General features: G+C 48.8%; 2 protein-coding genes across 3 annotated transcripts; one reads left to right on the forward strand and one right to left on the reverse strand.

Annotated features, from left to right (window-relative positions):
* The first annotated feature begins 1044 nt into the window (after positions 1–1044).
* Positions 1045–110960, forward strand: TDRD9 (tudor domain containing 9). Of its 2 annotated transcripts, XM_002696785.6 has the most exons (36): positions 1048–1465; positions 18782–18897; positions 26427–26524; positions 27985–28206; positions 28700–28822; positions 33311–33391; positions 36296–36460; positions 45544–45647; positions 48504–48568; positions 51309–51363; positions 51515–51599; positions 52909–52966; positions 55303–55407; positions 57597–57694; positions 58219–58350; positions 59173–59338; positions 59428–59491; positions 59566–59629; positions 59955–59999; positions 63489–63542; positions 66555–66671; positions 67865–67972; positions 71255–71355; positions 72765–72938; positions 74602–74713; positions 75761–75973; positions 76232–76321; positions 76767–77027; positions 78075–78230; positions 79157–79227; positions 80661–80770; positions 81224–81320; positions 93637–93775; positions 98526–98644; positions 106683–106755; positions 110638–110960. In XM_002696785.6, the coding sequence occupies exons 1-36, from the start codon at positions 1170–1172 to the stop codon at positions 110737–110739; spliced, it is 4239 nt and encodes a 1412-aa protein (XP_002696831.3). In that variant the 5' UTR covers positions 1048–1169; the 3' UTR covers positions 110740–110960. The 2 variants fall into 2 exon arrangements, with proteins under 2 accessions (XP_059735371.1, XP_002696831.3); XM_059879388.1 differs by lacking the exons at positions 93637–93775; positions 98526–98644; positions 106683–106755; positions 110638–110960 and adding an exon at positions 83846–85384 and having other exon boundaries at positions 1045–1465.
* RD3L (RD3 like) lies at positions 9991–12427 on the reverse strand. Its single transcript, XM_015459382.3, has 3 exons — positions 11895–12427; positions 11210–11515; positions 9991–10559 (listed from the first exon to the last, which is right to left on the reverse strand). Exons 2-3 carry the CDS (start codon positions 11506–11508, stop codon positions 10262–10264), a joined length of 597 nt encoding a protein of 198 aa, XP_015314868.1. The 5' UTR covers positions 11509–11515; positions 11895–12427; the 3' UTR covers positions 9991–10261.
* Positions 110961–141757: the final 30797 nt, after the last annotated feature.

Below are 141757 nucleotides of genomic sequence, written 5' to 3' on the forward strand. Positions count from 1 at the left end.
CCATCGAGTCAGTGATGCCATCCAGCCATCTCATCCTCTGTCATCCCCTTCTCCTCCTGCCCCCAATCCCTCCCAGCATCAGAGTCTTTTCCAATGACTCAACTCTTCGCATGAGGTGGCCAAAGTACTGGAGTTTCAGCTTTAGCATCATTTCTTCCAAAGAAATCCCAGGGCTGATCTCCTTCAGAATGGACTGGTTGGATCTCCTTGCAGTCCAAGGGACTCTCAGGAGTGTTCTCCAACACCACAGTTCAAAAGCATCAATTCTTTGGCGCTCAGCCTTCTTCACAGTCCAACTCTCACATCCATACATGACCACTGGAAAAACCACTCAAGGAAGACGCAACTCAAGTTGCGGCCAGTCAAGTTCTGGCCCCCTAAATTCCGTCCAGATGCTCTCAGCTCCCAGAGCCCCCTGCCTTCATCAGCGGATTACCTCCCCTCCAAGTCCTCCTTCACCCAGCTTGTTATCGGTTCTCCCGCAGGTGTCCACTTAGGTGTCATTTTCTCCAAGAAGCCTTCCCTAGCTTTCTTGCTCCTTTCCCCAAATTAGGTGCAAGGTGTCTGAGGTTAGCAGGGTCGGTTTGCCTTTCATCTTCCTCACCCTGAGGTCTATCACTGCGACCCTGCACTGGGCCAGGCGCACAGGAGGTCCGCAATAAACTTCTGTTCCTTCTCGGCCCAGATTGCCAGGCCTTAGACGGAGTAGCCCTGAGGGGGAGGCTGGAGAGACACTGGGGGCGCTGGTCTTGCACATCTACGGTCCCCTGATGCTGGGCCCACCTCCACAAGGCCGAGGGACCCTGAAGGCCTCATTTCCCCAATTTTGGTAATGGACGGCCAAACCCCGAGTCACGCAGCCTCTGTGTGGGCTGAAGAGCAGTGCTCCCAACAGGCCTAGCGCAGTGCGTCGGCGCCATGGGGTCCTTCGGCGCCACAAGCTCCCAGCAGCCCCGGTGCGTGGAGGGCTCTGATTGGAGGGCTTGTGGTGGGGCGGGGCCAGCGGCCTGAGGTTGAGCAGTGTGCCTTGTGGAGGGCTCTGATTGGAGGGCTTGCAGTGGGGCGGGGCCGCGGGCTCGCCATCTCTTGATCCTGCAGCCAGGTTTCCGCCTCGCCTGTTCACGCTTCTCTGACTGGCGGTTGAGCGGCGCTCAGGCCCGGCTGCGAACATGCTGCGCAAGCTCACCCTCGACCAAATCAATGATTGGTTTACCATAGGCAAGATGGTGACCAATGTGGAACTCCTCGGCTCGCCACCTGCCTTCCCAGCCGAGGCTGCTCGGGACGAGGCACAGCGCAGGGATGCGGCCCCCAGCTCTGACCCTGAGGCTGAGGGCCAGGCTGAGTCTCCAGCTGAGGCTCCAGCTGAGGCTCCGGTCCTGGCCGAGGCCCAGGCCGAGGCCCAGCACCAAGACCAGGAGCAGGCTCCAGCCCAGGCCCAGGCCACGCTGGCACTACCATGGAGGTAGGAGGCTGGGGAGGAGAGAGACGGGTGGGCGCAGTTGTGGGTCTGGGCTTCCAGGACCTGGGCCGTCCCCACCCCGTGAGACCGCGTCCCTGGCCTTGGCCTGTCTGGTGAGGTAGCTGGGCATCAGACAAGCCCCAGTCCGTGGCCTGGACCAGATTAAACTTCTCCACCAGGAGTGGAACCTCCCCAGAGTTTGGGTCAGTGAAAAATCTTTTTATTGATAGGCTTTATTATTATTTTTTAGAGCAGTTTAAATTTACAGGAAAATTGAACAGAAAGTAGAGTCCCAAGTATCTCCTCCTGCTCCGACAATTTCCCTCATTGTTAGTATCTTGCTTTAGTGTGGTATATTTGTATGTTTGTTACAACTGGAATTTATTTTGGAGCCCAAGAAAATGAAATCTCAAACCAATAGATACATCACACACACACACACACACACACACACACACACACGCGCACACACACACACACACACACACACACACACACACACACGTCGCTCAGTCGTGTCCGACTCTGCGACCCCATGGATTGTAGCCCACCAGGCTCCTCAGTCCATGGGATTTTCCAGGCATGAATACTGGAGTGGGTTGCCGTTTCCTTCTCCAATAGATACATCATTATTAACTAAATCCATAGATAAGACAGAGGGTTCATTCTTGGTGGTGTACAGTCTGTGGGTTTGGGCAAAGCATGACGATATGTATCCACTATTAGTATCAAAACAGTAGTTCCCCTGCTGAAAAAAATCCCGTGTTCTGCCTGCTCATCCCTCTTTGCCCCACTCCCCATCCCCAGTGGGTAGGCAGCCACTAATCGTTTTCTTGTTTCTAGTTTTGCGTTTTTCACAGTGCCTTATAGTTGCTTCCCTGTGGTGGCCCAGTGGTAAAGAATCTGCCTGCCAATGCAGGAGACCCAGGTTTGATCCCTGGGAGGGGAAGATTCCCCTGGAGAAGGAATTAGCAACCCACTCCAGTGTTCTTGCCTGGGAAATCCCATGGACAGAGTCTGGCGGGCTACAGTCCATGGGGTCGCAAAAGAGTCAGATACGACCGAGCAACTAAACAATCGTTGTTATCCTGCTGTATGTGACCTTTTCAAATTGGCTTCTTTCACTTAGTATTATGCAGTTAAAGTTCCGACATGTCTTTCCAGGGCTTGATTACTCATTTCTTTTTAAGTGCTGAGTAACATTCCATTGTCTAAACGCACCATGGTCTGTCGGATCACCACTGAACACTATGTTGGTGCATCCCCAGTTTTGGCAGTCGTGAATGATGCTGCTGCAAACGTCCTTGTGCAGGTTTTGTGGGCCCAGAGGCGTCAGCTCGCCTGGGTAGGTGCCCAGGAGCAGCAGCGCTGCGTCTTGGTGCAGTTCCGTTAGTGCTCCTTCTCCCATTGCTCTTCCGCTGGAGTGCGGTGGAATCTGTTCGTGATCTTGGTGGAAATAAAGCAAGAGGACGCCTGCGTTTAGAGGAGACCTAGATCTGGTCAGTCGGAGAAGGCAATGGCACCCCACTCCAGTCCTCTTGCCTGGAAAATCCCATGGACGGAGGAGCCTGGTAGGCTGCAGTCCATGGGGTCGCTAAGAGTCGGGCACGACTGAGCGACTTCACTTTAACTTTTCTCTTTCACACATTGGAGAAGGAAATGGCAACCCACTCCAGTGTTCTTGCCTGGAGAATCCCAGGGATGGGGGAGCCTGGTGGGCTGCCGTCTATGGGGTCGCACAGAGTCGGACACAACTGAAGCGACTTAGCAGCAGCAGCAGCAGCAGATCTGGTCAGTAGAAACACCTGCTTGCTCTTTAAAGAAAGTCAGAGTGGAAGCACCTCTTCGCACCTGGGGAATCTGTAGCACTGCTTGGCCCCTTCCCCTCAAGTTCAACGCCCTTTACAGTTGAGATGCTGGTTTTGTTTTTAAAACTTCTTAAAGCTACTCTTGTTCTTTGCCCCTCACCCCTACCCTTTGATCTAGTGGATGGACTCGAGCCTGAGTCAAGGTCTCATGGGCTGTTTCCAGCCTTTGTAAAGCCAAGTGGGACTTGGTATCTTTGGTAAATTTGTTTCTTGGGGGCAGGGAGGGGACAAAGAAACTGTGATACAGCTTTCGAGTTGCTGTTCTGTTTCATTTTCACACATTTTGTTTCCCTGAATTGCTCTGGCAAATGATTCCATTGTCTGAATGCACCATGGTCTATCGGGCCCACCCTCGGCCCACCCGCTGCCCTGCTTCGCCCTGTGCTCCCTAGACTTAATGGACAGAACGGTATCGCTTTCAAATAACTGGTTGTTGAAGTAAATTATTACTGACTTTGTCAGAAATGACAAGCACGGATTTAAATGTCCTTTTAACTGCTAAGGACCAGTTTTAAAAATTTTCAATTCTTCATGGGCTAAGACTGTTGTAAAGTCAATAAAAATGAATTTTCAGAGTAGTAAAATGAAAAAAGATAAAATGTAAGCCCCATTTTTAAGATTATTACAATCAGCATGTAAAATAACTTTGTAAATGCAGTAGATGTTTGCCTGCTGCTGCTAAGTCACTTCAGTCGTGTCCAACTCTGCGAGACCTCATGGACTGCAGCCTACCAGGCTCCTCTGTTCATGGGATTTTCCAGGCAAGAGTACTGGAGTGGGCTGCCATTGCCTTCTCCAGATGTTTGCCTACCACCAGTGAAAAGTCAAAAAATTATGACACTGAAAGATGAACCCCTCTCCCCAGGTCAGTGGGTGTTCAGTATGCCTAAGAGTGACATAGCTCCAGAAAGAATGAAGAGGCTGAGCCACAGTGGAAACTGTGCCCAGTTGTGGATGTGTCTGGTTGATGCTGTAAAGAACAGTATTGCATAGGAACCTGGAATGTTAGGTCTGTGAATCAAAGTAAATTGGAAGTGGTCAAACAGGAGATGGCAACATTTAGGTGAAAATTGACATTTTAGGAATCAGTGAACTAAAAATGGATGGGAATGGGTGAACTTAATTCACATGACCATAATATCTACTACTGTGGGCAAGAATCCCTTAGAAGAAATGGAGTAGCCCTCATAGTCAACAAAAGAGTTTGAAATGCAGTACTTGGATGCAATCTCAAAAATGACAGAATGATCTCAGTTCATTTCCAAGGCAAACCATAGTATAGTGCAATTCTCACATCTGCACGTGACTACTGGGAAAACCATAGCTTTGACCGAAGGGACCGTTGTTGGCAAAGTGATGTCTCTGCTTTTCAGTACGCTAACTTTGTCATAGCTGGAGCGCCAGAGACTTGATACTTTTGAATTGTGTTGGAGAACATTCAATCCTAACGGGAACCCTGAATGTTCATTGGAAGGACTGATGGTGAAGCTTTAATACTTTGGCCATCTGATGCGAAGAGCCGACTCATTGGAAAAGACCCTGATGCTGGAAAAGATTGAGGACAGGAGGAGAAGGGGGAGACAGAGGATGAGATGGTTGGATGGCATCACTGACTCAGTGGACATGAGTTTGAGCCAGCTCCGAGAGATGGTGAAGGACAGGAGGCCTGGTTTGCGTCAGTTCACGGGGTCGCAAAAAGTCAGACATGACTTGATGACTGAACAACCACAACAAAGCAGAGGGCCCGGTTGGGTCCACCTGGACGCGTGACTCACAGAAACTGTGAGTAACATGTGTGTGCTGTTCTAAACTGAGTGCTCATGCTGACTGTGGCAGCCGCGGGAAACTGACAGAGGGGTGGAGCTGGGATTCAGACACTAGAAGCTGTCGCCTGGTACTGCGGCCGCGCAGAGGCTTTTGACTGATGTCTTCTCTGTGCAGGAGAGTGTCGATATTGGGAGAAAACATTTGATGCAGAGGAAGACGGGCTTTATCAGTGTAGGGTATCACACAGTGAAGCCTTACTAGAGGGGATCAGTCCCTCAGGTGGGAAGAGTAGCGCGCATGAGTCATTGGAGTCTAGTCTGTGGGTGCTGCTAAGTCAGTTCAATGAGCCGCAAGAGTCATGACCACTAGCGTTTAAAAACGGAGCAACAGAAAATTCCAGTATGCATCACGATAGTTCAGATAAGAGTTGCTCTGTGAGATGGATGCGTGTCTGGGTGGTGAGTACGGTCACAGTGTGCGTTTCCTTCTGGAAGGAAGCCGCGCCTGAGGCCCTGTGGTGAGCGATCAGAGATGGCCACGAGCTGGGAGGGTGAGTGGTTTGCAGATGATACGCTCAGTGATGTGGATTTCCTCCTGTCTTGTTTTCCACATGGTATTGTGTTTTTGCTCCTTGGTGCTGATTGTGGGGTATGTTTTCTTTTATTTTTACATTCTCTTTCTTCACCTTGGCATGTGAAAAAGGAAATACTTTGTGACTGTGTTAGGCATTTCGAGCGTTTTCTTCCACGGTTGTCTGCGGGCTTTCCTTTGGAACTCAGGGCCTGGCCCCCAGCTTGAGGCTGGGAGCTGGCCACCCCACCCTCTGCCCAGGGCTGGTCTGTGTGTGGACTGGCCTCTGTCTGCAAAGCTCAGACTCCTGGCTCACCCCGATCTTGCTCAGCTCCCACTTTTATCTCTTGACTCTCCAGCACCTTAAGGTGTGCTTGATCCCGGAGACACTGCTACAGAAGCTTTCAGATTGCCGTCGTCTGGCGCCTTTATCCAGTTTTCTTTTCTCTTGGTTTCCCATTTCCTTCCTGGTGTGCTGTTCTGTCGATTGAGTGCCTGCTGTGTTGGGCATTTTGCACGTGACACAGGCCACGTAAGCAGTCCGTCCTTCTGACAGACGAGGCTGGTCCTGTCTTACAGCTGCCCCTGGGCTTCCTCAGCTGCGTTGGGAAGCTGCTCCCAGCGCGGGTATCTGATAGGTTGGACAGTGGGTGTGTTTGACTCCACAGCATACGATCTTTTCCTTTTGGCCCTGCCTTTCCATGTCTAGGCCTTGCATAGACGTTAGCGTTTGCTTGTGTTACCATCCAAGGAGTCTGTTTTCTCTTCACCCACAAAGTCCCTGTTTTTTAAAAACCTTCTGTTTAACGGATGTAAGTTATTAGGTCATTTCCCCATTCATTGGGAAAGTACTTGAGTGTCTATGTCTTCCATGCGCAGCTGGAGTAGGCTGATGGAGAGGAGGGGCGGTCCGGCGGGAGCAGGTGCCGGGTCACGGGTTCGTCTTCGGTCTCAGTGAGAAGCTGCCCCACCCAAGACGTCCGGGGTCACTGGACGGCGCCTGGAGGCTTTGTGCGTGGCTGCCTGTGTGGTTCCCACTCCAGCAGGATGGCTGCTAGTTGAATGAATTGAATGGGGCTGGGGCAGAAACAGGGAGGTCAGGTATCAACTTTTATCAGCGCATATCCTGTTGGCTCTGTTTCTCTGGAGGGTCCTCAGTAATACATCATCCAAGCAGGAGTATCCTCTACAGGGGTATAGACCAGGACAGTGGCAGTGGAGGTGGTGAGCGACGATGGGATTCAGGATGTGTTATTAAGAGGCTGGAACTCTGTAGCCGGATCAGATACCGAATGGGAGTGGGGAAGCAGGCACGGGTGACATCGGGTTTCTGGCCGAGCCCTTGGAAGCTGTTGGGACCCGCTGAGGAAGGCCGGGCCACAGGAAGAACTGGCGTGGGCGGAATACCAGGAGCTTGACCTCGAACATGCTAACTTTGAAATTCCTATTAGATAACGGTAAGTGCAGGTGGTCTGGAGTTGAGGAGAGAAGCTCGCTGTGGGGCTGGACCAGTGGGAGTTTAAGGCTCTGGGTGAGGGAGCCCTGAGCCTGGAGCACGTGGTCATTTAGGTTGTGAGATAAAACGTGCAAAGGCGGCTGAGGAGGAACACCAGTGGGGCCAAGGAAGGGCAGCGGGAAGCCTGTATGTAGCGCGTGCTTGGTATCCTGAGTGTGTATCTCTTAGTGCTCTCAAGGAATTATTTTGTGTTGCTTTCCCCACATAACTCCTTGAGGGTGGAGATTTTCAGTGAGTCTCCACCTCAGCACAGTACCTGGCACATAGCGGGAACTCAGGTGTCCGAGGGAATGAATTGTCTTTGTGGGTCCCAGTTATTTTTATTCTAAAAACGATGAGAGTTGCTTCCTCATTTGCTCCTGTCTTGAATAAAGCCTGAAATCTGTCTTTACTCCTCTGACCAGAGCTGATTTCCCTCAGGTTGGGGCGGGGTGCGTGTAATACCCTGGCAACTGAACCATAAAGTATTTTCAGAGTAAGGGTGTTTCACGGTGTATGCTGTTGCACACAGTCTTGTTTGTGATGTGTTTTTTGGCTCCTGCACCATAGCAAGGGGATCAGAATGATTCTGAGATGTCTGCTGGTAAAATTGGATGGATAGGTAGTAGTGTCATTTCCTGAGAAGCGACTGGGAAACACTGGGTGGAGTGCTGAGTTACGCTCTTAGTCTGTGAAGCGTGCTGTTTGGATTCCTCTGTTCCTTTCCTGCATTTTACTTATCCTGTTAGTGTACCTCTGTGATTTGGTTTAGAGCATGTTGATTTTAAGTTGCCCGTGAGCTTCCAAGAGGAGGTGTCAGGTAGGCAACCGGCTGTGTGCATTTGGGGCTGGAGGGGCCTGCCCGGCTGGCGTGCATCCCCGCTCTGCCAGGCAGCATCGCTGTGCTGTTGGGGAGCCCTTGAACAGGCGTGAGGCCGTCTGCTCATCTGTCCGATGGGAACAGCATCACCTGCTTTCGAGTTCAGGATTGAGTGGGACACGCATGTGGTGCTCAGCGCAGTGCCTGCGTGGAGAGCCATGGCCGCCTGTTACTAGGTGGGCCGAGCTGGGAACAGTGCCGCCTTTCGAGAGCTGGCCGTGTGTCAGGCTACCAGAGTCCTGTTAGTGGATTAGTGTGTGTATTCCTTACTGTTCCCAAGCTCAGACCGTTAGCTGCTGTGCCGATACTTCATCTTTGTAAACCGTACCTGAAGCTTTCCTCCCCGCGTTTGTACCCACTTGTGTTTTTAATCCTCATTCTTTTGTCGATTTAAAGTACTATAAATAGCCCCGTGTATAAATGTGTGCATCTAGTAATATTTCAGGAAGTTACTTGTGTTATACTTTCTACTTGATTTGTCAGTTTTTAAGGAACAACTCTAGTTTTAAGTTATATACACTGATACTGACACAGGAAACGTGGTTATTGGGTTATTGCCGAAGACGAAAGTGGGAGGTGGAGGCTGAGAATGCCGAGGGCAGCGCGTTTCCCACCCCTTGCCGAGTCTGGGTGTACAGCTGGTTTGTGCCTTATGGGCGACTCAGTGGTGGGGGTCCGTCTTCTTCCTGGGCTGCTGGGATGACCTACCGTCTACAGCCTCTTCAGTCACTGTAAGCTTTTTGATACGAACTATATTTAAAACTTTATTTTCTTCCCTTCTGGACAGAGAGGATTGCCCTTTCTTGAAAGTGCTGTAGACTTGGTCATTTCTTTTGTGCAGTGGCTGTTTGAGGTGCCTTGTGGGAGGAAAATGTTTTAAGCCTCTTCATGGTGTGTATTTTCTGATACACATGCTGACGGTGCCAGTTCTAGTACTGAATTTCATAGACAAATTCCAAATTCTATTAAAAATTCTGTGAGGACCTATCATATAGCATAGGGAAATCTACTCAATACTCTGTAATGGTCTTTATGGGAAAATAATCTAAAAAAGAGTGGGTCTGTGTATATGTGTAACTGATTCAGTTTGCTGTATAGCAGAAACCAACACAGCGTCGTAAATCAACGAGACTCCCATAAAAATTACTTAAAACCCTGTTTCCATCGTTGATGCAGTGTCGGACCTCTTTTTTCTGCTTCCTGCATTCACTGCTCAATGAGCAGCTGTGCACTTTGGGGAGCATTTCTCTTTCCCACAAATAGTTCTCACTCTGTGAACTCTTACAGTGATGGAAGAAGCCATAGTTATGTTCTGAAAACCAAACAGAAAGGGAACAGGAGTGAAAGGTGTCTTTACTCTAAGTCTGCTTGGGGTGTGTTCCCATTTACCTTGTCTTATTAAACCCTGGTTGTGTTGACACCAGGATGGCCTGGAGACGGGAATGGCTGCCCACTCCAGTATTCTTGCCTGGAGAATTCCATGGATGGAGGAGCCTGACAGGCTACAGCCCGTGGGGTTGCAAAGAGTTGGACATGGCTGAGCGACTAACACAGTATTGGTTTAGATCAGCATTGATTGTTTTTCTTTGAGAGTAGCAGTTACCAGTGTTGTTAAACCAGTTCATTTATTTTTATTCATAGTATAGATCTGTGTTTTTTATACTTCTCTTAATGTTGGTTGAGATTAAAGATGAATCTGAGTGTTGAGATGAAGCACTGCTTTGCTTGCAGACCACACGTAGTTTTCTCCCTCCCTGCCGCCTTCCCCCACAGAGAATGATTGACTCAGTCTTATATTGTAAAGGTAAGATTCACAGTAATCATTTATTTTATTCAATACATAGCTTCCTTTTAGAATAAAAGTCAAAGTTAATTTGTCAAATTTTATACTTCATACTTTCATATAAATTTCATATTTCAAATTTCAGAATAAAACTTAGTTTCTGTGAGTTGTGTTTGAGGTATAAGAAAATACTTCAAACAGTTTTTCAAAATATTTAGGAAATATTTTAGTTGAAAGCATACTGTTCAGTGAAAACATTGCATTTTAAAAGTGGCTAGAAAAGGAACACTATTTCAAATATCGACTACATCACAGAAATTTTAGCTTCTGATCTTGCAACAAAGAGTAACATCAAGTCACATCACTTTCTCTTAATGTTAAGAGTTCTGATGCTAAGATGGTCACCAAAAAACTCTTCTCTCTGGGTATAGGTAACTTAACTTGATGGGTAGTGGTACGGTAGGTTCCATATTCGATGTGAGAATGTCGGGAACCTGTTCTTTGTGTTTCTGTCTACATAACTTGAGATGGTGGGGATTTCATCTTTCTCTGGACCCTCGGAGCTGCCCCCTGGGGTCACGGAGCGCACAGGGCAGGCTGCGCCCGGGGACCCTTCCAGGCACTCCTGCTGACTGCCCTCGTCAGCGCTGCTCAGGAAGTCTCTCAGAACTTGCTTGAAGATGTAGACAATTTCCCACGGCAGTACATCATTTTCTGCCAGAACTTCTCGAAATCTAGAGGCAAAACACTTGTGAGTATTCAGTTCAGAAAATCTCTTGTCATAACCCTTTATCTCAAAAATTCAGCTTAAATAATGTGCTCATATAGTAGTTATCCATCTTTAGCATAAACTGCTGGAGAAGGCAATGGCACCCCACTCCAGTACTCTTGCCTGGAAAACCCCATGGACGGAGGAGCCTGGTAGGCTGCAATCCATGAGGTCGCTGAGAGTCGGACACGACTGAACAACGTCACTTTCACTTTTCACTTTCATGCATTATAGAAGGAAATGGCAACCCACTCCAGTGTTTTTGCCTGGAGAATCCCAGGGATGAGGGAGCCTGGTGGGCTGCCGTCTAGGGGATCACACAGAGTCGGACACGACTGAAGTGACTTAGCAGCAGCAGCGGTGTAAACTGCACATTTCTTTAAAATTATGCTTCTAGTGAAGAAATTTTGAAAGTGACTTTAAAACATTTCCTAGCCAGTGAGTTATCAACAGATTTTTTTTTTCTTGTCCAGCCCATTCTTAGGGATTTTGGTTGCTGAGCATTTGATACACACGGTTAAAGGACTTATATGATAAATAACGATCTCCACTCTAAGTGTAAAAGGAGCTGAGAGCCGACAGCAGACATCAGGAGAAGAGAGTGTAGAGTTTTACCTGCTGAGAACAGTTCCCGTTTGGCACGGTTGAACCTGTGAGCAGAGAACTTCGAGTTGTCTTTGTTCAGTAGCTGGAATGGCTGTGTGGGGATGCTGGTAGCTTCTCAGCCAGTTGTAATCCACACCTGTTTTTTTCACTTTTTGCTCATTTTCGATCTCCTGTATCAGTCTCTCCCGTTCCTTCAGATGCCATTTTAATTCCCGAAGCAGAGTCTTTGTCACTACATCTGAGTCAGGGTAGTGTGTGGATTTGTAGGAATCATGTTTTGGCCATTTCATCCAGCCAAAAAATGGCATTTTAAGCCTGTGGAAAAGCTTTCACTTGTTTACTTGCATAAAATGTTATGGTTCTGATCAGCAAATATTTGTTTCTTTACAGTAAATTTGCCAGAAAAGTGCATGAATTTTTCACTGGTTAGATATACAGGTCAGAATAAGATTAGAATGGATTATTTCTAACTAGGTCAGTGCCAAAAACCAGGCTTTCGAAATACTTTTATGTAGCTAAGCAGGAATGAAATACAGTCAGGGATAATCTACAGACTGAACATTTCCTGAAAATAACACTAACACTTGCTATTAAAAGTTCTTAGGAGGCTCTATAATATTAACATATAGGAAAGTGCTGTCCGCAAACAGACTTCTGACTTAGGTTTTTTATACAGAAAAGGTTTAAAGGTTACCTGTGAAGTTGCTGGGTCCAACGTGGCCTGTTGCTAAAGAGTTCACTTGAATTGGTGATGGAGCTGTGCTGCACACAGGCACGTCTCCTCCTCCTGGATGGGTCCCCTGTTGAGAGAATGAGCCGCCTCCTTTCCCCACTGAAACCGTCTTCAAAATAAATAACTTTCTGTGTTAGGAAGGAGGCCGTGATGTCTTCATTTGGAGAGAATGCTCCTTAATCCACCTTGTAAGTAACCTAGAAGAAAGGACAAAAATAACTCACTGTTTAATCTTTACAAATTATATAACGCTTCGCCTTTTGAATGTAGCTGTCTCTTTGAAAAAGATGCCGGCAGCCACGGATTCTGGTCCTAAATGCATTTAGACATATCTTTGGTGAAGAGATGAAGAAAGGTCGTCTGAAGCACCACAGATGCGCTCCCAGCTAAAGTGAAGACTGTCGCATGATGTGATGCTCTGTGTGCGTAGCTGCAGGTCACAGTTTAGTGCTGTATTTTTATGCCTGTAGAGCTCTAAAAATAACCATGTTGCTTTTATTCTTCAGCTTAACTTTCAGGCCATTTGGAAGTCAGGTCACTGTCCCCGATAATGAAAGCATGGGAAAGGGATGGGACTTGACTCCGCACAATATACACACGATACACATTCTGAGAAAACACGCTACAGTTGTGCAAAGTAGGCAAAGAATGCTAGATATTAGTCCTGTGAAATATTTAGCAAATGTTACATTCTGTACACATTTTGGTTTTTTTCTAAATAGTATTTAAATTTGTATATTTAAACAAGTTGCAATGCATTACATATATTACATACACTGAAGTAGATAACTTTATTCTTTGTAATCTCTAGAAGCATGGTGATAAGGCAATCTACTGATTGAGGTCAGAAAAAAAAAGAGACATAAGAACATATAAAGTTGAAAACAAAATCTTACAGTTCATTAAAGAAAATAATTTCTGGTTTTCTTCTGGAGCTGAGAGTGAAACTTGCACTTACTGTTCGGGTGAGTGCCGGCGTGTAAGGTCCTTGTGAGGGTTTTCTGTCCCAGAGCCTGTGTGTCTTTCCCTGCAGTGTGGATAGGTTCTTGACTCTCTGGGTCTGTTAAATGACTGCACAGCGCTTCCCTTTTATAATATGTGTTTCTTGTGTTGCTCTTTCCTCCAACTGAACTGTGACGAGTAGACCTCATTCATCCGCATCGGACCTGCATGTCACGCACGATAAAGAGGGATGCGTGTGGTCACCCTGCAGCTCCTGTTACTCACATGTTAGAAAACCCAGATGTCAGGGTTCATTATCTGCAACGAGCAGGTTTTCACATCGTATTGTGTGTAGCGCCGTTCGAAGGACGGGAGGAAAGTTTCTCATGACAGAGCTGTCCTCTCGGATTTCCTCCTGACAGCACCGTGAACCACGCAGCTTCTCCCTCTGAATAACCTCCTCGTCGTTGCTTTGGTTCTTCACGTTTGCCTCTGAAGCGTCAGAGCTGTACTGGGTTGGAAGATGACCCGCGTTTCTGTCCCGGGCTGGCTTGCTTGCATACCGGTGTCTGTCCCTGCGTGACCCTTCAGCTGCGCTCACACTGGTTCTGCTGAGGGGCTTGTCTTTCTTTTCCGTGTACCTACACTGTAACTCGTTTTCAGGGCCTGTTTTAAATACCAGCTAATTTTTTCTTCGGTCTGAGGGAAAAACATCATTTTCCCCTTGACCCCTGTTTGCTTGAGCTCTGGTCGCATCTCTCCCCACTGCTATACTACTGTCCTTTAAGACCAGGTCTGTTCTGCCCCCGCTGGGGTTGCGGCTCTCCTTCTCTCAGCAGGTACCCTTGACTGTGCCGACTGTGCCAGGCCCGGGTGCATGTCGGGGACTGGGGGCCACGGGAGGCAGCGGTGGACAGACTGACTGTTCCCTGCCCTGCGGGCCCGTGGGCAGACGAACCCGAGTCCCCGAGGGGCCAGTGTGGTGGTCCTGGCACACTCAAGGCCTCCCTGGTTGGCTGCGGGGGTTGGGGAAGGCCTTCCTGGGGACGGGCTGTCCTTGGAGCAGAGACCTAAGGGTCACTGAGTAAGCCACACAGAGAACTTCTCGAGGGGCAGTCTCCCGCCTCCCCTTGACCTGTTAGCACCTAGCTGGCTATCAAGGCTTGCCCAAGTCTGATCTTGACAGAACGTTTCCTACCGCCTGGACTCACATTCAGTACATTTTCCTTTGATCTTCCTTGGATAAGCCAGTTTTTCTAATACTTAGGGTGTGCCGCCTGTAGTATTACACATTTTGTTTCTTCTGTCCTAGCTCCTGAGGTCATTAGATTGAAACAGAGCCCAAATGTCATTCTCTGATTAAAGCAGTTCCCCTACTGTAATGTAGATAGAGACAGAAGTATTTGTAGATCCGGGTAAGGAAGTACTTTTGCATTAATCCTGCCTGTTCATCAGAGTATAATCAGAATAATGTTGGATTTTATTCATCAAACATTTTAGTAAGTTGAATAAGTGAATTTTTTCTAATTAATTGTAACCTTGTGAAGCTGTTTTGTGTGGAAGACATAAAACTTGAACTGTGAAGCAGTTAGGTTAATTCCTTTTTGGTCACTGTCATGGTTTTCTAGGCTACATCTTGGCTGAATTGTAGAAAATTTTCTAAGACAAAGTGAGATAGCATCATATCATCCCTAGTGTGCGTGTGTGTAAAAGTGTAAGATGTATAAGGAAATACTTACATTTAAGTCTAAAAAGACAAAACTTTGGAATCCTGAAGGGCAGGCTAAGGAACCAGATTGTATATTAGCAGATTTTGTATATTTGCGACCAGGGCCACCTTACACAGTTCTCAGCAGCTTTCTGTTGCAATTAAAGGCAGGTTTTTCATTGTAAGGAGACTACTGTCTTCCTGTTTTTAATTCCTTTGCTACTGACCTCAAAGTTCTGGATTATTGGTTCTTTTTTTTTTTTTTTGTCTGTTAAAGATGCAGTCACCATTTGAGAAACTGATGTTGAATTTCCTTTCCCAGTCTTATTCCCTCCATAAGACGTCTCACACTAAAAGCCGCGTTTTCATGGGGCTGTGCTCGTGTCTCCCTGGCTGGAGGGAATTCGCAGCGCGTGCCCGGGTTAGGTGCAGCTCTCAGGTGGCCTCTGTTGTTGCCCTTGACCTTGGTAGACATGTTCACAGTTTTATAACTCGTTCATTGATATTTTCCTTTTTTGTGTTCTTGTTTAAAGCCTTCTTTACTCCAAAGTTATGACATAGGGGAAGATCAGCGTTTTAGGCTTAAAAAATAAGTACCCCCTGGGTGTAGTTGGTTTGGAGTTAATTAGCGGTTGGTGTGAGGTGGGGGGTCCCCAGGTTGGATAGCCATTATCCAAAGTCAGTGGTTGTCGCTTCTCCCAGTAGCGCTCCTGACAGCTCCTAGCGCAGTCCCTGTGGGCGTGCCCTGGGCGCTTGGAGTATCCTCATATCGTGGGCCCTGGGTCTTGTCACACCCTGTGGGGCTGCAGGTTCCACCCAGCCTCATGTGGGCAGCGATCCGAGGCCCATCGGGGCCTCCGAGCCTCGGCAGGGCTGTCCGGATCTGTCCTCAGTTCTCCAAGTCCGTGCTGGGCTGTCTGGGCTTGGTGCCGTGCGCCCAGCCCGGGTGAGCACAGCGGTTCCTAGGGGTTCCCGGGGGTCTGCAGCGTCCCAGGTGCTGTCCCGCCCAGGGCCTCCCTCTCCCGGTCCTCTGGCTGGAAGCCGGGGCTTTCTTGTCCTGTTCTGCCCAGCACTTCCTGCAGCAGCCTCTGCCCTCTAGGCCGAGCAGTGGATAGATTAAGAAAAAGGGCCGTGAGAGTTTGTGCTGCCGACAAGGGTCCATGTAGTCAAAGTGGTGGTTTTTCCTGTAGTCATGTACGGATGTGAGAGCTGGACCATAAAGAAAGCTGAGTGCCAAAGAATTGATTTCGAATTGTGGTTCTGGAGAAGACCTGAGAGTCCCTTGGACTGCAAACCAGTCCATCCTAAAGGAAATCAGTGCCCCTACACCTCTGCCTGTGCCAGGGCCCCCGTGCATTTTATAGTGTGGGGAGTTCAGGCCAGGGACTGCCAGAGCTAAACACGATGCTCTGTGCCTGGTGAGCGCTCTGCATTCTCGTCTCTCCCTATTCTGCCCGGTACCGCTTACTGGTCAGCGTTCCGCAGCAGCTGCGGAGGCATTCTGCTGGGAGTCACAGCTCCCTTCTGTGCGGGTGCAGTGTGCTTACCCATCTAACTGGAAGCTGGAGCCTTGAACTAATTCTTTTTTATTTTATTTTATTTTTTTAAATTTTATTTTATTTTTTAACTTTACAATATTGTATTGGTTTTGCCATATATCAAAATGAACTCATTCTTGACTCCTCGTCACTCAGTCGTGTCTGACTCTTTGTGACCCCATGGACTGTAGCCTGTCAGGCTCCTCTGTCCATGGGATTCTCCAGGCAAGAATACTGGAGTGGGTTGTCCTGCCCTCCTCCAGGGGATCTTCCCAACCCAGGTCTCCTGCATTGCAGGAGGATTGTTTACCATCTGAGCCACCAGGGAAGCTGGTTATTTTACATACGCCGTGTCTAATAATGACGGCATATTCTATGGGCTCCACTTTAACCGCTGCCCCTCTGGTCTGAGTGATGTCATCTCTAGCCTTGGTTATATGGTGCTCTGTTAGGTGGTCTCCCTGCTTTTCTGCTGTGTCTGAGCCCCCATCATTTCACCCCACTTTACCTGATCAGAGCCATCCTGTTAAAATAGGAGCCAGGTATTGTTATTTCTCTGTCTGAGTGCCAAACTCAACTCACTCAGAGAAAAGGCCAAAATCTTTAGGATTAGCCCCTGCCAGTCCCCTGGTTCTCCTCTGCCCGAATCCCTGGCTCTTCTGTACCTCTACCCCCACCAAACCAGGCTTTCTCTGCTGGAGCCACATGGGCCTCTTGCCCACCTTCCTGGCACTTTGGCCTCAGGGCTCCTGCTTTCCTGACTGCCTCCCTCAGAGAGCTGCCCAGCCTTCATTTCTGTCTGGTCTTTGCCTGAGTGTTCCCCCGTATATTTTATACCCACACACCCCCCACATTTTCTTTATCCATTCCTCTGTTGATGGTCATTTGGGTTGCTTCCATGTCTTCAGTTCAGTTCAGTCACTCAGTCATGTCTGACTCTTGGCAACCCCATGGACTGCAGCACACCAGGCTTCCCTGTTCATCACCAACTTCCGGAGCTTGCTCATGTTTTTTGACTCATGTCTGTTGAGTCGGTGATGCCAGCCAACCATCTCTTCCTCTGTCATCCCCATATCCTTTTGCCTTCAGTATTTCCCAGCATCAGGGTCTTCTCCAGTGAGTTGGCTCTTTACATCAGATGGCCAAAGTATTGGAGCTTCAGCTTCAGCATCAGTCCTTCCAATGAATATTCAGGACTGATTTCCTTTAGGATTGACTGGTTTGATCTCCTTGCAGTCCAAGGGACTCTCAAGAGTCTTCTCCAGCACCACAGTTCAAAAGCATCAATACTTTGACTCTCAGCCTTCTTTGTGGTCCAACTCTCACATCCATATGTGACTATTGGAAAAACCATAGCTTTGACTAGATGGACTTTTGTCAGTAAAGTAGTGTCTTGGTTATTGTAAATACTGGGGTGCGTGTATTTTTTCAAATTAGAGTTCTTTTCTGGGTATGTGCCCAGGAGTGGGATTGCAGGGTCATACAGTAACTCCTGTTTTTAAAGAAGCCTCAGACTGTTGTCCGCAGTGGCTGCACCGTTTTGCATTCCCACCGACAGGGTGGGAGGGGCCCTTCTCCCACGCCCTCCCTCGTTTATTGCACGTGGACTCGAGAAGGAAGTGATTTGGCTGCCAGGTCTTGGTTGTGGTGCGCAGGCTCAGTGGCTGTGGCGCTGAACTCGTGTGCCCTGCACTGGAAGGCAGAGTCTTAACCACTGTACTGCCAGAGCTCTCCCTATCATTGTAGACTTTTTGATGGTGGCCATTCTGACTGGCGTGACGTGGCACTTACTGTTGTTTTGACTTGCATTTCTCTCATAATTACCAGTGTTGAGATCTTTTCATGTGCTTGTTGGCCATCTGGATGTTGTCTTTGGAGAAATGTTTATTCAGGTCTTTTGCCCTTTTTTTTTTACTGTTTTTTTTTTTTTTTAATTGAGCTGTGTGAGCTGTTTGTATAGTTTGGCAATTAAGCCCTTGTTGGTTGAATTATTTGCAAATATTTTCTCGCATTCTATAAGCTGTCTTTTCTTGGTTTCATCTCCTTTGCAAAAGCTTGCAAGTTTGATTAGGTCCCATTTGTTTATTTTTGCTTTTATTTCTGTTGCCTTGGGAGACTGACCTAAGAAAACATTGCTATGCTATGTCAGAGAATGTTTTGCCTTTGTTCTCTCTGAACCTGTAGTCTTGACTGCCTTTAGTTCAAAAGGATCCTCATGCAAAAGTGAGCTGCGGAGGCTCGTTCTGACACCCTGAGCCTCCATGCGCGTCCCTGCACATGCTCCCTGTCTGCAGCGCAGCACTGCTCTCGGGGAGGCACGGAGGGCGTTGCAACAGATACTGGTAGATTGCCCTGCAGAGGAAGTGGCTGTGTCCGTTTACTGCCCTCTCCTCAGGATCTGAGACCATTTGTTTTTTTGGCCAATTTGAAGGATGAAAAAACTTTCTCATTGCTTTAATTTGCATCTCTTTGGTGACTGAGAATTTGATTGTATTTTCATTTGTTTATTGATGCTTTGCAATTTTTCTTGTAGGGCTTAATGTAAAAGTTATTTATTCAAGAATTCTCCTAGCATATGGACATTTCTTAGCTTTTTATAAACAGTATGGTTTTTATAGGCCTTTTGTAAACAGTATAGTAACTTTTAATATTCTTTGCAGGCTCCTGGGTGAAAAGAGCGCAGATACGGAGTATATTGACAAATACAGACAACTTGAAGCACAAGAATTTTATCTGTATTTCCTTGATCACTTAATCAGCGGGTCAGATAAAACAGGTATCTTTAAATATCATAGAATATGTGTGAGTTGTTCACAACATTAAGTTCTTAAACGTCTTTAAAAATGTAGTATTATTTTGATCAATGAAGAATCCATGTTGCTTGTTAATTCAGGATTTTTAGGGGAGTGAGTGTATGATAGATTATAAATTGCCAGTGTGTCATAGGTTGTAAGTTGCTCATTTTTTTCTCTTTTAAGTGTAGTGTCTAAAATAGTCTGCCTTTTGGAAGACTACTGATGGTCCCTTACGTTACTGTTAATTTGAAATACTTGAAATTGTTATTAAAGTTATTATATGGAGAAGGAAATGGCAACCCACTCCAGTCTTCTTGTCTGGGAAATCCCATGGACAGAGGAGCCAAGTAGTGTGATGTAGGAGCCAGGCTCCTCTGTCCATGAGGACACAAAAGAGTTAGACACAACCGAGTGACCAAACAGCAACAACAACAATAACTGTGTGAGTTTGTGAATATACTATAACCAGTCATCCACTTTAAAAAGCCGGGTTTTATAGTATATAAAACATACCTTGATGAAAATTCAGTTGGAAACAACAGGTATGCAAAGAAGCAGGAAAATATATCCTTGATTAAGAGAAGAATCAATCAATCAATCAAAATTCACCCAGAACTGACACAGGTGTTCATATTAGCAGATAAAAACATTTATTGATACGTAGTTTTTATAACTACATTTCATATGTTAAAAAAGTTAAATAGAGAGACCTGAAAGATTTTTTTAAAGACCCAAATTAAACTTCTAGAGATGGAAGCTCTTGCATATGAGATAAAAAGAACTCTGGAGACATCTGTGTTAGTCCAGTGGTTAAGACTCCTTGCTTCCACTGCAGGGGGCATGGGTTTGATCCCTGGTCAGGGAACTGAGATCCTACATGTCCTGCAGCAAAAAAAAAAAAAAAAAAAAGCGATAGATTAGATTTTGCAAAAGAAACAATGAACTAGAAGGCATAGCAACAGAAACTGTGAAACGCTGGGCTGGAAGAAGCGCAAGCTAGAATCAAGATTGTTGGGAGAAATATCAATAACCTCAGATATGCAGATAACACCACCCTTATGGCAGAAAGTGGAGAGGAACTAAAAAGCCTCTTGATGAAAGTGAAAGAGGAGAGTGAAAAAGTTGGCTTAAAGCTCAACATTCAGAAAACGAACATCATGGCATCCGGTCCCATCACTTCATGGCAAATAGATGAGGAAACAGTGGAAACAGTGTCAGACTTTATTTTTTTGGGCTCCAAAGTCACTGCAGATGGTGATTGCAGCCATGAAATTAAAAGACGCTTACTCCTTGGAAGGAAAGTTATGACCAACCTAGACAGCGTATTAAAAAGTACCCAGCAAAAATATTTTTCAAAAATGAAAGTAAAAGAGTATTTCAGATGCATGAAAGATAAACGAATTTATCTACTCACATGTAGAAATTTAATGATGTTCATTAGCCTATAAAAGTGAGTTTTCTGTTTTATTTTTAAAAATCATCTGTATCATTAAACAGTTAAAAAATTATTATAGTTTTAAGAATAACTGTATTAAAACAAAATTTTAAAGAATACATAAATATGTAAAAACAAAATTTTAAAGAATACATAAATGTGTAAAATAAAAGACAGAAGTCCTTTTTAATCTCTCCTCCTCCCATGGGTGCAGCTGTTCAGAGTTTACATTAAGCTCGTCACTTCCTGTGAGAGTGCACTCTTTTTCTCTGTGGGTTTTCTTGTTAGCATTAGGCCTGATTCATATGGTAGAAGTAAGTTTTTATTCTTTTGCTTTGCAAACGCTTATCCCTCACAAGCTTCCTACCGGCCAGCCAGGAAGTTCTACACCCTTCCCTTCTGCCCTGTGTGCTCACGCTCTGATGTAGAGATAGAAGCTGGGATTCGAGTAATGTTTTCCTTTTCAGCCTTTTTGAAAATTTCAGCATACAGCCCGTATATAAAAGTATATCAGTCCTTTTAACGGTCTTCACTTGGACTTCTTGATAATATAAAATACTGATACCTTTCATCAATTCTGAAACAGTCTGAGCTGTTATCTCGGAGACCCCCACCCTCATTTAGCTTGCATTTTTCAGTTTTCAGTCACCCAGCTGTCTGCTGGTCACTTTCTCCTTGTTGGTCTTTCTCCTGAGGCAGAAGCAGCTGTGAGTTCTTTGTTTCCGTCTCTGTGTCCCAGTCTGGTTAGAGACTTTGCCCTGGTGTTTTCTTCTCTCTCACCAAACTTTTGGATTTTTAAAGATGGTGTTTGTATATTTAATCTGGTATCTTTAGTTGTCCTGAGGGGGAATATTTGTCTGAACAATGCAGTACCTTATTACCAGAAGTGATCGTTCAAAGTGATCGTGTGTGTCCTTTGATCTGATGTTTACTTGTGCTAAGAAAAGTACAACACCGTACGTGTAAGAACAGTCAGTGCGTCATTCCTTATGTAAGGGACGCCTTTCGAATCTCTTCAGTGTCAATGAACAGAAGACTGGCGATTTTTAAAATATTTATTTTTTTTTTTAATTGAAGGATAATTGCTTTACAGAATTTTGTTATGAATCAGCCGTAGGTGAGGACTGGTGATTTGACCTGTGTAAGGGAGTTTGCAGATGTTGCTAGAAGCCCGCCACTTACTTACTGTGGACAGACGGCCGTCGTTGCCGTCTCATGGGGAGGTGTGTTAGTTTTAAGATGGTGCTTGGTACCAGGGCCCTTCCCGTTGCCCCTGCGTACTCAGCGCCCGGCACGCACCTGCTGGCCCCTGCGCGGAAGCCACTAGACTGCAGAGGGATGCCTGCGAGTCCCAGTGTCTGCTCTTGGAACTTTTGATTTGGGTTCATATTTGAAACTATTTGCAATCTCTGTCCGTGGCACCTTTAATATATTTGGAAATTTTCACTAGGGAGTCATACAGCTTTGGCTGCACTTGGAAGATTCACTCCAAGACCAGTGTTTATCAAGATGTGAGCCAGGGACGGTGGGGAGCAGTGAGAGCAGAAGTTGAAAAGGCCTGGCCTCTGCTCTTAGAGAGGCCATCATGTGACCACACAGTTACACGAAGCGGGGCTTTAGAGGTGAATGCTCTGGAACGTAGCTCTCTGCGGACCTGGGACAAGGACTGTAACTTGAGCTGGGGTTCAGGAAAGTCATAATCGGGACTGGAGCTGAAGGATGAGTAGAAGTTTTAGAAGTTACCTAGGCAGCATGGGGATCGGGGAGAGGGGAATGTGTGCCAAGGGCTGTAACGGGGGAGAGTCTGAGGCTCCAGCCTTGGGAGCATGCAAGGCACTCATTCGTGTCTGACTCTTTGTGCCCTGTGGACTGTACAGTCCGTGGAGTTCTCCAGGTCAGAAGACTGGAGTGGGTAGCCTTTCCCTTCTCCAGGGGATCTTCCCAACCCAGGGATTGAACCCAGGCCTCCCGCATTGCAGGTGGAGTCTGTACCAGATGAGCCACCAGGGAAGCCACCAGCCCTGGGCGAGGGCCGGCATTGCTGGGTGTGGGGGCCTGGGTGGGGGCAGCGGGGGACTGAGTCACAGCCCTCCCGAGAGGCCCACACCTTCATCTTCAGAGCGGTGGTGCCTGCGCTGCGTCCCTGGTAGAAGGAGCTTTGCAGCTCTGATGACGTTAAGGAGCTTGAGGTGGGGGTGCTGCCGGGTGGGCCCGGTGTAAGCACAGGGCTCTTCCCAGAGTCAGTAGTGGATGTGATGGCAGGCGCCGTGGGCTGCATGATTCGAGTAAGGGGCAGGGAGCCAGGGGACGCAGGCCCTCCGGAAGCTGAAAAGGTGTGGGGACGGTTCTCCCCAGAGCCTGCAGAAGGAGCCAGCCAGACTGCTGTGGGCCTCAGATGCTCAGAGCTGTGGGAGAGGCAAGGTGTGCAGTGTGAGCGCGAGGCTCAGGGTCCTTGTCGCAGGAGCCGGGAAGCTGAGCGCGCTCATGGGGGAGATGCAGCTGCTGGCGGGGGCCAGCCTGGGGCGGAGAATTCTGGTCCTAGTGCTCAGAGCAGCGGTGGGCTGAAGGTTCTAGGTTTATTCTGGGTGAGTCTGAGGGGAGGAGTGTCAAGTGAGGAGTGTTTTGAGGAGACTGCTCTGCTCATACTGGAGGGACTGGATCGGAGGGGCCGGTGTGGACCTGAGAAGTCCAGGCAGCACTGGCTGGTGATGGTGGGGAGCGGGGTGCTGGTCCGGGGCCAGCCGGGCGGGACTCGGGGCATGGGGACGGGGATGTGGCGAGTGGCAGGGCTCACGCTCTGGCTTCTGAAGTGTGGTAGTGCCCATGAGGGCAGAGAGGCGGTTCTCTCGAGTGTGTGTGTGTGTGTGCGCGTGTGTGCGCGCGCCTGCGTGCACGGCGCACACACAGCACACAGCAGCTTCTATCCCTGTTCTGTCTGTCTGCATTAAAACCGTAAGATGGCACCAGTACCCCTGACTCTGGTCCGGCACCAGGGTTTCAGAGTGAGCGTTTTGTCATGTCCAGATACAGAGTCCTTTGGCTTTTGGTGTGGTGTGGGTGGTATTTCATCTATGTGACTCTTCTTAAAAATTATTTCTAAGTGGAAATCCAAGAACGCACATTCACTAAATTTCTATGAGTAACATTAGAATTATTTTGCATAATTAAAGGTAAATCATTTTTTCAAAGTTGACATTTAATAGCATTTCTGAGCAGCCCGCTTCCAGACTGTGGGCCCTGCCGGGTTTCTGCTGTTTTCACACAGCAGTTTTGAACTCGTCCTGGGCTGTGTCTGTAGTTGTGACGAAAGGCCATAGCACGGCCTCCCTCTTGTTCCGTGACATTTCTGTTGGTGATTTCCATCCCTCTCAGAACTTTTCTTCTGGGTTTAAAAGAATGGCCTTTATGGAGTTCCTAATAACTGAAGAAGGAAACAGTCAAATTAAGTTTAATTTTGTGTTTGGAATACCAGCCCTTACTTGGAGAAAGTGCTGTGTGGTTATTTTGAAGATTTAATTTCATGGTTAAATCAGTAGTGTAGTGATTAAGCTTCTTTTCTACAGTGTACAGCGTGTAATAGATTTTTTGATAAAATCCTCATGCCTATTGTATACTATTTGGAGCCCTGAACTGCTGAATTTTGGGGTTAGATTTTAGATTTGGCTGTTGCGAAAATAACGGGGTGACTTGGTAAAGAGAAACTAGCAATTTTCATGGTTTCCTGTTTTTTCCAGTTCAAGTGAAATGCTTTAATGTTAATTACCTAGAATAAAGAGAAAACAGGAAAATAAAAACAGCGAATTTTGAGGGCAGTGTGTCCTGCATCACTTTTGAGGGAAGGCTTGGCTGTGCGCAGTTGCCGCCTCGCCCTGGCTGGCCGTGCCCTTTCTCCGAGCGCTGCTCTCGGTGATGGCCCGGGCCCCGCCTCTGGCTGGGCTGCGCATGCGCAGATGCCCGAGGTGCGCAGCCGGGACCTCTCTTGGTTCCCGGTCCTCCCTCGGGCGGTGGACGCGGAGGCTGGACTCGACTCGTGCTGGGTCGGCTCCAGCCAGTGACCTGAAAACGTCAGCCCGTGTTTCGTGTTAAACAGAGGAAGGGCTGCGGTTTAGACAGTACAGTTAGGCCTTTCGGGATTTTTTCCTGTAGCATTTCCGTCTTCAAGTAGCAGCCTTCAAAATGCGTGTCATCAAGGAGTGTGAGTCACGTTAGTGTGGTTAACGTGGTGGCTCGTTCAGCGGCTCCGGGAGCCACGGCTCCAGTCTCTGAGCAAGAAGCACGGCTGCCAGCCTTTGGTCCCTCTGGAGAGCCCGTGTCGCATCATGGCCCTGGCAGGCCCGGGCGCTCACGGTGTCCCTCCCTCTGTGACCACGTCCCTACGCTGTCTTTCGGGGCTCCCTCGGCTGTGGAGCCTCAGCCCTTCCGTTTGTGCTGGAAAGGCCGATTTTTGATGGATAAGCCTGCTGGCCCCAAGAGAGGGAAGGGCCAGATGTTTTCCCTATTTAGGCTTGCATTATCTCAGTTCTTCATTTGTAGAGCGGTCTGGGTACCCAGCCATCATTTTTAGAATTCCAAATAATTTAATAAAATGTTGGAACCATTTATAAATTAGGAACTGTTCACACACTGAATTTTGCACAGTGTTTTGAAGATAAAGTGGTTAATTTAAGGGCTTTTTAGCCAAGTGCTTCTAGAAGGGGTGAGATTGGGCGGAAGTGCACCAGTGGAAGTATGGGACAGCGGCACAGACTGTGACTTGTAAAAGCTGCGAGGGGGAAGGGGAGGAGAGAGGGATGAGAGTGGCCAGGAAGCGTAGGCTTCTGAGAGCAGTGTCAGCAGTGAGGTGTCTAGATGATCAGAAAGCTGTCTGGGGCAGGACTTGGAGAACAGCCTCCTGAAGTCAGTGCCCGGCTTCCTGGGAGGAAAGAGGAGCTGGCTCCTGTGCTCTTCAGGTTCGGAACAAGTTGATGGTTCAACTGCAGGAAAATAGCCATGTTGTAATTATATAGCTAGGCCAGTTTTGAAACTGAGGGTATGTGTAGGAGAACATGTAGGAGAGCAAAAGAGAGGCAGGGACACGTGTGTGTCGGGCAGGAACAGCGGCGGCCGGGCAGAGGGAGAGACGGGGCAGAGCAGCACAGGGCTGGGAGGAGCAGGAGGGAAGGACCCAGGAGGGCCAGCCCCATGCTGAGGCTGGGAGAGACAGGGACACTCCAGAGTTTACTTTGGAAATAAAATTATTTCCCAATAAAAGTTTGTATGCTGAGACTTTTGATGATTGTTAATTTGTCAAGAATTTGTGGCATTGCCGGAGAGGAGTGTGTATATTTACAAGAGAACATTCACTGGGCTTCCCTGGTGGCTCAGGGATAAAGAATCCACCTGCCATGCAGTAGACCCCGGTTCCATCCCTGGGTCGAGAAGATCCCCTGGAGGAGGGCATGGCAGCCCACTCCAATATTCTTGCCTGAAGAATCCCCAGGACAGAGGAGCCTGTCAGGCTACAGTCCATGGGATCCCAAAGAGTCAGACACGACTGAGCAGCTAACAATTTTATTCACTCGTAGGACTGGGCAGAGCTCCCCTGGTGAGCCTTTGTCAGAGCAAAGACGGTCCCCGGCCCCTCTCAGGACCCCTGCTCACAGGGTGGTGTGTGGCTGTCTACTGCCGATTTGTTCCAGTAGCGAGGAGTGAACACTTAACAAACTGATGTGACTTTTCAAATCAGAGTTAGTTCTTTCAGCTAGTCATTTTTGTGCTGTTTGCAAGTGATGAGCTTGGCGCTCTGCAGGCCTCTTGTCTTAGAGGTGGCACTAGCCTACAGCACCGATGGCTGCGATGGACGGGGGGGTGGCGCTCTGCTCCTGTGCGTTGCTAGTGGTGGGCGCTCCAGTAGCGCCCCCTCCATCATTGCTGATGACCCTGCTCACAGTGTTGGCCGGTGAATGCGTGTTTGTGTGTGTGTGCAGCTTGCTCTGTATATGCTGTATATATAGACTAGATAAACATGGGGTTGTTTATCTTGCCTTTTTTCACAGAAGAAATACCATTGTATTTGTTTGTTTTGTCTGAATCCAGGTCCAAGGCCACCTTTAGCTAAATCCAGCCATGTGATGCGCATCCCAGAGACAGCCTATAAATATCCTGAGTTGCCTATAAGCCGGTGTAAGGAAGAGGTAACGTTATTTTTCTCATGATGTAGTTTTGTTGTTTGCATGCCAGCGACCCAGCCCTTGGTTTCTAGTCTGAAAGTGATGAGGGGCCGGGTGGGCACCGGGAGGAGGCTCTGTGCAGTGACCTCGAAGAGGGCCTTCCTCCCGCCGTGTGTCACTCGTTCAGCTTCCCCCGAGCTCACCTTTTCCTGTTTAATCCTTCGTCCCGTCTCCCCTGCTCTGAAGTAGATGTGAGTGGACACCTGTGGGCCCAGGGAGCTGCTGCCTTCAAGTCCCACTGCCCAGACCTTTTTGAAAGCGGATACTGCCTGCCCCTGGCCACAGCCGCCTCTAGCATTCCACTGGGGTTCCTTTACACACTGGCTGTTTGTGTTGCCTGGTTATTGATCGGTCCTTGATATATCATTTTATGAACAATGCCAGGCAATACAGCAGGAAGATGATTGCATTTTTAATTAGTTACGTGTTACTAGACCTGGTTGGGCTTCCCAGGTGGCGCTAGTGGTAAAGAATCTGGCTGCCAATGCAGGAGATGTAAGAAACTGGGCCTGGAGCATCCCCTGGAGGACGGCCTGGCAGCACACTGCACTATTCTTGCCCGGAGAATCCCATGGACAGAGGAGCCTGGCTGGCTACAGTCTGTGGGGTCGCAAAGAGTCAAACACAACTGAAGTGACTTAGCAGGGCATAAACCTGGTTAAAAGTAGGTGTATTGAAATCGTAATTAACTGTACTAATGGAAGAAATGGTTACAGATGACAGTAAACTGTAAATGTTCTAAATTCAGTTTTGCTTTGTCTTAGATTGAATCATGCAACTTGTGTAGAGTTTATATGCTTTATTAATTTTAAGAGGCCAACGTTAAAATTAATCTGCATCCCCTGACCATTTTGATGACTCGAGTGATAACCGAATGGTGTTTTGGGTGGGGTGGGAGGGGTGGTAGCTGGGTCAGCGCTGGAGCCTTGCACATACAGTCTGTGGAGCAGTGGGGGTTACTTGTTTTCAAGTGTGTCTGAAGAATTTCAAGTGAGAACTGAGGGTACATTTGTTGTGTGTAACAACAGCTGTGTTTTCATGTTTCTCAGTAGAATTAGATGGAGGCTCATCACACAATTTAAAAATAATAGAAATTTAGACTTAACAAGAGCTCTAGAAATTCAGTTTGGTGTTTTCATTTTTATGGATGAAGAAGCTGAGACCCAGGGGGCAGTGAACTTGGCCTGGATTTCTGTAGCCATTCGCTCCTGCTCACAGTGGTCAGTCAGATCAAGTGCAGTAACCACTAGTAACCTGTGTCCCTTTTGTGAGGTTTAGGTGGTTAGGTTAAGGATTTAACTTGTAAGGGTGAAGAGAAAAGAAATCCTGAAAGTCTTCTGAGGTTAAGCTTTCGGTTCATAGGTAACACTTTGCATCATTGTTAAATCTGTGGCAGTTTTGAAGGAACTCTTGTACCATTCCAGGTCATCTCTTTGATCGAAAGCAATTCCGTGGTGATCATACACGGCGCCACGGGCAGTGGCAAGAGCACCCAGCTCCCACAGTACGTCCTCGACCATTACCTGCAGCGCTCCGCCTACTGCAACATCGTGGTCACCCAGCCGCGCAAGATCGGGGCCAGCAGCATCGCCCGCTGGATCAGCAGAGAGCGCGGCTGGGTTTTGGGTGGATTGGTGGGCTACCAGGTGAGTGTCTCTCCTTGTTCATTTCGTCTTTGATAGGATGTGATTTATTTTCTGCTGGGAGAGAAGATGCAATCAGTTGCTTATGGAGCAGAATTATGGCATAATTTCGAAAATAGTGAAAATCAGAAGTTCTTGAAAATAGCTTAACTTCTTTCTCAGTTGAACAGAAAAGAAGTGAGAATTCTCAGACTCATGGCTTTTATAATTTTATCTTTAATTATATCTTTATGTTGAAGAGGTCTTCATATATAGTCATCTCAACATCAAAATGATATGGGCAGTATGACTAGATAAGCCAGTCTTTCCCCTCATCACCAAAGAAGGAGAAGGAAAATCAATTTGAGAATTTGTTAGTTTGTTATATTTTTTGCATTATATGATAATTTTCTGTTCCCTTTCTTACCTTCATTATGAAATTAACATTGCTTTCTTTGTAGTTAAATGTAAATCATTTAAATAGAAAATTCTCTTTTTTTTCCTTCCCCAATTGTAGGTAGGGTTGGAAAAAATAGCGACAGAAGACACCAAGTTAATTTATATGACAACGGGAGTCCTGCTCCAGAAGATAGTGAGTGCCAAGAGCTTGGTGGAGTTCACACACGTCTTCATTGATGAAGTAAGTGCTCTGCTCTTACGCTCTGTTTTCATTTGATGAGAGAACACAGTACAAGTTACTTATAAAGTGTCAGAAAGTTCTTTGAGTCTATATCGGCTTATTCTACTCATGCAAGTTGATTGGCTCTTTTTATCCTTTGCTCTTACTTCCAAAACATGGGTGAGGAGGTTGAGGAGAATGCAGAGATTCCTTGTTTAGACCAGGGGTTGGCAGACTGCAGCCCTCACGCCAAATTTGGCCCATTTCTGTAAATAAAGTTTTGTTGGCACACAGTTTCGCTGCGTTTATGAGTGCTGTGAGGCTACTGCAGAAGAGATGGGTAGTTGGGACGGGGCCATTTGTTCCGTGAAGCTGGACATATTTGCCCTCTGGCCTTTTACAGGGAACGCCTGCTGACCCTGGTTTGGAGTATTAGCCACATCAGACAATTAAAAGAACTTTACTTGTCTGTAGGTGTTTTCAGCACCTTACAGATACTTTCCATCTAATAAAACAAGAACAATAAGAACAATAAAAACATCTTTTAAGAAAATGAATAGATATTAACCTATTCACTTTTCTAAAAAAAAAATCCCTAATAATGTACTGTGAACCCTTTTTTTGTGCCAATCTTAGCTGTCTCAACATTTCTCCGTAAGGATAGAATATTTTAATTTGATTTGACTTTATTCTGTCTTCTTTTAGCCGTGCCATGGGGCTTGTGGGGAATCTTAGTTCCCCAACCAGGGGTAGAACCTGTGCCCTCTCTACTGTGTGTTGAGTCCTATCCACTGGACCTCCAGGGGATTCCCAATTTTGTTTAAATGTTAAACTAGGGTTTTTTGAGGTGAAGTGATGTTGTGTTCAAACAGTTGTGCCACGAGCTCTGGAAGTAACTCCCCCTAGACTCTGGAGTTTTAAACCTCAGCAGTAGTTATGCCTCGAGAAGCTTCACTGGTTTCTTGAGGCCTTGGAAACAGCAGATAAGTGGGATCTGTGGGAGGCCGTGAGGTGGCGCTGGAGCGCCTGACGGAGGCTGGAGTGAGGGCCTCTGCGCGGCCCTCTCGGGCAGGTCTCCCCACTCTCCTGGTGCGTGTGTGATCAGCATGGAACCGAAACGTGCTGTCAGCGGGAATCATGAGTAAATAGTCTATAACAGGAATAGAGAAGGGTGCTCTTTGAGCCAAACTGATGCCGATTGCCCGGGAGACCCAGATTCATGAGACACTTGAGTTGTGTTCTGGGCTACAAGGTGGGGGCCTGGAAAGGCAAAGACAGAAACGTAACGCAAGCTGCTGTCAAGAGTTAGGATCGGAGCCGGGGAGAAGGAAGGGTGCTAGGGGTTGCTTGGGGTTGGAGGGCTGCAGAGCTAGCGGAGGCCTGAGGCCATGGCGTTGCTGCTGGCAGACAGCGTCTGAGAGAGCGGGTGGAGGCCGGGAGTCCGGTACAGTCAGGGACATGCGGATCCTCAGGGCTCCAGGGCCAGTCTGGACTCGTGTCCGCAGTGGGCACCCTGCTCCACCCTGGATGACTGAACTGCAGTTACTCCGTTTTGACTTTGAAATGCATCCTCTTTGTTAGTGGACAAAGAAGATACACAAAGCCTGTGTGCCGGGTCACAACACACGGCTGCTCTAATTAGTGTGAAGTCCAAGCCGTGTCATGTATAAGCCAGAGTGACTTCCCACCCCGCAGCGTGTGAGAATTTCTTCCATTGGTACTGCAGGTAAAGCTGAGTGGGTGCGTTTCCCAGGTCGTGTCCGCCTGCCTGTTTGGCGGCACTCGCGGGTATTTGGGACAGGGACACGCGGGGCATCTGTTGTTCTTTGCACTACAGTGGGATGTGCAGTGTGGTTCATATGTTCTTCACGACTTTTGGCAGCTTTGAGTGTCTTTAGGTGGTGATGAAATCAAACTTAGGCGGTGTGCCCAAAGGTGGTGTCAGTATGATAAAGTTCACAGGAGTCGCCGTTAGTCACTGAGCCTTTCACTCAGGCCTCCAGGTGGCATGGCAAGGCTCACCCTGGGTAACCTACTCCAGAGTCTCTGCTGCTCACGCTTCTGTTTATCTCTGTGGATCCAGCATCTTTCTGACTGTGTAAGGAGGTGTTTCTGCACACGCACACCTGAATGATGTGGGCAAGCCTGTGTGCACTGTGGTATTGGCTTCATTCTCTCCTGAAGCTGCGTGATGGTAGCTGAACACATCAGCTGCACTCTGCGGGAACTTGCCCCCACGGGAGCGTCTTGTCACTTGGCACTGTGGTAACTTTGCTTAAAGAATGAACAGATTTGGATAGGCCTGAGGTTTTATGTTTACAAAGAATATTGTTTGTGCTGTGTGGGGTGATGTGAAGGCAGCCAGGCGGCTGGAGATGGAATGCTGCCTCTGTTCAGTGCGTCCGACTCTGCAGCTCCATCGACTGCGGCACGCCAGGCTTCCCTGTCCTTCAGCACCTCCCAGAGTTGGCTCAAACTCATGTCCATTGAGTCGATGATGCCATCCAACCATCTCATCCTGTTAACCCCTTCTTCTGCCTTCAGTCTTTGCCAGCATCAGGGTCTTTTCCAGTGAGTTGGCTCTTTGCATTAGGTGGCCAAAGTATTGGAGCTTCAGCATCAGTCCTTCCAGTGAATATTCAGGGTTGATTTCCTCTATGATTGACTGGTTTGCTCTGCTTGCAGTCCAAGGGACTCCCAAGAGTCTTCTCCAGCACCATAGTTAGAAGGCATCGATTCTTTGGCACTCAGCCTTTAAGGTCCCACTCTCATATCTGTACATGACTACTGGAAAAACCATAGCTTTGACTAGATGGACCTTGTTGGCAAAGTGATGTCTCTGCTTTTTAATGCTCTGTCTAGGTTTGTCCTAGCTTTTCTTCCAAGGACCAAGCATCTTTGGATTTCATGGCTTCAGTCACCATCTGCAGTGATTTTGGAGCCCAAGAAAATAAGGTCTGTCACTGTTCCATTTTTCCTGATCTATTAGCCATGACGTGATGGGACTGGATGTCATGATCTTCATTTTTTGAATGTTGAGTGTTAAGCAAGCTTTTTCACTCTCCTCTTTCACCATCATCAAGAGGTTGTTTAGTTTTCCTTTCTGCCATAAGGGTGGTATCATTTGCATATCTGAAGTTATTGATATTTCTCCTGGCAATCTTGATTCAAGCTTGTGCTTCATCCAGTCCGGCATTTCACGTAATGTACTCTGCATATAAGTTAAATAAGCAGGGAATGGAATGGTCATGTCCTTAACTTCTTAGCTCTGGAAAGAGAATAAACTCACTTCAGGTGAATCATTCATTCAGTAAACATCTGTAGAGTACCTGCCTCATTAGGTGCTGAGGTCATAAAGTTGGAGAAGCTGTAGTTTCTGCTCTCAACCTCTCTGCTGGGGGGACAGATGTCTGCTGAGGTGTTGGGGTTGGCGAGAGGACCCTGGGGACCCTGGGGTGGAGGGCCAAGTGGGTCCTCGGGCTGGAGGGGCAGCCTGGCCTCCAGCAGCGGGAGAAGCGATTGTGTGAAGTCTGAGCTGTGGTGGCTCGTCAGGATGGCGTGGGGGCCGGGGGCCTCGGAACTGAGGAGGGCCCCCTTGGGGCTCTTCACTGAGCCTTTGTTTTTGCTTCTCAAGTCCAAGGCAGCATGTTCGTGTTGAGGAGCTGCTCTCAACACTGAGTTTGGTGAGAGAACGAGAGTTAGGTTGCTAAGGTGTCTGGCCAGAGAAGCAGTAGTGGGGTCTCTCGCCCTGCGGAGAAGGGGGCTCCCTCTTTGAAACTCAGGAGCTTGTCTCTGCATTGGCAGAGACATGGCCCAGGGAGGAATCCCCTGTGCCCTGTGCCCGGGGCAGCCTGGCTCAGTCTGAGATGCCCCATACGTGACTCAGCCCTTGGCATTAGCTGGTGGGGGTAGGCACGGCTAGGGTGGGCAGTCCCCGGGGTGGGGGCATTCGGCTGGAAGGCTGCTGTCTGAGCGGGGCTGCGCGGGGCAGTTTCCCCTGGGGCCCCGCAGCCCCATGTCCCAGACGCTCCTGCAAGGCTGCCCTCTGCTCCTCCCCAGCCCTGCCCTGCCTGCTCCTGCCAAGCCAGCTCTTCCCAGGCCTCCTGTTAATTCCCGCCCTGCCGGGCAGGCGGCCTGCTGCCCCGCACACCTGCTCCGGTCGCAGTGCAGATGGGCCCGGGGCAAGGGCCGTGGGCTGGGGGCGGCCACGGGAGGCTGCTCTGTGTTGTGTCGGGGACTGGGGGCGCTGTTGGCATTGAGCGGGCGGGGCTGAGAATGCTAGACGTGCCCCTGCCCGGATGCCAGTTGGGCCCTACCGGGAACCCTGGGGATGGAGGGGGGACAGTGACCCACATGCCTCTCCTGCACGTCCTGGTTTAGGGGCTGAGTGGTGACGTCCATCGCGGAGCCTTGACCCTGGCCCTGGGCGCGGCGGTGAGCCCCTTACCCCCGGTCACTCCGCACTGACGGGTGCCTCCCCCCGTGGGGGCCTCCCTTCTTATTTTGTAGGTACACGAGCGAACTGAAGAAATGGATTTCCTGTTGCTAGTTGTCCGCAAACTTTTAAGAACAAATTCACGTTTTGTGAAGGTAAAGTTGATTTCGTGAGTAACTGAAATATTCAGGGTTAAGATTTATCATGCAGTTTTGTTCAGTAGAAACGGTTGAAAGCAGTGACTCTTAAAATCATTGTCTCTGTAGTCCTCCAGATCTTGCTAGGAAGCTGGCCAGAGGACCTTCTCTTAGGATCAGACTGTGGAAGAGTTTTTGGTTGTTAGGTTGCATTAAACTGTAAAATATTCTCCAGGCTGCAGAAAATAATGAAATGCTGGGTGTTAGAGCACAACTTTGGGCTGAATGAAAACCAGAGCTGGAGGGAATGTGACTCTGTCACCTCCGTTCTATAAGCAGCACTGAGTCGCACTGAGGTTAGTGGTCATGTGCCCTGCTTCTATAGGAGACTTGTGTTAGGAGCTAACCAAAAGTCTGTGGGAATGGCCAACGTTATTTACATTTTATCTGAACAGGAAGAATGAGGACATGAACTTGACCAGAGTAGCAGAGGGTTTATAATTATTACGCAGTCTAGACACAGGTCAGCCCAGCTCTGCTATGCAGGAGTCTCCCGGAGCGGTGGTGGCTGGTGCAGTCATTCACCATGGGAAGGGCTGTGGGAGGACTTGCTGTCTCTGGAAAGCGGGTGCCCGCTAGACCATACGGTACCTTGTCTGCACGTGTTCCATCTCTCGGCTTAGGGAGACTTTCCTCCCTCCCCACCTTCCAGGGTGGGGACGTCAGCCTTGGGAGGGTCACAGTCTCACCTGGTGGGCGCCGAGGAAGTAGAACCCAAGGTTTGCAGGAGGCTGACTTAGTGCCTAAGAGGCTTCCCTGATATCTCAGCTGATAAAGAATCCGCCTGCAATGCAGGAGACCCTGGTTCGATTCCTGGGTCCGGAAGATCCCCTGGAGAAGGGAAAGGCTACCCACTCCAGTATTCTGGCCTGGAGAATCCCATGGACTTTGCAAAGAGTCAGACACGACTGAGAGGCTCTCACTTTCCCTGCTTAAGAGGACCTTCGAAAGATGGAGAGAATCAGCAGAACCAGACCTTTCTCGACAGTTGCTTTTTAGTATAATTTGTTTATCTGTTTACGTTTGGCTGCGCTGGGCCTCCGTGCCACGAGAAGGGGCTGCTCTCCAGCTGCGGCGTGCGGGCCTCTCCCTGTGGTGGCCTCTCTTGTGGGGGAGCGTGGCTCTGGGGTGCTCAGGCTTCAGTGGTTGCAGTTCTGGGCTCTGGAGCACAGGCTCAGTAGTTGGGCCCACAGGCTTAGTGGCTCCACGGCATGTGGGGTCTTCCTGGATCGGGGGTTGAACCCCATGTCTCCTGCATTGGCAGGCGGGTTCTTCATGACGGAGCCACCAGGGAAACCCGTGATTGTCATTTTAAGACTAATTTTTTACTGTAAGATAATAACTTGATTACAGTTTTTTTTTTTTTGCTTTTTAAGAGCTAAGAGTGTTGGTGAATTTTTAAAAATCTACCACACTGTTGAAAACGGTGCTCCGGAGTTTGGTACTGGTCACACGCGCAGTGGGAAGCGGCTTGTCAGTGTCAGTGTTGTCGTGATTTATTAAGAAATATATGAAGCGTATGCTTTCTGAATATAGAGCCTTGTAACAGTGTATGTAGTTGGGCTAAGAAACTAGAAGGCAAGTTCTGTATGGCTTTGTAGTAAGTGTTTTGAAACTCTCGAAACTTCCTCCCTTACTCCTTTTTAAAAAGAGAGCTGCCGTGGGGCCTTAGATGCAGGAGGAGCCTGGGCAGATGGGCCTTCCGGGCCCGCTTCCGCCCCGCACCCAGCTCTCCAGAGGGCCCCGGCTTTGTGCCGTCCCCCGCCTGCAGACCCTGTTGTTGCCACTGGCTGCCCAGACTCAGCCCGGGCCCCCCGGACAAGCAGGTGTCAGGGCAGGCTGCTGAGCAGACGTCTGTGGGGACGAGCAGAGAGCTGCGGGGAGGGTGCAGGGCCGGGAGGCGGGGGTGGCCTGGGCCGGCCGTGACTGTGAGCAGTGCCCATTCGCGCTCAGGCAGACAGAAGCCCTGAAGCGCCCTAGCCTGGCGGCTCCGGCAGACGCGTTAGTCCTCTGCTGGGACAGGTGTGCCCTGGGGGCCACTCATAGCACCCACAGTGCCTCACAGAGCCTGGCTTCTGAGTGAGCTTGGTCAGTGGGGTTTTGACCTTTTGTATCTGACATCAGAGGGGAAATACAGACTTTCTGTCTGCCCAGTAAATGTATTAATAATGTCTGTGTAAAGTTTTTATTTTTCTGCAAAGACTTAGACTTCAGAAATACGGTCAGCAGACAGCTGTGTCTGCCTCCCGCTTAGCATTTTAAAGCCTGGCGGATGGTGGAGACCCTGCATGGTGCTGCTGCCGTCTCCAGGGCACAGCTGGCGGGCTGCGCATGCTGCTTCTGGCATTCACGGCTGAGTTCTTCAGGATATCATCCCAGATTTGCTTTCTGGCAAAACTGAAACCTGCAGGGAGTCCCCGAGCCTCTGCTATCCCACTCGGTTGGGACTGGTTGCTGGGCGCCTCTCGTTTCTCCGCTTAGGGTCAAGGTTTCCTGGCTCCCCTGTCCTCTTCCCCTTTGCTGCTCTGCTCCCTCAGCTTTCTGGAACACACCGTCTAGAGCTTGTTCTGTCCTGAACTAGTTCTCTGATGCAAAGTGTCCTTTTAGGTAAATAGTTGTAATTGAGCTTGATTGGAGAAGTGTAGTTTCTCACTTGATAAAGTAATTGAAGAGAGATTGTAAAAGTTGACATCTCTGAGCATTCTTAGATTGTAAGAATTTGTATTACACTGGAGATCGAGTCAGAGTATTCAATTAAAGCTTTGAGAATTCCTGGAAGAAGAGAAGCCTGGCCTTCTAGCGAGCCTCCCGGTCGCCACCGCCGTCGGTGTCACTCTGTCCTCTCAACGGTCTCTCCTCTAGGTTGTCCTCATGTCAGCCACCATCAACTGCAGAGAGTTTGCAGATTACTTTGCTGTTCCCGTTCAGAACAAGATGAGCCCAGCTTACATTTTTGAAGTGGAAGGAAAGCCCTTCTCAATTGAGGAGTATTATCTTAACGATTTGGAGCACGTTCATCACAGCAGGGTATGTTGGAATGCGTTGTTTCTTTTACAGGGAATGTACTTTTGTATTTGATCACATCTGCATTCATTAGCTACAATTGCAAACCTCTATTGGAGCTTAAAATTGGAGCAGGGCGATGGTGTGGAATGGGCCTGGAGAAGAATAAGAGGAAGGAAACGCCTGGGTTTGTTGTCATAAACTGTGAGCATAATAAACCCTCACATTGTATATCCTGGTGAAAATTATTCAGACTTGTTTTACACTTCGTTGAAGAATAAAACGTAGGAGTTTGATTCACTGCAAAACTGTAGATTCAGCTGGTGGTGGGTGGTAACTTTATTTCAGTTAAAGTTTCTAGTGTAAGTTGTACTGCTGTAAACTAAACGAAGACTGCCTTGTGGGGACTGAGCACGGTAACCCGTTCCTGTGAGAAGCCGCAGGCGTGGTGCGCTCGTCCTCGCGTGGGCTATACATTCTTAGGGTCGGAAGACCGGCAAGTATTTGCAGGTACGAAGCAGCTCCTTCCTCCTCCCGTCTTCTGTCTGCCAGCTCCCCTGCCAACAGGAGGACACAGCTGTCAGCAGTTCCTCTGGATCCTTCCATTACATTTTTGTGCCTACAGAAGCAAGTATGGATGCATTGTTTCTCTTTTTTATAGAATTTTATCGTTTTTCTTTTTATAGATTTCACTCCATGTGCATCTTGCTGTTTTTCACTTAACTTTGCACATTTTTTACATTATCATTGTATGATTTCTTCATTCCCTTTTTAGAGCTGTATAACATTCTTTTATGTGAATATAAATATTTGTTTTATTTACTAACGTGTAGTTGACTTGCAGTATTGTAAAGAAATCCTGGCCTGTAACATACACTTTCACACGTGCAGAGGTGTGTGTGTTGAATGCAAACACTACACGTGTGTGTGTGTGTGTTTATATTTTTTCCATCGTAGTTTGTTCCGGGACATCGCATGCAGTTCCCTCTGCTCCACAGGGGGGCCTTGTGCTTAACTTGGTGTGTGGGAGTTTGTGTCTGCTAATCCCAAACTCCTAATTTACCCCCCACTCATTTCCCTCTTTGGTAACCATAAATCTGTCTTCTGTGTCTGTGAGTCGGTTTCTGGCTTGTAAATAAGTCCATTTACGTCACGTTTGAGATTCCTGTAAGTGATGTCACGATGCGTGTCTTTCTCTTTGGGACTTACTTTGCTTAGTGTGATCATCTCTGGGTTCATCCGTGTTGCTGAAAGTGACGCCATCTGCTTCTTCTCTGTGCCCGAGTGGCAGTCCCTCGTGTGCGCGCCCCGCCTTCTCCGCCGCTTCATCCGCTGGTGGACGCGCAGGAGCCTGCGTGTCTTGGCTACTGTGAGCAGTGCTGCTGTGAACATTGAGGTGCATTTATTAAAGATTATCTTCATTTAAGTACTTTCCGGTGTTTCTGATCTTTTCTTATGAAAAACAGTGCCAAAGAGAACATCTTTGCACATCTGAACGCGTGTCTTGTACACCAGGCTTTCTTGGCCTCGGCACGGTGACACTTTGGGCAGGTAATTCTGTCTGGTGAGAGCTGTCCGCTGCTTTGCAGGATGTCTGCTGGCCTTGACCCGCTAGGCGCAGGTGGGCCCACCAGGGCTCTTCCCACCCCCACCCCTTTGTGAGGACCCACACACCCCTGGGGTCGGGGTGAAGCACTGCTTCTGAGGAGCCCTGTGTGGGATGAGCCCTCCTGCAGCGCAAGTTCCTGGGAGTGGCTCACAGGACGTGTGTGCATTTGGAATTTTGATGGATGCTGCCAAGTCGCTCTCTAGAGGAATTTGACTTCTATTAAAAGCATCTGTAATGTTAAAGTAAGCAGTCTCTACTACAGTGAGTTGGCAGACTACGCTTCATCTACTGTTAGAAGATGTACTTTGTCAAATCTGATTATGTCAAAGGGAGGCCAGTGATGACCATTAGAATGTAGCACTTCTTTTTTCTTCCAACTTTTAAAACAACAGTATTTCAAAACAGAAAAGTTGAAAGAATTCTGTAGTGAGCACCTGTGTATCCATTACGTAGAGTGTACAGATAACATTTGCTTTGTACCACTTCAAAAAAAACCCTGAACCTGTCAGAACAAACAGCTGACACGGTGGATCACTGTGAGCCAAACTTGACTTGTTTGGAGTTCACTCGTTTTCCCAATGCTCTCTTTCTCTCCAGGATCCCACGTTGGGTTTATGTAGCTGTCATGTCTCCTTGGGCTCCGCTGGGCTGTGGCAGCTTCTCAGGCTCCTCTTGTTTTTGATGACCTTGACGGTTGTAGGAGTAGCGGCCAGGGGTCGGACAGCAGGCCCCACTGCTGGAGGCTTTCAGGTGCTTTTCCCATCAGACTGGGGCTTCACTGTGAGCCTCGGGGCAGAGGGCCGCTGGGAGCAGTGCGGTGCTCTCACACGGCGACCAGGGCGCGGCTCATCCCTGCTGAGGGGACCCGGACCTCCTGGCCGAGGACGTCTTCCCGGCTGCTCCCCGTAACTCCTCTCCCCTCCTTTCCTTCGTCCTCTTTCTTTTCCCGAGTGAGTGTGTGTGTGCATGCACACTAGGTTTGCTTTTGTGTGTCACACCCAAACCCAGGTAGAACAGAGTGGGGGACATTCTCCCCTCTCCTTACTGGTCTGTGGTTGGACACGAGTCTCTTAAAGCAGCCCGTATTCAGGATGGAGGGAAAATGCCCATGTTTATAATGTTGGAGCACCGCGCCTTGTCTGACCCGTTCTGGAATACGAGTAGACAAGCTTTACACTCTCTTCTGCTGACCACAATCTCACTAGCTCCTGTCGATTCCTCCTGGTCGTGCTGAGGAGGGGTCAGGCCTGGACCCAGGTGTGAGCCCCGGCGGGCTGCTGGGTCGTGCTCCTTTGGGAGGACGCCGGGCCCGGCTGTGTTTACATTTCCCGGTCACTGTCAGTTACTCTTTCAGTGAATGGACACGCAAGGCATAGCTCTGGATTAATTTTTACGTGCTTCATGTAGCTTCTCCCCTAACCCTTGGACTCAGAGGACCCGTGTTAACATGGTCTTCTCACCGAGATGCCCGGTGCTGTCGTGGTCCCTCGCTGTGCAGTCTACGCGAGACCCTCCCGGCGGGGCAGCCTCTTCTCCGAGTGTCAGTCCCATCCCTTCCCACCTCCTCGGGGCCTCAGCGTATCCACGGCCCTGCTCCCCACCCCTTTCCCAGCATCTTGTCCACATTTAAAGAGCCCTGAGTCTCTCACCTGAGAAACCCCTGATTCGGTGCCCTGCTGCTCACAGCTTTCGCCAGACCCAACTCGCATTGCTTGCTTGGCACCATGCCTGATTCGCCTGCATCTCTAGCGACCGCCTAGCGAGGTCCGGGGCACTCGGGCCTGCATCGCCTGCCCCCCTCTGATTCTTGATGCTGCTGGCACCACATATCTGGAAATGGACCCTTCCCGTGGCCCGTGAAGCCCTCCTGGTTGTTCTGTTACTAACTTTGTGGTTCCCTCCAGGGTCTTTTGAAGAGTCTTTCTCATGCTTGATTTTCAGCTTGTTTTAATTGCCAAGACTGCTTACAACCCTGCCCCAGGAAGTTCACGAATGTAACCGTGCCCTGAGACGAGCTGTGGCCACCGTGCCCTGCACCTGGGCCAGAAGCAGAGTGGGTCCCACTCCCTGGGCCTGCCCGTGGGTTCCTTCTGGAGGACGCCCACCGCCCGGGAGCACAGCTTAGTCCATTGAGGGGATTTGGGAGGAGGGTGTTTCTTGTTGTTCAATCGCTCAGTCATGTCTGACTCTTTGTGACCCCAAGGACTGTGGCACGCTGGGCTTCCCTGTTCTTCACCCTCTCCCGAGCTTCCTCACTCTCACGTTCATTGAGTCAGTGATGCCATCCAACCATCTCATCCTCTGTCGTCCCCTTCTCCTCCCACCTTCAATCTTTCCCAGCATCAGGGTCTTTTCCAGTGAGTCAGCTCTTGCATCAGGTTGCCAAACTATTGGAGTTTCACCATCAGTTCTTCTAGTGAATATTCAGGACTGATTTCCTTTAGGATGGACGGGTTGGATCTCCTTGCAGTCCAAGGGACTCTCAAGAGTCTTCTCCAACATCACAGTTCAAAAGCATCAATTCTTTGGCATTCAGTTTTCTTTATGGCCAAACTCTCACGTCCATACATGACTCCTGGAAAAACCGTAGCTTTGATTATACAGACCTTTGTCGGCAAAGTAATGTCTCTGCTTTTTAATACGCTGTGTAAGTTGGTCATAGCTTTTCTTCCAAGGATCAAGCGTCTTTTAATTTCATGGCTGCAGTTACCATCAGCAGTGATTCTGGAGCCCAGGAAAATAAAGACTGTCCCTGTTTCCACATCTATTTGCCATGAAGTGATGAGACCAGATGCCATGATCTTCATTTTTTGAATGTTGAGTTTTAAGCCAGCTTTTTCACTCTCCTCTTTTACCTTTGTCAAGAGGCTCTTTAGTTCCTCTTTGCTTTCTGCCGTAAGGGTGGTGTCATCTGCATATCTGAGGTTATTGATATTTCTCCCTGCAGTCTTGATTCCAGCTTGTGTGTCTTCCAGCTCAGCGTTTGTCATGATGTACTCTGCAAAGAAGTTAAATAAGCAGGGTGACAATATACAGCCTTGACGTGCTCCCTTCCCAATTTGGAACCCGTTCGTTGTTCCATGTCCAGTTCTGACTGTTGCTTCTTGACCTGCAGACAGGTTCCTCAGGAGGCAGGTCAGGTGGTATCATGTTCCCATCTCTTGAAGAATTTTCCACAATTTGTTGTGATTGACACAGTCAAAGGCTTTAGTGTAGTCGATGAAGCAGAATTAGATATTTTCCTGGAATTCTCCTGTTTTTTCTGTGATCCAGCAGATGTTGGCAGTTTGATCTCTGGTTCCTCTGCCTTTTCTAAATCCAGCTTGAACATTTGTAAGTTCTCAGTTCACGTATTGTTGAAGCCTCACTTGAAGAATTTTGAGCATTACTTTGCTAGCGTGTGAGATGAGTGCAATTGTGTGACAGTTTGAACATTCTTTGGCAATGCCTTTCTTTGGGATTGGAATGAAAACTGACCTTTTCCAGTCCTGTGTCCACCCGCCGGGTTTTCCAAATTTGGCATATTGAGTGCAGCACTTTCGCAGCATCAGCTTTTAGGATTTGAAGTGGCTCAGCTGGAATTCCATCCCCTCCACTACCTTTGTTCCTGGTGATACTTCCTAAGGCCCGCTTGCCTTCACACTCCTGAACGTCTGGCTCTAGGAGAATGACCACACCATAGTGGTTATCTGGGTTGTGAAGATCTTTTTTGTTCAGTTCTTCTGTGTATTCTTGCCACCTCTTCTTAATGTCTTCTGCTTCTGTTAGGTCCATACCATTTCTGTCCTTTATTGTGCCCATCTTTGCATGAAATGTTCCCTTGATGTCTCTGATTTTCTTGAGGAGACTTCTAGTCTTTCCCATTCTATTGTTTTCCTCTGTTTCTTTGCATTGTCACTTAGGAAGGCTTTCTTATCTCTCCTTGCTATTCTTTGGAACTCTGCATTCAGATGGGTACATCTTTCCTTTTCTCCTTTGCCTTTGGCTTCTCTTCTTTTCTCAGCTGTTTGTTAGGCCTCCTCAGACAGCCATTGTGCCTTTTAGCATTTCTTTTTCTTGGGGATGGTTTTGATCAACACCTCCTGTACAATATTACAAACCTTTTTCCATAATTCTTCAGGCAGTCTGTCTATCAGATCTGATCCCTTGAATCTATTTATCATGTACACTGTATAATCGTAAGGGATTTGATTTAGGTCATATCTGAATGGTCTAGTGGTTTTCCCTACTTTCTTCAATTTAAGTCTGAATTTGGCAATAAGGAGTCCATGATCTATGTAGATGACACCACCCTTACGGAAGAAAGTGAAGAAGAACTAAAGAGCCTCTTGATGAAAGTGAAAGAGGAGAGTGAAAAAGTTGGCTTAAAGCTCAACATTCAGAAAACTAAGATCATGGCATCTGGTCCCATCACTTCATGGCAAATAGATGGGGAAACAGTGGAAACAGTGGCTGACTTTATTTTGGGGGGCTCCAAAATCACTGTAAATGGTGATCACAGCCATGAAATTAAAAGACGCTTACTCCTTGGAAGGAAAGTTATGACCAACCTAGACAGCATATTAAAAAGCAGAGACATTACTTTGCCAAGAAAGGTCCGTCTAGTCAAGGCTATGGTTTTTCCAGTGGTCATGTATGGATGTGAGAGTTGGACTATAAAGAAAGCTGAGTGCTGAAGAATTGATGCTTTTGAACTGTGGTGTTGGAGAAGACTCTTGAGAGTCCCTTGGACTGCAAGGAGATCCAACCAGTCCATCCTAGAGGAGATTAGTCCTGGGTGTTCATTGGAAGGACTGATGTTGAAGCTGAAACTCCAATACTTTGGCCACCTGATGTGAAGAGCTGACTCATTTGAATAAGACCCTGATGCTGGAAAAGATTGAGGGCAGGAGGAGAAGGGGACAACAGAGGATGAGATGGTTGAATGGCATCACTGACTTGATGGACATGGGTTTGGGTGGACTCTGGGAGTTGGTGATGGACAGGGAGGCCTGGCGTGCTGTGGTTCATTGGGGTCGCAAAGAGTCGGACACAACTGAGCGACTGAACTGAACTGAACTGATCTGAGCCACAGTCAACTCCCAGTCTTGTTTTTGCTGACTGTATAGAGCTTCTCCATCTTCAGCTCAAAGAATATAATCAATGTGATTTCCGTATTGACCATGTGTAGAGTCATCTCTTGTGTTGTTGGAAGAAGGTGTTTGCTATGACCAGTGCGTTCTCGTGGCAAAACTCTCTTAGCCTTTGCCCTGCTTCATTTTGTAGCCCAAACTCAAACTTGCCTGTTATTCCAGTATCTCTTGACTTCCTTCTTTTCCATTGCAGTCCCCTATGATGAAAAGGACATTGGTTTTTTTTTTGGTCTTAGTTCTGGACGGCTTATAGCTCCTCATGGAATCGTTCAGCTTCTTCAGCATTACCGGTTGGGGCATAGACTTGGTTTACTGTGATACTGAATGGTTTGTCTTGGAAACGAACAGAGATCATTCTGTTGTTTTGGTCATTTTGGCAGGATGGCATGAAACAGGATAAAATTGGACCCTCCCCTGTCCATATTCTGCTCCCCCGTCCATCCATATTCCCCCACCTGCTCAGTCTCTCACTCACAGGAGCCCTGCTCTCCTCCTCAAGGAGCTGCCTAGGCCGGGGTGAGGCCGTCTCAGATGGAGGCAGATACTCAGGGTCCTGGACCTCAGCTGGGAACAGAGACAGGGGCGCTTCTGCCCCACTCTGCCGAGAGTCATGGTCCGGGAATGTGGTGGGGCTGGGGGCAGATGGAGTCGCCCCGGCTGCACCTGTGTGAGCATCCACGCTTGCCTCTGTGCTCCTGCCCGCTGCTTCCCACACTGTTGACTGTGGTGCGGTGGGTCCTGCCCTCTGCAGGGCGGCCTGCCTGCCTGCCTGCCTGCCCTGGGCTCGCCAGCAGCGGGAGGCCCGGGACTGTGTCTCTTTGGGTCTCCTTTGTGCACATGGAGGCTGAGGTTCGGCAGCTGGGCCAGTGCTGTGGCCGCTTGTGTCCTTGGCACCTGCGTCGCACGGGCTTGGAGAAGCCCGTTCACCGGGTGCCCCGGGCTTGGAGTCTGGAGCTCAGTGAGGCCTCGGCAGCCAGCGCTGTGCTTTTCCCACAGCTTGTTTGTAGGAAAGCAGCTCTAGTCGGGTGTGGATGTTTCTGTTGGAGGTTTGAAGAGTGTACGTTTTGTCCGTGTACCTTCTTTGTATGGCTGTAATGTGGTAAGTGGAGAAGGCAATGGCGCCCCACTCTAGTACTCTTGCCTGAAAAATCCCATGGACGGAGGAGCCTGGTGGGCTGCAGTCTGTGGGGTTGCTAAGAGTCGGACACGACTGAGCGACTTCACTTTCACTTTTCACTTTCATGCATTGGAGAAGGAAATGGCAACCCACTCCAGTGTTCTTGCCTAGAGAATCCCAGGGACAGAGGGGCCCAGTAGGAGGCTGTCTGTGGGGTCACGCAGAGTCGGACACGACTGAAGCGACTTAGCAGCAGCAGCAGTGTGGTAAGTACTGGTGGCTGGGTAAAGTAGAAGAGCGCTTAAGGTAAAGGTTAAACATCAAGAATGTTTATTCAGAGTTAATTGACTAAACAAGATAATTTGTCATACTTACATTAGTAGAATTGTAATAATGAAACAGATTATTTAAGTAGTAACTGACTTAATTTACTCTAAAAATTGGAAAAAAGTTTGTATTTGTAGCTAACTTCTCCTGAAGTCTTTTTCTAATGTGTTCTGCACACAAACAAATGCTATGTCTTTTATACAGTACTTGATAAGTAAAATTGTTAAACAAAAAAGCCTTCTTATTCTTGGTGAGAAACTGCAGCATGGCTATAAAATAGATCTTAGGGAAACTGTGATACGATGTCATGGTGGATACTCTGGGGAGATGCGTTCCCAGTGACGGCCTCTGCCATGTGAACGCTGTCAGCTCAGACCGGTGGTCCTGACCTCACCGGGGGTGGTGGGTGTGGCTGAACCCCAGTGTTCCGGAGAGGCCACCTGAAGGGCAGTTTTAAGGTGCCTGGGCTCCCTGGCTGTGCTAACCCAACTGAGAGCAGTCTAGTCACCCCCAGAGCCTTGGTGGCTGTGATACAGCGGCTGTTGTCGCCGGTGCAGACGAACTGCTGCCTTTCCCTGGCTCTGGTGGTCTTCCCGGGGGGCTCAGTCCTCGGCTCTTGAGGGCGGTTGACAGAGGGGACGGGAGGCTTCTCTTGGCTCTGCGGGCATTTGGAGCACCTTTTCCATGTCTTCAGAACAGATGTCCTGCCCGACGATGGGCTTCGGCCTGTGTGCACCCTGGCTGCTCCACTGCTCCAGCGACGGGTCAGGGCAGTGCTGGTGGGGGCTGTGTGTCGGGGCTTGTTGTTTAGCAGGCGCCCGGACCCTGGCTGCCAGCGATACCGTGTTCATTTGGGGTATTTGTTACGAGTTCCCTTGGTGAGCCTGTCTGGTATTCCAGCTTCCCTTCTTCCTCTTTCTAGCTTTCTCCCCACCTCCTGGAGGAGCCAGTGATAACCAGGGCTGTCTATGAGGTTGCCATCTCCCTGATTCAGATGTTTGATGACTTGGACATGAAAGAGAGTGGGTAAGAGATCCTCCAGTGGGCAGTGAACTTCAGTGGGATCGGGAAGTCTTTGTTCATTATGAAGCATTTTAATGTTTTTTTAATACTAACTGTAGATATCTTTTCAGTGGTCACTCTATATATTTTAAAATTAAAGTTAGTATCTAACAAATGTTTTACTGGAAATTTCTATTTTAAAGTAGCTAAAATCATACTAAGTACAGTTTTAGGGCTGACAGGTTTCAAGCTGGAAACTGTAGGCTGAAGACAGACACGCAGAGGTCGTGCCCCACACGCCCGAGGTGAAACTCGCAGGATGCCGTGGGAGAGGCTGTCGAACGCTTTCTTGGCCTTTGATTCCATTTATCCCAAAGCTCTATTCCTGATTCTAAGCAGTCGCCCATTGTCATCCAGACGCTTGTTCATTGACTGGCTCTTTGAAACCTAGAAGGTATTTTCCTTTATGGGCAGTTTTAGGTTACAGGTGTGGTTAGAGTCTTTCACGATACTGCACTGCATTAAAACCTTTTACCATTTACATATTGGAACGGCAAGCAGAATATGGATTCCGCCTCCTCGTGGTAGCCAGCCCTCGGCTTCTGGGAAGGCTGTCCTCTGTGGGCCCGAGGCACGCACAGTCCTTCTCTTTAGTTGGTGGTTGTGTGGTGTGAATGTGCAGGAAGCATCAAGGTGGTGTTTGTCCTGCCCTCTTGCCGTGGAGGGAGGCAGCCGTGTTCCGTGCCTTCAGAATAGATTTCCTGCCGACACTGCACTTGCGTCTGTCTGGATCCTGACTCCTCCGCTGCTCCGGCAACAGGGCCAGGGGTGTGCCAGGACCACGTGTGCGCTGGGGCTTGAGCAGTGCTTGGCACCCGAGTTGGAAAGTACAGCTTATGTGCAAACGAGGACTACTTTAACTGTTTTTAAGCTCCCGCAGTTTTTTGTTATTTTTATATGATCAGTGTGTTTACACTTACTCAAATACATGTCATTTTATGCATCATTCTTTCATCTTAGACTTTCTTAGATTGTTTCCATTCTTCCCAAAGCATGTCCTTCAGAAGTTTGAGTCTGCTGGTAAACCTCAGTTTTTATGTGGCTAAAAACGTGTCACTCTCATTTGAGAAACACAGTCTTGTTAAGTGTAAAATTTGGTTGCTATTTCTCTCCTTACTTGTACTTTTTCTAATTTTTTAGTTTAAACAACTTTATTGATATGTAATTTACATATATCAAATGCACCCATTTTTATTGTTCTCTCAGATATTTTATGATATTTTCCCATGATCTTCTGGCTTCTCTTATTCTGGTGAGAACCTTTTGATTCAGCCGTTCCTTGCAGGTAAATGTATCTTTGCCTGGTTAACCTCCAGTTGCGGTCCTGGTCTTTGATACCCTGTGGTGTGATTGCCGTGAAGGGGTGTGGCTGCCTTTTCATGAAGCTGCGTGAGGCTCTGTGGACTCGGGGAGCCTGAGTGGCGCTGCCCACAGCCCTCCATCCAGTGGCGTCGCCTGCTCGATTATCTGTTTTCCTTTGATCAGCTTCAGTAGTTTGTGTCTTTTAGGACTGTGTCCATTTCATGTCCATTTCTAATCTGTTGGCTTTTGGTTGTTTGTGGTTCTCCTTTACAGTCCTTTTCATTTCTGTAAAGTCAGCAGTGATGTCTTCTCTTTCATTTCTTTTTTTTTAATAGCAGCACCTTATTTTATTTTTTAACAGAAAGTAGCTTGATTAATTGTTCATCTTGGCTGTGGGGTCTTAGTGGCTATGCTGAGGCTGTCTCTGGTTGCGGAGCGCGGGCTCCTCCTGTGAGTGCAGGCTTCTCTTGCTGTGGGGCACAGGCTCCAGGCACATGGGCTTCAGTAGCTGCCACACGTGGGCTCAGTCATCGTGGCGCATGGGCTTAGCTACCCCGTGGCATGTGGAATCCTCCAACCCCAGAGGTCAAACCTATGTCCCCTTCATTGGCAGATGGATTCTTATCTACCTCGCCACCAGGGAAGCCCCTCTTTCCTTTCCGATTGTAGTAATTGGACTCTGTTTTTCTTTGGTCAAAGTAGGTAGATTTGTCAGTTTGTCTTCTCAAAGAGCTAGGTTTTTGTTTTTCTGTTGCTTTTCTTTCTCTATTTCATTAATTTCCACTCTAATCTTTTTTTTTTTTTAATTCTTGGAAAAGCCAAGAAACAACAGTCCCTGCCATTCCTGGGAATAGTAGCCACAGAGAAGGAGGCGGGGTGAGGGTGTAGCCCAGTGGCTGCAGCTCTGTGGCCCTGCCCGTTCCTGTCATGCTCTCATTGCCAAGCTGAAGGTTCCCACTCTTGTTCTTATAGGTCTCTCCAGCTGGGGTGTCAGCAGGGCAGGGAGCGGACTGTCTCGCTGCTGTGCCGGCCTGCATGCAGGAGGCCTGGCACCCGGGCGGGCCGCGGGGGTTTGTGGAGGAATCAGACTTCTGAGTTCACACGAAGTAGACGGGCTGATGGAGGCAGGAGGCGAGGGGATGGTTTGAGATCTTGGTCTATAAAAATGATAATTGTTTCAGTTCCTTATAAGTTTAAGTTTCGTTTGTAATAGTTTTTCTAAATCTCTTGTATTTTGAGGGTCTAGATTACAGTAACTAAACATCAAAGACTTTTGCTGATGATGAGTTTTAATGGAACAAAGTAGTCAGGAGGCTGGAGGCCTCTTGGTTCCCTGTGGGGCTTTGGGCTGTGTCTCCCGTCCTGGGGCCCCGTGTTGTCTTACATAAAGGACAGAACGTTGCAGGGGGTGACCTGGAGGTAAGAGCCTCTCACGGTTAGAAGCCTGCACTACCAGGACCCTAAAAAACCACGGCTGCTTCACCTTGACTAACGTTTGTGCACCTCACCTGTTAACAGGGCCAAGACCCCGTCAGGCAGCCCGTTTCTGTCAGAGCGGAGCAGCGTGCTGGTATTTCTGCCAGGTGAGTGCCATCCTTCCATGATGTGGAATCGTGCTCAGGATGGAGGCTGGTTTGTGTCTAGCACATATGGTGAAATATGGTTATTTGTAGAGCGGGTTTACTGTGGGACACTGGGGATGGGAATGGATGGGGTTCTTAGTTTGACTTCTTACTATAACCCTTTGTGTTGCTAAAAACATTAATAATGAGTTTAATGTTATTTTTGAGGGCAGTCTGACCCCCTTTGGGAAAAAACCGGCTATGTTAAGTTTGCTATTTTTGAGGTAATTGTCATCCATCCGGGAGTTGGCGATGGACAGGGAGGCCTGGCGTGCTGCGATTCATGGGGTCGCAAAGAGTCAGACACGACTGAGCAACTGAACTGAACTGTATTTAAAGTTTATTAATAATAACGTCATTATTGTAATACCATGAAAATAATCAAGGTAGTCCTCAAGTTCTTTTCTCTTCAGTATTTGAGAAAATAATCTGTTTAAGATACTTGACAATGTGCAGTTCAGTTCAGTCCCTCAGTTGTGTCTGACTCTTTGCAACCCCATGGACTACAGCACGCCAGACTTCCCTGTCCTTCACACCAACTCCCAGAGTTTGCTCAAACCCATGTCCGTCGAGTCGGTGATGCCGTCCAACCACCTCATCCTCTGTCGTCCCCTTCTGCTGCCTTCAGTCCTTCCCAGCATCAGGGTCTTCTCTGATGAGTCAGCACTTTGCATCAGGTGGCCAAAGTATTGGAGCTTCAGCTTCAGCATCCATCCTTCCAATGAGTATTCAGGGTTGATAACCTTTAGGATTGACTGGTTTGATCTCCTTGGTGTCCAGGGGACCCTCAAGAGTCTTCTCCGACAGTTTTGAACTCCACAGTTCACAAGCATCAATCCTTCAGCGCTCAGCTTTCTTTATGGTCCAAGTCTCACATCCATACATGACTACTAGAAAAACCATAGCTTTGACTAGATGGACCTTTGTTGGCAAAGTAATGTCTCTGCTTTTTAATATGCTGTCTAGGTTTGTCATAGCTTTTCTTCCAAGGAGCAAGCATCTTTTATTAATTTGACAAGATTAATTTATGTTAAAATTGTACTTTTTCAACGTGATGGTTTTTTAATGACTTTTTAATCAAGTGATATAGCTTGATGAAACCTTATGACAGTCCATGTATTTTTCTTGTTGTTGGAAAGTAATATATAGAACATGTGGGTATTTGTGCTATTTGGTGGAGAACAAAAAGCATGAATAAAGGTAACTTATTTACTCTGGAATACAGCATGTGGGTTGAAAGCTCTGATCACGTTTTGCTTAAGTTGGTATGGATTAGTTTTGTGTTTACTGATTAGTTTTGTATCCAGAAGACAGCCGTCGGCTGGCAGTGGAGTGGAGCTGCATTTGCCCATATAAATACTTGTTAGAGGTTTCTGTGTGCGTAACGTTGTGGGAAGAAAGGGCCGGAGTGGAGCCAGGGCCGCGAGCCTAGAACACCCGACGCGAGGTGCGTGCTTCCTCGCCGCTGAACGTCACCGGAGCAAGCTGTCTGCGAGTGACACCTCACTGCTGAGTCTGTTGTCTTTCTGTTACATGTTTATGTGAGTTCAGGTCTGACAGTATGCTCACTTCATTGATTGATCTTTTGGGAATGGTTCTGTGTTAGAGTTTTTAGGGCTGCTGTAACGAAGGCTTAGAATGGCAGACATTTATTCTCTGGCTGTTATGGAGACTGGAAGTAAAAATCAAAGTGTCTCAGGGCCCTGCTCCCCCTGAGGCTCCGGCTGGACTCCTCCCCGGCCTCTCCCTGCTCCTCCTGGCAGGCAGTCTTTGGCCCGCCCTTGGCTCGAGGCTCTGATACTTCTCCTCCCGCCTTGACCGTTACACGGTGTTTTCTGCGTGTGTGTCTTCTTACAAGGACAGCAGTCCTATTGAAATAAAGGCCCAGTCTTCTCCAGGGCGACCTCCTCTTAACTAATTAGGTCTGCAGTGATGCTTTATTTGCAAATAAAGTCACATTCTGAGGCACTGGGGTTGGGGCTTCCACATCTTTTGGGGACACACAGTTCAACCCATAGAGGTTCAAATATTGATAACTCAGGATGTGGCAAAATCACATGCAAACTTTATATATATCAATGAGCATTTCTGAACCTAATAAAAAAGATGTAGCACATCTTTGTGACCAATACTTTTTAAATATTAGTTTTTGATTGTAAGATTTTTGCATAATTAACGTAAGGCATTTGGAAAACCAGTGGAGGGGCAGGAAATGTGAAGCTACTCATAGGGCCAGCACTCACAGGCGCCGCTGTTGGGGAAAGGAAAGCATTGGAAGAATACGCTTCTTCTCAGTTTTGAGTACTGGTAGAGCCGACTCATTGGAAAAGACCCTGATGCTGAGAAAGATTGAGAGCAGGAGGAGAAGAGGGCGGCAGAGGATGAGACGGTTGGCTGGCATCACCGACTCAATGGACATGAGTTTGAGCAAGCTCCAGGAGATGGTGAAGGACAGGGGAGCCTGGTGTGCTGCAGCTCACGGGGTTGCAAAGAGTTGGACACGACTTCGTGACTGAACGACAGCAAAAACAGTGTTGCATACTTGTCACTTGTAATACTGATGTATTTAGGTGAAGAGGATAAAAAAGTCAACTAAAATGAATTGGTAGTACCATCTTTGAAAAAGATGTCGTCTTAAAGGTTGTTTTTTAGAAATGAATACAAATCTCTTTTTTTCTCCTCCACTATCTTTCTTCCCTAGGTCTGGGTGAAATAAACTATATGCACGAACTTCTCACAAACATGGTTCATAAAAGGTGTGTTTAAAATGATAACCTGTAGAGTTTTACTTGTAAAGCATTGTGTTGTTTCTGCCCTCAATCGTTTTAATTATCTTAGTGAGTAGTTACTCATTTTCGTATATATTTTCCATTTGTGGATGTTTTCTTTCTTTTACTTCTTTTCTAGGTTGCAGGTCTATCCACTCCATTCAAGTGTGACTTTGGAGGAACAGAACAACGTGTTTTTAAGTCCAGTGCCCGGGTACAGAAAGGTGGGATGGCTGGGGTACCCGTTTTGCACTCTGAGTACCTTCTCCTTAGAGACCCTGCTGATGAGAGCGTGGTGGCCCAACGGGTGGCGGGCTCTGTAGCTGGTGGTTAGTCGCCCACACACGTGCGTGCTGATGAGCCAGGTGTATGATTTCATTTTGCCTTTGTTTTGTAAGTCAGTTTGCTAAGGTTTGCTATTTCCCCAGCCTCAGGGCGTTGTTTCTCGTGGGCTCGGGGCCTCTGTCCCTGGCACTGCCCTGGAGATTGTGGTCAGAGCCCACACTCTTGATCCTGCTTAAGAGCATTTCTCTAATCCTTTATGGTGGGTGATGGGATTATCTTATCACAGCCCTTCAAGTGTGGCTTCAGATCATCAGGGGACCCGAACGTGCAGCCCAGCCCCTTTGATTCCAGGAGAGGGTCTGAGTCTCTGGGGCAGCCTAGGCCTTGCCAGCAACTCAGGGCTCTTAGGCGCTGCGGCCCTCCCAGGGCCTCTGCCTTGAGTCTGTTGTGCTCTGCGCCCCCGGATGATTCCAAGGCCCCTGAAGCTGCCGAGTCTGGGGTCAGGAGAGCTGTCTTCGCCCCGCTGCTTGCCCACTGCATTTGTGCGCCTGCTGTGCGCAGGAGCCTGGGTTTCTGGTGAGGACTCCGCCAGACTCCTGAGAGCGAGTCCACCAGGAGAAGCTGTGCCTTTACACAGAGGTGAAGGGTTAAGAGCGCGTGTGTGGAACTGGACGCGAGGCTCTGTCCCTTGCAGGTGTGTGCCTTTGGGCACCTCGCTTCTCCCAGGCTTAATTTTACTGTTTGAAAGTAGAGGCAATAAAACCACCTTGCAGAGCTGTTAGGAAGGTTACTTATGATAATATCTGTCTGTCCTTGAATTGTGGTGCTGCCGGCCCGACACAGGTAGGTGTTCAGTGCCCAGACGCCAGTGCTGCAGGGCGTGCTGCTGTTTACTGAGCGCTCAGTTCAGGCCGGGAGCAGTTCTGAGCATTCTGTATTTATTAATTCAAATAATCAGGTGGGTATTGCTGTAATCGCCATTTTATAGGTGAGAAGAATGAGGTGAGTGGTCCAGGGTCCCACACTGGTGTGGAGCAGAGCCCCCTGCACTGACTCCTCCTCCTCGCCTCACCCCCGAGACCCTTGACCGATTGTGGACTTTTGTGTAAAATAGAAAAATGGCTAATTTTAAAATTTGAGTCCAGTGTTTTTGCCTTTCAGTGATTCTGAGTTGCTTTATTTTCGCTTTGCCTGATGCCTTCCCATACGTGTGAGCGAGTCAGATTGCTCTTTTTGTTTGTTTGCCAGATCATTCTGTCCACCAATATCGCAGAGAGTTCTGTCACGGTTCCAGACGTCAAGTACGGTGAGGTCTCCGTCTCCCCCAGCGTGGCTGGGCAGTCGTGGCCTGTGTGTCCTCGGGAAGCCCCTCCCCGTACTGTCCCCTCCCTGTTCTGGAGGTGCAAGCTCCATGCTGTCCTCCGAGCACGTGCATCCTTCCACGTGGGCAGCCTCTGGGCACGGTTACTTATACAGGAAGTGATCCGGGGCGTGCCAGGGGCTTGTGGGCAGTAGAGCGTTGGGGCTGCCCCGCCGGACATCGTGACTGGAGGGAGGACCCCAAGTCCTCCCCGTTGCTGAGGGTGGTTGAGAAGGACCCCGAGTCAGTACAGGGGTGAGGGCACTCAGGCTGGGCGCCCACGTGTGTGTCCTTGATGACTCTGTGAGGCTGTGGGTTCATGTTTGGGAGCCAGAGGGACTTCCTGGCGGTCCAGTGGTTCAGATCGTGCTCGCAGTGCAGGGGGGCGTGAGGTGCGTCCCTGGTCGGGGAACCAGATCCCGCACGCGGAGCATCACAGCCAAGAAAAAGTTTGGGAGCCTGACACGTGCCAGACAGTGTTCTCGATGGGAGGCCTGCAGGATGGGCCAGACGTGTTGTCTGGTGAGAGACGTTGGTAGGTAAAAAAGTGTGTGGTTCCAGGTCGAGGTGGATGTTACATAGGACAATCATCCAGAGAAAGGGGTTACCGTTAATTGGGAAGAATGACCTTTTGGTTGGGGCCGTGGGGGCCCCCTCTGTGAAGAGGTGACAGCTGTGGGGGGCTTGACTTGGGGGTGCCCGAGTGTGGAGGAGCCGCAGGGTGCCGGCGTGGGGCCAGGCCAGCAGGCCGTCCCGGGGCAGGGAGACAGTGCCAACCACGGGGTGACTCTGTTCTCCTGACGCGGGGGCGGGCGGGCACTGACAGACGGGCGATGAGATGAGTAACCACGGGCCGCCCGGTGGGCTGTGGGTGTCCGGAGGGTGAGGAGCGGGCAGAGGGGCTAGGGGCCTGTGCTTGGTCAGCAGGAAAGGCAGGTCGTTAGACGAGGGGCAGGAGGGAGCTGCTCCTCAGATGGACAGACCATGGGTCCGTGTGTGGGGATTAAGGGCTGCTGGGGAGGGTTGCAAGACAGCGGTGGGGGGACCTCCAGTTCCAGAGAAGAGGCTGGAGATGGAGCCTGAGGGGATGTCGGGTGGGGGCACGGAAGGCGAGTTGGGTGGAGGATGGGCACAGGACGGGGTCCTGGATGCCGCCTGCCCCGTGTCTGGGAGTGGAGGTCCCCGCGGGTGATGGTGGGGGGAGTGTCCGGGGCCTGGTGGAGCCATCAGGACGGGCTGGGGGCACATGGTGTCGTGGACGTGCAAGAGGGTCTCCTGAGGCGGGCGGGGGCGGGGTGGGCGGGCAGGGTACTGAGGAGGGGCGCGCACGTGCGGCGGGAACAGACCCTCTTCCTGCACAGAGCCTGCCTGCTCTGTGCTGGGCCTGGGGCATGGGGAGAGTGGCACGGGCCCTGTCCCCGGGTGTTAGAGGGGAGGACCCTGACATGGACATGGAGCAGCCGCCCCCAGCCCCCTAGCATGCACACACGTGCACGCACACACACACACACACACACACGGCTGAGACCTGACTGTACACACACACACACACACGGCTGAGACCTGACTGTACACACACACACACACACACACGCACTCAGGGCTGAGACCCGACTGTACACACACACACACACACACACACACACACGGCTGAGACCTGACTGTACACACACGCACACACACACACACACGGCTGAGACCTGACTGTACACACACACACACACACAGACACACACGGCTGAGACCTGACTGTACACACACACACACACACACACACACACGCACTCAGGGCTGAGACCCGACTGTACACACACACACACACACACACACACACACGGCTGAGACCTGACTGTACACACACACACACACACACACACACACACACGCACTCAGGGCTGAGACCCGACTGTACACACACACACACACACACGGCTGAGACCTGACTGTACACACACACACACACTCAGGGCTGAGACCCGACTGTACACACACACACACACACACACACACACACACACACACACACACACACACACACTGCAGGGGCTCTGACCAGCAGTCTTCTTTCCGTCCGGACGCCCAGTCCGTAGGAGGGGAGAGCGTGGCCACCGCTGCCCTGTCCTGGGCAGTTGGGAGTGGCTGGTCTTTTCCAGAGGCTGCTGTGTGTACATCAGTTCTAAAGGCTGTGTGTTCCATAAATCGACTTATCCCTCTGCACTGTGATTGTCACGGTTATTTCTTGCTAACCTAGCCTGGTATTTACATTCCCTTTTTTATGACAGTTATAGATTTTTGTTTGACCAGAACTCTGGTTTGTGATGAAGACACGAATTACCAGAGTCTGCGGCTGAGCTGGGCCTCTAAGACCAGCTGTGAGCAGAGGAAAGGTAAGGTGTTTGTGTTCCAGCACAGCCCCGGGGCCTGGCGACACACTGGGGGTCCTTTCAAGGTTTTTGCTCTTTGTATGTTTAGTCTTAATCAGAGATTACCTTTATTGGAACCAGTTTTACGTATAAAGCAACAGCATCTCACAGCATCAGACTGTTTCCATGCCCGACCCTCCTCTCCACTGAGCAGCTGAGTGTGTTGGCATGCCCACCAGGAGTGTGTGGTCACCTTTCACAGTGCCAGGGTACGAAAGCTGGCACTCACGTTCTCACCTTTGAAAGCTTGCAGCTTGAAGGGTTGTATGTAGAGGACTTCCTGTGTTTCCCCTAGAGTGTATTTTGTCTTTTACTCCTTTTGACAGGGTATTTCGTAGAGAAAAAGTCACATTTTGGTGTGGTTTGGGTTGTATCAGCTTTTCTTCTTATGGATCATGCTCAAGATTCAGATAAGAGCAGTTCGCCTAGCCTAGACTGTGAGGTGTTTCTTGTGTTTCCTCTGGAGTCACATCAGCTGGTTCTTGTCTCCGTGTCTCTGATCCACGCAGTCAGTTCTCGTCGCTGATGTGCGGTTTGTCTGGATGCAGTGTCCCTGCGCCGTCATCCTCTGGTGAAGGGCGTGCGCACCTCTGCGCACACCACGGGCTGCGCTTGTCTGGGGCTGTTTCTGCTTCTTCATTACGTTCTCTCGTCTGTTTTTCCTCCACCAAGAACACACTGTCTTGATCGCTGCATAGTGAGACTTAACATGAAGCAGATGGGTTCCTACCCCTCCATTCTTCATTCTCAAGGTTGTTCTAACTGTTCTGTTAGGCTTTGCCTTTCTGTGTAGACTTTAGAATGATGTTGTGTACGCATACACAGAAGCTGCCCCTGGTGCTGCTAGGACTTGGTTAACCCTGAACACGAGTTTGTGGAGACCTGAGTCTGCCTGTCGCTGAGTGCGTGTGTCTCCCTTGTTTAGGGTGTCTTTGACGTCGTCAGCCAGCATTGTGTTATTTTCAGCAGACAGACGCTGCATGTGATCTGCTAGAAAGTGTTAGTCACTCAGTCATGTCATGTGATCTCATGGGCCGTAGCCTGCCAGGCTTGTCTGTCCATGGCATTCTCTAGGCAAGAATACCGGAGTGGTTTGCCATTTCCTTCCTCAGGGATCTTCCCGATCCGGGGATCGTGCCCGGGCCTCTTGCGTTGCAGGCAGATTCTCACCATCAGAGCCACCAGGGAGGCCGTTTTGCTAGATCTGTGTCTAAGTGCTCAGTTTAATTGGAGGGACTGCAGTGATTGTGAGGGCGTTGTTCACGCGGGTTTTCACATGCTCGTTTCTAGTGTATAGACGTGGTTTATTTTCTGTGCTGCTGTTGAGTCTGGTGACTCACCGATTTCACTTGTTGGTTCCAGGAGTTGTGCGTTTGGTTTTGTCATTACCTTGGGATTTCCCGCGTGCAGTCCTGTTGTCTGAAGATACGAGGGTGGGGTGGAGGTGGAGGCAGAAGCCTGGACACTCCCCTCAGTCTCCTGGTGGCAAGGGGGGCGGATTCCCAGGTTGGTGGGGCAGAAAGGGCAGGGGTCCAGGCTCCACAGGCACCTCCCTGGCTGCCCCCACTTTTTAAAAGCAAGTATTCATGAAGAAGCCCCCTCCCCGCCTTCCGCGCTCTCAGATTTTATCCTATTTTTGGATAAAGCAGTTTTCATTGTGCAAGCGATACCATCGCAAGAGAAGAGCCATTGATCGGCCAGTTTTCATGGGCCAGGCCTGCTTCTGAGCTCTGCACACTCAGGTCATGTGAAGTCGTCATGAAGGGCGGATGCTTCCACACAGGTGTGGGGACAGGGCACAGCCAGCCCATCCGCTGGGGGAAGCGTGGCTTCTCTTGCCAGCTCGATTATCAGTGTAAACTATGTGTTTGCAGGAGAGGTGTGGTGTTTATAATGTTCTGATTGCCGTTGCATTCTGGGGCCAATGTGGTAGTCTTTGGAAATGTGCATTTGATACTGTACTGAGTACAAGTTAGCACTTAATTTCTGTGTATAAGGTTGCTTCTAACACTGACCTATTCTGAAGTTTTTACTGACCTGATTTGGTAGAGGATAACAGAGTTTTCCTTAGTACTTAATGGTTATTCTGAAAAATGTCTTTATGCTTATGTTAAAGTAACTAATGCCAGCATTTGAATGTTCCCCCTTTGAAGGCCGCGCTGGACGGGTGTCTAAAGGATACTGTTACAGACTCGTGCACAAGGATTTCTGGGACAACTCCATCCCCAACCACGTCATCCCTGAGATGTTGGTAACGAACTTTGGTCATCTTCATAGTTGGTTTTTATGGGCAGTTTTACCCAACAGTCTGAGGAGTATATTTTGAGTGTCATATAATTTTGACCCTGGAAACATCACTTGTGACCAGGGTCGTCTTGAATGCCAGCACTGGCTTCATCGCCTGGGCCCCAGGTCCCTGAGGGAGTCGCACCGTGCCAGCGGATGGCCCGAGGAGCGCTGTGCCCAGCCGCCCCGTGCGTGCCTTCCGTCTGTGCCTTCCATCTATGCCGTCGCTGCTGCCCCTGCCCTCCCCTCCTCGCTCTCTGACCCCCTCCATCATCCGTCTTCCATCTGTCTCCCGCTTCTCCTCTCCCGCATCTCTCCATCCCCGGTCTCTCTCTCTCCTCCGCCCAGCCCTCTGCCTCTTTCTGTTTTCCTTTCTTAATTCTCTTTACCTCCTCTCTTGCACTGCTTCCTCTGGAGTACTAGTCATGTGAGTAGGTGAGTTGATTTACTGATTTTTCTGTTTCTAAACTCAAGTTCTCTTCTTTTCAGCGTTGTCCGTTAGGAAGCACGATATTGAAGGTGAAGTTACTTGACATGGGTGAGCCCAGGGCTCTGCTGGCCACGGCCCTTTCTCCACCTAGTCTGAGCGACATTGAACGCACCATCCTTCTGCTCAAGGAGGTAGGACCCTCCCATACTTGTTCATGATGGGAAAAGCTAAGATTTTTTGGGTGAATTTTATAGGTTTCATGATGTGGATATCTTTAAGGTATTTTTATGGTTGTAAATAGTGCTTGCTTGGCTAGGCATTCATGACTAACGGTTGATTCCAGATTTATATAGTAGTTCAGACCAGCTTTGTTAGCCGCTCCTGCTCTCTCGCCACCCGTCACCCACCCCCACCGGGCTTGCTGTTTGCTGGTGAGGCTGAGAAGCCCTGGCAGGGCCGCTGGGCGCAGTGCGGCCCTGTTCCCCAGCTCCGGCCGCAGGAGCCCTCTCCCCTGCCCTCGAGTCCTGCTCCTCGCCCCCACCAGCTTTCTCCTTCCTGGTGCTGGAGGCGTTTCCCCTGTGGTGGGCTCCGGCTCTGCCCCTGCGGTGGGCAGCCTGGCCAGGCGCCCCCGTCTGCCAGCTGTGCGCGTGTGCCTCCGGCCCTCGGCCTTGGGATGCCTCTCGTACTTGCTTGGGTGTCTGTAAAACATGCTCCATCCAGTTGAGGACATCTTTCTCTGCGTGGGGGCTGCTCCATCTGGCTGTGAATGATGTGGCAGCTGGATATTTGGGATTGGGCCTGCCACGTTCGTTAGCCTGTGAGTTACGTGGAAATAATGAAATGGCGTTCTCGGCTTCAAAAAAACCGTTAGTCTCAGTCTTTAGTAAGCTGACTCAGAGGCCCTGTGGAACCTTGCTCATCCACAGCTGGTCCCTGTCTTAAACTCCCTGCCTGAGGGAAGAAGGGCGTGGGCAAAGCCGCGCTTGCTGACGGCCCTGCTTTGTTTCATGAAGGTGGGAGCGCTTGCGGTGAGCGGGCGGAGAGAAGACGACAACCCCCACGATGGTGAGCTGACCTTCCTAGGAAGGGTTCTAGCCCAGCTTCCTGTCAGTCAGCAGCTCGGCAAACTCATAGTCCTCGGACACGTGTTCGGGTGTCTGGACGAGTGTCTCATCATCGGTGCGTGTGCAGCGGCCAGGCGGTGACGGAGGGCGCAAGGCGAGGCCCTTCTGAGCATCTCACGTTGTCTTTGTTTATTGTCTTGATAGCGGCATCTCTTTCCTTGAAGAATTTTTTTGCGATGCCTTTCAGGCAGCATCTTGATGGATACAGGTATTTTCCTCTCGTACTTCTAAGCTGCCGTGTTTTACAGGGAGCAGGTGACGCCCTTTGTTGTCTGTTTTTAGGAACAAGGTGAATTTCGCTGGCAGCAGCAGGAGTGACTGCATCGCACTTGTTGAAGCCTTTAGAGTAAGTCCAGCTCCGAAAGCAGCGACCGCGGGTGTCAGGACACTTTCACGCCCTGTGCCTGTCTTCGTTAGGAGGATTTTTAGTGTTACCGACCCCTGAGACTAAAGAAACTGTTGGGAGAAGTATGTCAGGATGGGAGTCTGAGTCTTTGAAGTTGACTGGAAAAAAATCTCCCAACTGAAAATCCTAATTCACCCACTTAAAAGAATAATTTTAGTATATAGTAGAACTATATGTTAACTTTGATAATTTTCAGAAAGAAAGAACAAATCTGTAAATTGTCTGTGGTCAGGAAAGAGTTTTGACCCTGATGGTTTCTTTGCAGGCGTGGCAGACCTGCAGACAGAGAGGGGAGCTGCGGCACCCGAAGGTCAGTGGCCGTTCACCGAGTCTCTGTGCTGTGACTGCTGGCGCCGTGGGAGTTGCCTGGGCCCCCGCACTCAGCCTCATCGCCCGTGCGAACCGGCAGCGCCGGCTCCTGGAGGTGGCGGCCTGTGTGCAGCCGTGCTGCCTGCCGCCCGCCTCCGAGACCGGGGACCCTTCAGTGTCAGGAGCCCCGGCAACTGCCGGGACCGCAGGCCTGGGGGCCACGCCTGGGCTGCCGCTCAAGAACGGAGGGGCTCGGGGCTTTCCGTCTGCTGCTTCAGCCATGTGCTCCATAGTCGGCTTGGAAAAACCAGCCTTTAGCCTTCGTTGTTTGGGGTGGGCACAGGCAGGTTTTGTTCTCCTTCTAAACTGAGCGTGTTCAAAAGATTGCTGGTAGGTATGTGTGTGTAAATTTGCCATGCCCAGATGCATCCTTAGAGCAACTGTCTGAGTTACTCATGAAAGCCATTGTGTAGACAGTCAGCCCAAAAAGAATAAATGCAAAAAGGCAAAATGGTTGTCTGAGGATGCCTTAGAAATAGCTGAGGGAAGAGGAGAAGCGAAAGGCGAAGGACAAAACAAAAGATAAATCCTTCTGAATGCAGAGTTCCAAAGAATAGCAAGGAGAGATAAGAAAGCTTTCCTAAGTGATCAGTGCAAAGAAATAGAGGAAAACAATAGAATGGGAAAGACTAGAGATCTCTTCAAAAAAATTAGAGATACCAAGGGAACTTTTCATGCAAGTTGAGTTCAGTTCAGTCGCTCAGTCATGTCCGACTCTTTGCGACCCCGTGAATCGCAGCACACCAGGCCTCCCTGTCCATCACCAACTCCCGGAGTTCACTCAGACTCACGTCCATCGAGTCAGTGATGCCATCCAGCCATCTCATCCTCTGTCGTCCCCTTCTCCTCCTGCCCCCAATCCCTCCCAGCATCAGAGTCTTTTCCAATGAGTCAACTCTTCACATGAGGTGGCCAAAGTACTGGAGTTTCAGCTTCAGCATCATTCTCCCCAAAGGAATCCCAGGGCTGATCTCCTTCAGAATGGACTGCTCAGATCTCCTTGCAGTCCAAGGGACTCTCAAGAGTCTTCTCCAACACCACAGTTCAAAACCATCAATTCTTCGGCACTCAGCCTTCTTCACAGTCCAACTCTAACATCCATACATGAGCACAGGAAAAACCATAGCCTTGACTAGACGGACCTTTGTTGGCAAAGTAATGTCTCTGCTTTTGAATATGCTATCTAGGTTGGTCATAACTTTCCTTCCAAGGAGTAAGCGTCTTTTAATTTCATGGCTGCAGTCACCATCTGCAGTGATTTTGGAGCCCCAAAAAGTAAAGTCTGACACTGTTTCCACTGTTTCCCCATCATTTGCCATGAAGTGATGGGACCAGATGCCATGATCTTCGTTTTCTGAATGTTGAGCTTTAAGCCCACTTTTTTCACTCTCCACTTTCACTTTCATCAAGAAACTTTTTAGTTCCTTTTCACTTTCTGCCATAAGGGTGGTGTTATCTGCATATCTGAGGTTATTGACATTTCTCCCGGAAATCTTGATTCCAGCTTGTGTTTCTTCCAGCCCAGCGTTTCTCATGATGTACTCTGCATATAAGTTAAATAAGCAGGGTGACAATATACAGCCTTGACGTGCTCCTTTTCCTATTTGGAACCAGTCTGTTGTTCCATGTCCAGTTCTAACTGTCGCTTCCTGACCTGCAAAGGTGGGCACAATAAAGGACAGAAACAGTATGGACCTAACAGGAGCAAAAGAGATTGAGAAGAGGTGGCAAGAATATACAGAAGAACTGTACAAAAAAGATCTTAATGATCCAGATAACCACGATGCTGTGATCACTCACCTAGAGTCAGCCGTCCTGGAATGCGAACTCAAGTGGACCTTAGGAAGCATCACTATGAACAAAGCTAGTGGAGGTGATGGAATTCTAGCTGAGCTATTTCAAATCCTAAAAGATGATGCTGTGAAAGTGCAGCACTCGATATGTCAACAAATTTGGAAAACTTGGCGGTGGACACAGGACTGGAAAAGGGCAGTTTTCATTCCAATCCCAAAGAAAGGCAATGCCAAAGAATGTTCAAATTATCGCACAATTGCACTCATCTCACACGCTAGTAAAGTAATGCTCAAAATTCTCCAAGCTAGGCTTCAACAGTACACGAACTGAGAACTTCCAGATGCACAAGCTGTATTTAGACAAGGCAGAGGAACCAGAGATCAAATTGCCAACATCTGTTGGATCATAGAAAAAGCAAGAGAATTTCAGAAAATCATCTGTTTCATTGACTACACTAAAGCCTTTGACAGTGTAGATCACGACAAACTGGAAAATTCTTAAAGAGATGAGAATACCAGAGCACCTTGGTTACCTCCTGAGAAATCTGATCGCAGATCAAGAAGCAACAGTTAGAACTGGACATGGAACCTGGACTGGCTCCAAATCGGGAATGGAGTACGTCAAGGCTGTATATTGTCACCCTGCTTATTTAACTTACATGCAGAGTACATCATGAGAAATGCCAGGCGGGATGAATCACAAGCTGGAATTAAGATTGCCGGAGAAATATCAATAACCTCAAATATGCAGATAACACCACCCTCATAGCAGAAAACGAAGAAGAACTAAAGAACCTCTTGATGAAGGTGAAAGAGGAGAGTGAAAAAGCTGGCTTAAAGCTTAACATTCAAAAAATGAAGATCAGGGCATCTGGTCCCATCACTTCATGGCAAACAGATGGGGAAACAATGGAAACAGTGACAGACTTAATTTTCTTGGGCTCCAAAATCACTGCAGATGGTGACTGCAGCCATGAAATTAAAAGTCACTTGCTCCTTGGAAGAAAAGCTATGACCAACCTAGATAGCATATTAAAAAGCAGAGACATAACCAAGAAAGATCTGTATTATCAAAGCTGTGGTTTTTCCAGTGGTCATGTATGGATGTGAGAGTTGGACCACAGAAAAAGCTGAGCACTAAAGAATCGATGCTTTTGAACTGTGCTGTTGGAGAAGGCTCTTGAGAGTCCCTTGGACAGCATGGCAGTCCAAGCAGTCCATTCTAAAGGAGGTCAGTTCTGAATATTCATTGGAAGGACTGATGCTAAAGATGAAACTCCAATACTTTTGGCACCTGATGCAAAGAGCTGACTCATTGAAAAAGACCCTGATGCTGGGAAAGATTGAAGGCAGGAGGAGGAGGGGACGGCAGAGGACGAGATGGTTGGACGGCATCACCCACTCGATGGACATGGGTTTGAGCATAGTGCAGGAGTTGGTGAGGGACGGGAGGCCTGGGGTGATGCAGTCCTTGGGGTTGCAAGGAGTCGGACACGACTGTGTGACTGAACAAAGAGCCAGCCAGTGTTTTTCCTGTCGGTTTCTATTCTTCCTCGTGAGATGTACGTATTATCGTAGATGTATCAGTTCTGGTTTATTACATTAACATCAAATATTATGCTTTTGTGTATTTAAAGGATGAACTTGACTGGGGGCGGTTAAATTACATTCAGATCAAGAGAATTAGAGAGGTAAGTTGTATATTCTTTGAACGCAAGTAAAGGTGACGTTTATCAAGTACCGGCAGTGCCCAGGGTGCTGTACAGTGCTGTGCTTAGTTGCTCAGTCGTGGGGGACTCTTCGCAACCCGTGGGTAGCAGTGAGCCTTCCAGGAAGTGCGTCCTGTGTCCAGCGCAAGTAGACTCGATGTGTTGCGGTCACAGTTACGGTTTGTTATCGTGAAAGGACACAGATGACTTCCAGCAAAGGTGCAAGGCGGGTGGGGAGGGACCAGGAGAGACCAGCGTCGGCCCGCAGTCGGGGTCTCGCGGCAGGGCCTCTGGGCAGCACGGGTGCTCACAGCCTGCAGGAGACCGCAGGCCGGGGGGCTCGCTGGCCTTGGCCTGCAGGCTTGTGTTGAGGGCTGGTTACGTGGTCGGGGGTGTGCACCTGGTTGACCTCACTTGCTTGGTTTTCAGCTCCTCTGAAGGTCACATGGATACCCTGTGGCCCAGGCCCCTTGCCCCCCGCCCCCACGATGTCGCACTGCTCCATGAACTGCTTGTTGCGTTCGTGCTGAACCAAGGCCTCAGCTGAACAAAGACGCTCTTAGGGCCAGTATGCCAGGGACCCAGAGCTGACCTGCCCGGAGCCAGACCTTCCTCTGGAATGTCCAGGACGTGGACAGCCGGGCCTGCTGACTCAAGGCCTTTACTGCACCGGTTTGCAAGATGCTGTGTCTGTTTTATTGTATTTTCAGAGAACTGACTCCTGGTTTGATTTGACAGTTTTACTGTGCACGTGTTTTGTGGGAGAGGAAAGGTAAAAGATTTCAGTGGATTGACTTTGGCTTTTTTCCATTAATTTAGTTTTTCTCTGGTTTACTTTTAGTTACTGAGGTGAGAATTTAACTTGTTATCACTTTCAGTCTTTTTAACTCATGTCTGACTCTTTTGAGATCCCGTGGACTATAGCCTGCCAGGCTCCTCTGTCCACGGGGTTTCCCAGGCAAGAATATTGGAGTGGGATGGACTTTCAGTCTTTCTAATTAAAAGTAGTTAAAGCTGCGAGTTTTCTTGTGAGCAGTTTGGGTCCGTTGGTCTTTGACATCCCATGTGGGGATGCACGTTCCCTCCCCGCTATAGGGAGCTCACGGCTATCCCTGTCTGAGGCTTACTTTCACTGTTGGCTTTCTCCTTGATTCAGGGTCTTTTAGAAGAGTGTTTGAGTTTCTGGGTAGAAATATCTTTAGGTATCTTGTTTTGTTGTTAATATTTTGATTTTTATTGCATTTGGTCAGAAAAGGTGACTTGCATAATTTTAAATTGGTTTTTAATTAGCAAGCTGTATTTCCTGCAGCCTTCTGGGTGATTTCAGTAGTGAGTGTGGAAGTGGCCAGGCTGGGCCCTTCCTGTGTCCCCAGGCTCTCCTCGTCTCCTCATAGGTCAGGACTTCTAAGAGTTTCCGTCCTCACCGTTCTTTTTTGTAGTCTTTTTCCAGTTACCTTTACAGCTGTGGCTTGTATAGTTTTTTCTTTCAGTTCAGTTCAGTTCAGTCGCTCAGTCATGTTCGACTCTTCGCGACCCTATGAATCACAGCACGCCAGGCCTCCCTGTCCATCACCAACTCCCGGAGTTCACTCAGACTCACGTCCATCGAGTCAGTGATGCCATCCAGCCATCTCATCCTCTGTCGTCCCCTTCTTCTCCTGCCCCCAATCCCTCCCAGCATCAGAGTCTTTTCCAATGAGTCAACCCTTCGCATGAGGTGGCCAAAGTACTGGAGTTTCAGCTTCAGCATCATTCCCTCCAAAGGAATCCCAGGGCTGATCTCCTTCAGAATGGACTGGTCGGTTCTCCTTGCAGTCCAAGGGACTCTCAAGAGTCTTCTCCAACACCACAGTTCAAAAGCATCAATTCTTCGGTGCTCAGCCTTCTTCACAGTCCAACTCTCATGTCCATACATGAGCACAGGAAAAACCATAGCCTTGACTAGACGGACCTTTGTTGGCAAAGTAATGTCTCTGCTTTTGAATATGCTACCTAGGTTGGTCATAACTTTCCTTCCAAGGAGTAAGCGTCTTTTAATTTCGTGGCTGCAGTTACCATATGCATTGATTTTGGAGACCCCCAAAATAAAGTCTGACACTGTTTCCACTGTTTCCCCATCTATTTCCCATAAAGTGATGGGACCGGATGCCATGATCTTCGTTTTCTGAATGTTGAGCTTTAAGCCAACTTTTTCACTCTCCACTTTCACCTTCATCAAGAGGCTTTTTAGTTGCTCTTCACTTTCTGCCATAAGGGTGGTGTCATCTGCATATCTGAGGTTATTGACATTTCTCCCGGCAATCTTGATTCCAGCTTGTGTTTCTTCCAGTCCAGCGTTTCTCATGATGTACTCTGCATATAAGTTGAATAGGCAGTGATAATATACAGCCTTGATATACTCCTTTTCCTATTTGGAACCAGTCTGTTGTTCCATGTCCAGTGCTAACTGTTGCTTCCTGGGAGATAATTTTGTGGTAAGTTAATCTATGATGCGTTCATAGGTGTTTGGATTTGTGTATTCTTGTGTGTATCCATTTGAAGTGTGGTAAAATACTTTTACGTGAGACGATTCTGTTTAAACTAAAGAGGTGTTTTTGTTGAGGGTCACTGTGTAGCCGTTCTTTTTAATCCCAAAGCAGCGGTGTGTGCTCCTGGCAGGAGGCTCTGGGAGCGTTCCGAGGGCCTGAGGCAGGGCGGTGGCCGCGGAGGCCCGCTCGGCCACTGGCGCCTGTGTGTGCGTTTGCAGTGCTTCCTGTGAGTGTTTATGAGCTGGGGTTGTGAAGCGTGTGCAGCTTTGTGTCCTGTTGTCTGTCGCACTGTATTGTGTGTCTTTTCCATCCTTTCTTAATCAGCCTCTAGTATCATGGCTCTCAGTAGCTGCAGGGTTTCACCCACAGGCGTAGCAATATTTCCCAGTGTGGACTGCTTTTCTGGTGCTCCCACTACCCTGAATGGCGTGGTCATCTGGAGACACTGTCCCTGTGTTCTTCTTAGGTGGCCGAGTTATATGAAGAACTGAAGACTAGGGTCTCACAGTTCAACATGTATGTTGATTCCCGGCGGCCTGTCCTAGACCAGGAGTACAAGTACAAGCAGAGATTCATCCTGCAGGTACGTGGGGGCACCCGGACATCCTTTCCTGGTTCCTTCTGCTCCTCTGGGCTCGGTTGTGAGAGTGCTTGCTCCCTTTCTCTGGTACAAGTTGTGCCTCACAGGAGATCTTAGACACACAGCGCTCACGCTGTGCTGGAGAACAGGAAACACTCCACCCTTGTGTTCAGGTTTCTGTGTCACTGAGTTGGTGATCCAGACCCAGTTCTGATCTCTGGAGGCATGTTTCTGAAGGCTGCTGTCTTTACTGCTTCCAGAGAGATCCTTTTATTTTGGCTTTTAAGAAAGTAAAATTGTTGTTAATATTACGTTGCTTTTACCCTGCATCAGAAAGTTATTTCAACTTTGAGGCCGTGATCAGACTCCCTTGTTGGATGGAGCCTTGTAGGCGTGTGTGGAGGGAAGTGTGTCCTGGAGAGGCAGCCAGTGCTTCTGACTCAGGCTCAGAGGCGGAGGCAGGCTCGTCCTGCGTCCACCTGTTGGCTGATGCACACAGAGTTGGGATCCTGTAACCTGGAGGCTGCTGGGAAACCAATGTCAAATTACTTTAAGGTTGGGACAGTCTTCCTTGGGTGTTGGTTTCAAATGGCATGTTTTTAACTGACGAAGCGGCTCTTTGCAGAGTGCTTTTTAGAAGTGAGCATTGAAGGCAGGCCTGCTGCCCTGAGTCTATGTGCCCCAGTTGTAACTTTACCTGAACATTTTGGAGAAGGCCTGACCCATGGAAGGAAGTATGTTGAGGAGAAGGTAGAAAATGCTGGCTAGCCCCCAGGGCCCTGTGTGTGCAATCATTTGTGTCCTTGTTCAACTCGCCACTGTTTTCTAAACCTCATTCTTTTTCCTAGCTGCACGGTGTGGCTTGTGGGATCTTAGTTCCCCAAGCAGTGATTGAACCTGTGTACCCGGGATTGGGAGAGTGGAGTCTTAACTACTGGACTGCCAGGGAAGTCCCTAAACCTCATTCTGAGAAATAGTCAGGCTCTTTGGAGCAATGATCTTGTAGAATGTGTTTCTGTTACAGGGAAGTAACCAGAATCGTGACTTTCTGGTTGACTGATTAAAGGTCCAGGTTTTTAAAAAATATTAACTCATCTTTTACATTATGGATGTCATTCTGGGATGAGATTACTGTATTAATGAGACAATGTGATAGAATCATGCTGTTACTTCATGAAAATACATCTGTCTCCCAGGTTGTGTTGGCAGGTGCTTTTTATCCAAATTACTTTACTTTCGGGCAGCCTGATGAAGAGATAGCCACGAGGGAGCTGGCAGGCAAAGACCCAAAGACGACCATCGTGGTAGGTGGGGAGACAGTGGCCTTCCCTGGGGGAGACTGGGCGCTCGGTTTTCAGGCAGGCATCATTCCAGTATGGCCAGTACGGAACATTTTATTTCCCCTTTGTCTCTGTTTGTATAAATGCTTAGTGGATTTTTTTCCCCTAAAGTGAATTTCATGGCTTGTCTGACCTTTTCACATGCCTCCACTGGTTCCTGTCTCACAGACCTGGCCTGAAGAAAGAAGGCCTTGTGGAGTGAAGTAGTCAAGGCTAACCTTGCCTGCCCCATCTCGTTCTGAAGGATTTAACATACTTCTCCATAAATTTAAGAGCAGGTGGTTAATAACTTCATTTTACGCAAAGTGTAAAGGGTTATTTGGTTGGCAACTTTGTACTGTGATTTAAACTCTGATCCCCATTCACACGTAACAGAATCACCTAGAGAGTGTTTGTTTATTTTGAAATTCAGACTTGAGGCCCTGTGCCACAGAATCTGAACTAGAAGTGTGGCCTGAAAATTAGTGTTTAAATAACCTGAGCTTTGGGCGAATCTCACGGTCAGTCCCAGCGCTCACCACCTATCAACGCTGGTGGACTCTGTGTCTAATCAAACCTGAGCCCAGGGTGACTTCAGGGTCGGCCTCTGGGAGTCGGGCTTTCGTGGGCTCGTGCTGCGACCTCAGCCTGCATCTGCTAAAGGGGCGCGGAGACCTGGCGAGGCTCCCGGCGGTGGCGAGCCCACAGCACTGCGGCCTCTCCTCCCCCACTGGGGCTGTGCTCTGCTAGTGAAGAAGCAGAGTTCACACTGGGGTGGGGGTGGGGGGGTCTTGGAGGAGCACCGCGCTTTGTCCCGCGGAGGTGCTCATCAGCTCTGCCTCGCGGTGGGGAAGCCTGGCTGGGCCTCTGCTCTTCCTGATGGCCGTGGTGGACCAAGCGCGCTCGGCGCACGTCCTTGGATGTGGGACTGTGCTTGCCTGTTCACCATGCGCTCTGCGGGCCAGAATTCCCTCCCGTGTGCTTTGTAACAGCTGAGCTCGTGCTAGTATGGACTGTCCTCTGAGGGCGCCTTTGCTAGCTGCTTTTTACTCGTTTTTCTTTGCATTTCACCCTTCGAGTGAGAGATTGGTCATCGCCCTTAATTCATGACGTGGCTGGGGGGTACGAGGGTGGCTCTGTGACTTGCCGAAAGAGACTGAACAAGGCAGGACTTGAACTCAGACCCGAATCCACAGCCCTTGCTGTTCACGACCTGCTGCCTCTTGTGGAGCTGTGCTGGGCATGGGGCAGTGGCTCCGGGTTTCATACCAGAGTCAGAGCTCAGAACCCAGATGGCCCTGTGGGGAGGGCAGGGTGGGTGTGGGGAGGGGGCGGAGTGGGGAGGGGCGGAGTGGGCAGGGTGGGTGTGGGGAGGGGGCAGGGTGGGTATGGGGAGAGGGCGGAGTGGGCAGGGTGGGAGTGGGGAGGGGGCGGAGTGGGGAGGGGCGGAGTGGGTAGGGTGGGTGTGGGGAGGGGGCAGGGTGGGTATGGGGAGAGGGCGGAGTGGGCAGGGTGGGAGTGGGGAGGGGGCGGAGTGGGGAGGGGTCGGAGTGGGGAGAGGGAAGGAGGGGTTGCCCAGGGCCTCCTGGTTGGGTGTTGCCTGCAGGGTGAGGACCCACTCCCGCCTCTCAGGGGTGTCTGCATTCCCACCACTGCCTGTGTAGACATACCATGTTTGATAAAGATATATAGGCTACTCTGTTATTTTAAGGTGAAATGAAGTCTTTTGTGTATTGGACTTTTGGACTATTTTAACAGGGAAGAATCAGTTTTCATTCCAATCCCAAATTAAGGGCAATGCCAAAGAATGTTTAAACTACTGCACAATTGCACTCGTTTCACATGCTAGCAAGATTATGCTCAAAATTCTCCAAGCTAGGCTTCAACAGTATGTGAACTGAGAACTTCCAGATGTACAAGCTGGATTTAGAAAAGGCAGAGGAACCAGAGATCAAAATTGCCAACATCCATTGGATCACAGAAAAAGCAAGAGAATTCCAGAAAAAACATCTGCTTCATAGACTATGCTAAAGCCTTTGACTGTGTGGATCACAACAAACTGGAAAATTCTTAATGAGAATACCAGACCTACCTGCCTCTTGAGAAGTCTGTATGCAGGTCAAGAAGCAACAGTTAGAACTGGACATGGAACAGCAGACTGGTTCCCAATTGGGAAAGGAGTACGTCAAGGCTGTATATTGTCACCCTGCTTATTTAACTTATATGCAGAGTACATCATGAGAAACGTTGGGCTGGAGAATCACAAGCTGAAATCAAGATTGCCAGGAGAAATATCAATAACCTCAGATATGCAGATGACACCACCCTTATGGCAGAGATTGAAGAGGAACTAACGAGCCTCTTGATGAAAAGTGAAAGAGGAGAGTGAAAAAGCTGGCTTAAAACCCAGAATTCAGAAAACAGCATTCAGAAAACGAAGTTCATGGCAAATAGATGGGGAAACAATGGAAACAGTGAGAGACTTCATTTTTGGGGGCTCCAAAATCACTGCAGGGGGTGATTGCAGCCATGAAATTCAAAGACGCTTGCTCCTTGGAAGAAAAGCTATGAGCAACCTAGACAGCATATTAAAAAACAGACACGTTACTTTACCAACAGAGGTCTGTCTAGTCAAAGCTCTGGTTTTTCCCAGTAGTCATGTATGGATGTGAGAGTTGGACCATAAAGAAGGCTGAGCATCAAAGTATTGATGCTTTTGAACTCTGGTGTTGGAGAAGACTCTTGAGAGTCCCTGGACTACAAGGAGATCAAACCAGTCAATCCTGAAGGAAATCAACCCTGAATATTCATTAGAAGGATTGATGATGAAACTGAAGCTCTGATACTTTGGCCTCCTGATGCAAAGAACTGACTTCTTAGAAAAGACCCTGATGCTGGCAAAGACTGAAGTCAGGAGGAGAAGGGGATAACAGAGGACGAGATGGTTGGATGGCATCACCTACTTGATGGACATGAGTTTGAGCAAGCTCCGGGGGATGGTGTGAAGGACAGGAAAGCCCACTGTGCTGTAGTCTGTGGGGTCACAGAGAGTCGGGCACGACTGAGCGACTGAACAGTGTGGAAGAATTAGCCTTTGTCCGATGTGTGTTCTTAAAGCTTAGTTATTACCCACAGCGGTCGTTAGTCCTTCTGTGCCCTGCTGTGGGGTCCACCTCTCTGGTTAGAGACGGCGCGCTCTGCTCTGTGAACACGGTGACTCGCGGGGGCTCCGGGTCTGCCCCTGCTAACGCCTGCCGTGTTTTACAGCTGAAGCATATCCCTCCCTACGGATTTCTCTACCACCAGCAGCTGCAGTCTCTCTTCAGACAGTGTGGCCAAGTCAAGTCCATCGTGTTCGACGGTGCAAAGTAAGTGGTGCACTTTTGTAATCCACTGCGGCTGCGAAAGAGCCGTGAGGTTTTCACTTTTGCAGGGGCTGGTCCTTGAAACTGGGTGTGTGGGAGAATGGGCCCACACGTCAGAGGGCCGCTGTGGACAGCTCTCGAAGCGCAGCTGCGGTCCATGTAGCTGTGTGTCTGTTCTCAGCCGAGTTCCTCCTAAAGGAGCCGAGCTGTGTGGTCCCGGGTCTGACACCCAGGGTGTTCAGTAGTGTGAGGCGTATGGGCTGACGCTCGGGGGGTGCACTGCACTGGGGTGTGTCTGGCTGAGATTTCACGTGTGGGCCAGCCGCCAGAAGTACCCCCAGGAGACTTTGTCTGCTTCAGTCATTTAGAACCTGGGGGACAAAGAGCGAGGAGCCAACGGGGATAGGGAATGGGAGGAGGCTGGGAGGCAGGGGAGGGATGTCGTGGGCTCGGCTTGTTCCACCTCTTGAGTTGGGAACACTCAGGGAAGAGGAGAATCATGGTGATCTAGAGTCTTTGAAAGAAATGATCTCTAAGGAGAGACCTGGGCGCCTTCTAGAGACAGCTGGTGGGACCGGAATGGACGTGCGTGAAGGGAGCCCCAGGCAGGTGGGGGTCAGTGGAGGGGGCGGAAAGGGAGCTGAGGCGGGACAGTGGAGTTGGGAGGGGGACTAGGGGTGGAAGGACAGTGGAGCCGGCCGCTCTTACCAGCTCAGGGCTCCGGCTCCCCCAGGCTTGCGCTCTCCGGGACAGCAGCTGGAGGGTCATGAGTCTGTTTCTGAGTGTGATGTTTGACCTGGGCAATTTTGACATTCATTCACCAGCAAATGTGAACGAGAGGGTTTTCCCGTTTATACCAGGGAGTGCCTGGCGGGCACCCACACTGCGTGTTTGATTCTTACCCTCGGGGAGGGGTGGGCTGGCAGGACCCTGCGGAGCGGGGCGGTGGAGGCCGTGCCTCAGCGTCACTGTGATAAACCGGGTGTTTGAGGGGGGCCAGAAAGATCGCTCAGCTGCTCAGCTGTGTGCTTTTCTCTCTCTGCATTTTATTCTACAATAAACTAGCAAAACCCAGACCTATCACTTTGTTCCAATAATGACAATTAAGATTTCTTAGCTGGACATTTCACTTGAAGTCGGTCTTTATTTCACATTATACTGCATGATACGTGAGGACGATACTGGCTTTTAATTTAATGGTATGTCATTGTAATTTTTATTGCTCTTAAGTGAGTAGTTTCCTCTTGAATACATCTTCTTGATTAACCCTGTGATGAGAAGTTAGTTACTAGGTAGTTTTGAGGAGATGTGTAGCTGAAAATCTTTTATCTGAACTTGAGAGAAATTAATATACACTTAACTCTGTTTCAGACGCCTCATAAGCTTATTTTTTATCTGTATTTGTGGAGCAGAGCCTTTGTGGAGTTTTCACGCAATCCAACAGAGAGGTTTAAAACGCTCCCTGCCGTGTACATGGCCATCAAGATGTCTCAGCTCAAAGTGTCCCTTGAACTCAGTGTTCACTCTGCAGAGGAGATTGAAGCGAAGGTGCAAGGAGGGGCCGTGTCCAAGCTCCGGAACACGAGGTAGGCTCAGGAGGCTGGTGGGCACGACTCTGTCCTGCTGCCTACACATTCTCAAATGCCACTTTTGAGCAGCTGCTTAGCCGTGCTGAAGGTCACACACTTGCACTGGCCTGGGCTGCCGTGTGCGCTCGCACAGGTCACTCGACCTCTCTGAAGCTCAGCGTTTGCGTCTGTGTGGTAGCTGCGGCACCTGTGGTCAAGGCTGCCGGGGAGTGGGCAGAGTCCCTGTGTCATTTTCAGTTGAGTCGAGGGGACCGAGCCTGGTGCCAGCCCCCTTTCTTCCTCCTTCCCGTCGCTCCTTTTCTCAAGCACAAGAGGGTCTTCCTTGTCCTCAGCAGAGCTGACCCGGCACGGAGTGGCGGCGCCCTTGGGAGCTCCTGGCAGGCAGCGCAGGGGTTCCGCCCGGCCCAGGGCGCTGCCGTGCGGTTGGCGGCTCTGCGCACCTTGGGCCGACCTGAATGCCCTCGGCGTCCCCGGTGGGAGCACTTTCGGTTGTGCCCGCAGAGCTGCAGTCCTGTGTCTTTCCTCTCAGTCATCTTGTAAGCCCCCGAGGCACCCAACCCGAAGTCGAGGAGTGGGGAGGAAGGGAAGTGTGGCCACGAGTGTGGCTGGTGTGGGATGACCTGACTCTGAGGGTGGCAGCTGGGTGTGCTGAGTCTGGGGCCACGTGCAGCACACCCATCCCGCTGCCTGGCTGCCTGGGCACCTTACTTAACAGACGGGTCTGCGGACAGGGCAGAGAGGCGGGTCAGGGTCTCTCATCATCCTTCCTCTTCATGGAAGAATAAAATTACTAGGGAAAAAAGGAAACCTTTTCTCAAACTTGAGTTGTATCTCCTCACATTTTAGCATTGGCTGTGTTGCTGCTTTAAGGGATGAATGATAACTGGATTTTTTAGAAACCACGTATGTGTTTTCTAATGACATGACTTCATGACCTAGGCGTGGACTTCTTAGTGACATGACGCAGCCGTGGATTCTTATGGTTTTCTAAAGGTCAGGGTCACTCACCTCTGAACCCACAAGTCAGGAGACCTTGCAGTTCCCAGATTTAGAATTTATATCCTTGAAAGCAGAATTCCGTGACAATCTTGAGCATTAGCATGTGTTTGTAGAGGGTGGTGTGTGACTGTGGGGTGCACCCCCTGCCCCAGGGCAGCGCAGGACACCGGCAGAGTCTCTCGTGGGAGATGATGTGCAGTTCGTCGTCCCTGGCTGTGTCTCATTAAACCTCTTTTCCTGTAGTAGCCGTGGACTAGTGCGAGCAGTCGCCTCACATACGTAAGCACACACGTGTTCTTTGTGACACCTCTGTTGCACTAGTGCGAGCAGTCGCCTCACGTACGTAAGCACACGCGTGTTCTTTGTGACACCTCTGTTGCACTAGTGCGAGCAGTCGCCTCACGTACGTAAGCACACGCGTGTTCTTTGTGACACCTCTGTTGCACTAGTGCGAGCAGTCGCCTCACGTACGTAAGCACACGCGTGTTCTTTGTGACACCTCTGTTGCACTAGTGCGAGCAGTCGCCTCACGTACGTAAGCACACGCGTGTTCTTTGTGACACCTCTGTTGCACTAGTGCGAGCAGTCGCCTCACGTACGTAAGCACACGCGTGTTCTTTGTGACACCTCTGTGCCTTTTAAGATAAGTGGTGTCTAACAGGGTGAACGTGGACTTCCAGAAGAAGACAGTTGATCCCGTGCAAGTCTCCTTTAACATGGTGGACCAATCGCGGACCATCACAGACCTGCTCCTAACAGTGGAAGTCACAGAGGTGAGAGCGGTGCGACCCGGGCGTTGGAGCTCTTCTGTCGTCTCTGTTTAGAGCCGCCCCGTCGAGCGCACGGGGCAGTGGGCGTGGAGGTGCAGCCGCAGACGGCCCATGTACCTTAGTCACCCACGCCGCACCCGTGGCAGCGAGGGCTTAGTCCTCAGGTTGCTTAGGGTCGGCCCTCTGTCCATGGCTCCTCACATCCTCACATTCGACCGGCCGTGGACCGTGTGGTCCTGTGTCTCACAGTGGAGAAGCCTCCCGGTGAGGGGCCCTCACGGTGCACACCAGCGTCATCAAGGGCATCGCTAAAGGCCACCAGGAGTCCGTCTGGGTGAGCTCGAGTCACTTTCACTCGCAAATTCAAACGTGGCTGTAACAGAACAAGAAACACAAGTGTTCATCCTAGAATCAAAGTTTAATTTTCAAAATGGTAGTACATTTGAAATGCCGAAAAACACCAGTTTAGCAACAGGCACAGGTAGGACGTCACTGGCGTGGCGCTGTTTGCCTGTAATTCAGTTGTATCAGCAGAGCTGGCATTGGCAGCAGCGTTCGTTGGAGTGTAGTTTTTACTTCTTCAAAATAAAATTTCAGTTAAAATGCCGCAGGCTTCCTAGCAAATGTGTGGTCCCCTTCCTTGGGAGACTCCGCCTAGCAGCCTGGCCTCCCGCCGCCTGGAGGGCCGCAGCAGTGCGGCCTGGGCTGTGTGGTGGCGGCAGCGGGCGAGGCCGTCCGCACTCCGCCCCACGCTCCGGGGGCGCTCTGTGGGCTCGGCGGGTCCTGGGGGCTGGTCGGATGGGACAGCCCTGACCTCGTGTGGCCCCAGGGCCTGCAGTGCTGGTGCGCGTCACACTCCCTCACCTCACTTGACCGGAGCCCCGTTTCCTCATAAGCACCGACTCAAAGCCTGGAGAACCTTAGGGACCAGGGAATATAGCTTGTGACCTGCGGTGGTCGGCAGGGGGGCACGCCAGGCCTGCAGCAGGCGCGCCTGTCCCTCTGGACAGAGATCCTCTCCAGGGTTTGTTTCCTCCTCCTCCCCTCTAGGTGGTTGAAGTGGGACACTTCTGGGGGTACAGGACCGATGAGAAGAACTGGGAGTTTCTGAAGAGTCTGGCTGCCGAGATAAACCGCCTCACGCTGGTGCCCCTGCCTGTCCACCCCCACCCCGACCAGGTCTGCCTGGCTCCCTTTGCCGACAGTGATAAAGAAAGCTACTTCAGAGCCCAGGTCCTCTATGTTTCTGGAAATTCTGCCGAGGTATGTTTTTCTGTAGTAAATCTTGCAAACGGAAATGAGGCAGACTCAAAGCAGTTGACAGAAAGATTTTTGTCTTTTCTCGTGGAAACTAAATATAAAATAGTTACAATTAGAGAAGTGGTGCAGTCGGAAAGCCCCTTCCCTCAGTGGCCTGAGGACTCGCCCTGTCCTGGGAGTCCCGAGGAGTGGGCTTGGCTGGGGCGGCCGCGTCTGGGCTCCTGGCCGGGCCTGCACTGACGCACACCCGGCCTCCTCTAGGTGTTCTTCGTGGACTACGGGAACAGAGCGCGCGTGGCGCTGGGCGTCCTCATGGAGATGCCCTGCCAGTTCCTTGAGCTGCCCTTTCAGGTGAGGGGGACACATTGCGGTGGCCTGAGCGTGTGAAGCTGGAGGGGTCTTGGAGGTCAGGGCTCGCCCCTCAGCTTGCAGATGGGCCAAGACCCAGAGCAGGAAGGCCCTCATTTTGTTGTGCTCCCCAAGTCTGGTTTCTGCTTTTTCCCTGAGATATGTTGCTGTAGATGTTTTTGCTGATAGTGCTTCTGGAGCAAGTTAAAGTACATGGAGGGTTTCAAACTTCGTGAAGTTTATAATGCTTTTCCACCTGTACTTTGTAAAAGGCATTCTAAGCTTTTTTGTCATCGACTGACGAGACCATGTGGTTTTAGCTGTGGCGTCCTCGGTCACCCTGCCGTGCTTCCAGTAGGGTCTGTGATGGTTCCTGGTGCAGACCCCGCCCAGGTCTACTTTGGGTAGCGTCTGGGCTGAGTGTCTGGCCCTGCCCTCTGCCCTGCAGGCCCTGGAGTTCAAGATCTGCAAGATGCGGCCATCAGCGAGGTGCCTGGTGTGTGGCGAGCGCTGGAGCAGCGGGGCCAGCCAGCGCTTCTCCTCTCTGGTCGGCGGCCGCACCCTCCTGGTGAAGGTCTTCTCCATGGTGCACAGCGTCCTGCACGTGGACGCCTACCTCCCCTCAGGGCTGCAGGACACGGTCAGCGTGCGGGGCATCCTCATCAGCCAGGGCTACGCTGAGCCGGCCGAGGAGCCCTACGAGTCCAAGGTGTGTGCTGCCCGTGGGCGGGGTGGGGCGGGAGGCAGGGGGGGCCTTTCCCGCTCTCAGGATCTCAAGGGCTGCAGAGCCGGACAGCGATTGGTGTGTTGAGGTCTGTGGTTCCTTCCTAAATGTCTTCTAGTTTCTTTGAGGCCAAATCATGGTGGCCAGGCACAGCTCTTGTGGTTTCCGGTTACGAAGCTGTTGGTGTTTTGTTGTTGTTGTTCTTGGAACCAAACTTAGATGTGAAAGTGTTCTCTCTTTGGGGAGTTGTTAAAAATGGATTCCAAGATTTATCTCCCTAATGAATTTTATAATTCCTTTATAAAATATTTGTTTCTAGCGTTTGAAACATTTCAAAATGTATTTCAACTGTTTATTTCAAAACCATTTCTGAAGCTGCCTTTCTTGATCTGAAGGTTTGAGATGCCACTTTGAGGCTCATGTTGAAGGTGGCTCCTTCTGTAATTTCTGCTGGGGATGAGGTACTGGGTTGGGCAGGGGGCAAACCAGCAGGGAAACGTCACCATAGAGCCAGCCGGGTTTGTGTTTGCACTTGAGAAAACGCACCGGGGGTCCTGGTCACAGTCCCGGGATGAAGCTGACATTTTGTGTACAAAACCTGTGTCACCCTTCAGTTCTCTGATGGCTGAGGGCTTCCCTGGTGGCTCAGCTGGTAAAGAGTCCTCCTGCAATGCTGGTGTCCTGGGTTCGACCCCTGGGTTGGGAAGATCCCCTGGAGAAGGGAAAGGCTACCCACTCCAGTGTTCTGGCCTGGAGAATTCCATGGACTGTGTATGTCCAGGGTCGCAAAGAGTCAGACACGACTGAGCGACTTTCACTTTGGCTGAAAGTTAGTAAAGGCTAATGAGCTGAGCCTTTAGTGAGTTCTGTCTTCTTTTGTTTGTATCAATAAATTATCTTTTGACATCTTAATGATCTAAAGGTAACCTAATGATAAGGTGGTGCCTATGAAATGCTTTGATTAATTTGGAATAAAATGTTTTTAATACTGGTTTTCCTTTTACCAAAATGAATTTTTCTTGTTTTGTTTAGCAAAGCCACGAAGCTCTCAAGGGTCTCTTTTCCAAATCAGTAGAAGACCTGACAGACATGTCCACGGCGTCTCCCGTGAAAGACGACGAAAAGCACCTGATCCGGATTTTGCTGGAGAGCTTTTCTTCCAATAAGCTGGGTAACCCAAGCTGCAAGGTAATTTATAGGAGGTATTGTACAGTCCAGTTAAGAACTTTGAATCACTCTGCAGCTATAAGCTGAGTTGTAGCTGGAAGTCATGGTGGTTTTTTGTTCTTGGTTTTTAGTACTGTTACTTCTCTCACTGTGGAGCCTGTATTAATATGAGAAAAACCTAGAATTTCGTGTAGAGACAGGCTTTTGGCTAGTTCTTTTTTTTTTTTTTTGAGTGGTTCTTTTTTAAGCCAACCTTTCCAGAGGCGACACCATGTGAAAAAGATTGCACAGCCTAAAAGCTGAGGGTTATGTTGATTATATTTGGCGGACTTGCTGAGGACTCAAGCCCGGGAGGCAGCCTCTCAGACAGTTCTGAGGAGGCAGGATAGACGGGCGCTTTGCAGCAAAGCCGGGCAGTTGGGTGGCAGGCTGCGTTTCCAGTCACAGAGACCGGTGTTTGCTCGTCAGATGGAGGGGAGCACGGCTGTGGGCTTCGGAGGACCAGCGGCAGGGCTCAGCTTCGTCCCTTGGTGGCGTCTGGCGGGAAGGGTTGGCTGGGACGTGTCCCGTTGCCCCAGCCAGGGACTCTGCTTTTATTGTCCTGGCCTCTGGCTGTGTGGTCTTGGGCTGCTGCTGCAGTGAAGAGAGGCCTTTCACAGAAGTGCTTGACAGTGTTTCCTTTTCTTGACCAAAGGCTATCTTATATATGTGTGTGTGTAGATACATTTTATATGCAAAATATGAAGGTTTCCATTGATGGAAACAGGTGCATTCCAGGAGAATACCTCTTTTAAGGCGTTTTTCCCCCATTAAATCTTCAAGACCTTATGACTAAGACGTAGCTTTTTTTCTTTCTTTTAAACTGTGAGCTGACTTTTGGATTTTTAAAATGAAAGTGAAGTGACATTTTACTTATCCGTAACGTTTTGTATGTTTTGTGTGTACAGGCAGTACTTCACGGGCCTTTTAACCCTTACGAACTGAAGTGTCATAGTCTGACCAGAATATCCAAGTTCAGGTATGATTAAGATTCCCATGAAGCTGCTTTCTCTGGTCCTCTGTTCAAAGGGCTTATCAGAAACTAAGCTTTTCTATGTCTAACCTCTCGGAACCTGCTGCCTTTGCTAAGTTCTCTGGCCTCTGTGCTCGCTGCAGACCTGAGGTTCCCACACTGTCTTAGGTGAAAGCCGTTCTGCTGAGACCTGGGCTTCATTAGGGCCCTCGTCGTTTCTGTCCTCAGCATCATCGCCATTCGTCCAGCAGATCTGTCATGCCTGCTGTGTCCTGGGAGGGGTTTAGCGAGAGCACTGGGGGCCACAGCACAGGTGGTGTGCCCCACATTATGGGTCCAGCGGGCACAGCGGCAGGACAGAGGAAACCTCTGACTTCACGGTGGGTTGCTGTGGCTCTTGATGGGCTCCTGGAGCATCATGGAGGCGTCTCAGAGCGCCCTGACCACACTCGGAAGGCCGTCAGGTTTCAGAAGTCTGAGACCCGGAGTGTGCGGAGGAGTGAAGACCAGGAGCATTGTGCTGGCAGGGTGAAGGCTCCAGGAGGGTCCTGGCAGCAGAGGGTGCAGGCCAGATCTGGAGCGAGTGCTCCCCTGAGGACGGGGAGTGAGAGCGGAGGACTGCTGGGAGGCCTGTGTTGCCAAGCCTCATGAGTCGCTTCCTCCTGAGAAGCATGGAAAGCCTCATTTTGTGCATCTTAAACAATCGCTTGGGCTGCAGAGGAAAAACCCTGGCTTGCCAGAGTCTCCTCCAGAACCAGCAGCAGACGTGTCCCCAAGAGCCTGTTAGAAACGCAGAGCTCAGCCCCCAGTTTGCAGCAAGAGCCCCAGAGTCTGCAGGTGCCCGGTGAGCACTTGAGAGGGTGCGGAGCCCGCATGGAGGAGAGACTCTGGAGGCCGTTGCGTCCTGCTCCAGGCGGGTCACCGTGGACTGTGTCCACCGTAGGAGGAGCAGAAAGCTCATGGGAGCTTTCGGTGTGGACTCGATAGCCTGGCCTGCGATTAGAGTCAAAGGTTCGGGAGGAGCAGGCGTGGAGGGTCCCCTGCTGGGCCACTGTGAGCAGGGGGCAGGTGGGCCAGGCCGGGCTTCCCCCAGGCGGGTGTCAGGGACAGCCTGCTGGGACGCAGGCCGCAGCCGCTGCAGGTGGGCAGTGCGGGCGGCGGTCTGGCTGGAGGTGGAGGTTTGTGCAAGGGCAGCACGTGGGTCTGGGCATGGCCGAGACTCGGTGGAGACGGGCCGCGGCCTCCCAGCGATCGGTCGGTCACTGCATTGCGGCCGGCCTGTGTCTGCAGCGGCCACTCCTGGCCTGGCGTCAGGCGCTGCCTCGTGCAGGGACCGCTTCTGCGTTTGTGGCCGGCCTGTCTCTGCAGTGGCCTCTCCTGGCCTGGCGTCAGGCGCTGCCTCGTGCAGGGGCTGCCTCTCCCAGGAGCTCTGCTTCCAGGTGCGTCTGGATCGAGAAGGAAAGCATCAACTCGGTCATCATCAGCGACAGCCCCGAGGACACGCACCAGCGGCTGCTGGTCGCAGCGTCCCTCTCCGTGAACACCACTGGTGAGTGAGGGGCTGCGCCGCCCGCCCTGCTCCCCGCCTGACTCCAGGGCCGGGACGTCTGTCCTGAGGTCGGGAGCAGCCTCACACCTGCGGCCCGGCTCCTGGACTCTCTTCTGAGTGCATCAGCGGGTGTGAGTTTGAGCCGGAGAGTCCCAGCCTTCCCACTCCCTGCGCAGGGGCGCGGGGACGGACTCCTTGGCCGTCCATGCTTTCCGTTATCTTGGCTGGACAGGAGGGCGAATCCCAGGTCTTGGCCAGAGGAGGAAGGAGAGGAGGAGTAACCAAACAGGACAATCAAAGCCAGGGCCTTAGGCGGCGGGCTTCCCTTGGGGGGCTGGGGGACCCGCACCGGGAGCTCTGCCTGCCGGGCATCTGTGGGACAGCTGCACGCGGGGTGGGAGGCCTGAGCGCGGGGCCCCACAGTGACCGCCTGCCCGCCGGGCCCGTCCGCAGGGTCCACCATGCTGCTGCGCGAGACCTCCCTGATGCCGCACATCCCAGGCCTCCCCGCGCTGCTCAGCATGCTGTTTGCACCCGTCATGGAGCTCAGGTAGGGAGCGCTCGCAGGTGAGACCGAACCGGCGGGAGAAGCGGGTGTCCTCGTGGGAGAGCGCTGATGGGAACGGCCCTGGGGTCTGCCTGCCGGCAAGCCCGCTGGCTTCAGTGTTTACGGTGGTTTGTGGGGCTGTGCTTGGATCCTGCTCAGAAGGACACTGAGCGGGCCGACAAGGACACACAGCCTCCCATGGGGCCCGGTGACAGTGCAGCGAGAGCACTTGGGAGGGAGAGCGGAGGCTCGGAGCGGTGCCATGGCGGTGTGCGTCCATAGCCAGGGGGCGACACCAGGTTCCCTGGCAGCGGCGTCAGTGGACACCAGTGGGTCCCCGCTAGTTGCGGGCTGCGAGCAGAGAAGGCAGCTGGAGCCCCTGGGGTGGAGTGAGGACCAGCCAGACAGCAGGCAGCCCCGAGACACCGCGCTTTGCATGGCGTGTGTTGGAGTAGCAGGATTCGCAGGGCACGACCCAGGGGGCAGCCCTGCTGGGCTTTGTCGAGTAGCAGGATTCACAGGGCACGACCGAGGGGGCAGCCCTGCTGGGCTTTGTCGAGCAGCAGGATTCGCAGGGCATGACCGAGGGGGCAGCCCTGCTGGGCTTTGTCGAGTAGCAGGATTCGCAGGGCACGACCCAGGAGGCAGCCCTGCTGGGCTTTGTCGAGTTGCGGGGTGGGGGGAATGCAAGAAAGGAATGCAGCTGGGCCTTCGGGAGCCCACGTTCTGGTGGGTGAGAGGGACGGCCTCCCCAGACACTGGGGTGGGCCTGCGCACGCTTGAGCAGGGCTCGTGCCCATGGCTTGTGCCCCGTCCACGTCTCCTGGGAGCACGCACAGGTCCGTCGACCAGCCTTGCTGGTAGAGCTCAGGGTGGGTAGCCCTGTGCCGTGCCTCAGCCCTCCTCCTGTGCGGGCTGCTTAGAATCTGCTGTCACGTTTCAGATACACAGTGCTTTTAAGAAATAATAATAATAATTGTATATGTCTCTTCCCCCTACTATAAAAACATGTGCTACCTAGAAAAAAAAGACTGTATGGGAAACACGAACATCATCAGTATGTTTGTTTTCAGTGTTCACCTAGATAAATACATACACTTAAAACATCGAAGTATAGTTGACTTACAGTGTTGTGCACGTTTTATTTTGTTTTTAAATTTTTTCATACTACATTTTATAAGCATTTGCATAGTACGACGGCGTCTTTGTAAATACTCACTGTACACGTTGCGTCACACACTGCTGAGTGAACACGGAGTGGCTTTTGTCAACTCTTCCCTGTCGTGTTTACATTTGTGTTTGTTTCTGACCTGCTCTGACCCTGAAGGAATTTAACATGCCTTTGTATGTTGGAATTTGGTTTCTCTCTAGTTTTGTAATAATGGTGTGATAGACATCTCTAGAATAAAGGCATCTCCTGGGTCTTTGTAGGGGAGGCGGATGTGGAATCAACACAGCAGGTGCAACGCTGCAGCCAGAGAGCTCCACGCGGGGCAGGGGCGGGGGTCTGATGCGGTGGGTGCATCGCCGCATCTGTCCAGGATCCTGCTTCAGCTCTTTTTTCAATATAAACCTCTTGAGGACTTGAGTAATGCGGTGTATTTTTTTTTTAACCCAGGATGAATTCCTCTTTAAGAATTCTGGACAGTGAGGTACTTGGAGGCACTCAGAGCCTGAGCAGGAGGAGCTCCGGCACGCAGTGTCTTGCTGCACTGCCGCCTGTCCTCCCGTGTAAGAGCTCTCCCCATCACCCCCGGTGCTGCATACTCCCCCAGGCGCGCATCCTCGCCCACTTGCCCTGGACGAGCAGCACGGGAGTGGGGAGCGGCTCACGTCTCCACCCTGGGTGCTCACGGACTGTCTCCGTTGTTGACCAGTGTATTCATGGGCTGTTTTTGTACCCGTATTTTAAAGAAGCCTTAGGAAACAGGAGACCAGAGCAGGGACCTGTCAAGTACTGGAAGCGGGTGGGGTGCTGAGAATATACATTAAGAAAGGGACCTGGGCTTGCTCTCTGGCTGTGCCTGGCACTCCCCAAAGTCTGGGCTTCCCCAGCTGTCAGAAGGGCCCTCCTGGGCTCACAGGATGGTGGAGGAGACTCGCAGACACTTTAGCCCCCACCGTGACTCAGGGCCTGGCTGCTCGCATCTGGCAGCAGAGCAGGGAGGTGGGCAGAGCCTCAGAGGACAGCCTGAGCAGCGTTTAGAGATGCTGTTAGGCTCTTAACACTTTGAAGGTTAATACAGTATGCATTACAAAGTACTTAACAGCGTTGTTTTTTTTTATGGAGGCTTCAGATTGATTTAACATTTACCTTTTGAGGAAATATATTTCCTTATTCAACAAGCTCTGGAAAATTCTTAAAGAGATGAGAATACCAGACCACTTGACCTGCCTCTTGAGAAATCTGTATGCAGGTCAGGAAGCAACAGTTAGAATTGGACATGGAACAACAGACTGGGTCCAAATTGGGAAAGAACTATGTCAAGGCTGTATATTTTCATCCTGGTTATTTAACTTACATGCAGAGTACATCATGAGAAACTGGGCTGGATGAAGCACAGGCTGGAATCAAGATTGCCTGTAGAAATATCAATAACTTCAGATATTCAGATGACACCACCCTTATGGCAGACAGTGAAGAAGAACTGAAAAGCCTCTTGATGAAAGTGAAAGAGGAGAGTGAAAAAGTTGGCTTGAAACTCAACATTCAGAAAACTAAGATCGTGGCATCTGGTCCCATCACTTCATGGCAAATAGTTGGGGTAACAGTGACAGACTCTAATTTGGGGGGCTCCAGAATCACTGCAGATGTGACTGCAGCATGGAATTCAAAGACGCTTGCTCCTTGGAAGGAAAGTTATGACCAACCTAGACAGCATGTTAAAAAGCAGAGACATTACTTTCCCAGCAAAGGTCCATCTAGTCAAAGCTATGACTTTTCCAGTAGTCATGTATGGATGTGAGAATTGGACTATAAAGAAAGCTGAGCGCCAAAGAATTGATGCTTTTGAACTGTGGTGTTGGAGAAGACTCTTGAGAGTCCCTTGGACTGCAGGGAGATCCAACCAGTCCATCCTAAAGGAAATCAGTCCAAATATTTATTGGAAGGGCTGATGCTGAAGTTGAAACTCCAGTACTTTGGCACCTGTTGTGAAGAACTGACTCATTTGAAAAGACCCTGATGCTGGGAGGGATTGGGGGCAGGAGGAGAAGGGGACAACAGAGGATGAGATGGCTGGCTGGCATCACTGACTCAATGGACATGAGTTTCAGTAAACTCCAGGAGTTGGTGATGGAAAGGGAGGCCTGGCGTGCTGCAGTCCATGGGGGTCTCAAAGAGTTGGACACGGCTGAGCAACTGAACTGAACTGATGTCCTTATCTGGCACATTTGTGGAGTTCTAGGATATTAGCTTGCAAGAAAAGTTCCACCTGCAAGGAACTCTGTTTCAACATCATTTTAACATACTGCAGTGTGAGTTTAAACCTCCTTGTTTAGAGAAGTTGGCCCTCGCACAGATGGCTGTGGTGTGCTCGAATGGACTGACGCTCCTTCCCTGCGCTTTGTTGCAGGCTGGGGCCTCCGTAGTGTCCCTTGCTGCATGCTGTGAGGGGTGCACTTTCTTTTGTTCCTGTCTTGATTTTTGCAGTTTTCAGTTTGAATCTAAAACATGCTTCATAAAGGAAGTAAAAGTATTTTTGTGGTCTTAACCACTGTTTCTTAGGTGCACATAGGGTGTTTAGGATCCCTAGAAGGGAATCAAACCCAGTGCTTTGATTTCCCTTATTAATTTAAGATTTAGAGTCAATGAGCATGGAGTTGCTACCCCAGTGGGAGTCGGTTCAAGGCTGAGTGTGTTAGGCCGTCCTTGTCACAGTGTATGTTCTCACAGGTGAGCGGGTCAGTTTAAGTCTCGTCACAGCTGCAGTAACGTGGAGGCGACGTGATGCCTCGTTGACAGCCGTGATGAAGCTGTCGTCCTTCACTTTGCTGAGCCCTGGTTATTCTGTTTTGGAAAGGTTTTGTATAAACTGAAATAATAAATTACATTCATTAAAAACAAATGTGGGTGAGCTTGCCATTTAAGGAAACATTTTGGTGACTGTTGTGTAAAGCACATACTCAGCATCTAACGTGTAAGTGAATTTGAGTCTCTTTGAGTTTACTTGGAATGTGATTCTCTTTCATTTTTATTACAGTGACAGGAAAAGTGTGTATGTGAATGCTCTCTGCCTGGAGTGTTTTCCTCAGAGTTTCACTGATCTGGATGATGGGAAAGGTCTGCATTGATTGAGTCAAATAAAATTACCAAAATATTTTAACAGGTATTTAATATCAATATTTGTAAAAAGTGAGAAGATCTAAACAGACATCTCTCTGAAAACGACATACAGGTGGCTTATAAACACAGGAAAAGATGCTCAACATTGCTCATTATTAGAGAAACGCAAATCAAAACTGCAGTGAAATATCACCTCACACGAGTCAGAGTGGCCATCACCAAAAAATCTACAAACAATAAATGTTGGAGAGGGTATGGAGAAAGGGAACCCTCTTGCCTTGTTGGTGGGAATGTGAATTGGTACAGCCACTATGGAGAACAGCATGGAGCTTCCTTAATAAACTTAGAATAAAACTACCGTATAACCCAATGATTCCTCTACTGGGCATATACCTTGAGGAAACCATAATTGAAAAAGACACACGTACCCCAGTGTTCATCGCAGCACTATTTACAATAGCTAGGACATGGAAGCAACCTAGGTGTCCACCAACAAATAAATGGATAAAGAAACTGTGGTACATATGTATAATGGAGTATTACTCAACCATAAGAAGGAATGCATTTGAGTCACTTCTAATGAAGTGGATGAACCTAGGGCCTGTTATGCGTAGTGAAGTGAGTGAGAGAGAGAAAACCAGATATTTTATACTCACATACACATGGGCTTCCCAGGTGGCGCCCACCTGCCAGTGCAGGTAGACGTAAGAGACGCCGGTTCAGTCCCTGGAGCGGGAAGGTCCCCTGGAGGAGGAAATGGCAACCCACTCCAGGGTTCTTACCTGGAGAATCTCCTGGGCAGAGGAGCCTGGCGGGCTGCTGCAGTCCAGAGGGCCGCACAGAGTTGGACACAGCTGAAGTGACTTAGCATGCATGCACATATGTGGAATCCGGAAAGATGGCACTGGAGAACCTGTTTGCAGGGCATCAGTGGAGATGCAGACAGAACAGCCTTGTGGGCATGGGGTGGCAGGGAAGGAGAGGGTGGGATGGATGGGAAGAGCAGCCTGGGAGTGCGTACGCCACCATGTGTAAAACAGACAGCTGGTGGGCATTCGCTGTATGATGCATGGAGTCAAATCTGGCGCTCTGTGACAACGTGGAGGAGGTGGGGTGGGGTGGGAGGTTCAAGACGGAGGGGATATATGTATACCTATGACTTATTCATGTCGGTATATGGCAACACCCAACACAGTATTATAAAGCAGTTATTCTCCAACTAAAAATAAAATGTCAAAAAATATTTTATTCATTTGATAATATCAGTATTTCAGAATGTTCATTCATTTGATAATCTGTTGAGCCTGTCATGGGCTGAGACAGTAGTGTTTTAAACTAGTGCCTGTAACATGCGAGGGAGCTTGGGGTCGAGGGTCCTGGGTGTGAGTGTCGGGGGGAACAGGGTTCCTGCTGGAGGAGCCTGAGCCCCTCCTTCTGGGAAGCCAGAGAAGCAGGGGCCTGGCCGGGAGTATGGTATGCAGTGGAGCCCCACAGAGGGGGTTGTCAGGATGCCGTGGACACCGCTGGGAGCCCTTGAGCCAGGACGCAAGATGAGCGGACGTGTTGTGAAAAGCCAGCAAAGACAGACGAGAGGAAGCAGGAGTAGATGAGCGGACGTGTTGTGAAAAGCCAGCGAAGACAGACTGGAGGAAGCAGGAGTAGATGAGCGGACGTGTTGTGAAAAGCCAGCAAAGACAGACGAGAGGAAGCAGGAGTAGATGAGCGGACGTGTTGTGAAAAGCCAGCGAAGACAGACTGGAGGAAGCAGGAGTAGATGAGCGGACGTGTTGTGAAAAGCCAGCAAAGACAGACGAGAGGAAGCAGGAGTAGATGCGCGGTAAATGGGTCGGAAGCCGACTGCCCGGTGGGCGATGACAGTGCTTTGGACGAGGCGGTGGCTGTTGGGATGGAGAGGGTGCGTGGATTCAGGAGAACTCTGGGAGATGGAAGTGGCAGGAGCTGGTGGTGGCGGCGGGAAGCAGCAGGCTTTTGTGCAAAGGGGATGCAGGGCTCTGTATTCTTGGTGTGTGTGATTGTTCTGCGGTGGGAAGGTGGGACAGACATCTTGAAGCTTTTACTGGGTGCTAGACATCTTTCACAGGTCACACGTGAGTTTATAGCCCTTTCTCCAGAAATATCACTTATAAGACTTCACTGGGGAGGGAATTCAAAAGTAGGGGGAAAACTATACATGATAAAATACTCTTTACATTGTCTTGTCATGCAGTGAGAATTAGAAACCTAAGTAATGGCTTAGTAAAAATACTTTACTCTTTTTATAACTAGATATACTCTATTCTTTTTGATATAAAAACAGAAGGAGAAAATGCAAAAATGAAATTAGTTGCTGCTTTAGGGGTTGGCAGAATTTAGGATTTTCTTGGTCACTTCTTTTAACATTCAAGCAGGGCTTACAGACTTCCATGGGCTTCCATGGTGGCTCAGACGGTAAAGAATCTGCCTGCAATGTAGGAGACCAGGGTTCAATCCCTGGGTCAAGAAGATGCTCTGTGGAAAATTCTTAAAGAGATGGGAATACCAGACCACTTTACCTACCTCCTGAGAATCTGTATGCAGGTCAAGAAGAAACAGTTAGAACTGGACAGGGAACAACAGACTGGTTCCCAATTGGGAAAGGAGTACATCAAGGCTATATATTGTCACCCTGGTTATTTAACTTCTCTGCAGAGTACATCATCCAAAATACTGGGCTGGCACAACAGCCCCAGGGAAATTCCTAAATATATTTTTACTATTATCATTTTTAAATTAAAAAAAATTTTTAAGTTCTTCATTACTCCTTTAATTTTCATTTTTATAACCTACTATTACCTTGCAAAAAAAGACCCTATTTTTAAAGCAAATTTCATATATATATTTTTTCTAATTTTTGTGATTGATTTTGTTCTGTATTTTTAATATTTTTGAGAGTCTCACCTGTATTGTAGATTTTTAATCTTTGCTTTTTGATATTTGTTATCAATTTTGTGATAGCTCAGTTAGTAAAGAATCCACCTGCAATGCAGGAGATGACTCTAGTTCAGTTCCTGGGTTGGGAAGATCCCCTGGAGAAGGGATAGGCTACCCACTCCAGTATTTTTGGGCTTCTTTGTGGCTCCGCTGGTAAAGAATCCGCCTGCAATGCAGGAGACCTGGGTTCGATCCCTGGGTTGGGAAGATCCCCTGGAGAAAGGAAAAGCTACCCACTCCAGTATTCTGGCCTAGAGAATTCCATGGACTGTATAGTTGATGTGGTTGCAAAGAGTCAGACACAACTGAGCAACTAACACACTTTGTACCTTTAAGAATCGAATCTTTAGTATTCATTTTCACTTAGGGGTGTGATTAATGGCTTGATTGCTCTCTCCCCTTTTTGACTCTCCCTTTTCTCCCCCAGGTCACCTCTATCTCCTCCACCTGCTCTTCTTGACTTATCTCTGTGAATCTCTCTGGGTATTCCAAGCTGTGGAGAACACTTAGGGAACTGATTACTGGCTGGATTGGTCTTTCCACTTTTGACTGCCTGTCTTCTCCTCCTGGTCACCTCTATCTCCCTCCCTCCTCTTCTCTGTCTCCTTCCATGTAACTCTGTGAGCCTCTCTGGGTGTTCCAAACTGTGGAGAGCACCGAGGGAACTGATTACTGGCTAGATTGCTGTCTCCCCTTTTGACTCCCCCTCCTCTCCTCCTGGTCACCTCTATCTCCCTATTCTCTTCTCCATGTAACTGTGAACCTCTCTGGGTGTCTGTCGCTGTGGAGAATTTTTTCACCATTAACCTAGATGTTTTATCATCTGTGCTGTATGGGTGGACAAGTCTTGAGGCTACTGTAAGAATAAGACTGAAAGCCAGAGACAGAGGCTTAAATCCGAAACTTCAGAACACCAGAGAACTCCTGATTCCAGGGAACATTAATAGACGAGCTCACCCAAAAGCCTCCATACTTAACACTGAAACCAAGCTCCACCCAAGAGCCAACAAGTTCCAGAGCAAGACATACTACACTAATTCTCCAGCAACTCAGGAACACAGCCCTGAGTGTTAAAAGACAGGCTGCCCAAAGTCATGCCAAACCCATAGACACCCCAGAACTCACTACTGGATACTTCATTGCACTCGAGAGAGAAGAGATCCAGCTCCATCCACCAGAACATAGATGCAAGCTCCCCTAACCAGGAAACCTTCACAAGCTGCTAGTCCAACCCCATCCACAGGGAGCGAGCTCCATAATAAAGAGGAACCACAGACTTCCAGCCTACAGAAAGGGCACCCCAAACACAGCAATTTAAATAAAATGAAAAGGCAGAGAAATACTCAGCAGGTAAAGGAACATGATAAATGCCCATGAAACCAAACGAAAGAGGGGGAGACAGGGAGTCTACCTGAAAAAGCATTCAGAATAATGATAGGAAAAATGATCCAAAATCTTAAAAACAAAATGGAATTACAGATAAGTAGACTAGCAACAAGGGTTGAGAAGATGTGAGAAATGTTTAACAAGGACCTAGAAGAAATAAAAAAGTCAGTAATGAATAATGCAATAACTGAGATCAAAAGCACTCTTGAGGGAACCAACAGAAGAATAACCGAGGCAGAAGAGAGGATACGTGAGGTGGAAGATAGAACGGTGGAAGTAAATGAGGCAGAGAGGAAAAAAGAAAAACGAGGACAACCTCAGAGACCTATGGGACAACGTTAAACGCCCCAACATTTGAATCATAGGAGTCCCAGAAAAACCAGACAGAAAGGGCATGAAAAAATACTTGAGATAATAGTTGAAAACTTCTCTAAAATGGGGAAGGAAATAGCCACCCAAGTCCAAGAAACCCAGAGAGTCCCAAATAGGATAAACCCAAGGCGAAACACCCCAAGACACGTATTAATCAAATTAACGAAGATCAAACACAAAGAGCAAATATTAAAAGCAGCAAGGAAAAAGCAACAAATATCACATAAGGGGATCCATAAGGACAACAGCTGATCTTTCAATGGAAACTCTTCAGGCCAGGAGGGAATGGCAGGATATACTTAAAGTGATGAAAGAGAAAAACCTACAACCCAGATTACTGTACCCAGCAAGGATCTCAATCAAATATGAAGGAGAAATCAAAAGCTTTACAGACAAGCAAAAGCTAAGAGAATTCAGCACCACCAAACCAGCTCTCCAACAAATGCTAAAGGATCTTCTCTAGACAGGAAACAGAGAAAAGGTTTATAAACTCAAGCCCAGAACAACAAAGTAAATGGCAATGGGATCATACTTATCAATAATTACCTTAAATGTAAATGGGTTGAATGCCCCAACTAAAAGACAAAGATTGGCTGAATGGATGCAAAAACAAGACCCCTACAGATGCTTTCTACAAGAGACCCACCTCAAACCAAGGGACACATAAAGACTGAAGGGCTGGAAAAAGATATTTCATACAAATGGAGACCAAAAGAAATCAGGAGTAGCAATACTCAGGTCAGAAAAAATAGACTTTGAAATAAAGGCTGTGAAAAGAGATGAAGGACACTGCATAACGATCGAGGGATCAGTCCAAGAAGAAGACGGGACAGTCATACATACATATGCACCCAAAACGGCAGCACCGCAGTGTGTAAGGCAAATGCCAGCAAGTATGAGACGGGAAACTAACACAACAGTAGTGGGAGGCTTTCCTACCCCACTCACACCTGTGGATAGATCAACCAAACAGAAAATTAGCAAGGAAACACAAACTTCAAATGATACAATGGACCAGTTAGACCTAATTGATATCTGTAGGAGATTTCACCCCCAAACAGTGAATTTGACCTTTTTTCTCAAGTGCACACGGAACATTCTCCAGGATAGATCACATCCTGGGCCATAAATCTAGCCTTGGTAAATTAAAAAAAATTGAAATCATTCCAAGCATCTTTTCTGATCACAATGTGATAAGATTAGATGTCAGGTACAGGAAAAAAAACTAATAAAAATCCAAACATGCAGGCTAAACAACATGCTTCTGAATAACCAACAAGAAGAAATAAAAAAGAAATCAAAATATGCATAGAAACTAATGAAAATGAAAACACAATAACCCAAAACCTATGGGATTCAGTAAAAGCAGTGCTAAGGGGAAGCTTCATAGCAATACAAGCTTACCTCAAAAAATAAGAAAAAAAATCAAAATAACCTAACTTTACAGCTAAAGCAACTAGAAAAAAAAGAAATAAACCCCAGAGTTAGTAGAAGGAAAGAAATCATAAAAATTAGGGCAGAAATAAGTGAAAAAGAAACAAAGGAGACTATAGCAAAAATCAACAAAACTAAAAGCTGGTTCTTTGAGAAGATAAATAAAATAGACAAACCATTAGCCAGACTCATCAAGAAAAAAAGGGAGAAGAATCAAATCAGCAAAATTAGAAATGGAAGTGGAGAAATCACTAGAAAATGGAGATCATTAGAAAATGGAGAAGAATCAAAAGGATCATAACAGAGTACTATCAGCAACTATATGACAATAAAATGGACAACTTGGAAGAAATGGATGAATTCTTAGAAAAGTATAACCTTCCAAAACTGAACCAAGGAAGAAATAGAAAATCTTAACAGACCCACCACAGCACGGAAATTGAAACTGTAATAAAAAAATCTTCCAATAGACAGAAGCCCAGGACTAGATGGCTTCACAGGTGAATTCTACCAAAAATTTAGAGAAGAGCTAACACCAGTCCTACTCAAACTCAGAAAATTGCAGAGGAAGGTAAACTGCCAAAGTCATTCTGTGAGGCCACCATCACCCTAATACCAAAATCAGACAGAGAGGCCATAAAAAAGAAAACTATACAGGTCAATATCACTGATGAACATAGATGGAGAAATCCTCGACAAAATTCTAGCAAACACAATCCAACAACATATTTAAGAGATCATACATCATGACCAAGTGGGCTTTATCTCAGGGATGCAAGGATTCTTCAGTATTTGCAAACCAATCAATGTGATACACCACATTAACAAATGGAAAGATAAAAACCATATGATTATCTCAATAGATGCAGAGAAAGCCTTTGACAAAATCTAACATCCATTTATGATAACTCCAGAAAGCAGGCATAGAAGGAACATCATAAAAGCGGTATATGATAAACCCACAGTAAACATTGTCCTCAGTGGTAGAAAAGTGAAAGCATCTCCCCTAAAGTCGGGAACAAGACAAGGTGCCCACTCTCACTGCCAGTATTCAACATAGTTTCGGAAGTTTTAGCCACAGCAATCAGAGAAGAAAAAGAAAAGGAATCCAGATTGGAAAAGAAGAAGTAAAACTCTTACTGTTTGCAGATGACATGATCCTCTACATAGAAAAGCCTAAAGACACCACCGGAAAATTACTAGAGCTAATGAATATAGTAAAGTTGCAGGATATAAAATTAACACAGAGAAATAAATCCCTTGCATTCCTATACATGTAACAGTGAGAAAACAGAGAAATTAAGGAAACAATTCCATTCACCATTGCGAGGAAAAGAATAAAATACTTAGGAATAAATCTACCTAAAGAAACAAAAGACCTATATATAGAAAACTATAAAACACTGATGAAGGAAATCAAAGATGACACAAATAGATGGAGAAATATTGCCACTTATTTTCAAAACAGACAGATACAGAAAATAAACATGGTTAAGGGGAAAGGGGGAAGAGCAATAAATCAGGGCAATAAATCACATCACACTCCCAGATACAAAATAGACGAGCACCAGGGGACTGGACAGCACAGGGGACTCGGCTCAGCAGAGTGCTCTAACAACCTCGGTAAGGGACAAGAATCTGAAGAGGAATATATATATTCTGTACATCCATATATTCAGGTGTGTGTGTGTGAGTGTGTGTACCTGAATCACTGCCATACCCCTAAAACTAACATGACATTATAAATCAACTATACTTCAATAAATAAATATTTTATATATGTGCATATATATATAAAATAAGCTCAAGTTACCTCTTGAAAACAAAAAACCGAGTAGCTTAACAATTAACTTTTCTCAAAACTTCGTGTAGAGTTGATCAAGACGGCAGATGCTACACTGGCGTCCTGTGTGGCTTGGGGTGCAATCCGACCACAGGGGCCCCGGTCCTGCCAGAACATGACATGGAGCTTGCGTTTGACGTGCAGTTCAGCGTGGAAGATATTGTGGAGGTAAGGCTGCGGTTATCATGGCGTGGGAGCTCCTTCTCACTCGGGTTTTGCTTGTACAGCCGTTCAGCACGCTGAGTCTGACATGGTGCTGTTAACACAGGCTTATACCTGTGGTCTCTCTGTGATGAGAACCTTTTCACAGACTGTACTGAGCTCTATGAGGATCAGAAAGGTGGCTCAGTGGTAAAGAACCTGCCTGCCGGTGCAGGAGACATAAGTGTCGTGGGCCCGATCCCAGGATCAGGAAGGTTCCCTGGAGGAGGGCATGGCAACCCACTCCAGTATTCTTGCCTGAAGAATCCCGTGGACAGGAGCATGGCTGGCCACAGTCCATGGGGTCGCAAAGATTTGGACGTGAGAATTGATGCTTTTGAACTGTGGTGTTGGAGAAGACTCTTGAGAGTCCCTTGGACTGCAAGGAGATCCAACCAGTCCATTCTGAAGGAGATCAGCCCTGGAATTTCTTTGGAAGGAACGATGCTAAAGCTGAAACTCCAGTAGTTTGGCCACCTCATGCGAAGAGTTGACTCATTGGAAAAGACTCTGATGCTGGGAGGGATTGGGGGCAGGAGGAGAAGGGGACGACAGAGGATGAGATGGCTGGATGGCATCACTGACTCGATGGACGTGAGTCTGAGTGAACTCCGGGAGTTGGTGATGGACAGGGAGGCCTGGCGTGCTGCGATTCATGGGGTCACAGAGTCGGACATGACTGAGCAACTGATCTGATCTGATCTGATCTGATCTGAGGTAGTGATCACGTGTGCCTGTACACACACCAACTAGGGTTTGGGGGATAATTGCATTGAAGCAGGTGAGGGAAAAGGAATTTTGGAAAACAGTGCTTGACTGGCAACAGTTAGGCTATAGATGAAAAGAAAATGCACAACACTTTGCTCCTTGGTAAAGTTATTCTCCAGGAGTGCGAGTTCTGAAATGGCTCAGCATGTTACTGGAGTTGAACAGGTGAGGGATGTGGGCGCCAGTTTCTTACTGTGGGACAGGGCCTGGAGGCAGGCAGGAGAGGAAGGCTGGGCACACCCTGTGAAGCAGGATGACCAAGAGGCATGGTTCAAGGGTATTTGTGTCTAACTGCATGTAGGCGAGTTACATGTTCATGAAAAGTGAAAGTCGCTCAGTCGTGTCTGACTCTTTGTGACCCCATGGACTATACAGTCTATGGAATTCTCCAGGCCAGACTACTGGAATGGGAAGCCTTTCCCTTCTCCAGGGGATCTTCCCAACCCAGAGATTGAATCCAGGTCTCCCACATTTCAGGCAGATTCTTTACCAGCTGAGCCACAGTACGTTATCTCAAACATGTGCCTGAATTGCCCAGCGCTCTGAGAGCCAGAAACAAAGGCAGCCAGTAGTCAGCCACGAACAAACCCAGGGCCTGACGGTAGTTTCTGATAGGATTTTCCAGTAAGAGGATCTGGGGTTCCCCAGAGAAATGGGCAGAGGAAGTATGTGAGCCCGGGGCTTCTTGTAGTGCCGGGAAGTGAAGATGCCCTCAGGAAGCAAGGGCCCGCCGGTGCCAGGGCCGGAGCAGTTAGGGCCAGAGAATAAATCGTGTTGTGTTGGATGATAACCCAAGAGTGTCCGGGGATATAAACCAGTGATTGAATAAACAAATGAGGAGAAGAGACCAATCTTCTGTCCTGGAGAATTCCCAATAGCACTCGAGCGGTGCAGCTGAAACCTCCCCTCCCCCTCCCCCTGCTTTAGGGGTGGACTAGACTTAGTGACCGGCTTTCGCTAAGCCTGGCAGAGACTGCCCGGGCTCAGTGGCCAAGGCCAGCATCGCCAGTGACCCGTCGTGCTGGTGGCACACACATCCTGATGTGATGGAGTGAGAAGGGCCCCCATGTCTGTGGGCTTCTCCCCCAAATTCACCACCCCAACCTAGTCATGCGAGAAACATCACGTAGGCCCAAACTAGGGGGCATCTCCCAAGATACCTGACTCCTCAGGACTGTCAAGGTCTCAAAAGACAGGAAAAGCCTGAGAATCTGGCCAGGAGCAGGAGGAGGCTGGGGAGACGTGACTGCAGGTGCCGTGGATTGGGTCCAGGAATGGGAAGAGGATGCCAGTGGAAAAGCCGGTCAGAGCCAGGTGTCAGTTAACAGTGTGGTGCTCAGGTCAGGCCTTGGCTATGACTGGTGGGCCGTGGGATTGTGTTGTGACAGCTGTCAGTATCAGCATTCATTTTTAAAAAAAGCTTACCAAAGTTGGTTAATTTCTGTGTAGCCGTTTCAATACTGAAGATGGAAAAGAAAGCAACATTTTTGGTGCATTATGCTTTATTTCGAGAAAAGTAAATGCAACTGAAATGCAAACAAAGTTTGTGCAGCACATGGAGAAGGTGCTATGGCTGAGCGATGTGGTAAAAGTGGGCTGCGAGGTTTTGTGCTGGAGACTCGTCTCTGGATGATGCTCCGTGTCAGGTAGATCAGTTGAAGTTGATGGTGATCAAATTGAGACCTTAATGGAGAAGAATCAACGTAATACCATGCAGGAGATAGCCGACATACTCAAAATATCCAAATCAAGCATTGAAAGTCATTTGCACCAGCTTGGTTATGTTAGTGAGTACGATATTTGGGTTCCATGTAAGTGAAGAAGACCTTCTTGATTGTATTACTGCATGTGATTCTTTACTTAGACATAACAAAACCATTCTGTTTTTAAAACAAATTGTGATGGGCTCTGAAAAGTGAATCCTGTGCATTAATGTGGAACAGAAAGGATTATGGGGCAAGTGAAATGAACCATCACCAACCACACCAAAGGCCGGTCTTCACCCAGAGAAGGCGATGTTGTATTTATGGTGGGATTGGAAGGGCATCCTCTATTATGATCTCCCTCTGGAAAGCCAGACGATTAATTCCAGCAAGTACTGGTTCCAGTTAGACCAACGGAAGGCAACACTTGACAAAAGCATCCGGAATTAGTCAACAGAAAACCTTTAATCTTCCATCACGATAACACAGACACTATGTTTCTTTGGCGGCCGGGCAAAAGCTGTTACAGCTTGGCTGGGAAGTTCCAGTTCATCCTCCGTATTTGGCAGACACTGCACCATTGGATGTCCATTTATTTTGGTCTTTACAGAATTCTCTTAGTGGGAAAAATTTCAGTTCCCTCTAAGACTGTAAAAGGCGCCTGGAACAGTTCTTTTCTCAAAAAGATAAAAAGTTTTTGGAAAGACGGAGTTACGAAGTTGCCTAAAAAATCACAGAAGGTAGTGGAACAGAACAGTGAATACATTGAACAAAATTCTTGGTGAAAATGAAAAAGGTGTCTTTTATTTTTACTTAGAAAACAAAGGGACTTCCCTGGTGGTGCAGTGGGTAAGAATTGCTCTGCCAGTGCAGGGGACTTGGGTTCAGCCCCTGACCTGGGAAGATCCCACATGCCTCGGAGCAGCCGAGCCCTCGTGCTGCAGCTGCTGGGGCCTGCAAGCCACAGCAAGAGAAGCACGGCGATAAGTCTGGGCGTTGCAATGAAGAGGCGCCGCGAGCCAAGACTAAAGAGAGCCCGCGACAGCAGTGAAGGCCCAGAGCCTCCAAGAATGAGTGAGCCAGTGAGCAACCCGAAGGAGCCTCCCAGCCAGCCCAGTGCTCTAAGTTGTCTCTAGGTTACCTGTAACACCTGCTGCTGCTGCTAAGTCGCTTCAGTCCTGTCCGACTCTGTGCAACCCCAGAGACAGCAGCCCACCAGGCTCCCCCGTCCCTGGGATTCTCCAGGAAAGAACACTGGAGTGGGTTGCCATTTCCTTCTCCAATGCATGAAAGTAAAAAGTGAAAGTGAAGTCGCTCAGTCATGTCCGACTCTTCGCGACCCTATGGACTGCAGCCCACCAGGCTCCTCTGCCCATGGGGTTCTCCAGGCAAGAGTACTGGAGCGGGCTGCCATTTCCTTCTCCAATGCATGAAAGTGAAAAGTGAAAGTGAAGTCACGCAGTCATGTCCGACTCCTAGCGACCCCATGGACTGCAGCGCACCAGGCCCCTCTGTCCATGGGATTTTCCAGGCAAGAGTGCTGGAGTGGGGTGCCACTGCCTTCTCCCCCTGTAACACCTAACACAGTGTAAATGCTCTGGAGATAGTTGCCAGTGTTCAGTAAATTCAAGTTCTGCTTTTTGGGACTTTGTGGAGTTTTGTTTTGTTTTGTTTTTCTGAGTGTTTTTGATCCAAGATTTGTTGAATCCACAGATTATAGGGGCTTCCTGTGTATAAGATACAAGTAGGTTTTGAACAGTGTAGCCCCATGGGCTAAACTATTACATTCTAGAACAGAAGTTTAAAGAGTGTGCTTACACGGAAAAGTCTGAACCCTCCTTGCTGTTTTTTTTTTTCCCTTTTGTCATTGTTTCTTAAATTATGATAGTTGGTGGCTCAGACAGTAAGAATCTACCTGCAGTGCAGGAGACCTGGGTTCAATCGCTGGGTTGGGAAGATCCCCTGGAGAAGGAAATAGCAACTCACTCCAGTGTTCTTGCTGGAAACCCCGTGGACGAGGAGCCTGGTCCAGGGCCACGGTCCACGGGGTCGTCAAGAGTCTGACACGACTGGGGGGCTAACGCTCACTTCACTGGTGTCATTTTTGCCTTGATCATTTGTTCCAGAAACCATACTGACGATAATTGTGAAAATATTAAGTTGAATGTTTATGAATTACTTAAATGTAGATTGAGATTCAGTCATAGTAGAACCATGTGAGCATGTACCTTACTGTTTATTTACAGATTAATATTCTCAGAGCTGCTGTCAACAAGCTTGTGTGCGATGGACCGAATGGATCGAAGTGTCTTGGGCCGGAAAGGATCGCGCAGTTACAGGATAACAGCCGCCAGAAACTTTTAGGGTGAGCTGTGTGGCCACACGGGCTTCCTTCTTAGCCGTCTGGACCTTGGGTGTCTTGCCTTGTCTGTGATACGATGCAGTGTGCTGGGTTAAGGCTCTGAAGTAAGGACGTGTCTCTGAGGTGCCAGGACAGAGGCCTCAGCTTCCTGGGAGCAGCAGGCTGTGTCCTGGGTGGCCACTGGGAGCCGGGCAGGAAGCAGGGTGGTTTGAAAACAGTGTAATAAAGAGAGCCTTTCAAACGGCACCGGCAGGGCAGAGGGAGTCCACGGTGGGCACCTTGAGGGCAGAGAGATGAGGGGCCCCAGGCTTGAGGACCACCTCACAGGAGTTGGGCCCCTCTCGTGAGCTTCCCAGCTGGCTCAGGCTTGCTGCTTGCTGGACTCCCCATTGACCAAGGCCAGCCAGAAGCCCTGCAACCAGGGCCCTCACTGGGGCAGCCCGTGAGGTCAGGTCAGCCTGGAGGTGTCAGAGGAGGCCGAGGGGGAAGGACACGGTGGGGAGGAGCAGACAGAGGCCCTCGGCACGTGGGGTCCCGCAAACCACTCTCAGCCTCTCTCCCTGCTGGCTTCACCCCTTGCCCGGCCCGGGATGGTGGCCTGGGCCGCCGGGAGCCAGCTGAGGACAGTGAGCAGCAGGGTGCCAGGCACAGTGCTGCCTCTGCGACTGCAACAGAGACTGAGGTGCGCTTTACGTCAGAGTTCACACACGCGCAGCACAGAAGCCATCTCAGTGTGTGTGCCCCCGCAGATGCACCACGTGGTCAGCAGCAGAGCGACGCCATGCTGTAAAACACTGGAGGTCCTCATAAAACTGAGAGACCCCCAGCAAGATCCGCGTGGAGGAGCGGCTGTCTCCACGTGTTGGAGGCCCCTGTCCCGGTGCGGCCGTGCTCTGCCCTGCGTGTCCTAAGGGCACCTCCCCACCCCCAAGGCGGGCAGCCAGTCCTGACTTGCTGGGCGCCGCATGCGGGGAGGGAGGTTGGGTGCAGTTCAGTGGTTGTTAGTAAGCGTGTGGAGTTGTGCTAAGCACTATACGACTCTGTTACAATGTTTCTGTCATCCCCAAAGCTTGCTTATAAATAACCTTAGAACAGAATTGTGGGGATAGCCACACAATGCTATAAGTCTACTAAAATTATTAAATTGCATACTTAGAAATAATTAGTTTATGGTATATAATGACCTCAAAAAAGCTGTTTTTAGAAGCAGCAGTTCTTCTGTCCATTTGTCAGCATCTCCTGTCCCCACCCAAACTCCAGGCAACCACTGGGCTCTTACGGTCTTCATAGATTTTTCTTCTCTGAAAATTATTTATAATTGACCTAATGACTTTAAAAACCTGGCTTCGTTTGTTTAGCCTAGTGTGTTTGAGGTTCATCCGTGTTGTGATGTGTTTATCCTCTTTAATGACTGGTGCTCCTCCGTGTGCGTATGTCACGCTCCTCCGTGTGCGTATGTCACGCTTCGTCCGCCCATCCACCGGTTGTTGAAATGCTTGGCTTGTTTGCAGTATTAGGCTTTTTGAGTAATGCTGCTCTGGAAAGGCACGCAGCCTTTAAATAGATGTGTATCTTCTTCTCTCTTGGGTAGATATCTAGGAGTGGAAGTGGTAGGTTGTATGGTAAATTTGTTAATTTTTTAAGAAATGGACAAGCTGGTTTTCAAGCTGACTCCCATATCACATCCCTGCCAGCAACGTGTGGCCGTTTCCTTTTCTCCATCCTTGCCTGCGCTTGGTTGTGAGTTTTTTATTGTAGTTAATCTAGTGGCCTTACAGCGCAGTTCAGTCTCTCAGTCGTGTCTAACTCTTTGCGACCCCATGGACTGCAGCACACCAGGCTTCCCTGTCCATCACCAACTCCCAGAGTGTGCTCAAACTCATGTCCATCGAGTTGGTGATGCCATCCAACCGTCTCATCCTCTGTCATCCCCTTCTCTCCCTACCTTCAGTCTTTGCTAGCATCAGGGTCTTTTCCAGTGAGTTGGTTCTTTGCATCAGGTGGCCAAAGTAATGGAGCTTCAGCTTCAGCATCAGTCCTTCCAGTGAACATTCAGGACTGATCTCCTTTAGGATGGACTGGTTGGATCTCCTTGCAGTCCAAGGGACTCTCAGGAGTCTCCTCCAACACCACAGTTCAAAAGCATCAGTTCTTTGGCGCTCAGCTTTCTTTATGGTCCAACTCACATCCATTCACGACCACTGGAAGAACCATAGCCTTGATAAGATGGACCTTTGTCAGCAGCATCTGTGCTTTTTAACTCGCTAAGTTGGTCATAGCTTTTCTTCCAAGGAGCAAGCGTCTTTTAATTTCGTGGCTGCAGTCACCATCTACAGTGATTTGGAGCCCAAGAAAGTGAAGTCTGTCACTGTTCCCATTGTTGCCCCATCTGTTTGCCGTGAAGTGATGGGACCTGATGCCATGGTCTTCGTTTCTTGAATGTTGAGTTTGAGCCAGCTTTTTCACTCTTCTCTCTCACCTTCATCAAGAGGCTCTTTAGTTCCTCTTTGCTTTCTGCCGTAAGGGTTGTTATCATCTGCAGATCTGAGGTTATCGATGTTTCAGATCTTTCACATTTTTTTAATTGGGTTGATTGTCATCTCATTACTGAGTTGTAGGCGTTCTTTCTAAATGCTTGCTGAAAGTCTCTTATGAATATGTAATTTGCAGATACTTTCCCCGTCATGTAGTTTGTCTTTTCGTCTCCCTTTTATTTTCATATTCTGAAGAACACACAGATTTAATGTTGATGATGCTACTTCATCTTTAGTGTGGCGTATGCTTTTGGTGTTCTATCCAGTGTCACACAAGTGTTCTCCTCTGTTTCCCTCTCTCATATTTGTGCTCAGTTGCTCAGTCATGTCCAACTCTTTGTGACCTCATGGACAGGCTCCTCTGTCTGGAATTTTCCAGGCAAGAAAACTGGAGTGGGTGGCCATTTCCTTCTCCAGGGCATCTTCCTGGCCCAGGGGTTGCACCTGTGTCTCGTGTCTCCTGCACGAGCAGGCGGTTCTTCACCACTGCACCACCTTCTTGTGTTTGGGTTTTGATCCGTTTTGAGATGATATTTGAATGTGGTATGACATGTAAGAGGCTTTGAAGTTTGTTTTTTCACATACGAACATCCACTTGTTATATGTTACAACATAATTTGCTGAAGAACTTTCTTTTCCCTCATTGAATTACAGGGGCACCTGTCCAAAATAAACTGGCCGTGAGTGTGAAGGTTTATTTATGAACTTCCTGTTTTGTTCTGTTGACTTATGTGTGTTTTAATAGTAATTCTTGAAATTGAGCAGTGAGCCCTTGTGTTTCGTTCTTCTTTTTCAATGTTGCTTTTACTTTTCTAGATCCTTTTCCTCTCCACATGCAAGTTGGGCTCAGCTTGTCAATGTCTACAGTGAGCCTTGCAGGAACCGTGATAGGGATTGTGGTGGATCTGCAGATGAGTTTGAGGAGAATTGCCATCTTAACAGTATTGAGTTGTCTGGCCCACCAAGATGGAATGCCTATTAGATATCCTTCAGTTTCCCTGAACACTTTCTGTGGTTTTCAGTGTGCAGTGCTTGCACTTTTGTTAAATTATTTCGAAATATTTTTGTCTTTTTGATGCTATTGTGAGTTTAAATAATTTTCTTTATTTTTGCATTGTTCATTGCTACAAATGAACAATTGATTTTTATATACTGGTCTTTTATCCCGTGACCTTATTAAATGGTTAGTGCTAGTAGTTCTTGTAGACTCTTTAGGATTTCCTACATACAGGATTATATCTATGAGTAAAGACAGTTTTACTTCTTCCTTTCCAATCTGTATGCTCGTAATTTTTCCCTTGTTTTATTCTGCTGGTTAGAACCCTCAATATGTTGTTAAACAGAGGTGATGAGAGCACATGTCCTTGCCTCGGCCCCCGTTTCAGGGAGAAGCCTTGTCACTCGCTGAGTGTGGCGGTGGCTGGAGGCATTCAGCAGAGGCTTAGCAGCAGTAGACGGTCTCCATCCGGTTGGAGGGGTTCTCTTCTGTCCCTAGCGTGCTGGCAGCTTTGATTGGGGAAGGATGTCACATTTTGCCAATGCCTTTTTTGTGTCTGTGAGAAAATTGTGTTTTTTTAAATTTATATAGTGTATTAATTGCTTTTTGGATGTTATAACTAGCTTTGCATTCTTGGGATGAATTCCACTTAGTGTGTAATTCTTTTGATAAGCTCGTTTGCTATTTCTGTTGTTAGGGTTTTCCCTCTGTGTTTCTGAGGCTCATTCACTGGTCTTAAGTTTCCTGTGATCTCTTTGTCAAATTTGGTATCAGAGCGGCACTGGCTTCACAGAACGAGTTTAGGAAGTGTTTCCTGCCACGCTGTTTTCAGAAAGAGTTTGTATAGGATCGATATCATCTCTTTAAATATTTGATTGAGTTTACCAATGAAATCATCTGAACTTGGACTTCTCTTTGTGGGGAGATTTTAAATTACTACTTCAATTTCTTGTGTTTTAGGTCGATTCAGAGTTTCTGTTTCTTTTTAAGTCAGTTTTGATAATTTGTGTCTTTCTAAGAATTTTACTCAGTTTGTGTCAATGAACTAGTTGGCATACAGTTGTTCAGAGTCTTCTCCAGGAGCCCTTTCCTCTGCATCGTCAGAAGTCACGCCCCTTCTTGCTTTGGAGTTTGTGTGTATTGCCTCTCTTTTTTCTGGGTTAGCTTAGCTAAAGTTTATCAATTCTAGTGATCTCTTCGAAGAACTAACGTTTGGTTTTGTTGATTTTCCCCCCTAATGTTTATTTTTTCTGTTTCGTTGATGTTTATCTCTGCCTGGAAAACCCCATGGATGGAGGAGCCTGGAAGGCTGCATTCCATGGGGTCACCAAGAGTCGGACACGACTGAGCGACTTCACTTTCACTTTTCGCTTTCATGCATTGGAGAAGGAAATGGCAACCCACTCCAGTGTTCCTGCCTAGAGAATCCCAGGGACGGGGGAGCCTGGTGGGCTGCCGTCTATGGGGTCGCACAGAGTCGGACACGACTGAAGTGACTTAGCAGTAGCAATGTTTATCTCATTGTAATTATTCCCTTACTTCTGGTTGCATTGGGCCTAACTTGCTCCTTTTCCAATTTCCTAACTTAGAAGCTTTATTATTTTGAGAACTTTTCTGTTACAGACATTTAAACCTGTGAAATTCCCTCCATTACTGTTTTTGCTGCATCCCATACTTTCTGATCAGTGGTATCTTGATTTTAATTCTTTTAAAAGTACTGTCCGGTTTCCCTTGTGATTTCTTCTTTGATGCATTATTGAGGTGCATATTGTTTAATTTTCAAATATTTTTTGAGATTTTCCAAATATTCTCTGTTGTTACTGTATAATGCATTTCCGCTGCAGGCATCACACGGACATGAATGACCCCGGTCTTTCATAGCCCCTCCCACGTGTACTGGGCCTTGCTCTGTGGCCTGGCACAGTCTTTCCTGGAAAGTGTTCCTTGTTCCCTTGAGAAGAATATATGTGTTGTTGGGTGGGGTGCTCTGTAGATGCTGGGTGGGTCCATGGTGGGTGGTGGCCTGGGATTCACTGTGCTTGCTGATTTTCTTTCTAGTTCTATGAAAATCAAAACTGGGACATTACAGTTTCTATTTATTGAGATAGGAGTATTTCTCTTCTCTGTCAGTTTTCCGTTTCTGTCTTTTGGGGGCTCTGTTAGACACGTTTACATTTATAAGTGTCGTATCTTCCTGAGGTGTTAGCCCTTTTATCATTATGAAATCTCTGTTCTGATAATCTTTCTTGTTTAAAAGTCTGGTTTGTCTGACATAGCTGTTCTGCTTGGTTTGGTTACTGTTTGCTTACTGTTTTCATGACGTATCTTTTCCCGCCCTTTTAGTTGAAAGGGCACCTGCATCTTTGCATCTTTGAAAGCCTTCTTTCTGCCCTGCCGTTCTCTCTCCTCCCTGGGGACTCCACTGTATGGTGTTTGGTACAACTGACGTCGTCCTGCTGGTCTCGGAGGCTCTGCCATTTTTTCTTCCTCCTCCTTCTCCCTGCTGTTCAGTTAGGGAACGTTCGTTGCTCTGTCCTTAAGTTCACTGACTCTCTGTTCGTCCATCTCACACCGACAGATTCCTATAAGGACTTCTTCATTTTAGTTACTGTACCTTTCAATTCTAAAATTTCTCTTTGGTTCTCGTGTATAGTTTTAAACTTTCAGTGAGATTTCCTTTGAGTCATTGTCATCGTGTTTTCCTCTATTTCTTTAAACACGGTTTGCTTTAATTCTCTGTGTGTGCTTGCAGGGACCTCTTTGAAGTCTTACCTGCTAAACCCACGTCCGAGCCCACCCACTCAGCCTCTGTTGCCTGCTCTCCTTTTTATTCCTGAGTATGGGTCATGCATTCCTGTTTCTCATATATCTTGCTAGAGATTGAGTATTTTAGGTAATGTAGTATATTAATGTAGGGTTTTGGTTCTTCCCTGCAGAATTCTGCAGAATGGGTTTCCCTACATGCTGTAAGGCCGCAGGTACCTTTTTTTTTTTTAATTCTCCTTGTATTTTCCAGCCTGGCTTGTTAGGGGGTGTCCTCGTGTCTGCATTGCTCAGTGCTCAGCCATTGGTGGATCAGAAGTTGTGCTTGGACCTCTGAATCATCAAGTTTTCCAGCCTGTGCTGGTGGGTCCGTGTGTGGGTTGACAGTACTTCTAGAGTTCAGGCAGTGTTAAGCTCTTTCCTAGCTTGTATTTTTCGCCAGGGCCCTGTGGCAGGCTGGGGGCCTTCGTGGGGCTCCTCTGCACCTGTGTGTGCAGCTGCTCCATCACCCTGGGGTCGTCTGGGAGCCCCGCTGGCCTCTGCCGCTCTCGGCCCCAGGGTCTCCCTGGGCATTTCCCGGGAGTCTGCTGGTCTGCACTGGCCCCAAGCAGGACCAAGGCCAAAGGCTCGCAGAGCTGGAGGCTTTCTCCCTTCGATTCCTCCTGCACTCGTCTGACTGTGCTGCCAGGCACGAGGCTTCACCCTCTGCTGCACATCAAGTGAACTCAGTCTGGCCATGAGCATGCCTGTTCTCACAGCCAGCTCCCCTGGAGCTCTGGAGTGCCAGGTCAAGCTGCTGGGGTGGGTGTGAGTGTGGCGGGGAGCAGCCCCAGGTTTGAACTCCGCAGACTCCAGTCTTGCTGCCTAGAGTTCAGCAGTTTTTCTTGAATGAATGCTTCTGAACTTGTTTGCTTTTGGTTAACATCCAGAGCCTTCAGATGTGTTCCTTGGACAATCGTGTCCAGTTTTATACTTGTTGGGGAGGAAGGAGGTGCAAGAAGATTTGCAAACTTTATTCTCTTATTGCTAGAATTCTCTATCTCAGCCTTTTGACATTTCCAGCTTGTCACAGCTGCTTAAGAGTAAATGGTATAACAGTTCCTGTTACATCTCCCAGAACTTGACTCAGTGACGCAGAGATGTTCGGTAATGGAGCTGCCTCCACTGGTTACCAGGGGAACACAGAGCACAGTGGTCAGCCTTAGAGGCCGCGTCACTCCATTCTTTTCCTGCTTTTGAATGTATGAAAGTGAAAGTCAGTCACTCAGTTGTGTCCGACTCTTTGTGATCCCATGGACTATATAGTCCATGGAATTGTCCAGGCCAGAATACTGTGTAGCCTTTCCCTTTTCCAGGGGATCTTCCCAACCCAGGGCTCAAACCCAGGTCTCCCACATTGGGAGCAGATTCTTTACCAGCTGAGCCACAAGGGAAGCCCAAGAATACTGGAGTGAGTAGCCTATCCCTTCTCCAGCTGATCTTCCTGACCCAGGAATTGAACCTGGGTCTCCTGCATTGCAGGCAGATTCTTTACCAACTGAACTATCAGGGAAGCTCTTTTGAATGTATAGTGGATTAAAATATTCTCTGATCACAATTACATAAATTTTGACCTTTAAAAAACTTACTAGCGTTATAATCCTGAGCGAAAGTACATAGAATTTAAATCTCTTTAAATATCGTAGTAGTGTTTTCAGTTACTAACATATAATTAAGATGACTTAAACTCTCTTTTTTAAAATTTTAGTTTGTTCTGTCAGTTGAAACCAAGAGAGAAGGTTGTTCCTAAGTGGTACGAGAAGCCGTACGAGTGGAATCAGGTAAGTGAGAAACGAGGCGGTGTGGGCCGCCTGCCCCCAGGACGGACGGGGAGGAGCCTCAGAGGGGCTCAGGGAGAGACTCAGAGGGGCTCAGGGTGAGACTCAGAGGGGCTCAGGGAGGGACTCAGAGGGGCTCAGGGAGGGACTCAGAGGGGCTCAGGGTGAGACTCGGAGGGGCTCAGGGAGGAGCCTCTAGAGAGGCTCAGGGAGAGACTCAGAGGGGCTCAGGGAGAGACTCAGAGGGGCTCGGGGAGAGACTCAGGGGCTCAGGGAGAGACTCATAAGGGCTCAGGGAGGAGCCTCTAGAGGGGCTCAGGGAGAGACTCAGAGGAGCTCAGGGTGGAGGATGCGGGAGAGCAGAGAGAGGCGCACGACGGAGTGGGCGGCGCCGGCGGTGCGGTGCCCGCAGGCAGCCTGCCACTTCTGAATAGTGCATTGCTCGGTCTCTCCGGTGTGTCTGACTCTTTGCAACCCCATGAACTATAGCCCTATACAGGCTCCTCTGTCCATGGAATTTTCCCAACAAAATACTGGAGTGGGTTGCCATTTCTCTTCCAAGGGTCTTCCTGACCCAGGGATTGAACTCGAGTCTCCTGCATTGGCAGGTGGATTCTTTACCCCTGAGCCACCGGAAGCCCTCTGGATAGTATATTGTATGTGAAAAGTTAGACCCCAGGCTAACCATCCTTCACTTCTGGATAAAACAGGTATGGGTGTCGGGCGCGCATTTAGGGCACGTTTGCTGTTGCTTTCATCTTCTTCGGTTGTCATGACGACGTGCCATCCACTGGGTGGCAAAAGCAGCAGCAGTTTACTCTGTGACAGTGATAGAGGCCGGGTGTGGGTGCTTCAGGTGCCAGCACGGTGGGGCTCTGCCGAGGGCCCTCCTGCTTGGAGACATCCACCTTCTCACTGTGCCCTGGCGTGGCAGAGACTGGGTGGCATGCTGTCTGGGGTCTCTTCCTGTAAGGGCACTAATCCATCGTGAGAGCCTCCCCCGCACCTCCGTCTAACCCGACTACTGCCCAAAGGCCTGCCTCCTAATACTGTGCCACTGGGGGTCTGGATGACACGGTTCGGCCCACAGCGTTTGTGAAGTGTGGCAGGGCCCACACTGGGCACTGTGACATTTTCTGCCCATGAGGTTTAGAGAAGAGAAGAAAATGTGATTGCAGGAAAGGAGCCCAGGGAGGAATCGTAAGCTCTAATCCTAGAGCCAAGAGAAAAGAAGAGACATCAAAGGCAAAGGAGAAACGGGAAGATATACCCAGCTGACTGCAGAGTTTCAGAGAATAGCAAGGAGACCTAAGAAGGCCTTCTTAAGTGAACAGTGCAAAGAAATAGAGGAAAACAATAGAATGGGAAGGACTAGAGATCTCGTCAGGAAAATTAAAGATATGAAGGGAACATTTCATGCAAAGATGGATGCAATAAATGGACAGAAATAGTATGTACCTAACAGAAGTAGAAGATATTAAGAAGAAGTAGCAGGAATACACAGAAGTGTACAAAAAAGATCTTAGTGACCTAGATAACCAGGATGGTGTGACCACTAACCTGGAGCCTGACATCCTGGAATGTGGGCCTTAGGAAGCATCACTATGAACAAAGCTAGTGGAGGTGATGGAATACCAGCTGAATTATTTCAAATCCTAAAAGATGATGCTGTGAAAGTGCTGCACTCAGTATGCCAGCAAATTTGGAAAACTCAACAGTGGCCACAGGACTGGAAAAGGTCAGTTTTCATCCCAATCCCAAAGAAAGACAATGCCAGAGAATGCTCAAACTACCGCACAATTGTACTCATCTCACACGCTAGCAAAGTAATGCTCAAAATTCTCCAAACTAGGCTTCAGCAGTATGTGAACCGAGAACTTCCAGATGCACAAGCTAGATTTAGAAAAGGCAGAGGAACCAGAGATCAAATTGCTAACATCTGTTGGATCATAGAAAAAGCAAGGGAATTCCAGAAAACATCTACTTCATTGACTACACTAAAGCCTTTGATGGTGTGAAGTGAAGTGTAAGTCACTCAGTCATGTCTGACTCTTTGCAACCCCGTGGACTATACAGTCCATGGAATTCTCCAGGCCAGAATACTGGAATGGGTAGCCTTTCCCTTTTCCAGGAGATCTTCCCAACCCAGGGGTCAAACCCAGGTCTCCCACATTGTAGGTGGATTCTTTACCAGCTGAGCCACAAGGGAAGCCCTTTGACTGTGTGGGTCACAACAAACTATGGAAAATTCTTAAAGAGATGGGAATACCAGACCACCTTATCTGTCTCCTGAGAAACCTGTATGCAGGTCAAGAAGCAACAGTTAGAACTGGACATGAATTACGGACTTGTTCCAGATTGGGTAAGGAGTACATCAAGGCTGTATATTGTCACCCTGCTTATTTAACTTATATGCAGAGTACATCATGAGAAATGCTAGGCTGGGTAAAGCACAAGCTGGAATCAAGATTGCCAAGAGAAATATCAACAACTTCAGAAATGCAAATGACACTACCCTTATGGCAGAAAGCAAAGAAGAACTAAAGAGCCGTTTGATGAAAGTGAAAGAGGAAGGTGAAAAATCTGATTTAAAACTCAACATGCAGAAAACTAAGATCATGGTATCTGGTCCCAACACTTCATGGCCAATAGATGGAGGAAAAATGGAAACAGGGAGAGACTTTATTTTCTTGGGCTCCTAAATCACTGCAGATGGTGACTGCAGCCATGAAATTAAAAGACACTTGCTCCTTGGAAGAAAAGCTATGACCAACCTAGACAGCGTATTAAAAAGCAGAGATACCACTTTGACAGCAGAGGTCCATCTAGTCAAAGCTATGGTTTTTCCAGTAGTCATCTATGGATGTGAGACTTAAGGAAGCACTCAGACTTTTGAATTGTGCTGGAGAAGGTAGCTGGACTGCAAGGAGATCAAACCAGTCCATCCTAAAGGAGATCAACCCTGAATATTTATTGGAAGGACTGATGCTGAACCTCTCTCTAATACTTTGGCCACCTGATTTGAAGAGCTGACTCATTGGAAAAGACCCTGACGCTGGGAAAGATTGAGGGCAGGAGGAGAAGGAGACGGCAGAGGATGAGATGGTTGGATGGCATCACTGACTTAATGGATGTGACTTTGAGCAAACTCCTGGAGATAGTGGAGGACAGAGGAGCCTGCGTGCTGCAGTCCATGGGGTTGCAAAGAGTCGGACATGACTTAGTGATTGAACAGCAACAATCCTAGAGTCAAGGCTGTCTTTATAAATAAACCAGCTGGGGCACTGGTTCCTCATCCCTGTGGCGGGGGAGTGAGACGCTGCCCCCGGAGCGGTGTTTCCCACTCCAAGTCCGACAGTTACTTCTGCTGCAGCGTTCCTGTGGTCCACGTGCTCCGTGACGGGGTTCCCTGTCAGAGTGCTGAGCACCAGTCACTGGAGCTGCTCCAGCACGTGCACGAGCTCTGCCCTCAGGGAGGACGTGCAGGGTGCGCCGGCCACCTCTCCCACAGCCTCCATGGGGGGTGTGAAGCTAATAGCAAGACTTAGTTAGGAAGCCGAGTTTCACTCTGGGGTGGTGGGTTTCAGAAAACTTCCACATGCTCTAATGCCTCTGTGAAGTTACTGTTCCTGTTTACGTAAAAGAATGCATGGGAGATTTCTGAGTAGAGCTTACTGTATTGTTAAGACGAATTGAAAGATGGCATAGCAAATGTATAGTATTTGGTGTTGTGAGAGACATTGAAGGAGTGCTTCCTGCCCTCTGCGCGCGCGCACACACACACACACACACACACACACGGTCTGTGTATGTGTGTAACTTTGTTTTACTTTATGTCTAGAAAAGCGCTGTTGCGGAGCCTGACTGGCCCTTTTGCCCCAACAGGTCGATCCGAAGCTGGTGATGGAGCAGGCGGACCGAGAGAGCAGCAGGGGCAAGAACACCTTCCTGTACCAGCTCCACAGGCTGATTGTGCTCAGCTCCTAGAGGGCCGGCGCCCTGCCCCTGCGAGCCGCGCGCTGCGCTGCCTCAGTGGGGGCTGGAGGGTGGTGTTTCTGTTCACGTGGGAAGAACTGGGAAAAGGCTGGTCTTCTCGTGAAACAGAAAATCACTGTATTAAACATTTTGGGAAAAATTGTTCTGAAGGAAGACTTCATTTGGGAAAAGATTCTCTTTTGCTCTGTTATTAAAGTAGATATCCATAGGTAGTATTGGGTGTGAGGTTCTGGATCCAGCGTGTGTTCCGCCTTCTTGCCGTGGTTTAAATGCCTGGGCCCAGGGAGACCAGTGCTCCCAGCTGATGACAAGGGGAAAGCTGGGTGTTCTTTTCCAAAACCATGTGACCTTTTCTGACTTTTTTCCGTGAGGGGATATATCTAATTTCGGTAAAAATACTTCGTTTTGTGTATCTCAGGTTTTTCCTTAAGTTACAATTCTTAGTCCACGTTTTGGCAATGAGAGAGATCACCTGGTCACTAGCATATCTAATAAAAGTATTAGACCGAGTTTGTTTCTGACAGTTTTAGTCAGAGGAGATTAAAATATATTTTGTTCTTAAAAATAATAATCCATTGTTAAAATTATGAAGATCACCATTTTCCAACCAGAGAATCAGTACCAATTCCACGTGGAGGAGACAACTTTAGTTGGTGAATAATCATCTTTGGCCAAATTTAGCAGAAAAGTGTAAAGTACAATGGAAACCTATGCAACTAAAATATAACTGTACTATACAGAAAAATCACCATGAGCAACTTAGTACGTATTTCTAACCCGTGAAATCTCAAGGATTTCTGTTTGTTGTTATTCCAGTTAACAAAGTCCACAAATGTAAGTCATTTTAACGTTTCAGTGCAGAGTAAAGAGAGTAAAGAACATCTGCAATAAAATAAAAGCCTGCTGCATAATCCCTCCTGCTCATATCCTCTTGACCAAAAAACGTTAACACTAGCATGCATTCAAGACCAAAATCCAAGCAGATCCATAAAAGGACTGGTCACTGGCATGGTCAGCCATTCTACTGTTTTAATTTTACTTATGGCAGGCATGAAAAAATCTAATTAGATGAAACTTCCACTAAACACTTTTTTAAAATCAAACTTTCAAACTTTTCCCGTAGCAACATATACCCAAGACTTGCCTAGCTTAGAATTAAGAGGAACTGCTATATTTACTTGCATTAACTTTCAAGAGTGCTTTGAAAATATATGGATGTATTCATACATGTAATCTTATCATGACCGGAATGGCTTATTTATAGACTGTAAATGCCTATCCAGATAGAACGAGCAAGTACAAAGTTACATTAGTACAGTTTGCCACATCAGAAGGGAATTCTGCTGTAAGGTATTTTTCTCCCCAATCTCCAAACATTAAGTCCAATATGTGAGCTTTAATGTTAAGTCTTACTATACTTTTAGTGAAACTAAGCAGACCCAGCATTGACAATGTAGGTAGCTTTAACTTTCTAAGAAAATGTAACACAAAATTCGCAACTTGAAACCATAACATGCCAAGGTTTTGATATATTATCTTAAAACACTTAGGAAGTGTCCACATTTTCAGAAATTCTATAGAGTTCTATTTAGTTACATATGTTATTTATTTTTCAGTGTCTGGCCTATTTCTCAAACATGTGGTTATCTTTGTGTATTGCCAAAATCAGTGACTTACCTTAAGTTTTGTCAGCCAGCAACATTTTCAGTGAATAAGAATGGATTTTAATTAGCCAAATGTAGACAGACATTGAATCTCGTCACTTTAAGTTTGGTAATTGCTTAATGTATCAGTTTTAGATTTCTAGCACTGCATGTGCTGTATTTATTCTGACTTTACTAAAATAAAGAGTTGAATACAAAAAATAATAATAATAATAATCCAGATTTCTAAAACTGATAAAGGAGTGTTCAGTCCAGTCGCTCAGTCGTGTCTGACTCTTTGCAACCCCATGGACTGCAGCACCCCAGGCCTCCCTGTCCATCACCAACTCCCAGAGCTCAGCTTTGTTTATAGTCTAGCTCTCACATCCATACATGACCACTGGAAAAACCATAGCCTTGACTAGAGCTACCTTTGTTGACAGAGTAATGTCTCTGCTCTTTAATACACTGTCTAGGTTGGTCATAGCTTTTCTTCCAAGGAGCAAGCATCTTTTAATTTCATGGCTGCAGTCACCATCTGCAGTGATTTTGGAGCCCCCAAAATAAAGTCTGTCACTGTTTCCACTGTTTGCCCATCTATTTGCCATGACTTTTATGAGACAGGGTTAGCAGCAAAGCAGAGCCGCTGTAAATGCAGCAGCCAGCGAGATCTGAGTGAGTTCTCACGGAAGGTCTGGACCGGCCAGTGGGCAGGTAGGAGAAAGGGTCCTCCTGAGTGGGGCTTCCAGGGAGACAGCTCGCGGCTGGTGAGAAAACACGAGAAGCACTTGGGTTTGGTTCGATGGTGGGGTCGTGACCAGGAGCTCATGTGGAGGACTCGGAAGCCATCCCGCGTCGGCGCGGGGAGGACTTCTGTAAACTGGGGCCCGGCCGGCGCTGCCCTGGGCCTCCTCGGGTCAGCCGGGCCAGCAGCCGGGAAGCCTGCTGGCACGCGTGTGCCGGGCCGCGCGGCTGTGTCTCGACCGTCTGAGCACGTCACCCCCGCGTCCCTGGCGTCCAGTCTTGCTCAGCTCTGAGCAAAAGCACCCCCTGCAGGTTTCCAGGGAGAGTGCTTCCCGCCAGCCCCACACGGGCCTTCCTCAGCTGTAAGGGTCAGGTCTCGCCTCCACGAGGAGCAGGACATGCTGCCTGCTCTTTGCTCTCCGCACCGCCCGCCGCCGGATGGAAGTGGCCGGCCGCAGAGGGAGCCGGCGTGGGGGGCCGGAGGGCCAGGCCGGGCCTGGGCTGCTGGTGCTTTCTGCTTGTTAGTTAGCGTGTAAGTAACCGTTCTGTGAGTGGCTGAAAAAGTAAGCAGCACCAAAGGCTTGTGTAAAAAAAGGGGGGACTTCGCTGGTGGTCCAGTGGTGAAGACTGTGCCCCCAGTGCAGAGGCCCGGGTTTGATCCCGGGGCAGGGAACTAAGATCCTGCAATCTACAACCAAGACCCAGTGCAGCCAAATACATTAATAAAAAATCCAGTTTTTAGATTTTTGTGGTTATGGCCCTCAAAACAATTCTAACTCTTACCTTTTTTTTTTTTTTCTGGAATTGCCTCCATCTTAAGTATTTTATTGAGTAAATTATGCTTTTGCATCATTTCACCTTAGTGGTTAACTGCTTGCTGTGCTAACAGAAGGAGGTGGGGCTCTCTCCATCCTTGTGCCCCTCGTTTTCCCACCCCAACCCAGGCATCTGTGTTGCTGGTTAAATCAGTCGTTGGTCTTCATCACATTAACTTTGTACATATGTTTTCTGAAAAAAACAAAAAAAACAGGTAGTGTATTTGATAGCGCGTCTTTCCATTTAACTTTGATTTAGAGGGTGATTGCCATGCTTTTCATGTGCATGATTCTCTCCTGACATATTCTTTCAGTTTTTTATGTTCTTAGTCATGTATGTCCGTGGTGTGAGATGAAGGGGTGTTAGAGGTAGGTAGGAAGAGTCCGCCTTCTCCCCACCAGTACCGAGCTGTCCCCAGAGGCAGCCGTGGTCTCTGTCTGCACAGTCCTCCCATGGGGTTTGTCAAGCACGTGCTGTTGCTCAGGGATGTTGATGACCTCACGGAGCTGACCCTGGGAGTGGAGACAGGAGGGACAGCCAGGCCAGCAGCAGTGAGCGCCCAGAGGGTGGGTAAAGGGAGCGGAGGGGCCCGCAGCAGGCTGCTCTCCCGGGAAGGGGCCGGCCCGGTGGTCAGAGTCCTGGGTGCTGGGGCCATGAGGTATCTGTGCTGCCTGTCAGCTCTGCAGCCATCGCTCAGAAGTAATCACAGGTGATGCTTTGATGAATCAGCGAGGCTGAGTTCCAGCAGAGCTTTATTTATATGAACCAGTGTCAGACCGCGGGTTTTGGTTTGCTGACCTGGCGATGGAGGGCGGGTGCAGGGAAATGACTGCGTCAGGGAAAGCTTCACGGTGAGGGGAGAGCGGATAGAGATCTGACCTGAGGGCACGTGGGGAGGAGGGATTCTGGGCAGAGAAGATGAGGAGGGAGCAAACGCTTGGAGTATTTGGAGAACGAGCCGGGAGGCGGGGCAAGGACGCTTAGACAGGAGCTGAGGCCACAGGGCGAGTTTGCCTTTCATTCTGAGTGCGGTGGGGGCTCTCAGAGGGGCTTGGGCAGTGATGTCACACCTGAACTTACTAAGAACGGCCATCCTGGCTGTGGCATGGGGCACGGGGCAGGCCACTGCGGGTAAGGACCCTCACCCAGGGGGACACTGGTGCTGAGAGCAGGTGGCCAGCTGGGGGCGTGTGTGCCAGAGCGCAGCGGTCACAAGGAAGGCGGTTGGATTTGAAAAATCAGAGGAGGAGCGTTCTCGGGACACCACTGTGTGGGGGTGAAGGATGGCTGCAGTCTGTGTCCACATCTTAACCCCTGGGGTCCTGTCACGTGATCTTATCTGGAGAGTCTTTGCAGGTCTGATGAAGGATCTGGAGATGAGAAGACCGTCCTGGATTTAGGATGGGCTCTGAAGCCAGTAACCAGCATCCTTTTAAGAGAGCCACAGAGGACACAGAAGGAAGAGGCCTTGCAGATGGAGGGGCAGAGGCAGACAGGGCACACCCAGAGCCCCCAGAGACGGGGCGGCGGGGACCCTCCCCGAGAGCTCTAGGAGGAGTGAAGCCCTGCTGGCCCCTTGGTCCCAGACTCCCCGCCTCCAGAACCCAAGACGGCCCATTTCTGCCGCGTCAAGACCCCCCTGCCCTGCCCCCGAGCCCTCGTTTGCGGTAATTTGTTGCAGCAGCCACAGAAAGCTAATCCAGACACACCGTCTGCTCCCTCCCAGAGGCTGTCTCTCCATGCACGCAGGCCCCAGGTCTCACACCTGGCTGTGTGCTGCACACTCTGACCTGTGCCTTAATTTTTTGGCTGAATTTTTATTGTGGATCGTATTTCTGGGTCACTACAGAAAGAGTTACCTCATTCTTCTTAACTACTTTGTGGTATAGAATTTTATTGATTTTTCATACCTGACTACCTTTTCACACCAGGCATGTAAATAGTAGACTCACTAATACACAGCATTGCTGTGAATATCCTCGTGCACCTGTGTGACACAGAATAATACGCACTTTAAAGTCAGTTTGTCGATATCCATGTAATGACTTGCTGGGATTTTGGTTGGGATTGTGTTGAATCTGTAGATCATGTTGGAGATAGCTGACATCTTAACAATATTAAGTCTTCCCATCCACGAACAAGGTTAGAGACATCACTTTGCTGACAAAGGTCCATCTAGTCGAGGCTATGGATTTTCCAGTAGTCATGTATGGTTGTGAGAGTTGAACCATAAAGAAGGCTGAGCATCGAAGAATTGATGCTTTTGAACTGTGGTGGTGGAGAAGACTCTTGAGAGTCCGTTGGACTGCAAGGAGAGCCAACCAGTCCATCCTAAAGGAAATCAGTCCTGAATATTCATTGGAAGGACTGATGCTGAAGCTGAAGCTCCAATACTTTGGCCACCTGATGCGAAGAGCTGACTTATTAGAAAAGACCCTGATGCTGGGAAAGGTTTAAGGCAGGAGGAGAAGGGGACGACAGAGGACGAGATGGTTGGATGGCATCACGTATTCAATGGACATGAGTTTGAGCAAGCTCCAGGAGATGGTGAAGGACAGGGAGGCCTGGCGTGCTGCAGTCCATGGGGTCACAAAGAGTCAGACAAGACTGAGCAACTGAACAACAAATCCACGAGCGTGGACTGCCATTCATTTAGACCATCTCTGGTTTCTTACATAAGAGTGTTGTGCTTTTCTGCGTATGGGTCATGTACATGTTTTGTTCGATTTGTTACTAAATACTTTTTCTCCTTTTCTTTGGCGCTAATGTAAAAGATACTGTGTTTTAAATATCAAATTCCTGTTGTTCAGTGTTGGAATACTGGAAACCACTGGACTTTTTAAAGTTTGTTTTTTTTTAATCTGACCCATTTTTTAAAAGTCTTCATCAAATTTGTTAGAACACTGTTTCTGTTTCATGTTGTGGTTTTTTGGCCCCAGGGCATATGGGATATTAGGTCCCCAACTAGGGACTGGGCCTGCACCCCCTCTTGGGAAGGCAAAGTCTTAGTCACTGGGCCGGGGAGGCCCGAAAAGCACTTGACTTCTATACGTTGATCTTGAATCCTGCAGCCTCGCTATAATCACTTACCAGTTTCAGTGTTTTAATTGATCCTTTGGGATTTTCTTTATTGATAATCGTGTCATCTGTGAACAAATGGAGTTTTATTTGTTCCTTTCCCAACCTGTATGCATTTGTGTACTCTTCTTATCTTACTGAGGTAGCTCTGCAGACTATGAGACATAAAACACCCCTTAATCCATTTAATAGAACTCAGATAAGTATGCTGTCAGAGCCCTAAACTAGAAGTCACTAACAGAAAGATAGCTTAGAAAATCCCACGATATTTGGAGATTAAACAACACATTTCTAAATAGCATTATTAGTCAAAGAAAAACTCTCAAGAATGGCAGTTATTACTATCTAAAAGTGGATAGGGACCTCCCTGGTGGTCCAGTGCTTAAGAATCTGTCTTTCAGTGCAGAGGTTACGCGTTCAATCCCTGGTCAGGGAACTCAGGTTCCGCAGGCCACGGGGTGACAACCAAGTCTGAGCAGGGCAACGGGAGAGTGTGCTCCAGCAAGGAGCCCACACACCTCGGCGAAGACCCAGAGCGGCCAAATAGTAGTAATAATGATCGTAATAATGAAATATTAAAGGGGATGAGAACAGAGTCATCTTTATACAATTTTGGGCTTCCCTGGTGGCTCCGACGGTAAAGAATCTGCCTGCAATGTGGGAGACCTGGGATTGATCCCTGGGTTGGGAAGATCCCCTGGAGGAGGAATGGCAACCCACTCCAGTCTTCTTGTCTGGGAAATCCCATGGACAGAGGAGCCTGGTGGGCTACCGTCTATAGGGTCCCAAAGAGTCAGACATGATTGAGTGACTAACACAAAATTTAAGTGAGAAAAATGGCTCCAGAGGAAACCCCCCCGGTGATGGAACTTCTGATAACATTGTAGACAGACACATCTCCCCAAACACTCTCTGCAGGAGAATTAACCCTAGTGACAATCTTTTGGCGGGGGGGCGGCGGGGGGGAGTGGAAATGAAAACAAAACTTTGTTTAGAAAACAGCACAGAGTTACATAGATTTAGTGAAATTCATTCCCGAAAATGCTTTTTCAGTGAAAAATTCCACTGTTGACATAATGCAAATGTATTTAGATTCACATGCTGTCAGGATGGTGGCAGGTGGTGGGGGGCGCCGTGGGGGGGTTCCACCCTGGGGCCTTGTCACGGCTGCTCAGCCGCCCAGTCCAGCCTGGACACGCCTTTGGCTGTGGTGTCACCACGCGGCCTTGCGGCCTGGGTCCCGTCCTGCGGGGCTACTTCTCATTGTGTCCTGGACGTTTCATCTCCCTGGACATTGTCTGCACACACCGTACCCCCCGCTTGGACAGACCCCTGGACGTTCTCTGCACACGCCGTTCCCTCCGCTTGGACGGACCCCTGAACGTTCTCTGCACACGCCGTTCTCCCCGCTTGGACGGACCCCTGGACATTCTCTGCTCATGCCGTTCCCCACGCTTGGACGGACCCCTGGACGTTCTCTGCACACGCCGTTCCCTCCGCTTGGACGGACCCCTGGACGTTCTCTGCACACGCCGTTCCCTCCACTTGGACGGACCCCTGGACTTTCTCTGCTCACGCCGTTCCCTCCGCTTGGACGGACCCCTGGATGTTCTCTGCACATGCCGTTCCCCCCGCTTGGACGGACCCCTGGACATTGTCTGCACACGCCATTCCCCCCGCTTGGACGGAGTGCTGCCCCTCGGTAAACGCCCCAGGCGTCCCCTGTGCTGCGATGCCACCCACAGGTCTCTGGACAGAAGGAGGTGCCCCGTCTCCCTGTCCCTCCGGCCATCTGGTTTTGCTCCCAGAATTAAATAGTTCACTTACTTCACAAGCATTTTTGCATTGCCTTTTGGGGGTTTAGGGTCGAATGACCCAGCCCCGTAGTGAATGCTAAGAGGGCTTTTCACACTGTATTACAGGTCTCTCAAGAGTAGAATCTGTATTTTATTAATCTCTAAAGAGCTAGCACCTACCTGGTATTCAAATATGGTTTGAATAAAACCCATCACAGTCTCGGGAGGGCCGTCAGGAGGCTGGAGGCTGAGGGGCGGCCCTCCAGTTTAGGGGACTAGGAGGCCCGTTGTTGAGGGGACAGGGTGGGAGCCACGGGCGCACACTGGCCGGCCTGCTTCCCCGTCCAGGCTCTGCAGCAGGGAGACCCGCTGGCCGGACCTGTGCAGGGTCTTGAGGCCGCTGTAAGGCCACCTCCTCTGTCCTAGGGCGCGTTGCCATGGAGATGTCCACGTGCTGTGCTCAGATGTAAGAGCGATTAGTTAAATATAAAACGGAGTAGTGAACCGCCACGGCTCTTAGACGCGCAGAAAGAAATCGCTGTGAACGGAAACTACCTCAGCAAAGGGCAACCTTCTAAACCGTTGATGGCCTCCTGGTGGCAGGCCCAGGAGCTGGGGAGCGTGGTCAGGGGGCTTTCTGCCCGGATCTCCCACATAGGCGTGGAGACCCAGCTCAGAAGGGCCACCGGGGGCCTGGTGCAGGGGGCGTGGGGGGCGCGGGGACCCACAGACTCAGCAGCAGTGGAGGGTAGGGGAAGGGGCTGCTGAGGACAGTGGACTCGAGGGGCAGCGGCAGCCTTTTTGAGGCCCTGCGCGAAGATGGTCACGATGCCCGCATGGCGGGAGGTGGATGTCTCAGGAGGGCTCTGGCCAGGGAGAGCAGGCAGGGGATGCTCGGGGGGTTCCGATGGGCAGAGAGCGGTTCACAGCCTGTCTGCCCCGCCCCTCTGCATCCCCCGCCCCTCTGCATCCCCCGCCCCGACCGACCCTGTTCTGAGAGCCCCCGACACCAAAACGCCCTCTTCCGAGCATCGCTGCTCCTCCCGGGCCAGCTGTGAGGGCGGCCCCCGTGGTCTGGAGGTGGGCCCCTGCCGTCACCGGACCCTGGGGTCCTTCGGGGTTTTGCGCTGGACATCACGGTGTAGGCCACGCAGAAACCGGGAGGCCCGCGGCTGGAGTGGTGGCTGAAGCCACCGTGTCCAGAGAAGCAGGGCTGGGATGGCCCAGGGGCTTGGTGGACATCTGAGTGCTTCGTTCCGGCCTTGGTCCTGCCTCTGGGCTCCGTGACTCCATCCAGGAGTCTCACGGGCTCTGCTTGCTAGGTAGGCTGGTTTCGGTCGGGATTTGTCTGAGATGATGCCAGCAGACAGTGGAGCATGCGGTGTTACACTGAAGACGCTGCCTGCTGCCGAGGGCTGGTAAGCAGGGCGGTGTGTGGTCCCCTTTGAACTCTCCAGCCTCTCCCGGCTGCAGGGTGATGAGTCGATGGGGGTGGGTGGGAGCAGGAGATGAAGTGCCCAAGGACGAGGAGAACAGCTGCTTGGGCCCGCGGAGGAGGCTGTCCAGGTGGGAGGCCACCAGTGGAGCTGGGGAGACAGAGAATAGACTCTCCGAACCTGGAGGAGGAGGAGGTGGGCTTGACGTGTGCGTGATGAGCAGTGCCCTGCCGTGACCGTCAGGGTTCAGGTCAGCGAGTTGGGTCCATGGTGACGTCCTCTGCCAGGAAAATAACAGATTTGGTGCGGTGGGGGAGAATCTGGATTTGCACTTAAAGCGTCCATGGGTCGTTGAACAAAGATGTGTAAGAAGCTGTGAGGGGCTCCCCTGGTAGCCCAGTGGCTAAGAGTCTGCCTGCTAACGAAGGGGACGCAGGTTTGATCCCTGGGCTGGGAACTTCCCACGTGCCGTGAGGCAACCAAGCCTTCGTGCCACAGCTCCTGAAGCCCGCACACGCTCGAGCCCGTGCTCCACAACAGAGATGAGACCTGCTCGCCACGACCAGAGAGAGCTCACGCACAGTCATGAAGACCCAGCACAGCCCAAAATAAGGAAATAAAAACTGTAAAAAGAAAAAAGCCATGAGGTGTCTGGACGTCAGGAGAGGTGTCGGGTGGAGGGAATAGCCTGGGAGGGGTGGTGACTGAACTATTTTATTTTTTCAGTTAGAATCTGATTTCCAAAACACATCTACGATTCTGTCCTGTGTCACCATCTCAGTGGCCACCAGCGTCTCTGACCCAGTGACTTCCTGTCCCAGTCTCTCTATGGCTTCTGTTCTGTCTCCCCTTCGGCCCACTCTGTGTACAGCATTATTCCATTTAGAAGTAGAGATCCGACCATCAGAGCCAGCGTTCCACCCGTCTCCCAGGGCATGGTTGCTGTGTCAGGAACACAGGGGAGGAAACCTCTTGGTGTGGGAAGTACTTGGACACGAGTCTTCAAGGGATGGCCATAGTCGCAGGGACCTTAGAAGGGAAGGATCACTGAGTGAGGACTTAAGACAGGCCGGAGGGTGGGGGTGCAGGTGCTACACCCTGAGCGGACCAGAACACAGGGATCGGGTGGGCAGAAGCGGTCCGTGCGTGATGAGGGACAAACGTGGAGCTGACGGGAGAAGAACCAAGTGTGTTACCGTGCGGACTGAGCTTTCCCACCAAAGGACAGGCAGCTAAGTAGGGCTGAGAAATAAACTAAGCCCAGCTCCACGCAGTCTACGAGAACACGGAGTGATGAAAGCTGGAGGGGAGAGGGCCTGGGTAACAGAGCGGGGAGAACAAAGAGCAGGATCTGCAGGTGACGTCAGACAAGGCGATGTTTATGGTCACGTGTCGAATTAAGAGGAATATTACGTAACGTAAAAGGCAAAATTGATGGTGTGTTAGGAATATGTGGGCACCAAGCAACACACTGAAGAAATAATAAATACTGGGAGAATTTCATGCAAATACAACAGTAATGGGCGACCTCGGCACTCCTGTGTTCACTCTTCAGCATTCTAATTCACTAGTTAGGATATAGGAATTAAATAATAGAGTCGGTAAGGCTGATACAATATCTATGTAGAATCCAGGATCCCTCAGGCTTAAAGTATCCTTTCCCTTAGGTTTGTGAAATGTTTACAAAAACAGATCCTGTCTGTGACCACAAAGGAATACTTTTTTTCGAATGCAAGAATTTTAAGGGTCACATTTTGGCTTGTTGCTGTTGTCCAGTTGCTACATCGTGTCCAGCTCTTTGTGACTCCGCAGACTGCGGCACACCGAGTTCCTCTGTCCTCCACTGTCTCTGGACTCTGATCAAACTTATGTCCATTGAGTCGGTGATGCCATCCAACCATCTCATCCTCTGCCACCTTCTTCTCCTTTTGCCCTCAATCTTTCCCAGCATCAGGGTCTTTTCCACGAGTTGGGTCTTCACATCAGGTGGCCAAAGTAGTGGATTTTCAACTTCAACATCAGTCCTTCCGATGAACACCCGGGACTGATCTCCTTTAGGATGGACTGGTTGGATCTCCTTGCAGTCCAAGGGACTCTCCAGAGTCTTCTCCAACACCACAGTGCAAAAGCATCAATTCTTCGCCACTCAGCTTTCTTTATACTCCAACTCTCACATCCGTACATGACCACTGGAAAAACCATAGCCTTGACTAGACGGACCTTTGTTGACAAAGTAATGTCTCTGCTTTTTCATATGCTGTTTAGGTTGGTCATAACTTTCCGTCCAAGGAGTAAATGTCTTTTAAATTACATGGCTGCAATCACCATCTGCAGTGATTTTGGAGCCCCCCAAAATAAAGTCAGCCACTGTTTCCACTGTTTCCCCATCTATTTGCCATGAAGTGATGGGACCAGATGCCATGATCTTAGTTTTATGAATGTTGAGCTTTAAGCCAACTTTTTAATTCTCTTTCACTTTCATCAAGAGGCTTTTTAGTTCCTCTTCACTTTCTGCCATAAGGGTGGTGTCATCTGCATATCTGAGGTTATTGATATTTCTCCCGGCAATCTTGATTCCAGCTTGTGCCTCTTCCAGCCCAGCATTTCTCATGATGTACTCTGCATATAAGTTAAATAAGCAGGGTGACAATATACAGCCTTGACAAACTCCTTTTCCTATTTGGAACCAGTCTGTTGTTCCATGTCCAGTTCTAACTGTTGCTTCCTGACCTGCATACAGATTTCTCAAGAGGCAGGCCAGGTGGTCTGGTATTCCCATCTCTTTCAGAATTTTCCACAGTTTATTGTGATCCACACAGTGAAAGGCTTTGGCATAGTCAATAAAGCAGAAGTAGATGTTTTTCTTGCTTTTTTGATGATCCAGTGGATATTAGCAATTTGATCTCTGGTTCTTCTGCCTTTTCTAAACCAGCTTGAACATCTGGAAGTTCAGAGTTCACGTATTGCTGAAGTCTGGCTTAGAGAATTTTGAGCATTACTTTACTAGCATGTGAGATGAGTGCAATTCTGCAGTAGTTTGAGCATTCTTTGGCATTGCCTTTCTTTGGGATTGGAATGAAAACTGACCTTTTCCAATTCTGTGGCCACTGCTAGGTTTTCCAAATTTGCTGACATATTGAGTGCAGCACTTTCATAGCATCATCTTTTAGGATTTGAAATAGCTCAACTGGAATTCCATCACCTCCACTAGCTTTGTTCATAGTGATGCTTCCTAAGGCCCACTTGACTTCACATTCCAGGATGTCTGGCTCTAGGTGAGTGATCACACCATGGTGATTATCTGGCTCATGATGCTCTTTTTTATACAGTTCTTCTGTGTATTCTTGCCACCTCTTCTTAATATCTTCTGCTTCTTTTAGATCCATACCATTTCTGTCCTTTATCGAGCCCGTCTTTGCATGAAATGTTCCCTTGGTATCTCTGATTTTCTGGAAGAGATCTCTAGTCTTTCCCATTCTATTGTTTTTCTGTATTTCTTTGCACTGATCGCTGAGGAAGGCTTTCTTATCTCTCCTTGCTATTCTTTGGAACTCTGCATTCAGATGGGTGTGTCTTTCCTTTTCTCCTTTGCCTTTCGCTTCTCTTCTTTTCTCAGTTATTTGTAAGGCCTCCTCAGATAGCCATTTTGCCTTTTTGCATTTCTTCTTCTTGGGATGGTCTTGATCACTGCCTCCTGTAGAATGTCACAAATTTCCGTCCATTGTTCATCAGGCACTCTGTCTATCAGATCTAATCCTTGAATCTGTTTCTCACTTCCACTGTATAATCATAAGGGATTTGATTTAGGTCATACCTGAATGGTCTAGTGGTTTTCCCTACTTTCTTCAATTTAAGTCTGAATTTTGCAATAAGGAGTTCATGATCTGGGTCACAGTCAACTCCCAGTCTTGTTTTTGCCAACTGTATAGAGCTTCTCCATCTTCAGCTGCAAAGAATATAATCAGTCTGATTTCAGTATTGACCCTCTGATGATGTCCATGTGTAGAGTCTTCCCTTGTGTTGTTGGAAGAGGGTGTTTGCTATGACCAGTGCATTCTCTTGGCAAAACTCTATTAGTCTTTGCCCTGCTTCATTCTGTACTCCAAGGCCAAATTTGCCTGTTACCTCAGGTGTTTCTTGCCTTCCTACTTTTTTTGCATTGTAGTCCCCTATGATGAAAAGGACATCATTTTTGGGTCTAGTTTTAGAAGGTGGAAAATTCTGAAAGAGATGGGAATACCAGACCACCTGATCTGCCTCTTGAGAAATTTGTATGCAGGTCAGGAAGCAACAGTTAGAACTGGACATGGAACAACAGACTGGTTCCAAATAGGAAAAGGAGTTTGTCAAGGCTGTATATTGTCACCCTGCTTATTTAACTTATATGCAGAGTACATCATGAGAAACGCTGGACTGGAAGAAACACAAGCTGGAATCAAGATTGCCGGGAGAAATATCAATAACCTCAGATATGCAGATGACACCACTCTTATGGCAGAAAGTGAAGAGGAACTCAAAAGCCTGTTGATGAAAGTGAAAGTGGAGAGCAAAAAAGTTGGCTCAACTTTCAGATAATGAAGATCATGGCATCCGGTCCCATCACTTCATGGCAAATAGATGGGGAAACAGTGGAAATAGTGTCAGACTTTATTTTTCTGGGCTCCAAAATCACTGCAGATAGTGATTGCAGCCATGAAATTAAAAGACGCTTACTCCTTGGAAGGAAAGTTATGACCAACCTAGGTAGCATATTCAAAAGCAGAGACATTACTTTGCAAACAAATGTTCGTCTAGTCAAGGCTATGGTTTTTCCTGTGGTCATGTATGGATGTAAGAGTTGGACTGTGAAGAAGGCTGAGCGCCAAAGAATTGATGCTTTTGAACTGTGGTGTTGGAGAAGACTCTTGAGAGTCCCTTGGACTGCAAGGAGATCCAACCAGTCCATTCTGAAGGAGATCAGCCCTGGGATTTCTTTGGAAGGAATGATGCTAAAGCTGAAACTCCAGTACTTTGGCCACCTCATGTGAAGAGTTGCCTCATTGGAAAAGACTCTGATGCTGGGAGGAATTGGGGGCAGGAGGAGAAGGGGACGACAGAGGATGAGATGGCTGGATGGCATCACTGACTCGATGGACATGAGTCTGAGTGAACTCCTGGAGTTGGTGATGGACAGGGAAGTTCATGAGGTCGCAAAGAGTCGGACGCGACTGAGCGACTGATCTGATCTGATCTGATCTAGAAGGTGTTGTAGGTCTTCATAGAACTATTCATTCTTTAGCATTACTGGTTGGGGCAGTAATTACCATGATATTGAATGATTTGCCTTGGAAACGAACAGAGATCATTCTGTCATTTTTGAGATTGCATCTAAGTACTGTATTTTAGACTCTCTTGTTGACCATGATGGCTACTCCATTTCTTCTAAGGGATTCTTGCCCACATTAGTAGATATGATGGTCGTCTGAGTTAAATTCACCCATTCCAGTCCATTTTAGTTCACTGATTCCTAAAATGTCAATGTTCACTCTGGCCATCTCTTGTTTGACCACTTCCAACTTACCTTGATTCATGGACCTAACATTCCAGGTTCCTATGCAACATTGCTCTTTACAGCACCAGACTTTACTTCCATCACCAGTCACATCCACAGCTGGGTATTGTTTTTGCTTTGGCTCCACCCCTTCATTCTTTCTGGAGTTATTTCTCCAGTGATCTCCAGTAGCATTTGGGCACCTGCTGACCTGGGGAGTTCATCTTTCAGTGTCCTATCTTTTTGCCTTTTCATACTGTTCATGGGGTTCTCAAGGCAAGAATACTGAAGTGGTTTGCCGTTCCCTTCTCTGGTGGACCACATTTTGTCAGAACTCTCCACCGTGACCCATCGTTCTCGGGTGGCCCTACATGGCATGGCTCATAGTTTCATTGAGTTAGACAAGGCTGTGGTCCATGTGATCAGATTGGTTAGTTTTCTGTGATTGTGGTTTTCATTCTGTCCACCCTCTGATGGATGAGGATAAGAGGTTTATGGAAGCTTCCTGATGGGAGAGACTGACTGAGGGGGAGAATGGGTCTTGTCATTCATAAAACTAAGATCGTGGCATCCAGTCCCATCACTTCATGATAAATAGATGGGGAAACAATGGAAACAGAGACTTTATTTTTGGGGGTTCTAAAATCACTGCAGATGGTGACTGCAGCCATGAAATTAAAAGATGCTTTCTCCTTGAAAGAAAAGCTATGACAAACCAAGACAGCATATGAAAAAGCAGAGACATTACTTTGCCAACAAAGGTCCGTCTAGTCAAAGCCATGGTTTTTCCAGTAGTCGTGTATGGATGTGAGAGTTGGACTATAAAGAAAGCTGAGCACCGAAGAATTGATGCTTTTGAACTGTGGTGTTGGAGAAGACTCTTGAGAGTCCCTTGGACTGCAAGGAGCTCCAACCAGTCCATCCTAAAGGAAATCAGTCTTGAATATTCACTGGAAGGACTGATGCTGAAGCTGAAGCTCCACTGTTTTGGCCACCTGATGCAAAGAGCTGACTTATTAGAAAAGACCCTGATGCTTGGAAAGGTTTAAGGCAGGAGGAGAAGGGGAGGACAGAGGACAAGATGGTTGGGTGGCATCACTGACTTGATGCACATGAGTTTGAGCAAGCTACAGGAGCTGATGATGGACAGGGAAGCCTGGCGTGCTGCAGTCCACGGGGTCGCAGAGTCGGACACGACTGAGTGACTGAACTGATCTGGTAGGAGAAGTATTAAAAATCACAAGAAGAGACCAAGGCAAACTGATATGGTCCAGATTCAGTGCGGCCACAGATATTTGCTTCCAGGCTATACATTCTGACTTGTCTGAATTCAAAGTAACAGTTGACCACTGCTTCCCACTCTGAAAAGCCCAGGCTTCCTTTTAGAAGCACAGACAGTATCCAAATCACAGAATTCAAGTGACTAAGTCTCCTGAGCATCTTCTCTCCGCACCATGAGGTTTTCCAAATGTTAAGGAACACAAGCGGGGATCTGACCCGGTTCCCAACCGCAAGTTGGGACTCCCTGGAAACCAGAGCAGAGTGACTGCGAGAGCAATTAAACACCACGTGAGGAAGCGCTGAAGAAAATAGTGCTCTGTTTTCTGGCATATTCTGGATTAATCCCTGGATTTGATTTGAATTGGAACAATGGCCTTAGAACATTAACTTGATTTTTTTTTTTTTAAGCAAGAGAGAAAAATGTGCCATTATAACCTTAGAGAAGTAGTATGTTGAAAGATGACAGGCAAAGATTTTAGAGGAATCTTAAATTAGGCTGCGCTTTTGAAGACCTGTAATTAGAGAGAGGCGCATTATCTCTTACATAATATTTTCTTGCTTAAATTGCATTTCATAATGTGCTACTTATACTTGGGTTTCAACAAACCTATTCAAGGGAGGGGGACGTGTTTTTTTCCTCCTAAACTGAGAGCCGTCAGAGCAGCAGCAATGCCATCTAGCGGCTCTCTCTCAAACTACAGGTTTTGTTTCCGCGGCTGTTGGTCTGTAGATAGTTCAGTTCAGTTCAGTCGCTCAGTCCCGTCCAACTCTTCGCGACCCCATGAATCGACCCCATGAATGGCAGCATGCCAGGCCTCCCTGTCCATCACCAACTCCCGGAGTTCACTCAGACTCACGTCCGTCGAGTCGGTGATGCCATCCAGCCATCTCATCCTCTGTCGTCCCCTTCTCCTCCTGCCCCCAATCCCTCCCAGCATCAGGGTCTTCTCCAGTGAGTCAGTCAACTCTTCACATGAGGTGGCCAAAGTATTGGAGTTTCAGCTTTAGCATCAGTCCTTCCAATGAACACCCAAGACTGATCTCCTTTAGGATGGACTGGTTGGATCTCCTTGCAGTCTAAGGGACTCTCAAGAGTCTTCTCCAACACCACAGTTCAAAAGCATTAATTCTTCGATGCTCAGCCTTCTTTATGGTCCAACTCTCACATGCATACATGACCATTGGAAAAACCATAGTCTTGACTAGACGGACCTTTGTTGGCAAAGTAATATCTCTGCTTTTTAATATGCTATCTAGGTTGGTTGTAACTTTCCTTCCAAGGAGTAAGCGTCTTTTAATTTCATGGTCTGTACACAAGGCTTTTCTAAATTTTGGCTTGCAACCTGGTAATGGGAGGGAACACCTCATAAATGAAAAAAAAATTGGAAATATTGATGAGCAATTATGACAAGAAAGCAGAACTTCCAATTTTGTGGGAGCATTTTTATAAACAATTTGGAGAGCTATATAAGTTTATTTTTGTATATTTTTGGTTGTTTAGAGTTATTACAAAATAACCTCATTTGGGAAGAGGATAAAGTGGAAAGATGTTACCAGGTCTTTTAAAAATGTTTCCTCGAGAATTTCCCTGCTGGTCCGGGGGCTAAGACTCTGAGCGCCCAACGCAGGCGGCCTGGGTTCAATCCCCGGCCAGGGAACTAGGTGCCACACGCCACAAGTAACGATCCTGCGTGCCGCGACTGGGCCCCAGCACACCTAAATAAAGTACTTAAAACATGAAATCTCCCCTCCTTTTTCATATAGAGCTCTCAATCAGGGGTTATTATTTTTTCTTTTTTAAAAAAATGTTTGAGGTATAGTTTGCACATGGGCTTCCCTGGGGGCTCAGATGGTAAAGAATGTGCCTGCGATGCAAGAGACCTGGGTTTGATTCCCGGGTCGGGGAGATCCCCTGGAGAAGGGGATGGCTACCCACTCCAGTATTCTTGCCTGGAGAATCCCATGGACAGAGGAGCCTGGAGGGCCACAGTCCAGAGGTCGCAGAGAGTCGGGCACGACGAAGGGACTAACTCTAGCGCTCACACTTACACGGGGACACAGGGGTGTGAATTACAGTCCTGACGGAGCTGATGAACACACGCAGCCAGGCCCTACCTAAGAGAGCAGGCCGTTCCCCTCAGCACCGAAGGTTCCCCACAGAGCAAGCACCCTTCTGATCTCTTTCCCTGTATATTAGTGTTTTTTCCCTGTAGATTAGTTCTGACTGTTGTAGAAGGTCACATAAATGGAATCCCACAGCATGTGCTTTTCTGGTCAAGCTACTGTTTGCATAACATTTTTTGAGGTTCATTCATGTTGTTGTATAAATGAATGATTTGTTCTTTTATTATCCATTGTATAAAAATCACCAATGTATTTATCCGTTCTCCTACTGATGTGGATTGCTTTCACTTTGGGCCGAAGAAAGCTGCTGTGAGCAAGCCTTTATAGATGCATGACTTCCTGTCCCTTAGATGAACGGGATGAATACCCAGCAGAGGCGGGGTTTGAGCATTCCTTGATTGAAGGTGGGAGAAGGATGAGATGGTTGGATGGCATCACCAACTCCACGGACATGAGGTTGGGTAAACTCGGGGACTTGGTGACGGACAGGGAGGCCTGGCTTGCTGCAGTCCACGAGGTCGCAAAGAGTTGGACACGACTGAGCGACTGAACTGAACTGAAGTGGTGGCATTACTGAGCAGATAGTGGTTAAGCCTTATAAGGAACGGCCGAATTTTTCAAAGTGCTGGCTACCTTGACCTTCTCTTCCTATAGTCTTTAAAAGAAATTTGCTCATTTATTTGGCTTAATAAACGAGGGGCCTTATTTACAGGGAACGAGACTTTTGGTCGTGGCACGCAGACGCAGTTGCGGCATGCGGGATCTAGTTCCCTGACCAGGGATCAAACCCCGGGGCCCTGCACTGGGAGCGCCAAGTCTTAGCCACTGGAGCACCGGCGAAGTCCATTTCCTGTAGTCTTTAGGATTCTGTTTACCCCCACTAAGTAGTTAATCCCTTTTATTAAGCATTCTTTGTATTACATTTTCCCCATATCCTCTTTTGTGAAGTGTTTGCTGAAGTCTTAGGCCCCGTCTCGGGGGTTGTCTGTATTTCTCTCACTGAGTTGCCTCAGTTCTTTGTTTAGGGCATAAGTGCTTTGTCAGGTTTCGTGAAAATTTTATCTTAGTGTAACCTTGCCTATTCATTGGATTGTGGTAAAAACACAAACGCGTGGCCATCTTAACCATTTAAAAATGTGAATGTTACTGACCTGGTTGTGAAGCAGATCTTTAGAATTTTTTCATCTTGCAAATCAGATTCAACGCCACCTCCCCCTCCCTGCTGCGCCCAGCCCCTGACACCTGCCACGCTGCTTTCTGTCTCTAAGCTTGGCCTCTTTAAATGCCTTTGTGAGTGGGTTATGCAGCATCTGTCTTTTTGTGCCTGGCCTGTTCCGTTTAGCACCACGTTCTCAAGGTTTATCTGTGTTGTAGCATGTGTCAGAGCTTACTTTCTGAAGGCTGGATAATAGCGCACTGTGTGCATGGTCAGTAAGCTTATCCACTCACCTGTCACCTCTTGGCTGCTGTGACTAGTCCTGCTGTGTGCACGGGTGTGCAAGGACGTCCCAAAGACACCGCTTTAAATTATTCTGGATGAATGCCCAGAAGTGGGATTGATGGGTCATGCAGTAGTTCTGATACGGACAGGGAAAAGGGACGAGGTAGGTGATTAAATAGTTAATCCCACTAGGAGACTGCAAACAGAAAAAATACGGGGGACCCCTGTGAGTTAACGATTACTCAAGAAGGCAGGTTTGCTCAGCCACAAAACGAGCAGCCTGGCTTCGCAACAAAACCATTCCCCAGAAGACGGGACACGCCCCCAGACAATAAAACAATGGTGGCTGGAGACGCACGTCCTGCCCATGAGCCGACTGGAGTAGGACACGCTCTCTGCACGTGTGAAAAACAATACTTTGTGGCCCTGACTTGACCCTGCAGGGACAAGAAAGCTCCTCTGCCCAGCTGCAGAAGGAGCTGATGATGGAAGCATGACGTCTCCTCAGTAATGAGGAAGAAAGCAGCCTTTTCTCCGTCCCCACATTTCCTCTGATTATAACTGTACCTGCTCGGTTCTCCAGGCACGGCATCCTCTTGCCTGCCTGCTTGTCAGCCTCACAAGCATCCTATTCTGATACATCACTTGTCTATTGCTTTGCCTCTTGATGAATTTTTTATGCGCTGAGACATGGGGGACTGGAGCCTTCTGCGCGTCCGTCCTCAGTCGCTCAGTCGTGCCAGACTCTTCGCGACCCCGTGGACCGCAGCCCTGCAGGCTCCTCTATCCCTGGAATTGTCCAGGCAAGAAGGCTGGAGTGGGTTGCCATGCCCTCCTCCAGGGGATCTTCCTGACCCAGGGGCCCCACAAAACCCCACCAAATGGCTTCAGCTCAAGTTTTACTTTTTTGAGGGCCCTCCACACTGTTTCTGTAGTGGCTGCCCCATTTTAAAATCCTACCAGCAGAGCACAAAGGTTCCAGCTTCTTTACTGTCTCACCGATATTGGTTGTTTTCTGGTTTTATTTTTATTTTTAATTTGGCTGTGTCCCATCTTTTGCTGTGGAGTGTGGGTTCCTCTCCGGTTGTGGCCTGTGGGCTCCAGAGCAAGCCTGGGCTGGTTGTTGCGGCCTGTGGGGTGAGCTGCCCTACAGCATGTGGGATCTTAGTTCCCCAACCTGGGTCCCCTGTGCTGGAAGACAGATTCTTAATCACTGGACCACTAGGGTGCCTTTTTTCCACCCCCACACCATTGGGCATAGGGGGATATTTCACTGTGGTTTTATTTACATTTCTCTAATGGTTAGTGAGCAGGTGCCCAATATGCTACTGGAGATCACTGGAGAAATAACTCCAGAAAGAATGAAGGGATGGAGCCAAAGCAAAAACAATACCCACCTGTGGATGTGACTGGTGATAGAAGCAAGGTCCGATGCTGTAAAGAGCAATATTGCATAGGAACCTGGAATGTCAGGTCCATGAATCAAGGTAAGTTGGAAGTGGTCAAACAAGAGATGGCAAGAGTGAATGTCGACATTCTAGGAATCAGCGAACTGAAATGGTCTGGAATGGGTGAATGTAACTCAGACGACCATTATATCTACTACTGTGGGCAGGAATCCCTCAGAAGAAATGGAGTGGCCATCATGGTCAACAAAAGAGTCCGAAATGCAGTACTTGGATGCAATCTCAAAAGCGACAGAATGATCTCTGTTCGTTTCCAAGGCAAACCATTCAATATCACAGTAATCCAAGTCTATGCCCCAACCAGTAACTCTGAAGAAGCTGAAGTTGAATGGTTCTATGAAGACCTACAAGACCTTTTAGAACTAACACCCAAAAAAGATGTCCTTTTCATTATAGGGGACTGGAATGCAAAAGGAGGAAGTCAAGAAACACCTGGAGTAACAGGCAAATTTGGCCTTGGAATACAGAATGAAGCAGGGCAAAGACTGATAGAGTTTTGCCAAGAAAATGCACTGGTCATAACAAACACCCTCTTCCAACAACACAAGAGAAGACTCTATACATGGACATCACCAGATGGTCAACACCGAAATCAGATTGATTATATTCTTTGCAGCCAAAGATGGAGAAGCTCTATACAGTCAGCAAAAACAAGACCAGGAGCTGACTGTGGCTCAGACCATGAACTCCTTATTGCCAAATTCAGACTTAAATTGAAGAAAGTAGGGAAAACCACTAGACCATTCAGGTATGACCTAAATCAAATCCCTTATGATTATACAGTGGAAGTGAGAAATAGATTGAAGGGACTAGATCTGATAGATAGAGTGCCTGATGAACTATGGAATGAGGTTTGTGACATTGTACAGGAGACAGGGATCAAGACAATCCCCATGGAAAAAAAATGCAAAAAAGCAAAATGGCTGTCTGGGGAGGCCTTACAAATAGCTGTGAAAAGAAGAGAAGTGAAAAGCAAAGGAGAAAAGGAAAGATATAAACATCTGAATTCAGAGTTCCAAAGAATAGCAAGAAGAGATAAGAAAGCCTTCTTCAGCGATCAATGCAAAGAAATAGAGGAAAAGAACAGAATGGGAAAGACTAGAGATCTCTTCAAGAAAATCAGAGATACCAAAGGAACATTTCATGCAAAGATGGGCTCGATAAAGGACAGAAATGGTATGGACCTAACAGAAGCAGAAGATATTAAGAAGAGGTGGCAAGAATACACAGAAGAATTGTACAAAAAAGATCTCCACGACCCAGATAATCACGATGGTGTGATCACTGACCTAGAGCCAGACATCCTGGAATGTGAAGTCAAGTGGGCCTTAGAAAGCATCACTATGAACAAAGCTAGTGGAGGTGATGGAATTCCAGTTGAGCTATTCCAAATCCTGAAAGATGATGCTGTGAAAGTGCTGCACTCAATATGCCAGCAAATTTGGAAAACTCAGCAGTGGCCACAGGACTGGAAAAGGTCAGTTTTCATTCCAATCCCAAAGAAAGGCAATGCCAAAGAATGCTCAAACTACTGCACAATTGCACTCATCTCACATGCTAGTAAAGTAATGCTCAAAATTCTCCAAGCCAGGCTTCAGCAGTATGTGAACCGTGAACTTCCTGATGTTCAAGCTGGTTTTAGAAAAGGCAGAGGAACCAGAGATCAAATTGCCAACATCTGCTGGATCATGGAAAAAGCAAGAGAGTTCCAGAAAAACATCTATTTCTGCTTTATTGACTATGCCAAAGCCTTTGACTGTGTGGATCACAATAAACTGTGGAAAATTCTGAAAGGGATGGGAATACCAGACCGCCTGATCTGCCTCTTGAGAAATTTGTATGCAGGTCAGGAAGCAACAGTTAGAACTGGACATGGAACAACAGACTGATTCCAAATAGGAAAAGGAGTTCTTCAAGGCTGTATATTGGCACCCTGTTTATTTAACTTATATGCAGAGTACCTCATGAGAAACGCTGGACTGGAAGAAGCACAAGCTGGAATCAACATTGCCGAGAGAAATATCAATAATCTCAGATATGCAGATGACACCACCCTTATGGCAGAAAGTGAAGAGGAACTAAAAAGCCTCTTGATGAAAGTGAAAGTGGAGAGTGAAAAAGTTGGCTTAAAGCTCAACATTCAGAAAACGAAGATCATGGCATCCAGTCCCATCACTTCATGGGAAATAGATGGGGAAACAGTGTCAGACTTTATTTTTCTGGGCTCCAAAATCACTGCAGATGGTGACTGCAGCCATGAAATTAAAAGACGCCTACTCCTTGGAAGGAAAGTTATGACCAACCTAGGTAGCATATTCAAAAGCAGAGACATTACTTTGCCAACAAATGTTCATCTAGTCAAGGCTATGGTTTTTCCTGTGGTCATGCATGGATGTGAGAGTTGGACTGTGAAGAAAGCTGAGCGCCAAAGAATTGATGCTTTTGAACTGTGGTGTTGGAGAAGACTCTTGAGAGTCCCTTGGACTGCAAGGAGATCCAACCAGTCCATTCTGAAGGAGTTCAGCCCTGGGATTTCTTTGGAAGGAATGATGCTAAAGCTGAAACTCCAGTACTTTGGCCACCTCATGCGAAGAGTTGACTCATTGGAAAAGACTCTGATGCTGGGAGGGATTGGGGGCAGGAGGAGAAGGGGACGACAGAGGATGAGATGGCTGGATGGCATCACCGACTCGATGGACGTGAGTCTTAGTGAACTCCGGGAGTTGGTGATGGAGAGGGAGGCCTGGCGTGCTGCGATTCATGGGGTCGAAAAGAGTCGGACACGACTGAGCGACTGAAGTGAACTGAGCTGAATGGTTAGTGAGGTTGAGCATTGTTTCAAGTCACTTGTGTATAATCTGGAAAAACGTCTATCCAAGTCCTTTGCGTATTTTGTGATCGAGTTACTTGACTTTTGTTCAGTTGTAGGAGTCTGCTACACAGTGCGACCTTTAACCCCTTATCAGATAACGCGATTTGCGAGTGTTCCCTTTGTTTCCGAGGGTGCTTTTCCGCTCTGTCGAGGGTCTCCTTTGATGCGCAGAAGGTGAGTGTAGTTGGTCCTGTTGGTCTGCCTTTTCTTTTGTCGCCTGTACTTTGGTGTTATGTCCAAGAAACCATTGTCGCGTCCAGCGTCATGAAGCTTCCCCCATGTGGTCTTCTAGGAGATTTTTAAAAAAATCTCTGCCAGGTCTCAGCTGCAGCCCCGGCGGTCGTCGGCCTTCCTTGCTCCAGGCGGGCTCGTTCTAGTCGTGGCCCCTGAGCTCTTAGGTGCTGCAAGTGGGGTCCAGTTCCCTGACCAGGGGTCAGACCCGAGCCCCCTGAGCTGGGAACACAAGAGTGTTAGCCACTGAACCACCAGGGAAGTTCTTCTTCTAGGAATTTTATAACTTTAGGTCTTATGAACCCATTTTGAGTTATTCTTTGTATGTGGTCTATTCATTTTTTTTTAACAGTGTCTTGAGATGAACAGCAGTTTGGGATTTGATGTTTATTTTATAATTTAAGATTTTTATGTTATGGTTAGTTCCTTTGAGTTTCCTAAGAAACCTTTGTCTAACCCCAAGTCACAAAGAGGCCCCATCTGTGTTTCCTTCTGAAGGTTACAGGTGGAGTGTTCGAATGACCCGCATCAGGGTGACTTCCGAGCGTGGTGAGATCGGGGCGGGGGGATGTCTTCTGGGCTGGGGGATGTTTTCCTTGGTGAGCTTCCGGTACAGCAAGCCACAGGGTCTGCTGCCCTGCCGGGCAGTGCTGAGAACGCCGTGAGGCTGCCCTGGCATCCTCTCCAGAGGACACACGTCCCCTCCAACTGGCAAGGCCTCGGCTCTCAATCCTCTTCGGGTATTGTTTTCTTTTGCTTAAAAACCACTGCCTGCCCCCAAGATTTGGCTTCCCTCCAGAGGCAGTTGACCAGTCCACACAGGCTTGAGGGCACCTCCCTCTGACTCCGGACAGCGGTGCCCGCTGCCCCGAGGGCCTGGGGTCCTGGTGGCCGCAGTCTTACGAGGTTGGGCCCCTCCCTGCAGGGCGGTGTCCCCAGAGGGCACCTCCCCAGCTGACTCCCGGCCCCCAGCCAGCTGCCTGGTGGCCTCTGAGGGCCAGGCTACATCCCACGCCTCCTCCACGTGTGGAGGCACCTGCAGGGGCCAGACCCCCAGAAGGTGGGGGGACGGTGTTCCGCTGTGTCCCGAGCCCCTGGTCACGCGGGTGGCACAGTCGTGTGTGAGAGCCATCTGTCTGCTCTCTCTCTGCCCTCTCTCGGGTCCCTGTCCCAGTTCAAGCTCCCCCTCACCCCCAAAAGCGATCCCGGGCCCCAGCCCCAGCAGGTACCTGGGGGGATCCCTCCAGCCACCTGCACCTCAGACCCCAGTTGCAAGGTTAGGCTGTCACCTGAGCCTCTGACCATCTGTAGGTCGGGTCCACGACCCCCTCCTCAGGGTCACTGAATTTGCTGAAGTAGCCCACAGATCTCTGGGAAACTCTGTACTTCCGGGATGTGCAGGCCAGTATGGAAGGGGTGAGGAAATGATGGGGGAACCTCACTGACGTGGAGCCAAGGGGCCGGAGGAGCCCTCGCCTTGGGCCACTCGGGTCATGGCCGCCCCACGGCGGGGCTGGAGGGGGACCCTGCCTCGCTGCCCTTTGCGGGCGTGCGTTTCTCACAAATGGAAGGCCCGTGAGCCCCCGTGTTGACGTCTGTCTGAACCATGGTTCTGACAGCGTGCGCGTTCTGTGCCGCATCCTGGGGACCCTCTCTCGACCTTCAAGCTGTATCACTGTCTCCATAGTGATGCTCATGGTGCCCCGCGATCTCAGAAGTTATACTCTCATTGACTGGGGGCACCTCGAGCTGCCCGCACAAAGCCAGCACCTTGATGGGCACATAAGCGTGTGTTCTGACTGCCCCCCTGGCCAGCTGGCCCCTGACCCCATGCCGCGGGCCTCCCTGTCCCCTGCGATGCAGCAGCAGGAAATGGTCCGACTCGGGCCTCCGAGTGCTCACGCGAGGGAAGAAGTCCCATGTCCTTGCAAGGCTGACGGAGCACCCTGCTCCCCATATCCTCCTGAGGCCTGCCCTGAGGGTGGGCACTCCCCCTTCTCAGGACTCAGAGAGGCTGGCCTCATACCCGGCCCCCAGGTCCTTTCTGTGCGTCCTGCACCCCCCAGGCTGCCCTTTGTCCCTGGACAGTGGACTGGCCGGCCACAGCTCAGAGAGCCCTGGCGAGGCAAAGCCAGCATCTGGTGCCGAGTTTGCCTCGCCGGCTCTGCCCTGGAGCCTGCAGCCTCCCTGCTGGGCGAGTCCCTGGTGGCCAGCAGCTGCTCCCCCAGTCAGTGGGCTCAGCAAGGAGCAGGGAGGCGCTGGGGTGCAGAGGCAGCATTCAGAGAGGCGAGGCTGAGCCGGGACCAGAGGCCTGCCCCGGGGTGGACTGAGGGGTGGTGCCATCTGCCCCCGGAAAGCCAGCTGCCCTGGGGCCACGGCTGTCTCCCAGCCTCTCCCCACCCCTCAGGGGACATCAGTGTGAGGGTGAGACGGCCCGGTCACATTCACTTAGGAGAACAGCCGAATCCTGGTTTGCTGACCTCTGGCCTGTGCCCGTGGTCCGCAGACTTGTGCCGGCATTCCCGACCCCTACAATCAGTGCGAGGACTGTCGGGGCCCCTTCCCGGGATTTCTGAGACAGGCGTCTGGGAAGCTTGCGTTTCCGGGGTCCAGGAGAGGCTCTAGGCCTGGACCGCACTGGGAGAATGCTCTGGAAGAGCCTACGAGAGTGGAGGGGGCGGGAGCAGGTCAACCGGGTGGTGGGGGCCCTGGGCGGGGCACACAGGGCTTTCAGGTCTCACAGCACCCTCCCCCAGCTGGCATGCTGGGCGAGGGGGAGGGCATGTAAGGGGTGAGCTCCTGTGAGTGAAGGGTGAGCGGGGTGCTTGTGTCGTGAGGCGTGTCTGGGGGGAGCCATGTGGGCATCTGATGAGTCACCGTGTGATAAGACAGACAGATGGCGCGTGGCAAGGCGGGGTAGGGTGAAGGGATAGGTGTGTGGTGGGATGGACATGCAGCAGCCAGAAAAAAAGAAATGACCATAAAGGAAATCAGTCCTGAATATTCATTGGAAGGACTGATGCTGAAGCTGAAACTCCAATACTTTGGCCACCTGATGCAAAGAACTGACTCATTGGAAAAGACCCTGATGCTGGGAAAGACTGAAGGAAAGAGGAGAAGGGGACGACAGAGGATGAGATGGTTGGATGGCATCACCGACTCGATGGACATGAGTTTGACCAAGCTTCAGGGTTTGGTGATGGACGGGAGGCCTGGCGTGCTGCAGTCCCTGGGGTCACAAAGAGTCGGACATGACTGAGTGACTGAACTGAACTGAGGATGGGTCCTAATGCAGTCTGTGTATTTTTTAATGTTATTTGTTTATTTTGGGCTGTGCATGGTCTTCACTGCTGCTGGGGCTGGTTTTGGAGCACAGGCGTCTCATCGCAGTGGCTGCTCTTCTCGCAGAGCTCCGGTCTAGGCGTGCGGGCTTCGGTGGCTGGGGCTCCTGGTCTCCAGAGCGCAGACCCGGCAGCCGCAGTGCACACACTTAGGTGCTCTGTGGCAGGTAGGAGCCTCCCAAATCAGGATCAAACCCACGTTTCCTGCCTTGACTGGTGGATTCTTGATCACTGAGCCACCAGGGAAACCCCTGACTGGCGTGTCCTTAAGAAGAGGAAGTTTATGCGCACAGAAGGAAAAAAGAGATGTGTGTGCACAGAGACCCTCCTGAAGTCTACCACCGTCCCTCATGTCTCCCCTAAACTGGGGAGACGGTCATTCAGAGCTGACATTTGATTCTTACATGTGTCATAAGATGAATCATGTTAGAAGAGGAATCAGGTATAAAAACCCAATATTCAATATCGTAACACCAGTATCATAATACCAGTGCCCCCGCGGGAAGCAGTTAGAGCGCATTTAGGGCCACTTGCTTCTATACAATGGATTTTCTCATCGTGAAGACTTCTGAACCAGACAAGCTAATGGTGTGATTATTGTCATTCAAAGCTTGCTGAGTAAATTTTGTTAAAGCCCCTGTGGTTAATCAACCTTGAATATTCAGTGGAAGGACTAATGTTGAATCTGAAGCTCCAGTACTCTGGCTACCTGATATGAAGAGCTGACTCATTGGAAAAGACCCTGATGCTGGGAAAGATTGAAGGTGGGAGGAGAAGGGGACGACAGAGGATGAGATGGTTGGATGGCATCACCGACACAATGGACATGAGTCTGAGCAAATCCGGGAGATGGTGAAGGACAGGGAAGCCCGGAGTGCTGCAGTCCACAGGGTCGCAAAGGGTCAGACACGACTGAGCGACTGAGCAAAATGCCAAGTGAAGGAACGAAAACTGCCACCAAATGGTCATACCATGGGAAAACCGATTAAACCCAGTGTGCTCACATTACAGGCAGATTGGCAGGGACTGATTCCAAAACTACCCATAGGTGACCTTGAACCCGAGGGAGAAATACATTTGGTTCCTAAGCAAAAGTGTGAACAATAATCAAAGTAACCGGTACACACGCCTGGTTGAGCGTCGTGGGCCAGGTCTCCACTTCAGGTGTTGCTGTCTTCTCGTCCTGGTCTGGAGGCGCCGGTCCTGGTTAGTTGAAGTGGGGCGTCAGAAACAGGAGTTGCGGTTCATTCAAGAGAGGAAGACGGGTAGATTCCTTCCAACCTGGCGCCTTTGTCTGATGCCTTTTCCAGCAAGCATCATCTCCTGATTGCAGGTCATGGGGCCTCTAGACTTCATCCAAAGATAGACTGCTGTGGCATGCTTCATGTATTTTTATTTACTTGGCTGCTCTGGATCTCAGCTGCAGCACACGGGGTCGTTACTTGCAGCACGGGAACTCTTAGTTGTGGCATGAAGGATCTAGTTCCTTGGTCAGGAATTGAACCTGGGCCCCCTGAGTTGGGAGTGTGGAGTCTTGGCCACTGGGCCACCAGGAAAGTCCCCTGATTGGCAAATTTAAGAACATCGTGTAGAACCTAATTTCTTTCCTCAATAGGATACATGACCAGTCCAGTGAACAAAAATATCTTCAGCTTTTCTGTAGTAAGAAGATAAGAGTGGGTAAACTTAGACTTATTATCAATGAATGTTCCAGTATCTTGTTTAGAACTTATATTCAATGAATTCCCACCGTTTATCTTAATTTAGCAGTTTCGAGTTACCAACAATCTGGAGGAACTATTCTTGATCGTCCGTTATGTTATTTTTCTTGCTGTCAAATTTTGCAACAGGAATAAAATCTTCATTGATTTTTAGGTATAATAAAAGTTTTATACTTAATGTTGATGACCCTAAAGATATGCCTGTATTAATTATACCAACAAGCTTAAACTTGGTTTCATTCATTAAAAATCAATCCTGGATAATTGCGACGGTTGGACGGCATCACTGGCTCAGTGCACGTGAGTCTGAGCACATCCGGAGATGGAGAGGGACGGGGAAGCCTGGCGCGCTGCAGTCCGTGGGGTCGCAGTGCCGGACACAGCCCTGTGACCCAACAGCAGTGCGTGTGATCCTGAAGTGCACTTGAGCTTGGTTTGTATTTCTGAGCACTTGCAGAGCCGCTCGATTCCCTTGAAGTCACTTAAACACAGTGCTCTTACGGGCTGGGCTCGGCAGTACCGCGCACCGACAGCACACACACGCATACGGAGACAACACGCAGACACAGACCCTCAGCTCCCATTCCAGAACGGCAGCCGTGAACCAGGCGCAGCAGTACGAGATCCCGCAAGTACGCACAATACAGGGAATACAGCCGGCATTTTATAATGACTGGCAGTTAAAAAATAATCAGTCGATCTAGGAAAGAAAAGAAATTTTTCTTCAAGCCAAATTTAAGGATTATAACTCAGGAAGAGCATTTCAGAGAGCCCTGCGAGCTGTTCCTCCCGGTTAGAAGCCAAGGCACAGAAATAGAAACTGTTTGAGACAGAAGTTGTTGTTCAGTCACTCAGTCGTTGTTGTCTGAGTCTTTGCGATCCCATGGACACCAGGCACGCCAGGCTTCCTGGTCCTTCACCAGAAGGCTGTACATCAAATGATGTATTATTGAAACAGTTTACATTATCCTATCTAGGCATCATCCTGATGGGTGGCATGACCCCCCCTTACGAGATCAAGAAGGAATGAAATCATTTAAGGAGTTGTCTTGCTGATGCAATATCACGGTAATCCAAGTCTATGCCCCAGCCAGTAATGCTGAAAAAGCTGAAGTTGAACAGTTCTATGAAGACCTACAAGACCTTTTAGAACTAACACCCCCCAAAAGATGTCCTTTTCCTTATAGGGGACTGGAATTCAAAAGTAGGAAGTCAAGAAACACCTGGGGTAACAGGCAAATTTGGCCTTGGAGTACAGAATGAAGCAAGGCAAAGGCTAATAGAGTTTTGCCAAGAGAACACACTGGTCATAGCAAACACCCTCTTCCAACAACACAAGAGAGACTCTGCACATGGACATCACCAGATGGTCAACACGGAAATCAGATCGATTATATTCTTTGCAGCTGAAGATGGAGAAGCTCTATACAATCAGCAAAAACAAGACTGGGAGCTGACTGTGGCTCAGACCATGAACTCCTTATTGCCA

Source organism: Bos taurus, chromosome 21 (genome assembly GCF_002263795.3).
Source record: "Bos taurus isolate L1 Dominette 01449 registration number 42190680 breed Hereford chromosome 21, ARS-UCD2.0, whole genome shotgun sequence".
In the NCBI taxonomy this organism is placed as follows: domain Eukaryota; kingdom Metazoa; phylum Chordata; class Mammalia; order Artiodactyla; family Bovidae; genus Bos; species Bos taurus.

Bases quoted from the DNA above. Each gene is read 5' to 3' on its own strand.
- TDRD9 (XM_002696785.6), top strand. From the start codon at position 1,170: ATGCTGCGCAAGCTCACCCTCGACCAAATCAATGATTGGTTTACCATA. The intron at 48,569-51,308 runs GTGAGTGCCATC...TTTCTTCCCTAG, and splicing joins CGTGCTGGTATTTCTGCCAG to GTCTGGGTGAAATAAACTAT. The intron at 106,756-110,637 runs GTAAGTGAGAAA...TTGCCCCAACAG, and splicing joins AGCCGTACGAGTGGAATCAG to GTCGATCCGAAGCTGGTGAT.
- RD3L (XM_015459382.3), bottom strand. From the start codon at position 11,508: ATGCCATTTTTTGGCTGGATGAAATGGCCAAAACATGATTCCTACAAA. The intron at 10,560-11,209 runs GTAAAACTCTAC...TTTTGCCTCTAG, and splicing joins ACGGGAACTGTTCTCAGCAG to ATTTCGAGAAGTTCTGGCAG.